Here is a 144,179-nt window from a genome sequence, read left to right on the forward strand (position 1 = left end):
TGTTTAGAACTTGTTTTGGTAATCATGGAGCAAACATTAGGGATACACAGCCATTGTGAAAGAAGTGGTTAGTCAGAAAAGAAGATTTTCAAAAAAATTTCATTGCCTCTTTCATCACATTCCGAAGCTGGCTCTGGGCAGCACACATGACGACCATGTGTGTCTGCAGAATACATGAGTGCAGGTCAGTTTGTCAGGAGAATATCACAGCTGCCTTTGTTGAGTTATGGTGTTCAATGTCATTTTGTTGTTCAGTATGGGTTACATAGTCTGACCACTACTATATATATGGATCCTAATTCTGTGTTATTGCCACTCATATTAAGTATGATCTGCTCTGTTCAGTGGTCATAAAGATGGTAAGACTGAATGTGCAGAATGCCATACTTGCTGATGCTGCTGAACTTAGCAGAACTCTTTGTGGCTACAAGATGGGCTGGATTCCTACAAAAATGGAGCATGGAGGACCAGCAGAAATAACTGTTTATGTAGATCTTTATCAGTGATGACCTGGTTACAAACATTTTAAAATAACCCAGTAAGAACCATTTATCATTCAACAGCATTGCATAACTATGAGCAGTTTTAACTTTGTCTTTAATGGAAAAAGACACAGTGCATATAATCATACTAATGGGTCCCATGAATTTTCTCCAGTTACAGTTTCCCTTTAACCTCTCGGGGTGCATGTCAGAGTGATATTTAAGCCATTATTTGGCATACTTGCCAAAGTATTCCTTAAATATTGCAGGTTCAATTATACTTTCACTTTTAGTTGACTAAAATGATGACACATGCAATGTATTAAGCATGTGAAGTGATCTTGCTGAAAAGTGCAGCAAACTTATTGAGCCTCTCTGCTTTATATGTATATGCTTGATTTGAACATGCATATTTCAGAGATGTTCATTGAAAACAAAGATACATAATACTTTTCCGGTGCCCACACAGTCTTTAACACAGGTCTTAGAAACCCACGCTGATGTGATGTGATTGAGTGATTCAGTGGATTAGGTTTATATTATAGCTTATAAACACTCTGTACGGATGGAGGTAGGGTGGAGTGGCGCAGTGATCTAAGCTGAAATGATTGATATTTGTCATAGAGTGTAAGATAGTGACTGTCACTTACAACCTGTTAAAACATATTTGGCTTGTGTGAGTCAGAAAATATAGTCAATTTAAACAATGTTTAAGACCCGATAATAGGTTACAGTTAAATCACCTTATGAACATGAATCACTTTACTTAACAAAAAGCAAATAAGTCCAAAAATGAATGGCAGCAAAACTGTCACTCAGATTCTTGGCAATCCATTTAATCATCCATTTACTCTTTGTCTGCCTAAACAAATATTTGTCCATCTACCCAATTTCTCAGCCATCCAATGCACATGGATTCTGTAATACACAGTGTACATAATGGTTAGATCCCTGATCTATAATATACCCTCTATCACTATCTCTATGTTGTGGTAATTAGCTTGGCAGTGAGAGGCATGAAGTTGGCTTTGGGAAACTGATGTCTTCAAGCACTCCGCTTGCCCCTGGTAGCACCCCTCCCTCTGCGCTCTCCGAGATCACTCCTCATAACGGAAATGGAAGATCATCATCAGATCAAGACTTCCTTCCTCCTCATCCAGTTGCAGCCCCCCTCCCACGCCCACCAGCATCAGTCCCCTGCCAGCTCTACCAGCTCAGAGGAAAGACCCTGTGCCAGTTCAGCTGGAGATACAGTACCCTCCCCACATAAGGACCCACACATCTCCTGTCAGGAGACACAAACCACCAATGCAAGTGCAGTGGTGAAAAGGAGCACCATATCAGGAATCTCTTCTTCGCCATCTAAATTGTTGGATTCACTTAGTGAAGAGACTGCTGCAAATGAGAAAGGCATTGCAGATGGAAGTACCTTGTTCTCACTTGAAGAAGTCACAGTAGGCCGTGTGGTTGCCAGTGGAGAGACCACAAAGAGGACTTCTCCATCACTGGAGGATAGACTTATTGCAGATGTCAGTACAGCTGACCAAGAAGGAATCAGAGAGGGATTTCCCTCATCATTAGTTTACCTGTCAGAAGATGTGGTCTTAGACGAACAAAATTCCCAACATCAGGAGAGACTGTGTATTAGTCAATCATTACTTTTAACAGACAGCATAAGGAGTTCTTCATTTTTGCATCAAGACAGTCCAGGAAGCATGAGTGGGACACATTCATGTTCTCCAGAGGGGAGTCTCTCTGCATCAACTCACCCTAAATCAGCCTCTGGGGGTAGAGTCAGTTTCCTTTACCCAGGTGAAAGTTCTGACACTCAGAACAGGGCTCTTACAGTCAAACCTATATTACACCCAAAGCCTAGTTCAGTTTGTCAAAACATTTCCCGACCTGCTGTGCATCACCCTGCAAATACCAGCTGGGTGCACAGTGCCAAGCAGAAAGAGGAGGCTGGAGCTCAAGTCAGGGCAAAGACGCCAGTGGCAAGCAGGAACCCAGAAAGAACAACTTTTCATTCAGCTGTCATTAAGAGGTCCTCAGGGCTATCTGGAGATTTGTACCGAGGAGCTCTGAGTCCTTCTAAGACAACAACTGTCTCTCAGTCATATGATAACTCCTCTCTCGCTCCTAAAGATCATGGTGTTACCCCAGTTGTGACAACAACTCAGTCTGCAGGACTGGCAGCTTCACATCACTCTGACAGTACCGTAGCTCCCTCAATCATGTTAAAACCTGACGTTCCCAAGAAGGTAAGTTTACTGTGCTATGACTTCTGTGATTGTTGTAAATATTATACAAATTTTCTTACCACTATACTTCTATCTATTACTGTGTATCTTTAATACCCATCTATTTTAATGTGACTTTTTAAAAAAAAAATTGATTAATATGGTATTCCACATAAATTTGGTGTAAATGAGCATATTCTTACATAACAAGAATTTACAGGGGTTTTTTTTAAATGATCTTGTTAGTGCTTAAATGGATACATTAAAGGAATAGCTCAGAGAGACTTGACTACAAAGAATGAAGGGTACTCGGCAGTTCTCCACCCAGATGGAGAGATAGCGGGGAGGGATCTGGGGCTCATTTCTGTCGTTTGTCACACTAAATGGACTAGAAAGAATTTTCATCTTCCTCATCAGTCCCACCATTTTCCTCTGTGATATCTCCTTGTCTTGATGAGAGACGTGACAATTTTAGCATTTAGCATTTCAACGTGAACACATATTTTAAAAGACCAATATTTTGTTAACGCGCAGGCGTAAGCAGAAAAAAACAGAAGTTTGTTTGTGTAAATTAGCAGTGGATAACGTACACGCTGAAACCAATACAACGACCCCTCAAACTTTGCACAGAAGAAACGCAATCAGTTCACATGTCTTGGAATTACGAAATGTTATCGGTACATAAGTAGTATACGGGACTAGTTAAATTGCCCAAACTCTTGAGGTTTAGTTGAAGGACTGATGCATGACCGTTACACTTGAGCATATTAATTGCAGATTTCAGAAGAAACCTTAGGTGAGGTACATGAAACCAGGGCTGGATCACCCCCTAGTGTTGCACTGCTTAAAATGAATGCTTTCACTAAATTTAGAGCATTATTTCTGTTTTATGAAGATTAAAACACAATTGTATCGTAATGTTAATCGCAGTGTGTAATTTTTTAAGAGTTCTTGGCTTTAATGCAGCTTGGAAAAGAAAATAATAATGAAATGCCCACTGAATAACAGAAGCGCATGCTTTGCTTGATGCTTAAATATTTATATCCAAAGAAGTCCGCCGGAGGTGCAGTATTTCTGATAATTAATATAGACGACTTTTGCTAGTGCTACTTTTGAAATGCGGTATCCTTAAAACGTGAATGTTTTTCGGATATTTGAGATGCTTTACAGTTTAATGTATCTATGTACTGGGATGAAAAGTGGCGTATCTAAATGTAACAAACAAACAAACGCGGAACTCGAAGAGGAGCATCATCCATGTCCCAATGGAATAGGACCGTACCAAGTGTTGCGCCGCTGTAGGGGAATAGCTAGATGAACAGCAAAACAGGAATGGCGAGAAGCAGTAGGATCAATGTCTGACACTTGAGGAGTGACTGAGATAAGCGGTAAACAATGTTTTAAGAACAGAATTTCAGCTTTTGTTGGTGAGTATATCTTTTTCAATATGTACCCTTCAGTTGACCAACTGTTTTGCGACTCGTAATGTCAGACTCGTGCGTTTTCACTTCACTCAAATTCTGCACAAGAGAACTGTCACGCCTTCGTTTCAAACAGACCGTTCAGGAGTAGACGTTACAGTACCGAACAAGCAAGCTATCTTGAATAGCCTGGCTGATTGTACCCCAATTCACAAAATGGATTTTGGCCACAATATTTAGTGACATATGTCTTTATATAAGAATAATGGGGTTGTTTGTCTGTGAGCCAGCCAACCTTATGCCTGTAGTAGCAAGCTAGTCAACGTAGCAAAATTAAAAACACCCACAGGAATCAAGGAATCAGGAATCAAGACTGGTCATTGAAAAATAAGAGAAATTTGGATATGGATGAGGGTTGTGAGGTGAGAGGATATTGTTTACACAGTTACATTTATGTTTTTCTAATTGAGCCTCTTTTCAGAGTGGCTGGTCAGACGCATTTGACAGTTCATAAACCTTTTAGTCGCAGTAGTCAGCGGCTATAGAAGAGGTTAGTAATATTTCGGCTCTATATCTGCAAGCTAGCTAGACCAAACATTGTGGATTGAAAGTTATCATCGTAGCTCAGCTACCTAGATAGTGACAAGAGCAAACTAACTTTCATTGTACACTAGCACTATCTGAAGTTACGCCTTAAAGCTGCTCATGAGGCGTCCATCTGTATTACATACACATATTTGTTATTGTTTCACTGGATGGTCGTTAACACATTCGAGGCTTTGTTTGAATGAAAGCTCATGATCTGAAAACGAAAGGAAAAGAACAGAAAACCTTTGTAACGTTTGCACCGTCAGCTGTAAAAGTAGTATTGAAGTGCTCTAGGGAAAAAAGTCTGTTAGTCCACCTTTAAACAGCACATGCCAGTCTCTCTTTGTGTCAGAGCTTTCGGTTATGACACAGTACAATCTGATTTCTTTGTTAGCTACCTAAGCAGAAATTATATTGTTTAGAACGTGGTTCAGTTTTTCAGGTCGCAAATGAATTATTTATATATTTACTACTTTCTCTCTTTCTCTGGACTAAACGCTATCCAGAGCCATCAGAGTATTTTGTACGCATTAGACATATTGCGAATGCGCGATATCGGATGCTGCCTTGTATGAACTAATTTGTCTGTGCTTGGATGAATCCCTGGCGTACATTTAGTATCTGGGTTAGAAACCTCACTGTGTATTCTGTCAGCTTGTGTTTCCACCTCAGTATTTTTCCTTTTTCTCCTCCAATTACAGTGATCGTGGTCAAATGGCAAAGCATTTGCCATTTGTATTTCACTTTTATTTGAACGCCTAGAAGTGGACTGGATACAAACACAAAATTCACAGATCATTTGTGTTTGGAGGAGACCACTGGTGGGTTAAACTGTTTTCTATGAACCAGATGTTAATATCAGTTCACAGAGATCACGAGCGAGTGTTGTTTTGACTCCGTTTCATATGGCTTTGTTCGTCCCGGGATGGAGGAGGGGGTTGTCCACATAATAGTGCCCATATTAAATCACTTATTTTCTCCATTTCAGTGCATTTCCAAGCTCATCTAGAAGATGCTTTTACCCATGTTACAGCATGGTGATTTTTTTAGGAGTGCAGTACAGAACAGCTAAAATGTTTTATTGCAGTTTATGAATTTGAGAACTATCTTTTCTCTAGCACAGTGACTAAAGTAGCAATTTGGAACCTTGTTACAGTTTCACTTTCCAAAGTTCCCTTTTTTTGTTTCTCTCTGGATATTTGACATTTGTGTCTTCAGACTTCTCCTGTCACACAACTTAGTGTGGTGGGAGTAGTTGAGGACAGTGTGGCTTGGTTGATCTTTTCTGAGAGTTACATGGCAACATTGAAGAACAGTTAAGTAAAAGCCTAGATTGTCTGTTAGTTTTTGATGTTGTTGTCCCTGTTGTTTTTTTTTTTTTTCATCTTTGCAGTTATTTGACTTCGGCTTGATTTGTCCTTTTTTAGCTATAAAACAGTTAAATAGGTGCATTAGTAATTTCATAATTGTTGTGTTCTCATCGCTGAGGTCTGGTTATGTCATTTAAGCCATGTCAAGACATTTTAGAATTTGCCATCCATAGCACTGTGAAAATATAGACACAAGTGCCTTTTATTTTGTTAAACAAGAAAGCTCTATCTCATTAGTTTAAGGAATACAAAGTATCTTTAATGGGCAGAGTTCCTCGGCCAAGTTAAACAAAGGAGTAAACACGTGATTGCACTATTTTTCAGTTTAAGAATATTGCAGAATGGTTAACATCTGATTAATTTGTGTCTATCATACTGTATTATTTCCCTTGAAACTAATTTCAAATTTAGCAGAACCATTTTATTTTAAGTTACAGTCTACATTAGGCTTCTTATTCTCAGAAGTGATTTGCATGGTGGCTTTTCAGTCCTCTGCATTAGTCCATTTCACTGTCATTGTTCAAATTCTGGGATGCCTCTGGGGTCACATCTGGCCTTTGCTAACATTCTGTAACGGTGACCAAAGTTAAAAAAGGGAATAATCTAGCATTCCACAAATGTGGAGAGAAAAGTGATGCATTTAATTTAGATAATCAAGAAAAAGCATATTGACTGTTATGATTCAGGTTGTGTAAAATTACCACTATTCACTTGCTGAAAATCACTTCAAATGGTATAGGATTTGAAGACTGTTCATGTTTATTTACAAAGTAGGTAGGATATTGACAAAGGATAGAGTTAAGGTGAATTATAGCTAATTAACGGATGACTCAAGTGAGGCTATGTTGCTTTTGTGAAACAGGAATCACTGTGTAACTTAATGACAGAATTAGTATGATAGTTCAGTTCTGTGTTGTGGATTGTACTTATGAGGGTACATAGGCTATTATCATTTTTATGTTGATACGATGCCACCATCTCATAATGTATTGATTACCATACTCACAAATCTTTAAAAGAACAGTTTTGTACAAAAGTAAACGGATTTGATAAGGCCCCAGTGAAATTAAATTAAGTAAATGATATTCTAAAGTGTGCAGTAAATATGATAATGACAATATGACAATAGGTTAAGGGTATTAAAACGCTAAGATTATCTTGATATTGTCAATTCTGGTCCTGAAATTGATATTGAGAGATGAAATTAAGTTAGTACATTGTAACAAGTCAAAAGAGGAGTCAAAAACATACCCAAAAGGAAGTGCTGATGCCTTTGTTCTGTAGAGGTAATTACTATGTTGCAGATCACAGGATCACACACTACACTCTGTGTCATAAATGGTTTTGCGTTTGCCTCATGGCTAAACCTCAGACATCCTATCATGCTGAAATTTTAGGGTTGTGATGTTTTTCCTAAAAAGCTGAGGAAGAGAGCCTGGATATTTTTTTTCCCCAAAGAGCTATTTTAGGTATACTCTGACAGTGTGTAGCCTAGGATCTAAAACTTACAAGTTTGCCCAGCGTTTTCAAATTTGTGTTTGCGGCCTGATGGAAACAGTCTTAATGGAAACAGTGACCCACAGGTCAGGGACGGAGAGGGTTGCCTTGCTGCAGCTGCATGTTCTAAACCATCTGTATGACTCTTTTGGTAAGAAATACAAATAACTTCCAAACTGTGTAACTAGAGCTCAGTGAATTCAGGCAGAATTTTCCATAAGTCAAGAGCAGGATAAATGTCCATTTACTGAACACAGAATGCAAAGAAATGTATGAGTGTGCTAATTCCACATGTTGTTTGTTTTACCTGCCAAAGTTAAGGCTGTCCACACTTTCTTTAACCCTGTAGTGGACATTCTTGAACACCTGTGCAGTAATGCTGGGAACACACCAAGTACATACTAGTAGGAACTTTATAGATGTAAAAGTGTACTGTCTTGACTTTTTTTTTCCATGTGAAAGGGAATACATAGCTCACTATACTTGTTCTCATGTTAGAGCCTTATTCCAGGCAGCGCTTTGTAGTGTAGTTGATCTGTTAGTCGTTTTTAAGACTTAAAGCCCCAGTATTTTTGCTGTTTCCATTTTTGACAAGATTATACATTTGGCTGTTTTTCAACTACAGAAATCCACATGGTTTTATGTTCTATCTTGAGCTTTAGGAAGTTTTGCCGCAAATTGGAAACTGACCCAAGGGCATTTTAGAGCATTTTAGGGCTGACAACATTCCAAATGCTCATCTGACACTTTTATGGCCTATGTCTACATTAAGGACATAAAAGACATTCTTTGTCCTTACTCATACACAGCATAGTTAGGTCTTGTATATTTAGAAACTGTCAGAGCCTTCCATTTACTAATGAAAGCAAACTTATTTTGTATGGTGGAAAAAAAGAGTGGTGATATCCGCTGTGGTTGATGGAGCTTATTGATCTATATGGAAAATATTCTCTTCTCAGGCCAGCTCAACCATAAGGACGTGGAATGAAGCAGCTGAAAGATTTGTTTGGGCAAAGGAGCAAATTCTGCCCTCTGTGTTTTGAAATAGGCTACTTATCCCCCTGGTTATAATTCACGAGCAGTAGCCCCGGCCTTCATTCTGTCCCAGGTGTAGCCTGAAAGGGATTATGTTGTCTCTTTGTAGTGAAGACTGGGGGTGGTGTTCATACCAGCTATGAGCTGCCTGCCTCCCTGGCACTTTCCTCAGCTCCTTTAGTCAGCTGATGAAGTTGATCTTACTCGTTAACTAATTCTCATTCGTTATATTATAAATTAAGCAGCATTCTAGCACTGAGACTAGACTTAACTCCTACCACATAGATGAATTTTCTTTTTAGTGTTAATTTGCATCACCACATTAATGTAATGGCTCTAGTGACAAATCGTCATTCTTAGGAAGAGTGAGTAGCATTTACCCTTTCAGACAGGTTAAGCTAGATGAATACTGCAAAATTTAACGTGAGTCAATCACCTGCCCTCCTCAAAGTCTTTGATTAAAAGCTAAGTGTTGTGTCATTTTTCAAAGCTACACTTCTCTGAAGAAACGCCTGCATTCTCAGACCAGCTGTGAGGAGCCATGGAAACTGCCTTGGTGCTTTCTCTCCTCTCTCTCTCTCTCACTCTGAGTGAGAAAGAGAAAGCACCAGGGTGGTTGCTAGCATAATCCTGTCGGCTACTTAACCTTTCAGTTCGAAGGGAACTTGGTGTTGAGCTTGCTGCTTTGCATTTACAGTGGACTTGCAATATAAAGGATATGTTTCTGTCTCAGCCTTATAAATTAAGTTCACATTATTGTGAAACAAACAATAAAGCAAGTCCCTCTCCTCTTATTGTACTGCATGTGTCCTCTCTATGAAAGTGATTGGATGAGCACATCTCCCTCAAAGTAACATTGGTTTGAAATAGCACTTTTGCTTGTAAGTTTTAAAATGGTTCACTTTTTAAAATGTATGTAGACAAGGGACAATGTCTAGCACTAGGTAAATCAGTTCACTACTGCCTTTCAGTTGTTAGACTGAACCAGTGTGATTTCTTTTGCATTACACTGTCAAATTAATTTGAAAGAACATTGCTGTTTTGTCTCTTTGCAGTCAATTAGGCTTAGGTCAGTAATGTAAAACTGTCTCTTTGCAGTGAAGTAGGTCAGTAATGTAAAATCGAGAATGACAAAGAACATCAGAAAGTGCTTGAAGTGCATTACAGTAAACCCATTTTTGCACTTTTTGCAGTTTAAACGCTCGTTTAGAGCAGCGAGGTATGGTACTCTGGAGGCTGAATGTATGGGAGGGGACTTCAGAGGGACTTCTGAAAAAACAAAAAAAGTTCAGCAATGTATAGGATAGCAGTTTATATCTTTTCACTCAAACTAAACTATTATGTCTGAGAAACACTTTACAGCCAAATTAATACAAATTATACAGAGGACTTCAAATCCTTTGTTCAGTTATCTTCAGCAGCTACTACAAAATGCTCTTTTGAGCTTTTCACTAACAATTGAGGCACTGTTTTAAATTATATTATTGAACATCACCTTTTGTACTTTTTTCAGCCTGAAACATTTGTTTGGGACACTAACTCTTCAGCACATGCTCAAAGTGTTGCCAAAGCCAAGTACGAGTTTCTTTTTGGAAAAGCACAGAAGACCACCTCTTCAGACAGTGGTATGTCACCTTTCGTTCCTACACCCAGTCATTCCCGAGAGAGAATTGCTGCCAGAGATGCTGTCATGTACAGTTTATGTCACATGTGGTTGAATAGAAGGCATTTCAATGCATGTAACTTCATTGCTTCTTTCAAATGGAAGTTGCTCTAATTTTGTGATGCATTTTTTAAGATTCAGTCCCATTTAAGTCTATCCATAGCCAACTTGCCCATTCGTGTTGAATATTATTTGGGGAAAATTCAGTAATGTCTGACATTGTGCTAAGTATTATCACTAAATCATTGGTCTTATTCATGATTTTATCAGATTTGTTTTTTGTTATCATTTACCGTAATCTCTGGAGATGAAACCTCTACACGTGTTACAGTTTCCCAGAGAAGTCCTCCATGGTCTGGTGAAAAGAAGTGGTCAGTGACTCCACCTGTATCAGAGGAGACGTGGTAGTCTGCACTCTTCCTCAGCCAGTTTTAGGGTTGTAAAAGTGATGGGGAATAGAAATACACAGGGAACTGGCAATAACTAAATTGGCAGATAAAGGGATAAAAAAATGAAAGGGATCAGTGAGGCCTCCAGTTTCAAACTCAGATATCACCAATAACGCTATATTGGGTTATATTTGGTCTACATGGACCAAACTAGTGAAACAAGACCAGTTACATCTCTATTCCCCAAATGGCCTAGGCTGGGATTCGGTTTAAACACTGGTTCTTACACAGACTGCGAGTAATTACAGTTCCATGTTGTGCAGAATTGCCCTCTTGAATATAAATGACAAAGTGCTGACCTGAGTTAGCTGTGTTTGGCAGTCATTTGTTAATGTGACGGCAAAACTGTATGAAGGAAAGCTCTCTTAACTGTATCCAGTCCTGTCCCCTGCAGATATGCCTCTCTGCCTTAACCTTCTTAAAGCTCCGTCTGTGGAAGGAAAGCCAGACTAGTGCCCTGGTTTGATTAAACGATGCCTGGCACAGAAAGATGGAAAGGACAGTTCTCTACTTCATAGTCGTTAAATGAGGCTCTTCCCTTTTCAGTAGATCCCATATAATGTGCACTCACAGTTTGTTCACTTTTCTTCTTTTCCCATGTTTTTACAGATTCACCTAAAAATTGTGAAAATATCCTTAATTTGGAGTATCATTCTGTGATCGATTATATATATTATTTTATTTATGTATGTATATACACACACACACACCACAAATCTAGAGAATTGCTTTTGATGTCTAGATTTGAACAGTTTGGTTCCTTACCCCACAACCCTACATGAGGACATGTTTAGAATAATTTAATTTTAGATATGTTAAGTTTAACCCATCTGAGTAGTGAACACACACACACACCACAAGTAGTGAGCAATGAGCAAACACACATGAGGTAGTGAGCACATGCTCACACCCAGAGGGGTGGGCAGCTACACAGTTGCAGCACCCGGGGAGCTGTTGGGGGTTAGGTGCCTTGTTCAAGGGCACTTTAGCCATGGATATTGACAGAGAGGAAAGCGCTGTATGTTCACTCCCTTCGCCCACATTTTTCCTGCCAGTCCAGGGGACTGAACCGGCAACCTTTTGGTCCTAAGCCCGCTTGTCTAGCCTTTAGGCCGTGGCTGCATCTCAAATATCCAGTGGTAGTCAGAGAAAGCGATCTATTTTCTGTATAAATAGCAACTTTCCTTGAATGAGTTATGAGTGCAGGGCTGTTTGTTACTCTAACCACTTATACTGCCCTTACTGTACTAGGAATACATTTGCACACAGTAGGTGGTCATGTGTGTCATCTCCTCATGCTAAAGCATGACACGACATGTTGCTGGATTATCGCAGGTTCGTACGGTAAGGAGTGTCAGTTTTAGCATAGCGTGTGGTGATGGTAGTACAAAGGTAGATGATAACCTTGTATGACAGGTTCAGCAGTTGAGAAGATGGTTGTCATTCCTTTTACTGTAAGTGTGTAATTGATTTTTGGTAACCATATTATTCACTAACATGAAAAGCAGGTTTTTTCTTTGTGCTGTTAAAATGAGATAATAGCTTCATCATTGAGTCAGCAACAGGAACACATTTAGACTTAAAAACATGTCTTTTGACAGGACAGGAGGAACCCTGTCAGCAGGATTTTCCCCAAGTAATGCAATACCTTGAGAAAAGCTTCTCCTTAAAGCTTTTTTTTAAATCACATGTAATTTTACACAGTCAACTCTAGAATTATTGGCACCCTTCATGAAAATTAGCTAAAATTAATGTATAAAAAGAACCACGCATGCAATGAGTGATATTTTGGGCTTAAACAAATGGGTAAGCCTCATACCTTTATTTTCCAACAGATTTTTGTAACAAAATAAAGTTTGCCTTTAGTAACACAAATTTTTGTGAAAATGCAGATTCCAAAAATATTGGCACCCCAATTTTCAGTCTTTGTTGGAGCTTCCCCTGGCGAGAATGACAGCACACAGCCTCTTTCTGTAGTGTTTAACAAGGTTGGAGAACACTTGTGAAGGGATCTTGGATCACTCTTCCACGCAGAACATTTCTAACTCACTGAGATTCTTGGGTTTTCTCTTGTAAACTGCCCTCCTCAATTGAGACCACAGATTTTCAATTGGGTTCAAGTCTGGAGACTGAGAGGGCCATTGCAAAACCTTGATTTTGTGTCGTTGCAACCATTTCTTTGTCGTTTTTGATGTGTGCTTTGGGTCATTGTCTTGCTGAAGACCCAACCACGGCCCAGTTTCAGCCTTCTGGCAGAGGCGACCAGATTTTGGACAAAAATGTTCTGGTATTGAATGGAATTTATAATGCTACTGACCTTAACAAGATTCCCTGGACCACTGGCACTAAAACCATATTTTACCGTGTGTATGACATGCTGTTCTTTGTATGTAATCCCCTTTTTTCGCGAAACATAACGATGGTGTGCATGGCCAAAAAGCTTAATTTTTGTCTCATCTGACCACAGTCTAAGTTCAGACACTGGGATTTGTCTTTTTCTCAGGAAGGGATTCTTTCGGGGAACTCGTCCAGAAAGCATCTGGTCATGGAGGTGGCATCTCACTGTAGATTTTGAAACAGTGAAACCCCAAGATTCAACTAAACTTTGCAGTTGTGAAACTGTGAAATTTGGATTCCTCTTTGCCTTTCTTAGCATCCTCCTCACTGTGTGTGGGGGCAGTATGCAGATGCATCCCCTTCCTGGCAAATTGTCAACAGTTCCATGCTTTTCAAACTACTTTACTATGGCCCTGATTGTGCTTGCTGGTAATTTCAACTGAATACCTATTTTTTTGTAGCCATTCCCCAATCTATGCAGCTCAACAGCTTTTTTTCTCATGTGAGTTGAGAGTTCCTTGCTTTTACCCATGTTGACTGATGACACAAGGATTTTACCTGTGTGTTACCTCATATTTATACCCCAGCGAAACGGGAAATGGTCATACACAATAATAAAGTTCTTAGACATTAAAAGCAATATCAACAAACATTTTTCCCCCCAAAATGCAAATTCCATTGGTTTTATTTATAGCTTCAAGGGTGCAAATAATATTGCTACATATGTTTTTTGACAGAATAAACTATTCCGAAGATTAAACAGCACTTTTGCAGGAATGATTTTTATTCAATGAATAGTTAGCAATTTCTCCTAACATTTGGGGAAAATTAGAATCATTATACGTGTTATCTACATTATATTGATGGTTTTACCTCAGTTTCTTGAGGGGTGCCAATATTTCTGGAGTTGACTGTATATGACCAACATTTGGTTATACAAGACAGGTTTGAGTTTACGTCTTAAATGTTGAAAAAGACTGGTTCAAGGTAGTCCGGTGTGCTGCTGTTTTGCATTCGCAATCTCTTTTGAGGGATATTTTCTCCATATTTTACCTCATTTACTTCATTTCAGTGTTTTAACTAATATCTTACTGTGACCATCAGTTGACTTATTTGCCAGCATTTCAGAGACGTACTGTTCATAAACTCTAAGAACTTCCAAGCAGACAAGTGCTGCCACCTTGTGATTGTATTTTTATTTTTTCTTCTTCCCCATTTTCACTATACCAGCAACTAGCAGAGTATGTTTCAGTGACCCTTGGAGATACTAACACCCTTATAAGCAGGACCACACTGTTGGCAGTCAACACTATTAAAACAGTACAGATTTGCTGGAAATGCATGGTCAAGTGTCACTGGACAAAGAGCCAGTTTTAGAATATTAACCCACATGAGCATAAATTTCTTTTTCCCCATTTCCTCATTTGCTTGCAGACAGCTGACAGAATTATCAGCCCAAATCCTCATTTAGGAGAGACATAAACTTTGTAAAGACACTTTTAGACAGTGAAACACAGTGGTACAATGCTCATACTGTTTGCTGTCTGCATACAGCTGCCAGTGAAAGAGACATCTGGTTGTGCCACTGTCAGTATTGGTTTAGTCTTGGGAATCTTCCAACAACATTACTTTCTTAAATTATACACAGTGATGGACTGTTCACAGACTACACTAGTGCTATTCAGTGTGAAACTGCCCACAAGATATTAAGGAATATTTAAAGCGAGGGTTATTTTTTATAAAACTGCTTACACAGTATTGTGTGAGTTAACAGCATGGTCACATGTTGTAATACTACTAATAATAAATGAATCAGCAACAGCAACAACAACAGCAGTAATAATATTTTGTAATTGCATCTCTTTTTCTCTGCTTTTAGTTTCAACAGTCAGCTCTCAGACCCAGCCAGAGGAGAGCAGCACAACTTCTGGTTTTGATTCGGCCTTCCAAGATGATGACTTTGATGAGACATCACTGTTCTTAGAGATAGACAGGGAGCTAGCTAACCTCCTGAGTGGCCTCACAGCAAGGAATCAAAATGCAGCACTGGACTCTATGGCTGAACAAACAGGTACTGAGGCAGGAGAGAGCACCTCAGTCATGATCCCCTGTAACGGCCACAACGGGACCCCATCAGACATGGACAAGCAGAATGGCTGCCCTGAAACCAGTCAGTCAGAAGATCTTGGCCTACAGTTTAATGCCTGGATTCAAGAAACGCTTTCCATTGGTTTGGTGGGAAAGGAGCTACACCATGTGAGCCCTGGACTGGACTCAGATGCTGGGAATGCACCCTCCAGCCAAAATAAAGCCACTGCAGGCCCAGTCCTCGCCACAGCTGCATGCACATCTGAAATGGAGTCTGGGGCAGTGCCCTCCAGTGCGGAGCCAGAGCAGGCAGAGGCTGGCGGTCTAGGTGCAGAGTCTGCTTCCCTGCTGGATGAGTCCTTGGAGGAGTCCAGTAAGATCTTGGAAGAGATTCCTGGCATCTTCACGTCCTTCCTGGATGGAGGGAAGACACAAGAGAGACCTCTGAAGAAGCTGCGCTTTGTGGATAGCAGGGCAGAGACAGAATCAGAGGAGGTGGTGGCTAATGGAGTGGAACAGAGCATGGAGTCACAGCTCAGCAGCTCTTTGAAGGCCGATGACACTAAGGACAATGTGAAAGACATGGACAGACCTCCATCAAGCACCACACAGGTTGAAACGCCAAGGGTTGTGCCTGAGCTGTGTGTGCAGAGCCCTGACAGTGAGGCTTCTGGACAGGACTCAGTCAGGTAAGGCTCCTTTTCTCCTTACAGCAATAAGGAACATCTTCCTTACAGAAGAGATTGTTGCACAGAAGCTACCCATAATTACAGGGCTGTTTGTTTTACACACATTTATATTGCATGCACAAACATCCAGGAAGCATTTTGTTTGAACACCCTCCCAAATGAGCTGGATCTAGTGTTAGATTATCTTTAAAGAACAAAGAGTACCGCCTCATTGCTGAATACCACAAGAGATTTTTAATAGCTTTCAGTCACCCTCAGGTGCATAAACCAGTACATTCCTCACTTGTATTAAACTGATCATGGCACATTGTTGTGACTTTCTGTTCCTCTTTTGAACTCAAGCTCTGTACACCACAGTAGAGGAAATGTGATGTTTTGCTTCGTTTGTTCAGTAGTGGAAACAGGGTTGGGGGTTGAGGTCACAGGATTAGTAATCATAGACTTATAATTTCCTGTGGATCACTCGCTTGACAGTATATATAGGCAAACCCTGGGGCTCAACAGATAAAATGTATATAATCTTAAAATCAGACACTGACATGTCCACATTTGCTTGTGAAGTGTGTTATGCAGAGGATTACTGGCTGTATAACGTGGAAATAAGCTTCACAGGCAAGAGATTGTGCCTGAGTGTGTTAAGGGCAACATATGCCATCCTATGGAAAATGAGTGAAAAAGGAACCATTGTAGAACCAGTCCTCTATCCTTTCCCTAATTCTCCTTTCCTACTCTGTAGCCAGAACAAGGAGGGCAGGGCCAGCGAGAGTGAGGAGGCCACAGATGTCTTCAGCTGGCAGTTTGAGAACATTCTGGAGTCTGAGCGCCTGCGCAGCACACTCTACAGCAGCCTAGACTCACTGGACGCCCTCTCTTCGACCGAGGAGACTGAGCCTGAATTTGAAGCTGGAGCTGAGCCAGCCTTAACCTTTGACCTGCCACTCACACCTATGATTCAGCAGCGTCTCAAAGACAGTAGCCTTTTCTTGGGCACTCAGCCGGACCTCGGGTGCCAAGAGGTGCTCAGTGTCACAGCCACAGGCAGTAGCGGCAAAGCTTCTCTGGAAGTGACATCATCTTTCCTGAACGCAGGCAACCTGGAGCCCATGAAGGATGGGCCCAGAGATAGTGCCCTGTCCAATGGGATGTTGGAGGGCACAGAGAGGGACCAAAAAGACTGGCTCAATAGCTGCATCAGGTAGGGCATGTCATTTCCAAATCAGTCTTTCACCATTGGATAGAATGAATATGATATAACTGTTATAATTCTGTGATGGGTTGGTGTCAGTAAAACTCATTCTAGCCAGAGCAATTTGTCTGTAAAACAAGTCTGTCCCAGAACAGGGTCTATTCTCTGATGTATATTCAGAAGATGCCCTCTAGTGGGCTTTTATTTAAACAGCACTTAACTATACTGCAGGGCCAAACTTCGGCTCATCTGGATTTTGTTTTGTGCAGTGAGCTCATGAGTTAGCGATAAAGTGCAAAAGACCAAATTTAGGAGGGTATTAAAGAAACCTGAGTTGCAGGGAGTGAACTTGAGTGGTTGTTTTGAGAAGTGAAATCAAACAGTTTTGAAATGTAGTTTTGAATGTTTTTGCTTAATTTTGTCAGTTTAAAAACTGCAGAATCACTTACTGATTGACACTGGACTGACTTGGACTCCATAGCAGGGATTTCTTTGATTACACTGGCACCTGGTATTGACCTAGGCACCTGGTATTCACTTAAAAGCCAAATATTTGTAAATCAATCAGTTATGCTAGGCATGTGCACACAATAAGCTCTTTCAGTCCTTTCATATCTCTTTATCCATGTGAAAATATATTTTTTTCAACAGTGTGTGTGAAAATATTTCTTGAAATTGTGAACAATGACGTCCGCTTTATTACATGAGGTGTGTTACTGAAAAAGGATCCCTTGGCAGTATCAGTTTTGGCCACAATAATTATGTGATTCAGATACCATTGAACATGCTAAGTCATTTTCTTCCTTCTCAGCATATTTATGTATGATGCACACATTGTTATTGTACAAAATTACCAGGAAGCTTACTTAAGTGATAAAGTTATATTTACAGAGAGCTTAACTGCCACATCCTTCTCTGAATATAGATGTTCGATCATTTTGAATAGAGACACTTATTTGCCTTGCATGCAACATAGTCATGACTAAACCTTTAGAAGACCATTCAGAGGGCGTAGATAAGACTTTTAGTGTGACAGAAACAAGTGAGGTCAGTCACTTTTACATATATTGTGTTGTCTATTGGTGAATTGATCTTTTCAAGTGATTTCACTGCTGACTCTCAGGAGCATTTTCTTGGTAATAGTAGGATGTATACCTTAACAAATATGAATGAAATATTGGCAAAAAAAGACTTATTTCTCATCATATTATCTTGTATTAGAGCACTTACAACATGCTGACCAGGAGGAGGCTTTTTGCTAATAGTAGATACATATTAGTAGTAGATCTACACATTGTGAAGAGACGGATCAGAGTCTCACCAGTTCATTCTTTCCGGTCCTGCTTGCCCATCGTTAGTCACTGAGCCATTTGGACTATGTTTGTTTTATGACAGAACAATGAGAACACTCTTTTTTTATGAGATCTGTTCCTCTATGTAACCAGTAAATACACAGAAACGCGCAGAAACAGTACCCACATTCAAAGTCACTTCCCTCTCACTGGCGTCCGTCAGCTAGTATACTTCATTTACCCCTGTGGAGATATATTGCCCTCTTGCCTAGATATTTTGCATGTGCAGCACAGCCAGAAAGGTTGTAGGCCATTGGTTTATGACACCCACCATTTTACATTGTTCTGAAACGATTTGCATGCGTAGACGTAAGAGGAGATCAGTACTGTTGTAACATTAATTTGTGGTATTGTAATTTGAACAGTGAAAAATAAGGCTAATGAATTGAATGTGTTCCTTAATTATATAGAAATCATAAAATGTTCTATAAATAATAAAAAAAAAATAGTTAATAAAATAGTTAGTAAAATTGTTCTATAAACAATAATAATAATAAAAAAGTAGTTAATGATATAAATTGTCACATTTCAGCTGTAGACCCCAGACCCCACTCCAGTGTACAATATGCAACAATCATTCTCTGTGATGATCAGATATTATGAAGCTGTGGGTTGTATACTGGGGAGTATTGTTTCTTCAATTTTTTAGTGTTCTTAGACAAACTGGTGATGGCCTTTTTCTTCAGCACAGATGAGTCATTAAGGGTTTTTTGTGTCATGTCCTCTAATTCTGTGATAATACCAATCTGACCATCAAATGCCATTGTTTCAGGCTGAAAATCTATTGTGATTTGTGATCCTAAAGACAGTGATTGAGTTGTTCAGGACAAATCAAACACTGGAAACATCTTGTGATTTCTAACTGATTGCTAATTCATTTGTAATCAGTGAGTCAGTTTTAGATGTTATCAGTTAGCTTTATTTTTCATTATCAAAATGTTTTTATTTTTTATTTATATATTTTGTATTACCTATTCTGACAAAAAGTTTTTACAAAAATGCTTTTCTGAACTATTTCCTACTAAGCAAATCATTTGAGAACAATCTATGATGGTGGGTACCATGTCATGTGAATTGAGATGGAGTGACCCTAGCTGATACAAGTTGTTTTGATCTGTCTGTTGGGTGAGTTGAAGGAAATTCCCTCAAGGTGTTGTAAACTGATGACTTCTAAGAATAGGAGTTATTTGACTGAGTTCACGTGTTGTTCTGCCTGAATAGTGGAAAAGGCTTATTTGTCCCATTTCAAAGATTTGTGTTAGCTGTTCCCTCTTTAAAGGCCCTGAAGGGAGCTTATCCAAAAGGACTTTCCAAGAATAAAGAATCCTATATGCCGGTAGTTCTTCATTATACTTTCCCAGCCAGTGGTGAAAGCGTTTTAATAATTTGACAGAATGATTTAAAATAATAAAGCATAATTCTGTTTATGGCTGTGTTTATGCTTGCTGTTTCTTATTTACACAAAAATAACAAGTGTCACAGCTTCAATTCAACATGCATTTTCAGTAAAACATTATTTTAATGTTCAAGAAATGTGTACATCCAGCCTGGCTCTGAATCTAAATGTGCGTTAATATCCGCAAGCTTATCAAATATTCGTGCAGCGTAATTCATCTCAGTATCTTTGACTGCAGCTATGATTCTTCACTGTCTGATTATGTCAGCTGAAATGAATCCGCGCTCTTTATTTGTACTGATGGTGTAGCAGCTAACAGTGAAGAGCTTCTGTGCCTTGCCTAGCTTCCCAAAGCGTGACGGATGTAAATAAAGTCCTGCTGACATCACACCACACCACACCCCATCCCCCTGCTGCCAGCACGATCCTCTTCATTCATTCAGCTTGTACACGAGGAGGGGCTTTTAAGCGTGCGGCACAGTGTGGTGCGCCTAGTCTGGCCTCTCTCTGTCTTGCTGCAGATGGAGCAAGAGGCAGGAGTTAGGGCTCTGGTCCAGCTGGAGCACTGGCACGCAGCGTGTGATGGACTCTCTCACTGGCATCAGAGCCCTGGCCTTAATGAATAAGCAGAAACGGCTACCTGTGTCCTAGCGGCGGCCAGGAACAGCGCTCCTCTGTCTCCATGTAGGTCAGAGCAGGCACTGAGGGAGCGATCACATGGCCCATGGTAGGGAGAGCTCTGGAGTTTATTAGCAGGGACTTTGTCTTCCTCTTCCACCTCCTACTACTCCTCCTACTTCTCGCCGTCAGCAGCTGACTCCTATGGGCTCCTTTGTGTCCGGCTGCTTTGCCCAATCCGGCCCAACTGATGCCGAATGCACCTCCTTCCAGTAAGTCTCACCCTTCTGCTTGCATGACATGCTCATTTATTGTCATGGGGGCAGCAGTTAGAGCTCACCCAATCTGGAATATGCGGGGAGCTGCTCCTGCTGTGTTTTCTCTTGCGGAGTGTATGTGTGTGTATGTGTATGTGCGTGTGTGTGTGTGTACACCCCCACCGCAGTGACTCCTTAAAGCAGCAGCCGGCACCAGCTCTCTCTCCCTCTCTCTCTCTCCCTCTGCCTCTCCTTCCCTCCCCCTCCTCTGTAATGTCCTCTAAATATGAAGGTTGTAAGAACAAGAGGCTCTGCTTTACTGTTTTTATACTATTTCTTTTTTTTCCCCCTTTGTTTTCTCAAAAATTGGTCAGTCCTTAATCCTATGGGAAGCTTGAAGCAGGATTATGACGTGAATACTAATAAATGAAAACACAGTTGCCATGCTTGTTTACTGATTTACCATCCTCTCAGGAAAATAAAAACACAACACTCTTGGCCCTTGGGCTTCATCATAAAACGGTGTATTTCATGTGCATATACTAACCCCTTGACAGATCAGTTGATAGTATATACGTAATCTGAAAAAGCTTTTAGCTTGATAGATTTATGTGTGCCAATTACCATCAAAAGGAAATATACTGCACTCTTAGAGGAATTATTCACATGACCACTATGTTTTCTTGGCTGGATCTGAATGAGACGCTGGTGCTTTAATGGTCTAGAATTGCATCTGCAGGGCAGATAGAGAGGTTTTTTTTTTTTTCAGAGGAAGTAAACTAATGAAAATTATACTAAGCAGTGCAGTGGTTTCCAGAACATTTGACTCTGTGTAGTCATCTGTATGACTGTGAACTCCTACTGACACTTTTGAATTGGAATTTCGAATTCAAAGAAGATTAAGCATTTGCTGCACCATACGGGCAAGTGATTGTATTTCTCATCTCGCTTTGAAACGGATTGCGTCTCCTGAGCATGCAGTTCCCGTGATCAAAAATTGTGATTCTTGAGGTTATATTTGAGGCACAGAACAGTCCTGGCATTTAATGTAGCCTACAGAAGGGATGAATGCTATGCTGCGCACACTCTGTTACTATTCTCTTCAAGATTGTTTTTAGACCCATAAATGAAATACTCGTGGCCAAGTGATTTGCATTTTCAGTAAGCAGTATATTTTTGCTAAGGCATGCATGAGGACTGAATGCTTTTGAGTTAAAAAGCATCTTGAAATTGACAAAACTAGATGACTTGAAAAGGGTCTAAGTGTTTGTGTGACAGATGCTTCACTGATGGTCTGCTGAGGCCTGCCTGACAGGGCCCGTGGTGGAGCCGCTTGTGCTCTGTAAGCTGTCACTTCCCGGCTCCTAGGACTGGGCGGCACTGAGCCACTGTGTTGGGGCCAGGAGAGTGACTCAGCAGAATTGGCTGCCTACCAGACGTCTGCCTCTATTGCGCCACACCTCTTGGAGAGCGCAGAGTTAGATCTTTAGGTTCAGCTTTTACTTCTTTCTCGAAATGTTCCCAAAACCTCTGCGTATGTAAAGCCCAAAATCATTTGCACTGCCTTTTAGCATTAGGAAGCAGTAGTATTGTGTGTCGCCACAGACGAAAACTTTCTGACTGTTGATGGCAATGTGCGAGTAAACTCAGAAAGCTAAGGCAAAAGGAGTGATGGTGATCAGTGGTAAGGACAGGATTGTGTGTGCATGTATCAGAGTGGGAGAGGCACGAGAGGTCAGTGATGAGTAGGCCGAGAGCATCCGATTGCACTCAGTGGGAGGTTTAGGGAGTGGATGTTAAGTATTACTCCATTAACATGTATTAAAACAATTTACGGAGTTGGTCGATCAACTCATATTTGATATGAGTTACTAAACAAGAGGAACTGTTGCAAAAGAATTCATTCCTGGGGGTCTGAGATAACTATGAAAACGGACAAAGTAGCACTTTTTGGTGTGCCCGCTCATGTTACATAGTAAAGCAGAGGCATAAGCTATGCTGTATCGTCCTCCTGACAGCTGAGGTCTGGTTGCAGGTGCCTGGGATGGGAACCTCAGACTCAGATTAATCCGCATGTCCTATTGCTCATCTCCTGACCTGATCTGGGGGTGAGAGATGAGAGCCTGTGCAGCCCTCTTTATTGCTCCTGAGGCCTGCCAAGAGCACTCCTCTGTGGGCTTGAGTCACTCCTCTGAGCCTTAAAATACCATGCCCTAACTTCCCCCTCAAACCTGAGGGTCTTAACACACCACAGCACCGGCACTTCATCGTCTGATGCACTGTATTTCTAGATAAAGCAGTCCTATCTGGTTGTCCTTGAGGAGTGGCAGACCAAAGCATGCAGTGGATTTTTACTTGGACTTTGTGAGGAAAATTTCACTGAGCACCAGAAAACACACTCATTGTTTTGTCATGTAGTAGAACTGTGTTCGCTATTCCATGATATTCGCCTAATGGTGTAGATACCTGCCGTTATTTATTTATTTTACCACCTAAGGCTGTGGAAGGTACTGAGGTCAATGAGAATCCAGCAGAAATCCAGAACTGGAGATGGGGCAGGGGAAGGGGTGCATTTTTGTCCTCCCAACTGTATATATGCTTAACAGACATAACAGACATTCCATACTGTAGAGCCATGAAAAATAAACAAGGGTAACAAGGGACAAATAGAAAATATACTGCACTCAGCTCGTCTTGGGGTTCAGCATTTCTAGTCTATTCCTAATGTGATTCACCTGTTTGAAAAAGCAGAGAATGCTTGTAGAGATACACCAGGAGAGAGTTCCTTGGAGACCTCAAGCTCTTGGTGACCTAGCAACTAGATTTCAGTGTTATGGTGATGGCATAATTCAATTTGATGTTCACATCAGTGCTTGTTAGTGGCTAGGTAATGGCAGAAAAACAGAGTGAGAAATGTCTTTTTTTTTTTAATGTAATTGAAAGATTCCTGAAATCACAGAGTGACATTTAAGTGAAAGTGGCATTTAAACCTGACTCCATAGTTATATAGCAAAGACTAATGAAGAGCAATGTTCAAACACCTGTACAGGTAGGTTATGGCAAATGGTTGTTCTAGACCAAAGGGGAACCTGTTGTGAAATTAAATAAATAAGAAATAAGACCAGTCACGCAAGACCAGAGACTCCAGGATTCACAGTCCTTAATGGTCTCACATCCATAATCAACATATAGAAAAGGTAAGAAATCTGACAGTGTAGAGATCAAATTTCTTTGCAGTGCCCCTGGTCTCTCTGTCATCGAAAATAGAACCCTATCTATGCTGCTACCAAACAAACATGCAGAAAGGAGGAGCAATGATGCGACAGGCAATGCTGATCCTGCAGTGAATCAGTGAGGTCCCACAATTAAAACCCAGGATAACAGAAACAAGAACATGTCAAGTCCTTTACTTATTTACATTATTTATCATCCGCTATAAAACACAATACAATTTTAGTTTTGTTTATTTATTTTTTTATATATTTATTTTATTTTATTTTATTTTATTGTAGTGTAGTTTATTATTTTATTGTTCATGAATCTTATTAGAACAAGTATGTAATCAGAGTTGTGACCCTTATGAATATGTACATCATCTACATTGTTAAACTACAGTGTAGTCTGACACTGGTAAAGGGATGCAGAAAACATACATATCTGAACAAAAGCATTAAATGTCATTAATATGTAAATAAATATATATATATATATATATATATATATATATATATATATATATATATATATATACTTACTCACATGCCTACATGGCTGAACTGCCTTATAAGTATGTCATGTTACATTAATCTTTTAATTCCATTCACTGTGTAACAGAACATGCCTGCAGTTATGGAAGGTATTCTTAGTTTTTCCCCTTTATTGCTATGTTATAGTGCACACTCTCTTTTAAAACAGACACAATGCTCCTTTTTGTATGGGTCTGAGTTATTGAAAAATTTGTCTTTGTAATGTCTGTTTGTATTCACTTTAATTGGACTTCATTTGGCCTGGAAACACATTTTTTTTTACCACAAGTTCGCATTCTGTTCTTCTGTGGTTTGGATATATTTTCACATTTCTTAACTTTCCAGCAAATTTACACCATTTAAAAGTTCTAGTTTAATCTAACAGTTGATGGGTAGCCATGTAAGCTGACTTATTCTTCCTTTGTTATGGTTCTCTTGTGAGGAAATCATGAAGTTATTTTAGAACCACTTATTTGATGAAGTGAGAGGCATTTTGAAGTATCTGTGTTTCTGGGGTTTCCATGGTGTGTCATAGTGAAAGAATGACTTCCTGGTTTTGGTCACTTCCCTGTTAGGTGACAGAGGCCACAAAGGAAATAAATGTAGATGATGATGATTCCAGAAGTAGAACTAAAACTAAAGAAGTAGAGACCAGATTTGAGGAAGAATGATTTCATTCTCTCACATTCTTTCAGTGTGAGGCAGTGTATGCGGAAAGAGTTCCACCTGGGCATGGCTCTCTGATGCATATGGAATTCATCATCTGTGATTATTCATCACTAAAACTGTAAGAAGTGTTCTAAAAATGATGACAAAATTATGTGCATGAGGAATGAAAATATTTGAGTTATTGGACTTTTAGATTACACAGATTTTTCAAGTTCAGAAAGTAGCAGTGGATGGCTCTAATCTCACATCAATGTAATTAAAAATGTATAATTTCATTATCAATATTAGACATCTGTGCCACAATTTATCCTCTCAGTGGGGAAAAAAAGTAGGGAAAACTTGTACCACCCCTGTAATTTCAACTAAAATGCAATATTAACAAGGTTTAGTTAGTCAAAATGACAGGTCTTTAACGTCGATTTGCTTTAGCTCATGCATTTTACAGACAGAAGAGGAAAGTGAATTCCTATGAAAGGAAACTAAGCGGCAACATGATCAATGATAAGGCATTTGGTATCCTTAAATGTGATTGTTAAGAATATTGTGGATGTTCTTTCTCACATGGACAATGAAAGCCTGTTCTTTCTTAACAGGTGCTACAATGTACAGCCCTGTCTTAAACTGACTAGTGCTCATGTTTTCATAGAAGTGGCTAATCTCACATAGTTCATTCACACAGCTCTGGTTACAGCCTGTATTTTTCTTTGCTTGAAGCCGTATAACTCAGGCCCGGCCGGTCAGATATCCTTCACTGAGGATGTACAGTAGTGGAGAGGGCCTCCTGGAGGTTTCCTGAGGCCTAGATGAGGACACTCAGCAGAGTCACTGCAGAGAAATATTTAGGCAGCTGTGGACACACCCTCTTTGGCCTCAGAAAAAGCAAACACTATTAGTGTGTACTGCCTGTGGTAACTGGTGGTGGAAATGAATTGGCATAGACAGTGCACATGCACAGCATGTGCATGATCCTCTGCACCAAATCCCCGAACACTGGTTTCTTTTTGACAACTACCATTTGTGTTTTCATATTCTGCACTATTTAGTCACTGCTGCTTGTGGTTCATATCACTAATATTTAAAAGATGATCTGTATAGTGTTGAGGTTACACCATATAAGGTGGAGTGTTTTGTGCAAGATTCTTTTAAAATCTGAAGTCATTTTGCTGGAATATGAAGGTGCTGAAAGTGTTTCCCTTAAACATTTTTCTTTGTAATTTCTTACGTGCAGTGAAATTTGGCTGATGCAAACTTAGACGTTGTTATCAAAACATAGTTAAAGGCTGAATCTCAGATGTCAGTGTAGTTTAACAGGTTTGAAAACATGTTAGCCTACAGACATTTATTGCGATTCCGCAGGCAAAAGGAAAACACAGCAGTGCCTTATTCAGTTGCATGAACATAACTGAAGAATTCTGTCACGGAACCCCCACGTGTATTTCATTCAGCTGACACGCCGCTATCATCTGAGGTTTTAAAAGTTAGCCATCTTCTTTTTTTCCGCATCTGTAATTCATTATCACTGAAAGCGGTTCTCTTTGGGCTTGCCGCTGAAGGGGAAGTTATGTAGCGAAGTCTGTGGATACGACGATACAACTTTCTCTTCTTCCATCTGAAAAGACTCATTTCCAAGGTAGCTGCTTTTTGTCTTAGGTGCAATGGTTTGTGGGAAATGCCACTACATTATAGCGGAGTAGTGGAGGAGTTGGGATTCAACAAAGCAGACTTTTTTCCGCCTTCGTTATATGTAATATTATGGAGCTTATTTTTCTGGACTCGATATACTGGAGCAAGGCTCACTGTTTAACCTGGAAATGCGTTTGGAATAACACTCTAGCCGACCGCTTGGTGAAAATTTGAAGTAAACGGCGCTTTTCTCTGTGGAAGAGTGCGTGAAGTATTGCAGGTAAACAGTAAGTGTAAGAACCCGGCGTCATTTTATAAACATCTCAATGAAATGTGCTGTTATGTGTAACTATGTCATTCGATAAGTTACACATTAACTAGATCTAGATGGATGGTTAATAGCCAAAGTTAAACCCCCTTTTAAAAAACAAACAAACAAACAAAAAACTTTGCGGAGAGGGTGGGGCGACGGATTACCCGTTATGTCTGAAAGATGCTGATTTACAGCTGGCTTTTCCTTGGGGAGAAAACCTTTCATTCGAGTGCCAGTAAAGTAATTAGGCAGCATGTGGTAGTGCGCACTCAGACTTGCGTTTTCCGTAAAGCTATTCAAAAGTTTTAAGACGAGACACAGTGTACCTTAACATATTTTTGCATGGTCACTGTCATGCAGTTTGGTCGTGGAGACTGACCGCTTGTGTACCTATTGTCAGTTAAAAACTTTGTCTTCTTGAGAGACTCGGCGTTCTTAAAGTTCATCTGATAAGCCTGATAGACCTCATGATCTGCCGAGGATTCTTTCAATGTAGTATCTTTATTATACAATGGGTTTTATTTACCATATTTAAGTTGGGGAAATTTAGGCTGCGCTCACAGTGTTGTTTTGATAATCGACAACCGCAGATATAAATGCAGTTGCCTCTGTGCAGTAGCCATACAAAAATGCACACGTCGAGACAGAGAACGCCGTGCACAATATATTTGACTCAGTACTTGTTTTCAAAAATTTTTTAAGTAAGCCACTGAATTTGTTCAAAAGAATTTAATACTGTTCTGCACTGGAATGTGGACGAATCCACCCTTCTCAGTTCTCCTCCCCATAACTCGGAAACCGCTAAATTACTCTACTACAGACGAGTGAATTATGCTATATTGTACATGGCAGAGCAATGTAGTATGTCGAGATACTGCCAAAAGCAAGGCGATAAGCTCTGGGAGTTTGAGAGGCGAAGGAAGGACTAAAGGGAGAAGTCAAAATGTTGATGGGAGAGGGAGATAAGCAAACAAAAAGTTCAGGTGATTTGGACGGGTTATCTGCCGAGGACGAAGTGAGAGGGGAGAGGCTAAAGTTTTGTGCATTAGATGGCTCAATGAAGACTAATGATGGCATCATTTGTTCTTGCCCAAAGAAAAAACGAAAGATCACATAATGCTTTACTAAGTATTTCAAGTTTTATCTAAGGATTTAAAGTGTTATTGAAAGTTTGAATCACTCTCTGATTTGATGCAGTATGTTTCATTCATCTAGGTATCTGTGGGCAGACGTATCAATAGCTTTAATTTAATTAAATGCTGACAAAAGGATTTCAGTGGAATTACCTTGTATTTGGGCAATAAATATTTGGCATTCAGATAGCCAGGAAAGAAGTTTTTCTGCTTATCTTATCAAGTTCCATGTAAGATCACAAAAATCAAAGTAAACAAAAATTTGCCACATGATTACTAAAATCCATTTCTCCTTGGCATGAGATGAATTTTGTTGTCTTTTCAGACATCACAATTTGTTGTGTATTAGAACAACCTTGTAATTTCTTGGCCCCTCTCACAGTTTGTTCTGTCATTATATTCATATCACTATGTCCATTTTGAGGTCACCACACACTCTCCACATCACCTCAACTTCAGTATTTTTATTTAGACCTCTGACTTCAGCTTCTCCAAGTCACTCTAACTTATTTTTGGCCTCAGTCTTTGAACCTCTTTGGTTGAATCTCTTTCTTGACACAGCATGTCTTCAAATTGTGGGAGTTTTACAGTGAATCGCTGCACATCAGCTGCTATCAGTCAAATCCAATTCTTGAAAAAAAGCATATTAACTGGAGTTAGCTTTGGTTGTTGTCGCTTTCTTCTAAGTTAATTCAGTTATCATGGTCTATCTTAATTATTCAAAGTGTACACTGAGTACAAAAATGAGAACTGACATCCATATTTAACTGTAGTGTGAATGCAGCCTTCTTGCCATTGAGTGTCAGATATTTTTTGACATTGTGTCTTTGGTAGTAAATTTTAGTAACTGTTATTCTGTAATTTTAAAGTTTTCTGTTTTTCGGTACAAACCCAAGAACCTCACTTACTCTCAGGATTGTTCATTGTTAGTTTGTTGAATGTCCTATGAGATTTCTATACCCAGCTACAGGTAAAGTAGTGTAGACCTGAATCCTTTTAATACAGCCCTACAGATGCCAGAACACTATGGCAATTCAAGCGTAAACTCAGGAACTGTTGCCTCCTTTTTAAGCCATTTGTTTTGACTCTGACTTTGGTTTGCATCTAGGGTTTTATGAACTTCAGGGTGTGTCTGCTAGCTCATTCTATTGTGCTGTTATATTTAAGCACATGCGGTGTCTCTGCAGTTTGGTGTCTGTAGAAAATGACTGTGCCAAATGCCATACAGCAGGAAGGACTGCTTTATAACATCTTGTTTCTCTTAAATGCTCGTTCAGGGCTAGCACCTCCTGTACCCTAATAATAACCATTCCAGGTAAATCAAAACTAGTCTTTCAAATGAAATGGTGTTAGAGTCAACTTGCATAACTTGTGACTTGTGAAGTAATTGTGAGCACTGTTGTGAGATTTAGAAGCTTAAACTCAATATAAATCAAGGAAAGCGTTGGTAGTTTATTTTGGGGTTTTTTCTCACAAAATCAGAAGAATGCCCTGCATTGTGAAATTTTAGAAACAGTTGTTTTCATAACATCACTGTTATCATACTCATTTACCACTGTCACATCCATTAAATTTCTTGCAGTAATTTCATAAGATGCTACTACAACATACAATTGCCAAACAGATTTTCATGTGTATTTCTAAACTTGGCTTTTATAACTGTTTTACAGTGGTAGAGTCAGTTGCCTTTGTTGTATGTTAACGCCGTGTTGAAGATTTTATACATTTCCAAACGCTTTAAGATCTTAGAGTGAAAATGTGCACAGGAGAAGGAAAAAAACAGGGGAAAGTCTCTAACCCTGTATCTGTAAACACCGCAAAGCATTTACCTGTCATCCTTCCCAAGCCCTTTGGGCATGAAGTATCAGTGGCTACCCTCCCACCATCCACCTACTCACACACAATCAGTTACACTAATATCACATTCACACACACGCATCCAGATGAAAACACATATGCTTGATTTTGGGAAAATGCACACGCATGTTTACCCCTGCGCTCACATGTATAGACATACCACCCATTTCAGATGCCATCAGCGATGACCTTCCTACTTAGTCTACCCTCAAAAACAGCTGTAGAAAATGTGTATTAGTGTCCCATCCTCTGAGGATCTCCTGCTTTGTGTTTTTTTTTTTATTTTGCTCCAAGGAACCTAAGTAGTGTTCACTCCCTTCAGTTTAGAATTGTGAATTTGTTTAGTCTTGGTGTAGAAACCATCTTTGGTGGAAGGCCACTCTTCCTCTCAAAATGAAATATTCAGATCAGCCTCCCATTTAGGGCAGGAAATTACAAGAGTTTCCTTTAACAAGGAGAAGGACAGTGAAATATTATAAACCTTGCCGTAACCGGAGAATGTTTGAGAGGGGTCTTCATTGTGTTGAGGGACTCTTAGGGTAGGGAAAATACTCTGAAGCCCTGTGATTGTTGTCGGTATCTGAGAACTGTTGCCTTGGCAGCCCATTTTCTTCCTGAAGCTAGCTAACTGATGTAATGTCACTGTCTCTACAGATGTCTGCTACCGCAAGGTCTTGTTGTAAACTGGAATAAAGGCTTAATCTCTTAGATGTGTCAGACTGCTTAGAGGAGTCAAATAAGAGCTTGCATCAGCTGTCATTAACACTTAGCACCTCTCTCTTCTGTATGTGAGCTTAAGCCAAGTGCAGGTAGGAATGCAGAGTCTTTGCGCATGCTTCATTTTTTTTTGTGAGATAAATTGTCTGTGCAGAACATAATATTTGCTAAACATCCATCATAAAGTCCTATAGCTAGGAGACCTTTTAGAAACAACAAGTGAATAAATAAATAAATAAATAAATAGATTTACTATTTATTAATTTATTTTTCCCATTTTATTAATTATGGTGGGGTTGTCCAGCCATCTGCCAGAAAAATACTGACATCAGATTTGGACCAGTTGCTAGCCCCCATATTAGAATCTGAATCTCACATTGCCAAGTGCTTCTTGAAGAAGATTTCTGTTATGAACCAAGTCAATGGAATCTTTTATGTCTGTCGTAGAATGGACAAGAGCCCAGAACGTTAGCATTTTTGCCAATTTTGCTAAAATGTGCTGTTATATTCGTCAAATATTATACACTTGACCTAGTAAAAAAAAAAGTTCACTAATTTGAAATGCTCTTGAAGATCATGAGCTCTTTAAGCCTGCGTGCATTTTAAGTAAAAGGGGAAGTGTACGTCATGTTAGACAAGTTCCTGTTCCCCTTGCTCAGGAAGATTTTTTTTTTTTTTATAAATTATTGTGCAACTGAAGTGCTCAGGGTGTAGGAGCCTGCTGTTCCTTTGACAGTAAGGACATGAGCCAAATTCATGAGGAAGCACACGGAGGATGCATCCCATTTCATAGAGTTCATTTTATGGATTGCCGTATTGAAATCCTGTTCTCCACGTCCCTCTTCACGTCCTCTAAGCAGCATCTCAAACAATCACTTACAGTTGACTTACAGTCACTACAGCAAAAGAATGTTAATGTATTTAAATTTTTTAGTGAAATCACAGATTGCAAATGCTTGTTGGATTTCTGTTCCTTTACCTTTCTGTGGTGACTCATTTGTGCTTTAGAAACTGAAACATTATGCTCAGGTCAATATGTTTTGTTGTTATACATGCATAAGTGTGTCTGTGCAGCCACCTCTGTTTCAGTATGAGTCAGAGAATGAGAACATAGTGAGACTCTCCTCCCTCATCGTAATCAGGTCCTCCTCTTCTCATCCTGCTCTCGTCTGCGCCTGAGGGCCCCGGTCAGAGACAGGGAGAGAGGGGCACTGAGGGAAAGGAGGAGAGCTTTCCAAATATAACACAGCTGTGGGTGGAGCTGGGGTCTTAACTAATTCACGTCCACTAGAGGAGTCCTGTTCTGCCACAAAAGCCTAGTCCCACAGTCTTGTTTCAAGGGATCATGACACTGCACGCTTTGATAAGAAGAGTTACGATTGAGAATGGAATTCATGTTGAGTTGTCTTTACAGTGCAACCTGGAGCATAATTTTAAAGGCATTTGGATATGCTTTATGTAGCTTTGTGGTAGAAAAAAACACGTAGTTCTGCACTTTGATGAACCCTCTCCAGTGTATGTCTTTAATTATTTGTTCGTATGTTTGTTTTCACTTCCCAGTCCCTTTGCCCTCTGTCATCATGGTTTTAAATTGGTCATTGTGGTGTTCATTTAAGGCTTGTCAGGGTTTCTTACATTTCTAGCAAGTTCATTTTATGTGTTATAAACCCTCTGGCCAGACCTCCCTTTTAATATGCAATCTCCAATTAATATACCTCACTATTATAGAAATAATTTGCAAAGCATATTGTTTCCACTATCAGTGAAAAAGACAGTATGAAAGGGGTAATTGCTTGCTCTCTGCCCATGAGTATTTTATGTCTGAACTTTTAAATTTGATTTAAATGCCATTTGTAATATCTTGTAGCTTTATAAAGAGCATTAATTGTTTTATCTCTTTCTTTGCTCTTCAGTCACTCTTTTCAAAATCCTGTCTTTACCTCAGATGCTTGTTTCGTACAATTCACAAGCAGTGCATCCATAATCCATGCTGCTGTTTTTTTAGACGATCAACAGGTGGCACTATAGTCTAAACTTTCCATTTTATTTTGTGTATCACAAATAAGCAAGCTGTAAACAAAATTTAATGGATGGAAAGCTTATATGGATGGAATTATCCAAAATCACGGTCACACTGCCTAAGTGACACTTTTTTTATTCTCGCAAAACATGAGAATTTTTTTTTCCCAAGCCTACTCTATTGGTATTTCTGATTAAAAAGCCATTGCCTGTTTTATATTCTTACCTTTTGATTTCCATGTTCATTTATTTATCATGAAAAGAACTCTTTTCACAGATTAACATTATACCTGACATGCCCAGGACAGAGGAGAGGTTAATTTTTGATGCTAAACTGACTGTAATTTGAGTCACGAGAGTGCATTTTTTCTGCACATCTTGCTTTAGTGTATGTGCAGAAAACCTTGAAACTAATGTGTCACATTCTCTGAATCATCATTGCCTTGTTTAGAGTGTCCCCTTTGACGACTAGACCTTTAGCAGAAGTGTGTCTGCAGTCATGCCAGGCTGAAGATGAAATGGATTAGAGTAGCACTTAGCCACTGTAGATGGAGTAATCACTCCTTTGCAGCCTCTCATCGCCATGCCAGTGGGAGTTGTCTCTAATGGCTTGTCTAGCTGCTCTTTCTGCATCATTTGGTCTCTTCCCTGGCTTGGCTTATGAACAAGTCTTACATAGCACAATTCACCTCTATGGGGCAAGCAGGAGGTTCACAATGACAAAACTAAATCCAGACTAGATAGCCCTAATGTTGTGTAATTGCACTATGCTGATTGTTTTTTTGTTTTTTTTTCCTTCAATGGATTGATTGAAGATTTTTCTATGTGAATCACTTTTAATGGCTGGCGCACACTGTGGTTAGGCAGTAAGCTTTTTAAAGGGAATTTTGGCTGCTATTTTACTGCCCCTAGTAAGGTCAGTGTACATTGATGGTGACCCAGACAAACCAGACGTGCATCACTAAGCCCTGGAGCCATGCCATGTGCTTTAGATAATGTGTTTTATGGAAGCATTTAGGAAAGTGACATTGGTCACAAGCCTTTGATGAATGTCCCAGCCTTACAAATCATCATTCAGACGTTTTGGCACAATCAAACATCAAGTGCAGTTTTTGCACTATAGAGTTCTGAAATTCTAGTTGGATATTCTTTGGGAAACATCAATAGTTTGTAGTCTTCTTGTGTTAATACACTTTGCTTGGGGTCAGTTACTTGACACATGACTTGTTCCATCAGTCTGCACAACAGGAGGTGAGATGATGAAGTCAATCATAGAGATGTTTTATTTTGGCCAGAGAAATTCCTGTTCTTGTCTGTGCCCCAGGTCTGGATTCAAGAATGACCTTGAACCTCCTCTCTCTGTCTGTGTTTCTGTAGCAGCGATGCAGGGCTGAAGGACGCATTTTCAGACTGGGACTCGGATATGGGCAGCAGAGAGCGACTGAAGGACAGCACTGACACACTGCACAATGGTAACCGTGGGGACCAGGAGGCCGCTCGACGCCTCGCCCGACGCCTTTACCACCTGGAGGGCTTCCGTCGCTCTGATGTAGCCAAACACCTGGGCAAGAAGTGAGTTAGTCACACAAGCTCTCAGTATTCACACTCTTTCAGTCTCTTTTCTGTGACAGAGGATTTGATGCATAAATATGAGGGATATGTTAATCAAACTTGAATTGTGCCCATACTTAATCAGGACCAGGCGCTTCTCTGGGGAAGAGCTGTTGAAGTTCACACCTCTTATCCCTTCATTAGTGAATTTGCTGCTTTAGAAATTGTTTAATCTGATTTATGGAACATGTTAAGTTTTCACTCATCATGATTTGGTCAGCTAAAACAAGACTGTCAAATAATCACTTTGGTCATCTAAATTTTCTATGGATCATTGAAGTATTGTTATTTTGGGAGGGGCTTAAGAATATGTAGGTCTTTACTGACATGCCCTGCAAGGCCTCATACAAAGTCAGACCTTAATGGACTTCCTGTACTACTACCCCCTCTAAAGGCCCCATCATCATCACACATCTCTTTAGGGAAAGAACCCTTTCTCTGTCTGTCTCCTTATATGCACACGTGTATTGCCCGAAAAACGTATCCAAACAAGTGAAAAAGCAACAGCCTCAGCATGTACAGAAACTGCATCACTGTTTAGAAGCATGGGGCTGCTACCTCACCCTCTCCACAGCCCACTGTTTTCTATGTTTAGATGCCTCAGTTAGGATAAAGTAGCCAAGGCATAAAGCCAGTGGGGCTAAGAGCCCGAGAAAAATACAGTCAAGAGATATTATTTTTCCATGCTGTCCGGCTTTCCTGGAGAGCAGTTTTTCCCCTTGGCTTGAGAAAAAGGTCATAGCCAACCCTGGAAGGATGCAATCATTTAATTTGATGTCATTGGTTGTTAGGCTTCTCATGGTGAGTATGTTGGATTGTACTTTGTTAGTCACTTGTGATCACGTCCCATGTGACATGTTTTGGCTTTGGATTTTAGCGTGAGAGCTCTGACTTATAATATAGCAGGACAAGGAGCAACTGTGATTCAGCCAATTTATCTAGTTACCACAAATACTGAGGTTGATCCAATGCACTGTCTTCTTGTAGCACAGTTTCATAGTCGTACATTTTTATCTGATATTACTTTTTTAACAGGAATAGCTCAGGCATATTCAGATTCCTCCCTCTGTGTTTTATCCTTGTATATTCTCTATGGTGAGAAATCATTTGTCAGAAATACCACAACAAATAGCCATTTGATATGTTTTTGTGTAGCACCTGTTCCACTGCAGTTATGAAAAGATGTGCGATGGGGCCAGCATGATAAAACAAAAACAGACAAAAGTAATAACTACTCCTAAAAGACTGAAAGAGTACCTTCATTTTCTGAGCTGTGTTGGAAAATCTAAGCACCTCTGAAGGTTCATTGGATGTCCTCCATAGGGGGGGGGTCAGTATCAAGTATCTGTCTGGCTCCTCCTCCCACACTGAAAACCCTTTTCATAAGCTCCCTTGTTAACAAGAAGCTTGGGTATAAGTGTTGTGAGCCTCAATTGACATACTCCACAAAATAAACAGCTAGCAACATCAATTTTAAAATGTGTTTGGAATATGTCATTAAATAAAATCTGTCATACAATGGCACTTTATATGGTTTCTGTGCATCTCAGTTTTGTAAATCTCAATCTGACAATTTAAGGTAATTCATATCACATTTAAAATAATTCTTGATCAAATGAAAATGGAAAAAGAATATCATCCCTTGTCTCAATTAAAGATCTTTGAACTTGAGTTGATTGGCAGTTGGAATAAAAATCACCTGGAAGTTTACCATGTGTGTGAACTTATGTTTGATATGCTACTGGTGATATTATGTCTAAGGCTTTTGAAATACTAGCTTTTATGACAGTGACTGGCAGGTCTTTGTGTCACCAAGGAGACAGACTGGCTCAGTTTGTGATGCTGTGTGAATGTGGTATTCTTTTTTCCTACTTTTGCTTGAATTAAAGTCTGGAGAGTATTACCACCCTCTTATTTGTCCATCTGCTCTGTACATGTGAATTTGCTGGCTTTAAAGTGGTGCCAAGTAATTTCGTGTGTGAATATTTCAAACCGTTCTTATATATGCATTTTCTCTATGTCTCTGTACCTTTCCTACCTGTACCTTAGAATAAATGAGGAAAATCGTGTTTCATTTTGTGTGACTGTGATATTTGGTGCCCCCAAGCATGCTCTGCAAAAACAGACATAAGAAAAAAAGCATTGTGGTCCTTGATCTTCAAAGGTCTTTTTGTTTTGTTTTTTATTTATTTATTTATTTTAACGCAAGTAAGAAGTCCATCAAATCAATAATAGAGTTATGTGACTGTGATTACCTTGATTGGCCACTGTGGATTTCTGCTCTGTCTGAAACAAGTTTTCTGTTTTGTACCCACAGCAATGACTTCAGCAAGATGGTTGCCGAAGAGTACCTCACTTTTTTTGAATTTACAGGGATGACATTGGACCAATCTCTCAGGTACCAACCCCACCACAAACATGACCACCTTGGTAATGTCAGTTAGTGCCTGTGCTACCCACTTGACAGAGCGACGGAGAGTTTCTATTCATCCTCATGACATCGCTGTAACTCTTTTCTCTGGGCAGTGGTGTAGCTTTGATGTTGGGGAGGCAGGATAATTTACTGTGAATAGGCTGTTTACAGGATGGCCTGCCACTGGCTGATCATAATACACACTGACAGCCAGTAATGTGTTGGAGCAGGCCTGAAAAATAAACCAAATTTTTTCATCATGCTTTGAGACTCTTTTCATAGAATAATGTAGAGAGCAGGCATTATTCCAGTCTGAATTTGATTTGAAGCAGTTTGGTCACATGTGTGTTTGTTCTTCTTTGCAGAACCTTTCTGAAAGCTTTTGCACTAATGGGTGAAACCCAAGAGAGAGAGCGGGTTTTAATCCACTTCTCCAATAGGTACTATCAATGTAACCCCACCATCATCGCCTCAAAAGGTACACGATTCCCAGACTAATTTTGTCACCTTGTTGGTCTAGATAAATGTTAATCACTGAACATAAAGTAGGTTTTGATAAGTGTAATTAAATTGATCTGATTTTTTAAAAACCTAATTGAACTAAGTGGCATTGTGACTGGAGAATCTCCATTCTCCACGATTAGGCTGAATCACTCTCTGAGCAACCAATCCATATGTTGTACCAAAACATTATTCAAGTAATTAATCATACAGTCACTGTCTGGTTTTTATTATGCTCATTGGAATGCAGGAATTCTTAAACCCATTTTCTGGTATTTTGCGGGTTTTATGACAAGCCTTTTCCACGAAAAAAGCCTTTTCCTTCGTACAAAATTCCTCCCGGCATACTACCTTGATGGTCTTCTGGATAGTTATTCACAGTTCCCCAGCAGAATGACTCATTACCTTAGAGTTATTGAGCTCGCAGACTGACAAATGACATGGTAAAAAAGATATACAGGATTTGACCAGGTCTGTTTCCCACTTATCAAAACACCATTCCTCTGGTAATCAAGTGTTGATGATTCTTGACTTCAGCTTTAGTCCTTTGTGGATAAAGTGAAAGAATAAAATTCAGGGCTAAAACCTGATATTGTCTGTTATTCAGTCTACATTTGTTCAGTACTGGCGTCTCATGTCTCCCCCATAGCAACCATCTTGGTAACAACAAGCCTCTATGACCAGTAGATGGGTAAAAGCTGAAATGATCTCCTTGTTGCTAAGACTGTTGCCATGGAATTGATGTTACTCTTTGGCCCTATGTAGAGGTGGATGTTGTTGTCATCACTGGATACTTGTGCATGTCTAGAGGTTCTTTATCTGTGTGTGAAATTATCTGTTTTCTATGGGAGGAAAAAAGAGTTAAATGAAGTTTGTAATATTTGCCATATGGGTGCCCAGTCCCAGTTTTGCTTTCCTTTGTTTCCTGTGCCCACATGTCTGACTGCAATTATACTTATAAAATGGACATTTTGCTGTAACCCAGTAAGAGCATGGCTAAGCAATTCATCCTCAATTAATCTCTCTCTGCAGATGGAGTGCATTGCCTTACATGTGCTTTGATGCTGCTGAACACTGACCTTCACGGCCATGTAAGTTCTACTCTTGGAATTTGTGATGTTTTTGTGCGAGGACTCCGCAGCATGAACATATCTAATGAGTGATTGAATTAACATGACTGCTGTCTCTGATTTTCCCTGCAAGTACCACCAGGGGCCTTGTTTTATCCTCAAGTTGATGTTTACAGCCATCCGTTGATTGACAAAAAGGAACTTAATTGCACTCCTTAAAAGTGAAATGTTTACCAAGAGGGCAGCCGTTTCTCATTATGCACCGAGCAACAGGAGAAGGTTAACACATTTTGAGTTCTGTAATCTATTTCAAATGCTACCTCACATTAAAACTCTTGTTCCTCTTTTTGTTTTCTTAACTTGGAAACAAATGAGATATGGCATTTTATTCTAGTTAGTAACATTTAGGGATAAATCGAGAAAAGACAGATTTAGTTCCATTACTTTTACCCCACCTAGTTTTTCATAAATCATGCATGCCATATTCAGATTCCACAGGGAAAAAGATGCATTTGCTGTCATGGTGTCCTTGATATTTGTAAAAATGATTGTGCGGTGTGAGGTTCTTTAACAGTTTATTTCCAGTATCTCTTTAGTCTGTGGAGCCTATTCATGTGTCCGTTTACTCACAAGATGGCAAATTACTGGTCAGACACATTCTGGCTAGCTCTCAATTTGAACACATATGTACCATGGAGATGCCAACATTCCACACCTACATTGCCACAGTTTGCTAGACTCCTCATTACAGAGACTGTTTTGATGCACAGTCATTGGCTCAGGTGAGCTCTGCACCTAGCAAAACCTAAGTCTAAATATAGCCACATAAACAGAACTTAAATACAGACCTGGTTCACAAATCAATCTGTATTCTTTTTGCCAACACTCTCGCAGAATATTCAGGCATTGTAGCGGCCTGCAGTGCTTTCCCTTGATGAGAGTTGACTGAATAAGTCCAGATAAGAAATGTAATGTTTCTTAATTAGCTATTTTCCTTTGGGCTGTGTCTTTGATTTTTACCTGCCCACCTGAATCCTAACAGACTCACTCCTTAAAACAAGCAATACAAATGGAGACATGAGTGGACTTCCATACAGGGTGATCTGTCCAGTTGATTTCTGCTGTTCCTCAGGAGCAATCATGAAGCCTTTTGAGGGATCATTTTATCTCTTTTAAAAAGAGTTGCGTAGGCATCGATGAAAACTTGGTTCTATGTGTTCAGGCCAAATATTTCTCAAAAACAGCATCATAGTATCACAATCATTAACTTGGTGATAAATTCTCAGAAGACAATCAGCGCACAGTCAGACAATGCTTTGGACCACATGGGACATATCTTGTATTCAAAACTCACAAAACACAATACTTCATTGCATCCATTAAGCTCTTGTTGTAGTTTTGTATGGTTTGAGATTTGAATCAGAACTCACTGCTCTCTTTGCGTTCTGAACTTTGCACGCTGCTAGACCCTTAGGAATTACCACAAGGGATAAAAGCATTCAGGGAAAAAAAATATAAAAATGATCCAGTCACAAAAGTGATGCACAGCATTCAGGTGGAGCATTATTTCATGTGGTAGAGTAGAGTGAAAGGTCTAGTGAAATCCTGCTTGTTCCTTTTCATGCCTCTATAAATTAGAGCCAGCCCTGTGTCGCTTTTTGATATTTTGTGCCAGTCTGAACATTTGTCAGTGCTGTCCACCTACAAACTCGGCTGGTGTTGGCAGGAACTGAAAAGTCATTGGAACAAACACCGTCTGCTCATTATTTTAGTATTCACTGCTAACGCTCATTCCAGCCTTTGTCCCTGTCATTTTATGAAAACCTATAAAAGTGCTCTTTAGAGTTCTTATCTTTCATAGGTGAACACCATATTCAAACTCTCCAACGCTAATAGTTGTCTAACGTAAGATAGAGAGTGCTAAATTAATTATGCCCTGATGTAGACTCTGAAGACCCAATAGAAAATGTGATTTAATAGTAAGTCTTGGTGTAGGCTGAAATGGGGAACACTTGTCTTTTTGTGGGGTTGAGGATGTTCTCGTTACCGTGTGCAACACAGCTCTTTTACTTCTGTACAAAGCAGATACTCCATATTAGTCTGTCACAGCATTTATGTCTGTTCCCCCAGCTTTATGTTTCAGCTAGAGTTTTTTCAGATAACCTCTGAAATATAGCCATCTACTATTGGCAAGTAGGAAAGGCCATACTACCTCTACATTTTTACATTTTTTCTGATAGTCCCTGACAATAAGGATTTTATGTATGCACTGCATATACTCATATTTACATAGTAATAACACAACCAGCACAAGCCATGCATTTTAGCATCATGATTGTCAGTTGCAGAAAACTGCCTTACATGCTGTGAATTCACTTATTTTTATGCATGATGTGTGCCTTAAGAGGCATCATACATTAACAAAAATGAACAACTGAGTCATAAAGAGCAGTTACAGGCATTCTTCATGCTTTAGCTTTAAGCAGTGACATTGTTTAACTTGTATCCAAAATTTTTGAAGAAAGAAAGGGGGCAAAGCTGTTGGAACAGTGATTTAACATGTTAACCTTATTAAGATTGTTTGTGGTTTAAGCTTGCAGAGGGTCTGAGAGAAGCCACAATTTTCATTTTGTTTACCTCATTTTGAATTTTGAATAATCTGACACAAGTGAATGAATGTTTGCATACATGTAATATTTGTTGAATTTGTTAAGCAGAATCTGTATGGTGTTTTGAAAAGCTTGTCTGGAATAAAAAAAAACTGTCTGGAATAAAAAAAAAAGATAGCTTGCAATGGTGAAATGTTCCAAGGCAAGTCTAATAGCCTTTCAGTAGGAACACATCAGTTATGATGAATTGGTTTTCAGTGAATGCTTCACTAGTTTCATTGGTCATTATATCTTTGAATAATACAAGGTTAAAATAATTGATTGGTCCAGGATTGTTAAAGACAGTACTCAGTTCAAAATGCTCTGTGACCCAACCAGTACATGACTTGCACGTTGTTGAGCTGTATACATTTTCTCTATGAGTAATAATATATCCTCCATGTCGTTATGATGCTTCTGTCCATTCAGATTAGATTGTATTGATGGATTGCATTGTTAGAGCTATGACTGAATTATTGATGTTGCTTTGAGTGTGCAACAGTCATGTTCATGATTTTGAAATGAAAATGCTTCATGTACTCATGCTACTAGAGTGCATTATATGTTTGGCCAGAGATGTAGGCCTGCTCTACTCACTGTCAGCTATACTTGCCCGGTCCATGAGTTCAGACAGTATGTCGCTGATGGGTTAAATAAAGCCTTGCAAGGGTGATGCATTGCTGTCCTGCCACATTATCAATGTAATAAATGTTTCCAACACCTTGCAGAATATCGGGAAAAAGATGTCGTGCCAGGAATTCATCAATAACCTGGATGGGCTAAACGAAGGGCATGATTTCCCCCGAGAGCTGCTGAAGGTAAGTCCTATCGCATTACCTAGTGAAATTATCTGGCTAGGGTTTAGTGTCTAAAGAAGGTCCATGATGACATAAGATGGGACCACCTCAGATGGGTAGGGTTGACGGGTAGATTAGAGTAGGCTAAGTGTTGTTGTTTGAAAATGGAGCCTTCTGTGAGACGAGGTTGCACAAAGAGCTATGCTCAGGCGCTATATTCCCTTGACCATTTGATCTCAAGGGCTTTGCAGAAGTGCTGGTCTTGGCTATTCAGTCTGCAACAATCTGATATTTGTACACCTGATATTCCACATAAGTTACAAGCGAAGGACAAACACTTTCTACTCCTCAGTTACTTGTAAGATGTTGACATTGGAACCCAGGGGAAAGGTCTTGGGGACACTAGGCCGTAAGAAGACAATAGACTCCTAGGATCAGTTACCATGTATCACAAACATTGTGGCAGCTGTGACCGTGATGAGTGTTATACTATCCACCCCACAAACAAATTGAACGCCTGCTAGAAGGAGCTAATTCTCACTCGCATGATTCTACGAGAAACAGATTTTGGTTTTGAGATTGGTACTGTTAACAGGTGCTGTTAACTGTTATCAAACTGTTACTATTTAATATTAAAGTTTTATATTAATAGTGTAACAAAAATAATAATAATAATAATGTATTGTAAAAAATATTAGTATTAGGTTATACTGTTGCTGATCTATATTGACATATGTAACATTTTAAGTTAATCTGGATCGACAGTTCTTCAAAATGTTGATAAATTTTGAAGAATGAATTTTGACTCAACCTTTAAAATCCTCAGCTTTCAAAGAGACATTTGATCAGTGTTTGACAAGTGACTATGATGGAATACTCTAAAATATTTTGCTTATTGTTTTTGTTGCCAGCGACAAGAAAAATACTGTTCATTCCAACTGCCATCAGAAAACCATTGCTGGTTCATGGCCGTCCTAGTAGACAGCCCTTGGTAGTGGTCATTGTCATTTTTCTGGTTTTAACATTAATTTCAGCAAAAATCTTAGCATTGCTCTCATAGACCAGAACACAACACTATTGAGCATAAGATCCATTACTCAGGAAAACAGAGTTGAGCTTGCTCTGCCAAGAGACCATTTTCAGAACAAATAAATAATTAAATAATTCACCCCAGCACCACCCACTTGTTTAATAAAATGAACACACCTCTCACGCTGCAGGGTCATGCTTGAACAATAACTTGGCAATGGTATTACTTGGCTCCGGATATGGCCAACAGGTAGGGATGATGACTCTCTCCAGCAAAGTGAAATACCCTTCTTCTGCCTTTGCCACGGCATCTGCTGCTTGCTTAGGTGAGCCCTGTGGTTTAGGCTTTTCATTACATGCTCATGGCAGATCTCATGGGACTTAAAAGCCTTCCAGGATCTTGGGTTTGATAAGATTATGACTCAGTCAATATTCTCTCAATTACAGACAGTCTCTTAAAATTTGTCCAAACTTTTTGATTGAACCCTTAATCCAGTGAGTCTTGTCAAATTAGGCGATGAGCGTGTTTTTCATATCGCAAAATAATTTTGTGGTGGACAAAGTGCAAGAACAAGCTCAGTACAGCCAGCCCTTGGAGAAAACGAGATTGCGATAAAGTATTTTCATTCAGAGTTCATTATAAATAAGCAGAGGGTTAGATTGCTTGGTCCTTGGATGACTGTCACTCGTTTTCTACAGAGAGGCAGTTTTGGCTGCACTCAAAGTATTTTGATGGATGGCTATGTCCTTTCAAGCTTCATGGTTAGCATCTGCAGGAACCACAGCAAATTGATGACAAATATGCTTGAGCTGAGAGTTTATTATCAGTGTGGCTGCTCAGAAGTCTTTCAGGTGTGCTAGAGGAGACTGCCAAGGAAAGACCCCAAACCAATACAGTCATTATTGTATTAGATGATTAATATTTTCAGTGGATCTTCTAGGTATAAAATCAACTAATATGTGACCTAAGAAACATCGCTTCACAAACTACTCACGTCATGTTGTCCTTTTGTTTTATCACTTTTCATGTGTAAATGCAGATACAAATGCACCATACCAAAAAGAGGTGTTGAGACCTGATTTGTTAACCACCATTAACAGCCTCACCTGACAACACCACAGTCATGCTGAGTGACTGCTCCTGTGCCTGCAGAGGCAAGTCTCGACTCAGAAACTGCAACACAAACAGTGCTGTTTGTGTTATAATTGTATGTATAACAAGTGTAACAAAAGGTCCAGTGACATTTCTGATGTCTTTCCCAGACTGTCACCATTACATGCCTTACCCCTAGGGTTTATTACCCTAGTTGCAACTGCATTTGAATATGTATATCTCTTATTATATCAAGGTAATTATGCAGACTAAACTACTGTTTTTTTCCTGGATGTATTTGGGTGGCAATACACCTGTTGGGAGTAACATGCAAGTGATTAGATTAATGTTTCAGGCAATGTAACCAGAGAGCGGTCCATTCTGAGTCCTGGAGATTCACATTGTGTGTTGTTTCATGTGCTCTACTCCTCTCCAGTTGGCCTCAGGGAAGCCCAGTGATGACAGATTTCACTAGTCACCCAAAGATTGTTCTCTGCCAGATATGCTATATGTAAAGTTATACTTCCTGAATTGCATATGCTAACTGACATACTAATCCAGTCTACTTATCGAGTTCTCTTCTCGGGCTAATTGTGGTTTCAGTTCTTTGATTGAGAGATGGTAATGGAGCAAGCTTTTCATATGTACACAGCAGATAGACAGAGCTGGCGCATAGATTTGTGTTTGAGAGGGAAGTGCAGCCACACATGTCTGCTAATGTCCTCAGTGTTTTTGTGAGTGATAGAGCCAAACAGGGCACAGCCAGCTGTTCCTCTGCTGCTTAGAGCCCAGTGACACTCTTGTTTAAGTTCCAAGTCATCGTTTCATCTAACCATCCAAAATCAGCCCCTCATAAAATCAGTCAAGCCTCTGCTGTCTCCCAGTGTCACATCATCTAACTAAATACTGTTGATATTTTGTCATTGTGCTGGAATTGTTTTCTTTAGTTATTTTCTGATGCTAAACTGGAAATGTTTTCATGAGTGATCATTTTAACTCTTAAAAATACAGTAGAGGTATGTGCTTCTATGAGAGGCGTGGCTCTGTGAGCTTGATAGCAAAGAAGAAAATGAAATGCATATATCTTTTCTTTGGTAGACATCTTCTGGTATAAAGATACTATTTTACAAGCTCAGCAGAGACTGTCATTGAGGGAAACTGACATTTTTTGTTGCTTGAAACCCACTTGAGTTGTGTTTGTTATGGTACAGTCCACAAAGTTGACAGCAGTAACAATTTATGAGCATTGACCCAATTTTTCCCTTTTGATAGGGTTTTGTTGACTCAGTGAAACGGTGGCACTGGGAAATTTCACAAGTCCAAACAGAGGGATATCGGTGTCAGAAAGAGGATAGAATGGCATGCATTCCATATTAGATTTGGACAAGTAAGGCAGGCAGCTTTTAGACTAAAGACTATCTCGCTGCCAATCAGGAAGATATATATGGAAAAATATGTGACCTATCTCATGCAATATTAAACAGTGCCTCTGCTGTTGTGTTACATATCCTATTTCTCCATGTTCTTCAGTTACATACTGTAATTTAGACCATCGTCCCACGTGAATAAGTCCAAAATCATATTAGATATGTTGTGGTACTGTTGTGGGTTTATGGGTGTTTGTAAACATGTCAGGTTTGTATTTCGTATTGATGCAGTCTTAACTAGCAGTGGTTTCCTTAATATGGTCTTGGGTCACTGTCATTATTTCAGTATCACACTCCATGACTCTACATAATCTAAATTTCTTTATGATTTTTCAAGGTTTAATATTTTGTGTCTGATTATTCTCCATTCATCATCCAAGGACACTAGGACTTTGAGCTCTTTCAATAAGTTGTTGAATAAATCATCTTGTGTTCCTTTTTTTTTTTTTTCCTTTTCCTGTGTAATTAAGTCTGCAGTGTGTCTGTTGTCAACTTGGTAAGTGAAGGAATCTTACATGTCCTCATGAAACTTGTACTGACATATTAATAAATATGTGCTTGTGAATTGAAGTTGCTATGGAAGATGCTGTGCTTGTGGCACTTTATGACAGTTAATATGTTAATAGCCCAGTCACTGACATGTGTTTTAACCCTCGAATAACAAGATGAGGTATTGCACTGCTGCCAGAAAAGATTGCTGTGTAGCTGTTATGTTGCTCAAAATCCTACTACCATTAGCTTTAGTTTCCATGACATTTAGTTGACCCCAAACTCTCAGCCTAATTGAATTCTTATACATACCCCATGTCTCTGCACAACAGGAAGTTAGTCTGTCCCTATGGGCTATTGATTAGCACTAAGCAGATGGTTGTCTGGAGAGATTTTTCAAAGTATTTTGTTGACCTTTGTGTGTGCTTGTATGTGAATGTGTCAGTGTATGCATGTGCCAGTCATTTTATGATCTCTGGTATAAATCTAGCCCACTGAACTGAATTCAAGCTAATAGGCAAGTCACAATACCAGAAATTTAGCAGTCGATACCAACACCAGTGAAACTCCACGTTTCTCAATACCCAATTCGATACCACTGTAAAAGAAAAAAAACCAAAAACTAAACACTTTGGCACACTTGTTTTTGTGAATTTATTATTAATCCCTGATGATCTGCCTGAAACGCGAAGTACTTCCATACACGACTTACTGTTTTTCTTTTAGATGAATCGACACGGATTGCACCTCCTGTACCTACGGTACTGTAGAAAAATGAGCACCGTCACATTCTCAGAGTTTTGGCATCGACTTGCTACCGAAGTATCGGTTCTCGTGACATCCCTACAAGCTAACCTAATTATGATTGTGGTTGTCTAGGTGATGCTTACAACACCATCCGCTGGCCTGATAAGCTGTGTCCAAATTTGGTAAATGTATCGTTTGTGACAAGATGTACTAGACATTTGAATGGTCAGCGCTTCCAAAGAAACAGTTTACTGATGTCCACGGCCTTGCACCGGGCTGGATACAGTCCATGCTCAGCCATCAGACAATTAGACATAAGACGCGTCAGGAGCAGTGGTGGCCCTGAACGCACTGCAGCGCTTCATCAGCAGCTTAAAGTGACAGGATTTTTCACCTGCGTGTTATATCAGGGGAGAATGTTTTTACAGGAGTTTGGCTTTGGTCCATATCCTCCCAAAGCCCCTGTGTTTGTTTCCATGAACAAAGAGATGTACTAAGACTGACCTTTAAAATAGAGGAGACATGAATGTTGCATTGGAGTAATCAGACACCAGTTCTGAAATGACATTTCTATTTTGATCAAAGGTAGCTAACAGCTGTTTAGAGCATGGGTGCCGTGTACAGGATCAATCTTCAAAAGATCATCAGAAGCCTCTCGGGAGAAACAATACACCATCGTTTTGGGATCCTCTGAAGTTCAGTTCCAGCATGTGTTCTGAAGTCACTGTAGCAGGTGTTTGAACAAGAACTGGTGCACACTTTGAAATACTTTGTACACAGTTAAAAATAAAGTTGTGGTTGCTTTATTTTGATGACCAAGGACCATTTTTGTTCTCAGTCAAAGAAGCATTTGGTTTTTTGATTGTGGCTGAGTTTGTGAATGACACATTTGTTATTCACACATGATTTACCTTTCAGTTCATAAATTAGGTCTATCTTTAATGTTATTTTGCTTTAGGCTGTGTTACTTTGCATTTTTATGTCTAAGTGTTACCAATGATACCGTAGCACAGTTCATCTGATGGCTGGATCTCTCAGAAGTGATTTTGTGATGGTCACATTACCCATCAATATCCTCTGACAGGACTATAAATACAGAACAGTTCTCTGAGTGACAACTCTCAGAATGGATGTAGGTGAAATAGCCTCGTTCCTGGTTGTGTCTCCATCTCAAAGCATGTATTCAAAGGTCAAACAATTTATCTCAAGATACAACACCAGTGACCTAGGCAGCTTTCTTTGGATGTTGGTTGCTTTATGAGAAGGAACACACTGTTACTTTGTGAAATTTCTCGGACAAGGTTTTCCATCTGTGCGGTTTAGGGGCAACCCTCAGTATTCCACTGTTAAGATTTCTGAATGTTACAAATTATACAATTTTTACATAGACTGTAAAGACATTTTACACCTTTACACCTTTGCTTATATTTCTCTTTTTCCTTAGACCAACCATTCATTGAAACCTTAACACATTCTATGGTGACTTTTTTAGGGAGGGGGAGGGGATCTCTTTTTCTTGGAAAGGAAATATCATTGAAAGTAATGTGAGAACACTGGTGGTCAAACCAGCATATTGAGAGAGATGGCAAGTGAAGCACTCAACTATCAGTATTGTTGATAATTTCTCAGACTAGTCACTGCAGGTTAAATTGCCTGTTTGCTCTGCTCCTTTGACTATGTAATTGCCTTCAGGTCACATTGCCATGTTTCAGATCACCCATGTCATAACTGGTTAAATCAACAAGTGTGAATATTTAGCTGCACATAGCTGCTTGTTCAAGTCACATCTCTGCATGTTTCATTCAGGCTCTTTGAACATCCCTCACTGACTGCAGGGCATAAGGTCTATGAATACAATGTTTAGAATAAGCCAGCAAAATCCTGCTAATCCCTTTAATCTGTTTTTCAATGGTTATTGAATACCTTTGAGGTCGCCGCTGCCAAATATGAAATCTCTAACGTCCTAGACGGATTTGATTCAGTCTGAAAGACATTTAACAACTAGTTGTTGTCACCAGTCATGCTTGTAGATGGAGGACCATTTTTTCTTTATGGTGTTCCGTACTGGGATGGCAACTGTCATACAGTGATTGATTTACCCATATATATTTAACGACACAAAGCCACTCTGACGTGTTCCATGCATGTGTGCTATGCAAATGCCCGGCCCTTGACTATCTGTCGGTGAGTAGAAGAGGTAAATAATATGTTGGTATCTCCTTGTATATTGGCACACTTTGGATGTGACATTTATAAAGGGGCTGTTGGATCTGCTGGGCTGGTCAGGTACACTGTGTAGTATACTTTATGATGGGTATGTAGCCTGTAGAGATACCTTCTGGAATGCTTGGCTACAGATAATGGCATACATGGAGTGGTGGCTGAATAATAGACTGCTGATGTATGTGAAGAAGCTGGAGTGAGTGTGTGTATGTATGTGTGTGTGAGTCAATGGCAGTGAGGAATGACCTCTGTCTGTTTGCTCAGTTCATCGTATGCTACGTTGAGATTGGTTTGGCTGTGAGCGTTGATATCATCCTACACACACATTCACACTTGGCTGGGTAAAGGTTATACATACTAATATGTGATTTTTATAGATTATACAGTCACTGACGCAATTGCATTGTACATGTAGCTGCTGCTTCTGTTTTGTGTAGAAGTGCCTTTTGAGATTGATGCTGTTTTCATCCAAAAGGCTCATCAACAGTGCAGAAGAGTCCTTTACCTCTTTGGTATTAACAAGGCAATGTTACCTATAGTCCTCTGAAAGGATCTTCCTTTTTCAAGGTAGTAATATATATCTTATCATAGGCTGTAGTGACTCGATATAAATTAGCTTTACAGCATTAGTAATGCAGTGCAATCACCACTGATTTTCTTTGATTGGACTGTGACAGATCCTTTGTTAAATTCTCATCTCTAGATTTTTTTAAAAGTCAAAAATCTACAGAGACAAGCAGCTACTATGTCGTGTCAAGTGCTGAAATAGTGGAATTATGTGCTTGTAACAGGCAAATTTTGGAAGCCTTTTCGTGTGACTTGAAGTGAGATACTCAAAGATCTCCACTGGAACGAGCTGAAAAACTCCCCGTTGAGGTGAGAATGTGTCCCAGAAGCAGCATGCATGGATGTGTGACTACATCTACGCTCAAAATTGTCCAAGAGAGTGAAAAGATAGATGTAAGCGTTTACTGTCAGTACTGATTTAAACCAAGAGAGTATATAGTATGTATAGTTTTAACATCATTCAGTCATTTTTTAACAAATCTCTACCGCATGTGAAAGGAGTGTGAGTAGAGGTTACCAGGCATTTTGCTGTTTGTACTGTATATGCCTATTGTTTAACATTGAAAGCAATGCTTTGTCAAGGGAATGTGGACAGAATCATAGCACTTACTGTACGTGTACTGTACTTACTGTCTAAGGGGCAACCCTCAATATTCTACTATTAAGATATCCTCTTCAGAAGAAAAAAACTTCTGCTTTGGCCATGGTTTATCAGGATTGATTAGACTGAGAATGTTTTATTGAGCCTGGTGTTGCGACACTGTCCTGTTTTTCTCTTGGGTCAGCTTTACAGTGAAAATGAGAGATGCGCGATCAGGCTGGAAGATGTAGAGGTTGCTTGAAGAAATGTATCAAAGTGATTCATATTTGTAAATCCAAGGTTGTTTCATTATTTATTAACAGATTAGAATTTTCTGTTATTTTATTAACTGAATTATTTTACACATGCTCAAGTACAGGCAGCCTGAACCATTCAGTGCTAACACAAAAAACACACAGCCCTCCCACATGATTCTGTGGTAGGCATCAGAATAACAACAAAAGGTGGCTCTTCTCAAACACTGGGCTGACAGCCAGCACGCTGAAGTATCTAGAGCAATTTCCAATCAATCAAGGCATGAAATAAAATATGACCTTTTAGATATTACAAGGTATCTGTAAATCACCCAAATGTATTTTAATATATAAAGCACATACTCCGTCTTTTTTTCCCTCATCTTGTTTGCCTTTTATTTTTTGTTTTCTACTGGAGTTTTTAATGCTTCAGGGGTACAAGTCACTAAAAAAAGCAATTACATTTAAGCTCAAGCACACATCTAACTTCATGTGTTTGCCATGTCACTTCGACGAGTAACATTGTCTTTTGTGTTTGCAACAGACCCAAAATGCTGTGTCACGTTAAAGCTAATTAACTCCATTAATGATCCTGTCAATCTATTGCTGCATCATTTTAATGCTGAATGGTTAGTTTTGGACACTTCAGTGTCAGGCTGTGATGTAAGCTATCTGGTACATATGGACTGCATAACAGTGGGTCAGTTTGGCATCTGGCCTTCTTTCAGCCGGAGACGACGTATTTAGTGATGCTTAATTTGAAATGTCACTGTCCATCTGGGATGCTTATTAACTGAAAAGATGAAAATAATGGACACATGAGCTTCACTCACATTTTCAGGGCTTACTTAGTGCATTAGTTAGTACATTATTAAATGCAGGCGGATGCCTTTTTGCTTTTTTCCTGTGAGGTCTAGGAGAACATGTCACAATATTAATTTACTAAATTGCTCATGAGCCAGTGCCAGCATATGAATTATTTGACTGGCTTACTGGGTGTACTCCTAATGTTTCAAAGAAACATCCTTGTAAAATGGAGTATGCTTTATTTTGTTCCTTTTTTTTATGATACTGCTAAGATTTTTTAGAGGGTATTTCAAGGGTGTATTGTTAAATTGCTCAGAAGAAACATCCAGTGAAATCATTCAGAGCTGTTTTAACACAGAAGCCTTGATGTCGTTATTCAAGGCTACTGTATTGTCCCAGTGTAGTAGTGGTATTAGAGCAGTGTGTCTTTGAACCTATACACTGTGAAATATTTGATGCACGTTGCTGGAGGAGATGCCAGGAGCTGTGGATCAGAAGCAGGTTCTTTCCTGCATACAGCAGAGAGACAGATGGGCACGATGATGCAGCGGGCTAGCGGCTCACTGATCACATTAAGGCATATTGTTTGGCATGTGACTGTACTGTCTTAACCAACCAACCTGTCCACCCCACTGTCCAGACGGCTTGTGAAGTCACCACCGTTTCTCATCAGGTATCTGTTACGTTATTTGGACTTGTAATGTGAGTCGAGGATGATTAACGTTCCTAGCATAAAAGAAAGCTTTACAGTTAGCCCAGTAGTTATCTTCAGTTCAGGTGCTTCAGATTTGGATGTATTGTCCTGGTTCTTTTGTCTGCCCAGGAATCATTATGTCCGTTTGTCCTTTCTTTAAAAACTTGCCATGCTCAAACACACTCCAGTTTAATGGGGGTTTTTTTGTTAGGTGGTGAACTTTCTCATGCAGTGAATTCAATGTCCTGTCAAGTCACTGAAGTAACTTATCAACAGCAGCATCATTTCTGATTAGTTGTCATAGATTTCAGGACCATGCCATGGATAGATTATAACTGCCAAAATTTTATTAAGCCTGCTTGTTCTTGGAAAACAAACAGTAATGAACCCTACAATAATCCATTTGCCCATCAGTTTGAATATTTTGACGATTCCACTCTCCATATGTGTGTTTAATTTATTTTATTTATTTATCTGCCATCTCTGCATTGCTTCATATCTTTAAATTAGGTTGACTAGACTAAATGTCAATAAATGCTAAATGGTCAGTTGTGTCTGTTTTACTGAATTTCTAACCCATTATTTGTACAATAAATGCTATATCTCGGGTTTAAGAATGGGCACATTTAGATACAGCTGTCCTGGTCAAATAACATTAATTTATTACAGTGCTGTGGATCACGCTGATTTTGTGAATTACTGGAGGATAGAATCGTTGAATTCATTCTTTTCAACATTTTGAAGAAAATAGGTTTGAGCGTTAGTAAACAGTATGTTGTATTCTGTGTACAGTTGGGTTAGGATTGTATATGAAAGAGTCAAACTGAAGTGTTAGCCAAAGTCAAAGCATGGTAAGGAAACAAAAATTTCAATTTTATGTAGTACATTTTAGCTTCCAAAGCCCTCTTAAAATTGTTGTTATCAGAAACAGCCAATTGATTACAGATCATAGTTATTACAAATGCAAACAAGCATCTGGTTGCACTACTACTTGTAGCATCTGGTTGAACTAATGTAGCATCTGGTTTTACTACTAATGCGCTGTTCTGTGATTTTTTTGTTTTGACAACCCTATGATAATGTGGTATGTTTTTATGATAGTATGACGTTGGTAACATTACAAGAAGTGCTCTATATTTATTGTACTTATTTTTTGTGAGAATCTTTCTCTGTACATGTAGAGCATTGCAGATGTTGCTGATAGTACTAGTTTTGCTCCCAAGGGCATGAGTATCAGTCTAGAGATACTGCCAAATGTGTGAATGTGTGTGTGTATATGCGTGCGTGTACAGCTGATGCATGGATCTCTGCACTGTCAACATGTGGGCTATCTCACTGCAGACATTAATGAGCCTGCCGCTCAGCATCACAAGAGCTGTGGTGTTGCTATTTGGAATATAAATGAATTGCTTCTCACCATTGGCTCTTTCCAAAGGGGAGGGGGCTCTCCACTCCCTCCTCCCTGTTTTTTTTTTTTTTCTTCTTCTTCTTCTTTTTTTGTACCCACTCCCTCTCTTGTTCTACCTCCCTCTCCTTCTCTCTCTCTCCCTCTCTCTTTCTCTCTCTCTCTCTCTAACTCCCAGTCACTGACGTGTGGCTTCTAGGGGAACTATTGCTCTGAATCAAAACACTAGTGGAGCAATGCTGTTGAGGGCAGTGCTACTGGTGCTTTGAAGAGAAGGACGTGTCTAAAAGCGCTCTCTCTGTGCCCTGCCTCTCGGAAAGCTCTCTCTTCCATCTTAAGCCATCCTACATTGCCACTGCCAGGCTCTGGGACGGTGCTTCTCTGCTGTGTGGTTGTACTGCTGTAGCTATAGGATATGATTGGGGTAAACAGTGTTCAGGGGACCAGTAAGGTCCGCATGCGGGCCAGCGGCTCGGTCAAGTACGGCAGGGAGGAGTCGGTCAGGCGTCAGCCCCAGCATCGCTCCAAGTCCCTGAAAGTGTCCAATTCTACTGAATTCTCCTCTGGACAACACAAGAAGGACAAGGTAAATACTATGCCGACTCGATAATCATTAACCCTGTTTGGTTTGCCTTAGAGGAAAGTATTGGCTGGAATTAGTTCTGATGAAGAGGAATCACTTAAGATGTGTGTTTTTCTGACAGCATTTTGTGCATGTCAAAATTGTTAAGGATGAAGATGTTGAGAAATTGAAAATTTGTACAGCTAGTTTTACGAAACGTTGCCCACAGTCTTGTGTTTCTTTGAATCACTAACACGGTACATGCATTGTTACAGCAGCCAGTGATAAATGCCTGTGTAAGTAACCACTTGTTAGAGGGAACCTTTTATTATTGAGTTAGGTTCAGGTTGTGATTTCAGTGTTTTGATGTACCTGCAATACCGTACACTCTGCTATCACTGTCAAAAAAAAAAGAAAAAACCCCACTATATTATCTATTGCTCTTAGTGTACTTTGGTGTCTTTTGGTGGAGAATTTCTCCTTGCCAGTTTACGGAGACAGGCAGCAATGGGCTTATCGGAGTGATGGATATCTGTGTGACTGATTCCTCTCCTTGCTTGGTTACTAAGAGAAATACATCAGTTGTGAGCTAGTATGAGTCTGACGCCTTGCTTTTCCAAAGCATTGCCACAGACTGTGATTTTCTCTCACTTGGCTCTTGTGACTGATGGCAGTTTAATATGTAATTTGTAACAAATTCTAACATGCACCAATCACTCCTCTGCTTACCATTAGCACTGTCTGCTAATGTGTCTCATCTCTCTCAGCGAGGATTCTGCTGCCTCTTGAAATGCATGTAATTTGAGGCTGACTTGGTGTCTGTGCGGGCTTGCGTGCGTGCGTGCTTTTGTGTGTGTGTGCGTGTGTGTGTGTGCACGCGCATGCACAAATGTTTGTGAATGTGCCTGCAGCACTGTTTTCTGTTCTTTGTCTTACAGTAGACTCTTATGGATTAACGTTGCTGTTATACAGTGTCTCAAGTACATTGAATCTACTTTGGTCGACGTGAGATTGTAAATCTGCACCAAATAGTAATAAGACATTATTCACATAGCATGACTGGATTTGTGTTTACTGATTCAGATGTGGCTCTGCTTGGCTCACATGATGAGGGAACTTTCATATGTCCCTGTGTTTTGACCTCTAACTTTCCTGATTTTAACTCTGGACTCATTTGTTTCAGATTTTTTGGTCCTCTTTCCATGTTTATATTTATTTAGTTTCACAGTTGATCGGAAAATCTAACCCCATTACCTCACTGTCAGTACTTACTATCATTAAGCTCTCTGATAAGAAAATTAGATTGTGAGATTTATTTATTTATTTTGCTGACCTTGATGTATTGGGTTATTGGAAAAATGTCCAAACTATTTCTGGAATTCACGGTCGCTTGCCATTTTTGATAGGAATTAAGCTTTTCAGTTTTTCACTATGTTGCATTTTGTTTATCTGTAAATACTAATTGCTTCCAGTGGGGGGCGCAAGAGAAATTAGGAATTAATATATTATATCAGGCAACATGATGTTTTTTTTTGTTCCATGACAGAATGAGAGAACAAATATGTGCATGTATAAAATGTGCGTGCATAATTTCCTTTGTTTTGTGTAAAGTGCCTTAAGGCAACATAAAATTAGCTAAATTATCATGGTTTGTGATTATTTAGAATTATTAGAAATATTTCGCAATATATTTTACAACTTAGAAATGTTTTTTACTAACAAGCCGAATAACATAAATTGATGCCAAAGTAATTTCACAAATCTAACATTATACTCAGGATATGACAAGACACAGAATTTTCCCAGAATGTTTAGTTATACACCCCCTTTAAGGACGCCCTGTGGATAAATTTAGCAGCCAATAAACATTAAAAAAGAGAGCCCGGTTGATTCACCTGATAGAGTAATGGTGATTTGATGGCTCAGTGCAGAAACTTAGCGAACAGATATGGAACATACAGCAGTGGATCTGTTGCCATGTGATGGTATCCATTCCAAATAAGACATCTGTTTTACCTATTGTCACTTTGTTGTGGAGAAAGATGGTCAGCTCAAATAATGCCAGGTATTTGGAAGATGAAGAGGATTTGAATCCTTTACATAAACAAAGATTTTTGTGTAGAGAGATGGAGGACAGCAGGGGCAGCTAATCCCCATCCACAACCAAGTGGGAATGAGAAGTCAAAAGAAATGCCTCCTCCATTATTCGGGCATAATTTGGATTTTTAAGGTCTTGCCACGAGGAGAAAAACATTATCTGCTGTTTGTGCAAGTAACTGTGTTTTTTGGTTGTTTTTTAAATTAAAAACATTTATGTAATTAGCAAAAATTGTCATACTATGATCTGAGCCATTACCATCCATAATTCAAATCATACCTTTGATTTTTTAGCTATTCCACCTGGCCCTAGAATATGAGGAGTAATGAAGATGATGTATTTGCATTTGTAAATGCTGAGTTAGACAGAGTCTGAACGATATCTAATTTTGTTCCCAGGTGAAATTATGTTAGTGTCTTAAATGGTCAAAGCTGTCCAAAGAAGGTATCATGCCAAATATGTCATAAGACCTTGATAAGAAGCATGCCTCATATGTTGTGATCATTTTGGATCTGTTAACAGCCTCTGTAGTCTTATTTCAAATGCTGTGTTTAACTGTTTCACTGTTCAGATTAACACATATTATTGCAATTTATGATGTAGGGTTTTATTTACATTCTTACCATTTGACCGGTTGGACTTAGTGACGAGCTCTAAAAATTGATTTTAGGCTCTTAGATGATCATGCTGGTCCAGTCACTTAAAACAGATCATTTCTGTTATGTGTGGATACCTTAACTATCAGTGGTAAAATGACCATTCTTATTTTAGGGAGTATGATCAGGAACGGGCTGAAATATAGAAATTTATTTCAATCATTTATTAAAGCTGAATTGTTGATAAATTGTGAACTGTCTGTGTGGAAGTCCTGGTGGGTACACTGAATGATGTCTACAATACAGCTAATTTATCCCTGCTTTCCTTTTTCTCTAGGCACTGTACAACTCAATCAAAAATGAGAAGCTGGAATGGGCAATGTAAGTACTTGGTCTTCAGAATTTACATACATACCTGACGAATATTTATGCGGTACTTAAGAATGTATCGTTGGGGGGAACAAAAATTCAGCAGCTTAAGTTTTCTGTATTTCCTCTTTTTCTGTATGTCTGACGTGGTGTTAACTGCCGTCTCGCTGCACCGATGTAACACTCCAAACGGACAAATTAAAATATGATGTCATTCATAATGTTACTCCTGGCTTCTATTAATTATCTCAGTTATTTCTTATTTATGTGGTGTGGGAATTAATTACCTAGCCGTACATTGCCAGTGCACTAGTTAAGTGATGTCAAAAAATTAGAGAGCAATAATGTACTGATTACATTTAGTTGGACATGAATAGAGTAGGGAGGGGTAATAAATGTTTGGCCTTTTTGGTTCTCATTTATTCCTCCCTGTTCATTAGACCCGACTAATATTATTGAAGCTTATTAATTAATTGCAATGAAATGTTTGAGAATGTTTTTTCAGTTACTGTCTTAACATACAAGGAGGGGAACTCAGACTTTCTTCGCATTCAGAGAACAGAGAGTTTTAAATTTCATCATGTGTTCAGTTCATAATTATGTGTGGTTTCCTTCTCTTCATGACCAGCATTTATTAAAATTGTCTCAGCAGCTTCTTTTGCAAGTGCATTCTAAAATCAATACCTAAAGAGAACTGTGAAAGACCCACATATGTGTCTGTGGGTGTGCATCTGTGAGTGAATTTTATCCAAGTCAAATGATTGGATTGGTGACAGTTGAGACAAGAGCCGTAATTAGCATCAGAAAAACATCACATTAGAATGACAACCTGTCGCTGTGATAACAGTGATAAAGAGTGAGGCTATCCCATTGTGCTGTAGGTAATCTACCAAATTACAGTCTGCAAACGCCATCTCTCCCTCGTGGATAGCAAAGGGCTTGCCTAACTGCTTGTCTCCACTGATATGTTTGGGTCATGACTCATTTGCATTTGGGTGAGGTCAGTAGAGAGAGAGCCCTCTAGCCTTTAATGTCTTTGACAAACTGTCTCACTAGACGCTGCCTTGTAGTACTTGATTCGTCAGAGCAAATTACCAGATTAAATTTAAAATAATGGATTAAATAAATACCTCTTTTAAGCAAAGGATGACTGTTTTTCTAGAATGCTCACATTTTCACTCGGAATCTCACTCCATAAAACCCTGAAATCAAATTTATGACACAATCATCGCCTGGCTGTTAGTGTACATTCAGAGGCTTTTGAATACATTCTACTGTTTAAGAGTTGTGTGCTTCAGCAATAATATAGTGATTGTAACAACTCTAAAATCAGATCTCTCAAAACTCTTAAACTAAAACTGCTTGTTAAGTGTGATTTTGCCTGGAAAGGCCATCTGTGTAAGCTTCAGGCCACTGGTTTTACAGCACAATGGTGTATCAACTCTTTTATGAAAAACAATACAATACTATCAGTATTTTATCACACAGAATTCTCAGGTCTGGTTACCAATGCTGTTTATTTTAAATTCTCAAAATGCTAGTTGGTTGGTTGTGTTCATGGTTCTAATAGTGTCAACTTAATTTGTCACATAGCTCAAGTCCTACGATACTGTTTTTCCAGTTATATATGTTTACATATATAATGCACTCTCATAAATACACACACACCACGTAATGCACCCCTTGCACAAAAGGTTATTTTTGGCATTGAGCCACAAGGATCAATAAAGTTGTAAAATAGGGCCTACGTGTATTTATTTACCTTTCCTTTCGGGCTAACATCAGTACTTTTAAAGCCATAAAATGAAATCACACACTAAGGTCCTGCAAACTCTGCACAATTTTGCCCATGCTACATGCTTCAGACTGTTCTCACAGCTTGGGAGAAACTAATAATTAAAGTGATCATTACTCTTAAATGCGTGAAGTGTCAGTCCCTGTCTGATCCTTGAATAATGTTAAGGGCAGTTTACAACACTGTGTTTTAACTGTTTTAAGTCCAGTTTTACTAAGCCACTAGACAGGCAACACTGAAGTATTCTATATACACAGAAGTCATTTAAAAACTCTTAACAATTAACTGTGACCAAGTCATTAATTTGTCTTTGTTCTCAGTTGTTTGGAAGAGAGAAAAGACAGAGGGATTGATAACTCATTAATGTGTAATTTAAGAGATGTGATTTGACTCGGCCATATTGCCAAGACAACAAATGCTCTGCCCTTGTTAAAGCACATAACGTCAGTGCTGATCTGTGTGGAGTCTGTGTGTAAAACCCCAGTTATGTTGATGTACTGTTAGCTGTACATATCCTACATATTGCTCATCCACAAGAACAGGGATAAGGTGTGTGCATGTGTGTGTGCATGCACATGCGTGTGCGTGTGTGTGTGGGCATGGGAGGGTTATGTTAATCATAAATTTTTATCTATTTTAGGCTGATAACAATCACAGTGTTTTTCTGTTTGTGTGTTACTTAGACAGACTTGATTGTCCTTCAAGATGCTTCGTACCAGCTTGCAGTTAATGGTATTCTAGCAGAGAAAAGATCTGTAGTGATCTCACTGCAGAAGTTCTGACCTCATTGCAATCCTGTCATGGCCTTGGCGTCTGGTCAGATTTGTCTCTTCAGAGAAAGTCACCTGTCTTTAAAAAGAGTTGCACTGCATAGTGCATACTGACTTACCACAGACTTGCTACTGGAAAATGCTGGAAGTGCAGTATGCTTCCTGCCAGAGTTGACTGACTGATTGAATGTAGTATTTTAATTAAAGAACTAGAACTCCAAGCCATTTTAAAGATATTCAACACGTGCGTAGTTATGCTCTAATCCACCTTTTGAGTAAAGCTGAAGAACATACCGTGGTCAGTTCATGTCCGCTTATAAAAATCTAATTGACACACTAACTCGTGGAGTTGAGTTGTAGCTGTGCTCTTACTCACAGTCTATCATGTTTTGGCTCTTGTCATTGTGCAAGCAGAGATACTGTCTAGCAGAGCAGTAACCCTGGTATGAGAATAGTGAAGAGGTGCTCATCCAGTTTATTGAAATTAGATCAGGTTTTTACCCTGGTACTTTCCACATTTGATCAAATAACTATATGTTGCTCTATTTCTGTCATCACGTAACTGCCAGGACCAATGAAGAAGCACATGAATTATGTCAGGTTTATACGATGACACTGCAGTAATGACCTAAAGTGTCTGACTGCTGATAAATCTGACTGTTAGTAAAGTCTCTGTATCAATGTTTTTCCCATGTAATGAAACAGTCAGCTAATAAAAAAAAAAAAAAAAACGGGCAGCAACCCCCCCCCCCCCCAAAAAAAAAAGGGAAAAAAAGGCAGCAACAACATATAACTCACTTTCAGTAATTTTTGGCTGATTGCAAAAAATGCAGAACATTAACATTTGACAAATTTCTCTTAGGCATCTCATATTTAATCTGGTGTAAAGATAGATTACAGATTTTGCTAGCAAACATGTCAAGATGACAAAGTAACAGCCTGATTGATCTAATATACAGTATTCTCTTTATATAGGGAATGACATGACACTGTCAAAAGTAGTCTTAAAGCAAGCTGAATAACATTATCAGTCTCATAGTACAGGAAAGCCCATGAAGTTTTCACTTAACATAACATTTTTAATAGATTACAGAAAAAATATTCTAAGAAATTTCAAGGTGATCTGGTGACCCAAACTAATAACACTGATTAAAAGCAAATTAGTTCCCCATGTTCAGACAAGAGTCTTTGTTTGGGATTAGCTGAGGGTCAGATCAATTGATGAGCAACTGATGGGGGCACACATGAACGTATTTACTTTAGTCCATGTGTGGCAGAGGAAGATTAGTCAAATCTGGAATAAACAGCAGATCTTACTGAAAACTCTTGAGTGTTTATGTCAGTGTTATGTTTATGGTCCTGTTAATGTTATGCTCATGTTAATTGTTAGCACTGGAGTGTTTGTCTTAATTGCTAAAAGTATAAGTTCAGGCAAAAACAGAGAAGTGAAATAAAGAGATCTAAGTTTATATGTTTAATTAAAAATGTACTGTTTTATTTGGTCATATTTAGAACAATTGCATTTGGCATCAAGCTGATGTCAGGAAATACTAAAACTATACAAATGATGATCTCATCACTCTCACATTTACTCTCTGTGGTGACAATAAATATGACTTCACACACTGCAGAGTGGTTTATCAAAAGGCTGAATATTGCAAAGGTTACATGACAATGCAATGAACATATGTGGCGACAGAGCTCTCCATCCTGGGTTGTTGATTGTTTATTGCCAAATCCGGAGTACCAGTGGTTTACATCTCACGTTAAGAAGAACTAACTGATGTAATAAATAGTCAGGTCCTTTGTGGGTTTGTAGTTTGTTACGTGGCTGCGGATAATGTGTATTGTTGACAAGTTTACATTAATTGGCATGTACCCAGCACTAGCTGTAATGTCCTCTGTCAAGTAAAGAGGTGAATATTGGTTTGTTTCAAAAAACTTACAATGCTATCCACATTGCCATGCAGTTGAGTGAGGCTTATAGGTACTACAGCTCTTCACTGGTTCTTGTTTTTTCATTATGGAAAAGGAATATTCATGTGCGTTGTGGTCGAGATCAAGGGTAATTCTAAAAGTGTCCCTCTTGAATGTGCCTTACATGGTGGATTATTGTTTATTAAAACTGTAATTAGGCCCACTAAAGAGATTATACACACACACCTACACACAAACCCAAACCCACACACATACACACACAGCTGAAAATCAGAAATTAACAAAGGTATGTCTCAGTGCTGCTTCAGCTGTGAGAAATTGTGGAGTTCAGTACTTTTGTGGTGTGGTGCTTTTAAATGCAGAACATACTAATTGAATCTGTATTTGACTGACTAGATTTTAATCCTGGTTGAGGGTCTGCAGTGGCATAATCTAGAGATTTATTTAGTATTTGCTAGTAATTATGTTTTACCAATGAAGACCAAAAACTGATGTTAATGATGATGTTTAATACATTTTTTTGATCATTTGTCGAACTACCTTAACCACACATTTTCTGCACATACAAGGCAAAACATCCCCAAGCATGCACGTATTATGACTTGATCTGATCTCTTATTGAACCATAACTCCAAAATTCTTATTTTAGAAATTCTTTTTTTAGCCAAACTCAAATCAGTAACCAGCCATTTGGCTGAGAGCCATCTCTCTTGGAACACTTTGTATCATTACAAAAAACATGAATGTATCAGTATGAGAATTATATAGGCAAATGGTGTTCTCAGTGTGTTCAACTGGTAGCTTTGGAAATTGTGGATCACATCACTGCCTATTTAATGTTATGTCCATAATCACTATACAGGTTTCACAACGAAGTTGTTTCTGCTTAGTCTTTAATGTTACTTGCCCCGGTGCTGCAGTGCCAATATGTGTGGAGAGTCTAGTCTCAGCTGTGGTGTGTGTGTGTGTGTGTGTGGTCATAACACAAAGCAGGTCTATGTATTGATTGTGATTGCGCTGGACAGGATGTTGTGATGAGAACTGACTGACTGGGCTGCTGTTCAGAATGCAGACGCTCTCCCACACACCAGCCTACTGCAGGCGCACAAGGGCACTAAGCCATTCTATACACGAGGGTGTGAGTGTGTGATTCAGCTCTCTTTCAGGAATAATAAAAACACAGCTCATTTTCCCTTCAAGTTTGAAGGTTTTGTAGATCGCAGACAGAGAATTTATCTGTCTCCACAGAAAGACCAAATTCTCTGCTCAATTATTACGTATACATTTAATTTGGGTTTTTGTTCATCAGTTGACCATGAGAAAAAGCCAAATTCCTACATATATGTATATACTAAATGTAGTGTAATCTGAAACACATCCTCTTGCTTGGGCTGAGTTTCCAATATACTGTAAAATTTATGCTCTGTCTTATACAACAGTGCTGCGAATGTTTCAGACTGCTTAAGCCGTAGCATTGAGAGAAACATTAATATCAGTGCTCTTGATCTTAAAAGATAGTTAGCACTGAGGTAAGGACAGCATAGTTAGGTGAAATTAAGACAGCTAGAGGAATTGTGGGGTGGTATCTTGTATGCCTGAGAGTAATCACATCATTTTTTCCCCCTTCCAGAGATGGCGATGAGCTGAAGAAATCATTGTCTGAGTTAGCCGATAACAAGACAGAGAATACCCATTCAAAGAGCATCAGCAGGATTGGCAGTGGTAGTAACCCTTTCCTTGACATTGCCCATGATCCCAATGCCGCTGTCTACAAGACTGGCTTCCTGGCCCGCAAAATCCATGCTGACATGGATGGAAAGAAAAGTAAGTTGGTTGAATTTATAGTAGTTGTTTGGATTTTTATAGTATACTAATAATAATTGCACCACTTGTGATAATTCAATATTGAATAAGTGCTGTACTCATGCATGTTGTCTCTCAGATGTCTTTCTTTAACGGTCCCAACAGTTAAATGATATGATTTCTTATTTGGCAGTGTGTAGATTACTAACAGTCCAATCATGGCTCATCATGCTGTATGGACAGAAGAATTAGTAAATGTTGATGCAACACATTCAATTAAATTAGGCCACTGTATTTCATGATGATACTCAGGTTTGTTTGGCAGCTCACCCACTGGCAGTAAACAAATTCTGCCTTAGCTTCAGCTTTTCTATCTCACTCAAATAGGTAGATGCAATTTCTTTTTTTTTCTTTTTTTTGACTTGTGGACCTTTTGCTAAGTACATTAAAAAAAAGAATGTACAATTCAGTGGTGTTTGCCAAGTGGACTTCACCATTGGGAAGTTATGTTTGTGTCACACACTGTGCAGTGTATACTTTGGTCTAGTTAGCATCACAGATGTGTTGACTTGGCTGGATCCTGTACTGCCACCTGCACTGAAGCATCTCTCAGGGAAATGTGGGGTTAATATCAGTGGGCCTCATTCACCGTTTTTTTCTTAAATTTGTTCCTGAGAAAGGTCCTAAGAAAAAGTCTTCGTCAGATTCATGACGTGTTCTTAAACCGCAGAATTGTTTGCATCTTTGTTCTTACAATGATGAAACCCATTGTCATCGTAAATTGAAAGTGCAGGCCAGTTGTTCCAAACTGGCATAGGTAAACGCCCCGCCAATCCCCATAAAAGGGCATGAGACTGCAGGGCCACGCGCACACACAAAAATCTATGGAAGCCCGTTTCGGCCACGTTAAAAAAAAGAGACAAGTTTGCTTAGTTGTGACTTTATTTCTCAGAATTCCGACTTTATTTCTCACAATTCCGACTTAATTTCTCGCAATTCAAACTTTATTTCTCACAATTTTGACTTTTTTCTCTCGCAATTCCGACTTTTTTCTCGCAATTCTGACTTTATTCTTGCAGTTCTGACTTTGTTTCTCGTAATCTTTGAGTTTTTTCTAACAACCAACAAGTAGCTTGAGCCATGACTCCCACTTTAATGGTGCAATGCAATGCCTGTACAGTAGCAGGCAGGAGCTTTATCCATATGTAAGAGTAAAACTGACTGATTCCCTTGCACCTGCTTTACAACCTTTCTGGTTTCATATGGGATAACCCATAAGAAGTGTATGTAAAACTACTGCTCACTTATCACAGTCTCCATCAACTGTTATATTCTCATATTGCTCTTTTTGTTCATTGTACAAAAGTATGAATAAATATGTGCTACATTCTGGAGTGTTACATTAAGTGTTAGTATAGTGTTTATTTATTTTGAAAGATCATAATGCTTTGTAAAATAATAATTAAAAATATTATAAATGATAAAAATATGATGTGATTTAAATTCTATGACATACAACTGTAGAATTGAAGAAAATGCAATAAACAATTATTTAGCACAAACATGTCAGCCCTTAAATGTGCGTAGATTCTGTTCTTACCTAAGAACAAATCGCAAATAATAAAACATTGGTGAATGTCAGAAAACTGCATAAGTGGGTTTTAAGAATAAATTTCTTCTTAAGAACAGTTGGTGAGTGAGGCCCAAAGTTATCTCCTAAAGATTAATATAGATAAACAGTCACTTATCGTACATGTAATGCATCAATGTGAATAACCTCTGTTTTTTGCCGTCTGCAAACCATCTCTGCCCACACAACCAAATTGGGCAATTTTTTGGCATTCAGTTGGAATGTGAAAAGAGGAATAGGTCATTAAAATAATTGCTGTGTTATGTAGACTGGACCAGAGAAAGTTTGATGCAGCATTGCTGGAGAGAAGGCATGAATGGATTGGATTTGGCATTACTCCCTCGTTTTTCACATCCGTTTATCTCCTCTCTCTAATGAGTCACAAGAAAACCTGCTGACTTGTTAGTGCTGGGCTTATGTCTGCTAAAATGGCCTGCAGATTAAGTCTGGTCTCTGAAGTATGCAAGTCTGTTTAGGTACTCAAAGGATTTTATTTCTATAAGTTGCCACAGCAGCTAGTGCAGTGCGCTGTTACATTAGTTATGTGGTATTTAAAGATTTGAATCTCAGAAGATGTAAGAACATGAACAGCAGAAAAACTACTGGCAATAACTTGTCCAAATATGGAGGACAGTTAGACAAAAAAAGCCAAAACAAAACAGTAGAATCACTCCTGAACACCTGGCATGCATGAAATGGTGATGAAAAGCAACTTGAATCTATGGCAGTATCCCAGGAATAGGGAACATGGCAGCCAATCTTAGACCAAGCCACACCTCCAATACTTCCCATGCCAAAGCAGGAAAACCAGGCAAAGGCCCATGGCTCCATGTTACAGCAGAGTTAAAAACAGCAGCGCTTATGGGCACCATAGCCATCTTTGATCCCTACTAATCATATGATGCCCTGCAAATATGCCAGCTAGTGTCCTAGAGGTGCCATCAGCAGAACAAATGAGTATGAAGAAGTCAAGTTCTCAGAACCAGAGATGTGTTGAGAAAGGGCTGTGCTCACTGTGGTCATGTAATGCTTCTAGTGGGACAGGCAAGGGTCGGATAAGTGATGACAATTAATTTGGATCCCTCCCAAACACCCTGTAGCACTGCCATAAATAACCGTTTTCTACTGAGGGCTTGAGTGGAGAGGAAGATTTGTGTTGCAGTACGCAAAATGAATGTAGATATTTGGATATACGACTGGAATGTAGTGAGTAATTCAAAGGCAAATGGCTTTTTCTATTGTTTAAACTGTACATCAAAACAGACTGCACTGATGCAGTTCAGCTGTTGACACTGGGCATAAAGTGAATGTTCCAATGACTCTTGATCTTCTCCCTTTTTATCCATGTCTCATGTGTTGTCATTTCTATTATTTTGAAAAATGTCTTATCTCTTCCAGCACCAAGAGGAAAAAGAGGTTGGAAGACATTTTATGCTGTCCTGAAAGGCATGATCCTCTATTTACAGAAGGTAAATTCTTTCAGATAACACCTTAATTTCCACGTTTTTTTTTTTATTAAAAAAAAAAATGCGTTATCTCACCAAATATTTTCAGATGGTTGTAGTTTTAAGTTATTGTTTGACTGGTGATTAATGCAGGAGAGAAATATAATTAATTACCCAGCAGCAAGGAAAAAACTGTAATAAATCTGTTTTTTGATTTCCAAGTTCCATTTATTCTGTTGAACTATTATATAGATGTTGAACATTCACAGAAACACTGTTCATACTGATATTCGTATTATTTCATAACTTTCTTTTACATGCTAATAACACATAATTTCTCAACACATTTCTCATTCAGATTTAAATTAATGAGGTTATTTAACAGTAATGGAAGCGTTGTGCGCTACGAATTAGGGTGTTTTCACGCCTGTGCTTTTTAGTCCGGTTAAATTGGACCGTGGTTCGTTTTTCCCCTTGGTGCAATGCGTTTTGGCAGGTGTGATGGTTCGTCTGTGGTGTGAATGTGATCCTGACTACCAGGTGTACTCCGCAAGTTTGAGCTAAACGTCACGTCTTCTTTGCCAAGTTTGCAGCAGTATAGTATTTTCAAGAAGTTTGCTCAAAGTGCATTCAGCATTCTGCTAGTATAGTTTTGCCTGGTATATTGCCCGGATAATTACCACGGTTATGAGCAAATGCCAGTTTTGCTGTTGCTCCATGTTAAATTGCATAGCAATATTTCTCTTACAGAAATATGCACCCGTCCAGGAAACAGCAGGACCTTCTTCCTGTATTTACTTTCTTGTTCCCGCCCCAGACACTTCTGACCAATAAGTGGAGTGAACATTCTCACATGGTTTGTAGTGATGCATTTTGGTTCGCTTGGATTTTTAACTGTGCGAAAAGAAACCAAACCAAGGGAAAAACGCTTCGAGTTTACAAACTCTTCGGCTGATTCGGATCAGAGCAAACAAACTTTAGGTGTGAAACGCCCTTAAATATCTGTCTGTTTCGTTATGTATTTATTTACAGTGATAATGCTGTAATGGCTGATTGTTTGGGGTTTGTTTTTATGTGTCCTCTTTGCAAGCTGAAATAGTTTTTGTATTGTGTACATGTTTTTGTAACAGTTTGTAAAGTCCCAGAGGAAATGGAAATATACTGGATTTATTCTGTGTATTGAAGAGGGATGTTTATGTTTTTGGAGCCTCACTGTTGAGAGCCTTACACCCTTCACACTGTACTACGCATTCAGCAGAGCTGTTTTAGCTCATCCCATTAGAATGCACAATGTAAAGGTTCATGAAATCTCTCCTGCCATCAGCCATAAGTATCTTAATTTGAAGAGTACATGGAAATCATAGCACAGAGCACAGCTGAGCAAGATGAAACTCCACTCAGTGTTTCACACATTGTGTGTATGCTTCACTCCGCCACTCCAAACCCAAGTCCTCGCTCCGCTCCAGTGTCGCTGTGCTCAAGCAAAAAACATACACTCTGATTCTACTCCCAACTTGACTTTTCTCAGAAGCGTCTTTGTGTATGTTTGACATCACCTGCGTGACATCTGTTTTTGATCATGAGATTTATTTAGTGACTAGGCTACTTCATGAATATGCTGTATGTTTTTAACTTTTTTTTTTTTTTTATTGGGCTTGTGTGGAGGTGGTCTGCTGCTTTGATAGAATATTTTATCAATTTCATTTTGAAGTTGTAATTAGCACAAATTGCATGTGGTAAGACAGTGGAGAAGCAGGACATTCTGGGTGGCATCTGATGGAAGTGGAGTGGAGTTGATAGGCCCGGAGCCATCCTGCTTCATTCTTCTAAGATGTGATCCTTGCTCTGATGAGATTATGAGCACTCCACTCCACTCACATGCCCTGATGGAAATATATAGTTGGTGAAACTAAAGCCTCAGAGTAAAGGCAGTCAGTTTAGAAGCCGAGAATAATTATACTCTGCTTTCTGATATGAAAAATATATATATTTATGTATATCAGTAGTGGTGGAGAAAAATACTTCATACTACAGTATTAAACTACAGTGTGAAACAGCTCCTATTTGTAGCATGTTAAATTAAAATCTATAGTCTCTTTGCAGTATTATTTTTAAAAATTAAACTTTAGGGATAAGACTAGTAATGATAGCTCAGAGTTTACCAGCTGTCATTTTTCAGATAGTGTGAAAGATTATTTCAGACTGATATGGATTCAGATGTTGTACAGAAGCAACTCCTTGTCTAACCTTCCATTTCAGTTAAAACATTTTTAAAACATGTTTTAAAGGGAAATGTATTTTCCAATTAATTTTTCCAAACATTCAGGGTCTCATTTTTTCCTCTATACATGATTTTCATATTTCATCTTCGTTCTCCATCTCACTTCACATCAGTAGATAAGCGGCGGTTTGACACCTCCCTGAACTGATTGCTAGGAAACAGACAGAACACATGCCTGCATTTCGACTTGTGCCTGACTCTAATGCTAGCCATAGGTTTCCATGGTGCTGTCAGCTAATGAATGACATTGCTGGTACATTAACTCAGGAGTAGCAATCATGCTAAATTAATCTTTGTGTCTCATCAACAAGAAAAGGAAAGTGGAAAACCATTTGAATTCTAATTTCAGCCTAACCTTCTGACTTGTGCGGAGGTGGCAGGTCCTGGCAGACTCGACTCATTTTCACAAGGCTCGTCAGCAGCCTTGACGGCAATTCTTACTGTCAGTCACGACCATCTGAGGTCAACATCATTTGTCTTAGCCTCCTCATGTGTTTAGGAGCTTACGCAACTCATGTTTTTGTATATGGCTGGACTGTGCCGAACGTGATGGCTTAGACTTTGCTGTCTAGTTTGCATTGGAAGGAAAAAGATGATCCATCTGATGCTGGTTGGATCTGCTGTTTTAATTATCGGTTTTGCTGGTTGCTTAAACGTTGAATATTTAATTTATCATACAACATGTTGATTAATAGAGAAAAAATCACTGGTAAACCTCTGGATTATCAGGTATGTTTAGATTGTATCATATTTTAGCTTTATTTAGTTAGTTAATTTTTAAACACAATATTGTTCAGCGGCCATTGTTTAAGTTAGGATACCTTGAATTTTGACTGGGCAGAGAGTGGAGGCGACGGACATTGTGTGGCTTTTTAATTCCATCAAAGCAATTGATTTTCGAAGGGATGAGAAGTTTTCATGATATTGGTGAGCAGGTCTGGAATGCTAAATGATGAATGATAACCGTCACATCATACCTGGCAGATTTACTCTTATCAAACACAGCCCAGTCAATACTGTGTACCATCCTTCAAACCCCCTGTCAGATCAGACAAAGCGCCAGAAAATCCTTATTAGCCTGGCTCCCTTACTCTGACCAGTCACACCTCTCTCGTTTTTGTAAACCATTTTCCTCAGCTCTTATTATATCATTATTTGGGAAGATTTTCCCTCTGGAAGAAAGTTCAATTACAGCAAAAAGGAAGATAATTGACTGTGTAGGCCTGTTGAAATTTCTTTATTTGTTCTCAGCTGCTCAAGAGTAAGGAAAATTCTTCATATTGATTACCATTACTAAATGTGTAATCCATACTTAAGAATGAAGCATGCATTTTTACCACTGCTGTGAATAGTATCAGTTCACTGTAATGTGACTGGGAAAGTGATGCCTCTGTTTGATTTTTCCACCCCAGGATGAGTATAAACCAGAGAAAGCTTTGTCAGAGGAGGACCTGAAGAATGCCATCAGTGTGCACCATGCCCTTGCCATTAAGGCGGTGGACTACGAGAAGAAGCCTAATGTGCTCAAGCTCAAGACAGCCGACTGGAGAGTCTTTCTCTTCCAGGCCCAGTAAGAGCAACGGCCACATACTAGAAAACGCACAATTTATTGCTGAAACAAAACCTGCCATCATCTGTGGCACTGCCTTGCCAACTGAGGGGAGAATAAGAGACTTCCCCTGGAACCAAAATCTAATTTCATGCTTGGATTCAAACACAGTGAAAACACATTTATCTCACCCATTAGTCTGTCCAGAGACAAGTTTTTTTTTTTTTTTTTGGTCCTTCTTTATCCAGTATTCTTGGAGCACCCAATAAAGGTGCTTATCAATGAGAGAGAGTGGGGCTCTCCTGAGTTGTCACTCTTTAAGTGCTTAAATTAAAGAAGTACTTTTGGAGACTGGTCCTGAAGGACTGTCTCACTCTAACTGGGTCACTGAAAACTGTCACTCCACAGTGTATACATTTTTCTGAGGTCTTGGTTGATTGATTGAACCTTTACATTTCAGATGAAAGCAAACTGAACCTCAGTAGAGTTCTGTATACTCATTATTTGTTGCTGATGTTATTGTATCTCATTTATTAAATCAGATCAAGCTCTAAACACAGAAATATGTATCTTTTACAGGACCCCTGAGGAGATGGATTCTTGGATCAGAATAATCAACTCAGTGGCAGCCATGTTCTCAGCTCCGTCATTCCCCGCAGCCATTGGCTCACAGAAGAAATTCAGCCGTCCACTGCTACCTGCAACCACCACTAGGATGTCTCAGGTTAGTCAAACAGCATTATATGACCAAGATAACAGCGATGCATGCGACTGATGATCAGTCAGATGTTAGTTCATGTTTCGCCAGATGCCTCGGATGTGATTGTTTGAAAAGGGTTTCTTCTATTGCGTTTCGTATCCATATTTATGTTTCCTTTTTTATAATGACATATCAGAATGAGTTTTGCCATAATTGCAATCTTAATATTTCAGGAGGAACAGCTGAAGTCCCATGAAGCCAAGCTGAAGCATATCTCCACAGAACTGGCTGAGCACAGATCCTACCCCCCTGATAAAAAGGTCAAAGCCAAGGAGATCGATGAGTACCGCTTGAAAGAGCATTACCTGGAGTTTGAGGTGAGAAAATATCCCCAGCTTAGAACAATGCTATAGTTAACCACTCTGGTACATGGTTCCTCCAATGAAAAAAAAACAAACAAACAAAAAACCATATTTGACCTTACTCTCACACTAATCTGTGCTGACACAGAAAAACATACTTACTTCTTCTGACATGTCTTCAGAGAAAATGCCAGGGCACAGCACCTTTTAGCATTTATGGAAACAGTGTTTATTCTTCTCTTGCACAAGGAGAAATATTCTGATCTAATTTTGGTTGGTCACAAAACCGTAGCTAAAATAATAGGGTTGCTCTTAGAAAAGGAACAGTGGTATGCCTTTTAATTTGCTTCTGAAATAATAAATGCATTTATATATTTATTTCTTGTGTTTGAATGTTGCCAAGTTGTTCATTGCTGATTTTCAAAGACTATAAATCCTTAGTTTAGAAGACAACTTTGTTTTGGGGTCAAGGATTCAGTACCGTTAATTTACAACTGTACATCAGTCATATGATTGAACATTGCTGCTCCAGCTGTGTATGTAGATACCTCTGGAATGATGAGATACCTTCAGTCTGGAACATTCTTACCCTTCTCTCTCCTCATCAACATAGCAGCTTTTTAGAGAGGCTTTGACTGGTGATCAATGCTGTGAGGTCTCTTGTGGTGTGGTTCAAACACTGACTACAGGTGCCTCAGATCTCTAGAGAACTGGTATCAAGCTGTTAGAGACAAAGCTCCATAACTAAATTATCAGCAGCTTCCACAAACCAGTACTTTCTCTTCCTTCTTCAGCAAGACATCAAAGGCAGTCAGAGTTTTGACTCCTAATAATGTTACCCCATTTTCACATGAGGACACGGCCCAACGTGTTTTTGGAGTCCTGAAATGAGGAACGGACAGAAGGGTCTATGGAGTTTTGAGAAACAGTTGATTGGGGGTGGCTGGTGGAGAGGGATCAATACCTTGTCTGTGTGTTTCACTGTTGAGTGATTAAAGCCTGCGCTGTCAGGTGATTTCTTCATCAATGCACAAAAGCAACATTAACCTGAATAGCGCTCCCGATCCATTTACTTCCTATTCACTTTATCAACTGAACACCAATAGTGTAGTGTATAAGCTTTTATAGAGTTAGATAAATGTAGAGATGAGATAAATGACGTAGAATTAGATAGTTTGCTTTTTTCCCCCTGACCTTTTCTTTTTTTTTTTCTTTTTTTCTATGTATCCTCTCTCTTTACTCTCTCAAGCATCCTTACAAGTTGTGCAACATAAATAGCCTTAAGAGTTTTCTGTGATCATCAAAATGACACATTTTACCTTTTGTTAGTCCATGGCAGCATTATTTGGTAAAGCATTTGTGAGAGTGTGAGTGAACCTTGAAAGAGAGTCCTATGAAGAAGGAGAGTAATGATCTTTACAGGGGGTTCAGATGAGTTGAATTATAAAAGGTTTAAGACACTGTGACAACAGTGTATAGTGTTTTGGCAAATAGAAGACCATGGTGTGGACAAGGGTTTCTCTGTATGCTGTTTAACAATACAACACACACACATCTTTTCAAGCATAATGGTTTTCCTCATTGTTCACTACATCAATCTTTTTTATTTGATTTAAAATCATCTTCTTTTCTTTTCTTTTCTTTTCTTTTCTTTTCTTTTCTTGTACATAATGCATATATTACGATAGGCCCAAAATGTGACAAATACACAAACATATAAGCTGACAGATAATTAATTATAATACAACAAATACAGATGAATCTTAATCTCAGTGCAGATCCACACTGTTGTATGCTGATGTAATTTTATGGCTTCCATTAATGAGAGTGAAGAGAAGGGGTGCTAAAATGGTGACAGTAGTCTTAAATAACTCAGAGTGCTTAAAGCAATGACTGGCCTGTCAGGCATTGAATAGAGAGATGTTGTGTAATTATTACATTGAAGTACAATGCTGTTACATCAGGACAGTCTCTGATTTGGCACCTTGTGTGTTTTACCCCTGTAGGAGAACCGTTACGAGATGTATGTGAAGCTTTTGAAGGAGGGTGTGAAGGAGCTTTTGGCTGGGAAAGATGGTGAAGCAGCGCTGAAGAAGTCCCAGTCCAGCCCATCTCTCAACCAGGAATCCCAACCGGCAACTGCCAAAGTTAAGCGCAACACTTCTGAGAGGAAGGACTACCGGCCCGAAACACCCAAGGTGACATAGGAAACTTCCCAGTCCTGTGAGACAGCCATTCTACAAAGTGTGTGAATATATTTTATGTAATTTATTTATCTGCTCACCTTTGTAACAGAAGCAGTTGTGTAAAATGTAAATGATGGATGATATAAATGATGGATAATCATCCACCTTAGACTGACTGGTGCTTGTGTACCGATCTGTAAGGGACATTAATTACATACATGTGATCCTGTTTGTGTTTTTTTTTCTCCTTTCTTTTTAATTTTTATGATGTTATCGTTGCTGTTGTCATTATTGCGTGTAAAAAAGTGTAACATTTAGTTGTGAGGCATTTGACTGTCACTTATATGTTCGCGCTTTTGTTCCGTCCCAAACTTGATTTGCCTTTCATTCAACTGAAGAAGTGAAAAACTTGGCTCCATTTTCGTGGGATTTTCCACATTAGCTCCTTTGTAAATACAGTAGGTATTAGCTATAGTTATTCTCTGAAGGTAATTTGAGTCTGTAAACCAATTGATTGTTACAATCCTTAAAACAGTAACCCACAACAAGAAAACTGAAACAAAGTTAGGCTCTCAATTAGAACAGGCAGGTGCTTCTGGAAATCTTAGTTTAGTTTATTTTCCAGCAAGAAGGCTTTGCTCTTTAAAGATTTTCTTTCTGAAATTTTTTTTTTTCACTAATGGTAATGCATCGGCTGTAAATAACAATGAGATGCATTATTCAGTCATGAAAATATTGCAAGGTGGTCATTAGTTACACCACATGTAGAGCTTATACTGCACATCAAGGAACAATGACAGGTATCCAAATTATACATCCATTACACATTTATCATATTGTACCAGCACATTACATTAGTCAAAGAATTCTTTAGGTCTCTTGATTTCTAATAAATAATTAGGTACTAAATAAGAGTAGTTTGATGCTTAGTTATATCCACAGAACGTGGCTTTTCAGACTGCGCTAACACTGATGTCGGCATTAACATCAGAGTTGGCACAGCTGAGCCATTTATTTTTTTATCTGTTGAAGCAAAGAATATTCTTCTGCTTTTGAGTAGTGTAAATGCCAATGCTCCTTTTGTGTATTTTATAACCTTCTTATATATTTAGATTTTAAATTCTAAACTCAGAACATTATTGTTGTAAAGATAAAATTAGTATTTATAGTGCACTTTATGACTTAGTTCTTTTGAGTATTTTAGAGAGCTTTATAAAGGGTAGTGAAACTTTTCTTAATGATATCACAGGTTTTTCAGGCAGTACGAAAATGTGTATTTTATTGAAGGTACTGAGCTGAATGTATGTTTTCCTGTCAGCTCAACATGTAACATTGTCGTAGATTGTAGTTTTGCTGTCATAGTTAGATTGTTTAAAGACAAAGTTTCCTTCAAAGGAAGCTATTCACAGTGCTGTACAACATTTTAAAAATTGCAGTTATTGCCTTTTGTGATGTTGATGTTGAATTTGAAATGTCATGTAAGCATTCTAATTAGCCACAGTGCTAACATGTGAACACTATGAGCATTTACAATTGCATTGCTAACTGCATACAAACATTTTCCACACCCAGCTTTGTTTTGACACTTTCTGAAGGTTAAATTTGAGTATGCATGGAGGAAATGATTTTAAGAAGTTTTAAAAAGCCATTTGAATTTTTTTGTTTGTTTTGTTTGGTTTTGTTTTTAATTAGGCTAGTCTTTTTAATTTCTCCAGTCTAAAATGGCATTGTTTACTTGAAGTATTTGTATTTTGACACTTTATTTGTGTGATGTTGAGTCTTGTTGAATTTACCGTGAGCACATACAAATGGATGAATGTTAGCTACAAAGGTCTTTAAAGCAGAGGCTAATTTTACCCATATTGTATTGTTTTCATCATGGCATGTGCTTTTGTGCGCACACTGTGACTCAGTGTCTAGCTTACTATTTTTTTGTTTTGCATTTTCCTTACAACAGCATTGCTGCACATAGAGCTCTTGATTGGTTATACCATATTACCTGTGCCACTATCTAGAAAGATGGTGAGTAATTACCACAACACTTAGAATACAGTACATTTTCACTAATGTGTAATGCCTGTTTCACTGCTGAAGATATTCGTTGTTCTAGTTCACCATAAAGCAAGTCATATCAGAACAGAAATTCAGTGGAGTTGGTCAAACAAAGAGATATGCTTAACAATTATTTTTTATTTTGTATTATTTTATTCCATATATTCTTTGTATTTTCCAATATTCTTATAGTATGTTTCTTTTATATATGTATAGAAGGGGTGTGTTTATGTGTGTGTGTATATACACACACACACACACACACCCTGTGACGACTATTGCCCCCTCCCGATGGGGTTTAGTCGCTAAAATAAAAATTATCTCAAAAAAGCAACATACCACAAAATGTATTGTTCCCATAGAGTAAGTGAAGTTACACAGTATGACAGACAGGTAATGAAAAATACACATCATCTATATCAGAGACAGAAATGCTGGATTCCTTCTTTCCCCCCTCAAGATATATACTCTATGCCTCACATCTTTATTTTTTTATTGGATTCCAACTGGAATGATGAACATCAAGCTGTTTCAAACTCAGAATATCAGACAAGCTGCATTTCCTCATTTCAGCATGTGGTTGCACATCCTTAAATAGCAGTATCCACACCACCTTTGTCAAAACAATATCAAACATAGCACACTCTCAGAATAGAATCCCATACTTATTGTATCAGAAATTGAGCAGCTGAATTTGTAGATCCAGTCTGATTATGCCTCTGGTTGCTCTTCAGTAGACAGTCATGCACCTTAGCCTGCAGTGGGGCTCTTTGGTCTCCAAAGAACGCGTTGAAATATCTCTCAAAGCTGTGATCTTGTACAATCCTTAAACTCTGTAAATGTTGTTAAATATATGTTGCCCTGTGGTCAAAGGATTGCGTTTGTTGGTTGTTTAAGTGATCTCACTGGCCAAGAGCGTGTCTTACGTCCTCTTGCCAAGATCAGGGACACAGTGTTGATGTCATACAAAAACTCTAGATGGTTTCAGTGAATAAAACACAGTATTTAACTGAACAAAGTGTCTCTTGTTCTTATGTACAGCCCATTTAACAGCTCGAATCATACTGGATGTTCTGATGATTGAGGTTTCATTTCAAGATTTGGAATTGATTCTTACTCGTATATGAACATGCATTAATTTCTTCAAGAGTATATAACTCATGCATAGCTGTGGTGAAAAGAGGGATTTCCTTCATTAAATTATGAAATCGTAATGCAGGTCAACAGAGATATAGTTCATGTATCTCACATACAACTGTGACACAGATATTTTATTAATTGTTTAGCTTTCACTGGTAGTATACTGGACACATATACAGCCACTTGAAAAGCTGGCATAGTTTATGAGTAAGGTGTAAAGGCTACTGTAAAATACTGGGAAACAATACCTTAAATTGTGACATTTTAATATTTTGGATTTTTTAGCAATAAATATTGCTTAAAATGTGTTAAAATGATTGGCACACCTAAAGATTCTAAGTAAATTCAAACAAAACTAAATCCAGCCTAATGTTCCACTTCATTAAAATTGTTTTCAATTTTGCACACTTTTTTGTTTCTCGTTTTTAAGAATGCCAATAATTTTAGATGTGATTTAGCCACTGACTTCAAGGTTGATTTCATTCAGCAGCCTTCATAATATCATTGTTCTATATATTTCTCCGGTGCTCTTTTCAAAAAGAGGAGCAATTATGCATTTTAGACAGCAAAGCACAAAGGTGGGTGATATAGTAACATGATCTCTCCATCAATAATGTTCACACTAACATAAATCCCTCAAAGTAGCTGTAAAATGACACTGTAGAATGATGTTCGTATGGCCGAGTGACAGCCTCTGAGTCACTGTTAAGGCAAGAATCGTTTAAATAGGATTTCAGTAAACAGAACTTATCTTATCAACTATATTCACAACAGAGGCCACATTGTCCCTGCTTGTCACAGTCACATTATTGGATGTGGCCTGTTGCAATCTGTGAGATATGAGAACACATAGGGTCTTTGCTATCTGTTCACTGCACCTGTGTAACTGGACTTTCAGAAAAAAATCCCTCAAGTAAGGGGTGTTGGACCCCAGTGTAGGACCTTACCCAACAAAAACACTCAGGTGGTATCCCAATATTCATTAGCAAAAAGTAGAATCATGCTGGTCTTCAGACTGCTTTCTTACTGTCCCCTGCTGTCTGCTTTCCTATCCAGAGTGTCAAGTTAAAGGATTCAGTCTGCTCCCAAATAAAAAACATGATTAAAATTCCTTTGTTGAGAATGTCAATCACAAGCTTGCTTCTGATCACCACCTTCCTATTAACCACGAATAGCTGAATAGCAGAGGGATGTCAATGGGACAGCTGTGGTATGTATTGCACTGGTTCCATCAGAGCCTTACCGTTACCTTGAATGGTGTAGAAAAAAAAGAGATTATGGTTGAATGTACTACTAGACCAGATTCTTGGTATATAAGCAGCAAGTAGCACCCAGTATGCACCAGAGGAGATGAAGACAACAGGGGTTACTGAAACATGAACCTTTCCCCAGCCCTCAGTTGACTCGGTGCCTAAAAAAGACTGCAGCTGGAGATTGTAACTTGCTGTCTGAGATTGATTAATATGGATCATGTGACAGGATTCTGTCCTTTGTTTTTTGACACAGCTGTTTACTGATGTCCCTTGTTGCAGATGCCAAAACAAGTATAGTTAGGCTTTGGCCAGTTTTCACAAAGAATCTCAAAACAAAACTCTGCTCTTTTTTGCCAGTGTAGGAGGCTTTTATCAGGTAGATCTGAAATTACTGTGAAGGTTCTTCTTCCTGCTCACAGATGTGGTAAGGGCATTCATAAGAGGGCTGCCATGGGAAATTAGCCAGAGTCAGTGTTTGCCAGCTGCAGGTTTTCTGTTGTCATAATTTCTGTGCCATTCCAAGCAACCTAGAATGTAATAGATCTTTGAGAAGACAGCTCACTATGAGACAATGCCATTAAATTTGCACTGTTATCTCTTAAAAGCCATGTTTGACCTTTCCAGCCCTACAAACCCTGCTTCTACAGATGAGACATGACCCTTTGAATACTGGCGTTGTGGATAGCCATCCACCTGTTGCCTAGACCTAATTGTGTGCTGGGGGCAAAATTTTGAGCACTGAATATCTTAGAAATGTGTGATCCTTTATATAACATTCCTAATATATTACCTATAGGTTATCTTTAAAGTCATGGACTTGCAAAATAGTTCCTCAGAGCACAGGCCCTCAATGTTGTGGAGACGTGGACTGAAATGTGCAGCTGTCATGGGTGCCTGTGGAAATGCACTGTAAGGGAGGGAACTCTGTATATGGCCATAGACAATGAGTGGACACATGTCCCCGATGCTCCCACTTGACTGTCGTAGACTTGCACAATTTTAGACTAGAGTTCAGATTTACTAAATTTGCCAGTTACAGGATCTCAGTTGCTGCTGCAGAAAAATAAACTGCTTCCTGTTTACGAGAGATGTAATAAAATGTCACAATAATTCTTAACGGCACTAACACTATGGGAATCTTATTTCAATAGCTTACACACACTATCTTGAATCATATCATAGTAAACACGAAGAGTTACTTAGTGAATCAGCTTAAGAGGAGAGTGAAATCCCACCCTCAAGTCATTAGGTTGCACCCCAAAACAAAACTAACAGTAATCAAATTGTTCATTGGATTGAAATCTGTCTTATTCGGCATTCAGGTGGCAAGCCCACCACTGCAAAGATGTGGGTTCAGATCCCAGTACCGATGCTTTCGACTTGGCCAGAATTCAAATACGCCCATCAGGTCTTAAGGTCAACAAGCCTCCTTCACTAACATATGTCTCCCATGACGTCAGTCCCATGACTTTTTCCGTGTGCTCACAGCTTTAGACACAATAAAACATCAACAAAGGATTAGCAATCTGGTCCTAAAACAGGATAAGTCATAAAAGCTCTGACTCAAAGCATTCTGAAACCATATGTGAGAGAGCATTCGCCACATGGAATTTTATGTTTATGCCATCTTCTTTTCTCAAAAGGCTCATTTCATACATTGCATTTGATATGTTATTTTTCAAACCTTTCCCCAATTACATGTTGTACATCTACAAAAGTAGATTTTTAGTCATCAGGCCACATATAGTTTTCCATTATTGCCTAAGTTTGTGAGTCAGAGAGGTCTGTGGATAATAAATCGAATGAAAAATCAAAATCAAAACCACAGGTCTTTTTTTATTATCAAAACCATGAACAATGCCAAACAACATGTAAAGATATTTTTAGGGAAGAATTAGCTTATAATTGTTAAAATTTAAAAATTGACATTGAGAAGCATAGAACAAGAGGCAAGTTTTGCAACTGAATGAAAAAGTGAAATTTGTGATTGATTGGATATAAAAGCTTGTGACAGAGGAAAGGACAGAGAGGGTGAAATAATAAAATGTCTCATCAATCAAAAAGTTTGAGAGAATGAGATCTTAAAAAGAACAATTTTGTGCTGTACCAACGCCATAATCGAAACCATTTAGGTTACAAAGGACATCCTTGTATCTCTCCGTCTATGTATCCATCCATCCATATTATTACACTTCTTAATGCTCTAAACTTTATTTTCACTATATGCCTCTTATAACACTGAGACTCTTGTTCATTCTCATCTGCTCTTTCTTTCTCTGCTCATCCATTTACTTATTAAGCAAGCATTATTCAGAAATAAATCTGTTTCCAGAATTGTAGCTGTTGTGATACAGTCAATACTATTTACACACTGACTTTCTCTACTGAACACAGATGTAAGTTGGCTAGATGAAAAGAGGTTTTCTTGAAAACAAAACTTCCCAAATTCATTCATTATTAGCCATAGTCCTTACCACAGTAAGATTTGCAGTAATGGTTCTGTTTGGCAAAACCTAACTTCAAATTGGATTTAGCTGAGTGTTATTTAAAGACGCGCAATGATGACTGGAAATAGTTGCTTGGAAACCAAATGCTGCGATGCACTTCAGATGATCAAGATGGGGAGTTGAGGAGGGGACAAGGAGTTAAAAGACAAGAGGCAACTGATGGCAGAAACTACTTCAGATCTCCTGCATTACCATGTTTCTGCTTGCTTGGTTGAGTGTACTGATATCTACACCTAATTAATCTTCATGTGAAATTTACAGTTGTTCAGTTGTCTTCACTACAGTCGCTCAGTTGTCTTGATTATTTTGTCTTTGTGTAATATTGCCTGCATAACCAGGTAGCTAAACAGTGTGGTGAACACCATGAGGTGTTCATATTTTTTCATATTTCGTATTATAAAGGGAGCACTTACCTTATGACTGCTTTAGGATTTCTGGTACATTTCACAAATGACACAGAAATGATAAAGCTTTCTTGCTATAGTTAATATAATTTTGAATCTGTAGACTATTTGTGCAGTGAAAGCAATTGTTGGATATATAGTGCTTGATAACTTGTGGCCACCTACACATGTTGCCACTAGCAACACAATTTAAACTGCTCTAGTTATTATTAGCAACAACCAGGCTCTTGTAGACATTCTCTCTAACAAATGGCATCCTTAGAAACTTGGTAATGACTTTTGCTTGCACTTTTATAGGCACAGTTTACCTTGGCTCAAAAACTGACGCTAAAAATGTTTCATTTTCCTCTAGTGATACTGGAGGGTTGACAAACATGGTATGATAGAGCATACGAAGAACGGCAAACACTGTCAACAACAAAATGTATATTAGACAACAAAATCTTTAAACAGTTTCTCATTTGTATGGGCTCTTAATAGGTAACATATCTAACTGAAGTATTTAATATTCTTGTTGTTGAGTTATTGAAACTGTTTTGTATGTGACTGATTTAAGTTAAGGTAGAAAATTATTGCGACATTATTTTTCAGTTCAGTTTCACTCACATTCATCTAGCAAATCTAAACGGTTTCAAATAAGAATTTGGTCTGTTTTAGGGAATAAAATGCAAATATTAAAGGACAAACATATCCTTGTTGTTTTACAGGTATTCTTTTGCTTTATATTGATTACTCTGCTCCATATTGATTTGTATAAGCTTGTACAAGGATACATTGCACTAATTTTGCCATTGGCATATTACAGGAAACTCTTGCCCTAACTCTTGCCCTAAATCGGGTGTATAATATTTGGGATAGGATCTGTTGAATGACAGAATCACCTTGTTTACTTTCTAAAGTATGTTTTCATTTTATCATGATTCTGTTGCCCAGACCCAGAGGGATGACATTGATCCAAGGCTTTAATTTGCATCAAAGTGTATTTGATATCATATTGAGCCATATTTTTGAATAATATTCCAGAGGGTTTACTAACTATATTTCCAAAGACTAACAGCTCTGCATACTGATTAGAGATATGTGTATTGCTGTATTGCCCCTGAAACAACAGCAAGTGAGCAGTTGCTTGTTGTCCTGGTGGTTAAAAATGCAGTCATTTTCTAACACATTGTGCCAACACATGTGCTGAAATGAATTCTTTAGTTTGCTGAGTGAAAGTGAATGATTGCTCCTTGAAATATATTAAAAGAGGTGAAGGTGCCAATCAGGGTTTTTGTTGTTGCTATGGCATTGAGCAGGTATGACTCATTGTTTTCCCATGAAGGGCTCTGTATGGAGAGGGAGGGACACACACACACACACACACACACTCTGTCTCTGAGGCTATGGATACAGTAGTGGAGACATACTACTGGCAATACATTCCCATGATAGCAATGTTTTTTTTCCCCCTCAAATACAGTCAAGTCTAGTTTTGTAGACTGGTTAAATGCCTGTGTTAGGCACACCAGTTAGAGCACAGTTGGATCCTGATGGCAAGTGTAGAACAAAAATGCCTTAAATATAATCCTATGGCTTGGCACAGCTGTACTGGTGCTTCCGACTTGGGAAGCTGGCAGGGGCTTGTCTCCCTGTCGTTGGAGTAGCGACTCCCACTGGTTGCTCAGGGGCACTAGATTACTTGATTGATGGATCTGGGGAGCACAGCATGAACCTTGGTGCATGTTTCAGCTTCCAGGAAAAGCCCTCTGTGTTCTGATAAAAGGAAGCGACTGGTGACCCCACATCTAGCAGAGGAGAATAGTGGTGGTCTATGCCCTATCCAGCCAGAATAGGAACTGTGCAAGTGACAGGAAATACAAATACGAAGGAATTGGATATGACTAAATTGGGAGAAAAAGGGAGAAAGGGCAAAAAAAAAAAAAAAGCAGTCCGAAATTGTCTTCAAGGGCATATTGAACCATTCTTCAAGAAGGAAAAATTCCAGTTCTTTGACAGATGAAGGAGGTGAAAACTCCCCAGCACTGTGTTTCAAAACCGAAAAGTGCCCAGTGATGTATAGATCTGGTGTCTAGGAAAGCTATGAAAGGGGCTTGACCTCATCCTGGTGTTCACAAAACCAACCTTAAAACCAATTAGCAGCATGCAGTTATAATCTCGGGAAGCATTATAATCTCAGAAGAATGTAAAAACATCTTTAAGGAATAGTACTTTTACAATAAAGTAAACCTCATCACTTTATGTGGCCTCATACACCTTGGCTACCATTTTGCCATGCAGACAAGTCATCAGACCCAAAGATTCTGATGAGATGGTTGCCCATACCATAACAGATCTACCTCCATGTTTAATAGTTCATAACAACCAGCACAGGTTGAGATATCCTTTCACTTTCATCGAACATAAAACTTTCCAGATTTGGGAAAAAGGCAAATGACAACTCATCAGCCCACATTACACCTTCCCGCTACTATGAGATGTAGATTTTGTACTTATTATGCCAAAAATACGCATTTTTCCATGGTTCCAAATGCTTTCTGAGTGACTTTGAAAAACATTGTGAAGCTCCTGATGTGCAGATTTTGTTGAAACTAGGTAACAGGGGCATGCATTTAATTATGTGACCTCAATTTAAGGTCAATTTGTGACCTCTGCTCCTCCTTTGTAAACCAGTTTTTCCTTATTTGGCCTTGCCTGTCGTGTTTTAGTGACCCGTTCTCTGCAACTGTGGCACAACACTTTGGCTTCTTTTGAACTCTTATATATCTCATGTTTAAGATGAGAAACTCAAGTAAGCTGGTTTTCAGGCCTCATTTACTGGTGCACATTTCTAATTAGCATTCGCCATAATATGACTCACATATGTAGCTCTCTTTATAATTGTGATTAAGTTACATCAAGTTTTGAGAAATCTTTCATGAACATTTCTATTATTTAGTCCACCTCCAAATGTTTTATTCAAAGACTGGCTCATCAGTTTTATAGACAAAAAAAGACTACACCTGATTCACTCATATTTATTCATTAATACTCCATATCCTCCCTTTTAGAATTTCTTTACTCTTGAGAAACAATAGTGATGAGAGAAAACTATTTCTTTTGCCTTAAGGTGATCTTAAGGAATTCTCACTACAGATCACTGTGAATGGTTATAGCAGCTGGCAAGAAGGAGCTCTGTCTTTTGCTTTTAGCAGTGATTAAGGTTTTTTTGCCATGTCAGAGACAAACACTGAACTATTTCAAGACCAGTCTCACAAGCATCAAATCAATATTTGTTTTGTAAAACGAGTTTGAAGTGGGCTATGGTGTTTTTTGGGGGGTTTTATTTATTTATTTATTTTTAAATTCATGTATGTAGGAAAACACTCCGGTACTTTCCATTTTTAAGTATATAAATAAAAAATAGTCTTCAGCTTTTCATATAATCAGTGATTTCCTACCAGCTTTTGGGGGAAGAGTGTATAAATAATGACTGGATCGATATTTCCCTATACTTCATGGACTACCTCTCTAGTTTTAATTTTCCAAATGCAGTAGGCTATTTCCTTCATCACGTTTCCACTCAAATAGCTTAATGGTATTTTTTTATATAAATATCTTGTTCATGGTTCAGATTCAGTGCGTAGCAAATGAAGTTGATTACACTGCGTGAAAAGTGGTGTATTCGGAAATATCCGGACAAAGTAAACTTCCGCTAAACCTGCTGTTTTCCGGAGGTATTCGGATGCCCGCAGAACTTTGTCTTGCGGACCTGAAGACTCCCGCAAATGTCCGAATACAGCTGTTAGACGGCAGTTTTCGGGCATCCGTGTGACCACAGTCGTTAGCTGATGGCTTGGCCTTTCAAATGCTAATAACAGTCAGTGGTCTAGGTGAGACTGGGTATAGAAACCTGCCCCCCTTCCTCGCTGTAACTTTCTATCAGTTAGCCTATAATATTTAGGCTATATTTTGATAACCACACAAACTGGTTAGGTGTTGCATGGTGTATAATACAGCAGTGGTAGGCCCATGTAGCCTTTAATGTCATTGCTCTGTCGTGCAGCTAAATTACAACGGACACTTCAAATGGAGCATACAAAAACACACTGAAAACATAATTTAAAAAAAAGTCTAAATGAGAGGTTCATTAATTACATATTTGATGGTTATGCAACTGTCCTTTACTTGGGGTCAAAGGTACAGGGTGACCAGATGCAAACAGACCAAATGGGGGACAAGTAGTAAGTTTGTGTGGGACAATGTGGGACATGTTACTAATGCTGAGAGATGATGTAAAACTTAGATATAATGTCAGTCTAACTGAATAAGAAACACCTGTGTACACTTGTATTGATAGACATCCAACATGCACTGGCCATTACAAGCCCATCAAAGGCAACTGTACTTAAGCAAAGCAGCAGGCATCATACAGCTCAAGTCTTTCAAGTTAAATCCCTGACCAAATCCAACTATAAGAATAAATAAGCCTCAAAATAAAATATTACATAAAATAAAACAATTTCAATGTAAATCTTTATATCAAGCCAAAATCTCTATTGGATGAGTAGCATGGTCAGAAGGGATAAAAGAACTTTTTCCTTTCTTTTGACCATGATGTCGGCTGACAGCGTTTACCTTCATACCTGTAAGGTTTACTAAGTTTGGTTTTTGTGACGCAGCAAAGAAATTCGTCGGCCCCACAGCTGCACAGTTTGATTGACGGCCGCCACAGGCTCAATGCTCTCCTCTCAGCCATTTGGTGAAAGCAAGGCTTTTATTAAAAAAAAACTCGGCTATGTTGCATTTTTACTGCTTTTGACATAGCGCTATTAAATAGATTAGAAACTATGCCGCAACGGCATAAGCGGCTCATGTGCGGGCGGGTAAAATAATGGATCCATATATTTTTTTTATTTCTGACAGTTAAAAACCAAACGACCAGCGAAAATGCGGGGCATTGTCTCAGTATGAGGGATGCGGGACAAAGGATACAGGAGGGTTTGTTTTTTTTTAAGTTTACAGGGCATAGGAGTTTTTGTTGCTGTTCCTCGCTTTGTTTGGAATGTTTCTCCTCGGTACGAGGACATGCCCCGTTTTCAAACCACCCACTCAGAATCTAAGGTTGAGTCCTGTCCAATCAGTTTTCATGGCGTAGAGTGACAGTAACCAATAGCATTGTATGCAACTGCAGCGCGAAATTTGCTTTGGGGAAGGGGTTACCTGTAGTAAGGTAAGGAGAGGCGAGTCACTGAAGGATTACAGAAGTTGTACTCCGTATTCTGTCGATAGTGTGCATTTTGAAGATGGCTTGCAAAAGAACACTTGAGTTTTCGAACGGACAGCGGAGAGGAGAGGCTACTCGTGCGCCGGGAATATCCAATTTTTCCAACGCCGAATCTGAACGAAAACAAACAACTGGTGTCCCCGTTAAATGCATTTTAAGATGTCTGAACAGCAGTAAACGTTAATGGAGAATGTTATTCGGCGGTTGGACAGAATGGAGTCCCATCAAAGAGGCGCAAGAGGAGTCTGCCCAAAAAAAGAAGACGAGCGGGGAATAACTCTGTCTCGGTAAGTTTATTTCTGTAGCCTTCTGGCTTTCGTCTGACTGCCGCGCATTCTGAAACATTCACATTTCTTTATCTGCTTTATCCCTTAATGTGGTTGAATTTAACTCTTGTATTAATTTTGCTTCTACAGGAAGCTGTGCGGAGAATGCATAATGCTGAAAACAACACGCACAGACATGATCCACGGACAAGGTAAGACAACGTGTTTTGTTGGTAGACTATATTGTCGCGATTGTTTCATAGCAGTGCCTGGAATTCTAAACAAACTTGTAATCAATCTTCCTTTCTTCTCCACTTTTCTTTCTCTATTGCATCCTGCAAGACCTATTGAGTCTATTTGAAAGAGTTACAGGATGACCCAAGGAGGGAATATAGAGAACAAAGAGGGGGGCAGGATCGCCACTCGAACGAGGCAAAGGAGGAGAAGAGTAAGTCAAAACACCGTTTCCCCAGTAGTTCTTAGACTTTTTCTCCATTTGCTGTTTTCAGCGATCTAATTTCTGTTTTCATTGTGTTTTGCAGCAGCACAAGGCCAGAGCTAGTGTTCTTTAAACGGAGGAAGATGTTGTCATATGGAGGACCACATCAGTAGATATAATTTCTGACGAGGACGCCATCTTGCATGGAAGGTCAGCGTGGGTCCTCCCGCCTAGTACAAAGTTGTGAGGTGATACAGAATAGACTGGACAAAGACCAAAAATATGTTGTGAATCACCATGCATCAGCTGGTGTGGATAGATTCACAATGGAGACCACGGAAGCTGGGTTGTTCTTGGGAATGCTCAACATTTAGTTTCATTTATGCTCCCAAAAAGCATTTGTATTATATACTATGATATTACAGTATATTCTGTTCTAATGTATTCTATTCTGTTATATGTTGTGTGTGTGTGTGTGTGTGTGTATATGTATGTATGTATGTATATATATATATATATATATATATATATATATATATATGATTGTCAATTTATATGCCTTATAATCTATATTATACTGTATTTTCTTTATTTATAATAAAATTTGTGTAATTCATTTTTGTTTGCCAGATCTATACAATCTACCTATGAACATAAAACAACACCACCACCAATAATAATAATAATATTAATAATAATATTCATAATATAAACCATATGAATTCATGTCTGGGGACCCACAATGGACCAATGGGGAAGGGTTTTAGAGGAGGGGCAAGACATTGCTCCACCAATCCAAAGAAAGACTTTTGACCAATTGCAGGATACCTGGTGGCCCAAGGTGTGAAGTGCAAATGTTCCCTTGCAAGCACCCCCAAGGGATTATTCACCATGGCAACTAAGGGCTCTAGGCAGACCCCCAAACACGGTACATATTCAGGAGTATTCCGTGCCGCGTAACAGAGCTGCAAACTGCCGGATACAGCTGATTATCTGTGGAATATCCGGGAATATACAGGAGTATTCCAGGCCGAATACACCTCTTTTCACGCAGTGTTAATAAATAACTTACAGACGAAATTAAAATGTTTGAGAATCTGTAATTACAGCGCATGTAACACATCTCTTTCTCATCTCTCATATCTCTCTGAAGACCAGACTCCTTAAAAGCTATGACAAGCCCTGAAGCACCACAGTGTCGCCGTTACAGATGCATTGTCCATTCTCGGTATGTTCATCAGCATCATTTTACCGCACCAAAAAGCAAACCAACTTAGCCAATCAACTGCTGGTAATGGGTTGATTGACAGAGATATCGAGCAATAACAGTGTAAATAGAGTATGACGTGACATAGGGCCACATTAAAAATCTTCTTTTTTTGACTCCTTGAGACCTCAACAACCCTGATTGTAGTGCAAATGGATAGACTCTTAGCGATGAAATTTTGCGGACACTTCGCATTAAGTCAATATATCATTCGGTGTATTCCGTGAGCAGCGGCGCGAGACTGTGTCAATTGTGTTGAACCTATTCTGCTATCATTGTTGGACCAGAAAGATGGCGTATGGAACGTCAAAACAAATTGATAATGCACGCCGGTTAAAAAGAAACGTATAATAATACAAGTAATGTATCATGCATAGACGAGTAATTATACGAATACAGAGACGAAGAGACTGCCACGGATGCACGTGAACAAATCCAAAACACGATTTTTGAAATCTTACGCTACCTTCTTAAAATGGCGAGAATTTCTGCGAAGAAACTTTTTATTTTCTGTGTTTGCATTTCGGCGTTTATTTTTCTCATTATTACGTTTCAGGTAGCCTTCTTTGCTACGCCTGTTGATGATAGAACTAACATTACCAATAGTATTGTTAATTCGTTATCCCATGTATCTTTCTAAAAAGTTTTTTAGACTCTCTCGACTACGCCTTGGACATACTTTTAGAGGGCACTTCTTTTTAACGATGCATGTCTGTTCCAGTTGTCCTAGGAATTATCAATTAATAATCAGTTTTGGCCAGTTAACAAAGTAAAAATTGCTCTCATGTCAGCGAGGGAAATGCAATGTATAAAGCACAATGCAGTGGTTTCAGTGCTTTGCTTAGTGTGGTGTTTCTAATTTTCTCTTGTTTGCAGGCACCCAGTTGTGCATATTGTTTTAATCTTCCTTTATCTTCCTTCGCCTCCTGGATTATACTAACTTTGGGATGAAACCTTTATCTTTCATCGTCCTTGGTATTTCCTTATCTTTCCCTTAAATAGTTAAATTCAATTACAGTGTCTTTCCCCCCCCTCTGCTTTTCCTTTCCCGACTATTAACGTGAAAATGACTGGCATCCAGAATGTCATGCAGTTCCTATGTTCATTATTAACCATTAAAATAACCATTTGTACTTTGCTAGAAAGAGCCTTATATGTATACCATTTTGTGAATAGCATCATTTTATTCTTGATATCTCATCCATCACTCTTTGAAATGAAATAATATATGCATTCTGTGTACTCTGCCACACCCAAGAACGTGCATCAACCGAATCTATACATGGTGAATGTTCAGTGCTAATGCTGCATGTGCCTGCATCTCACAAAACCAAGCTTTTTCTTGCAAAAGTATAAGACTGACTCACATCATACAAAGACATGGTTCTGTAAATTTTGATATAGCAAAACCATGTGGGTTAAAAAAGAAAAATTGTGTATGCTTTCCTTCTTTGTGTAGTCACTAAAGTCATATGTCAGCTCATATTCTGAGCCCTTGTCCTGTGTGTAGGTTGTGGAAGAGCTGGGCCAGGTTGAACGGACAGTGCACCGACTCCCCCTGAAGGAGAGAGAAGAGTTAACACAAATACAGGTATTCGAAGACATTAACCTTCCCTTAAAGGAGAAGATACCTGGTGGTGTAGGGGACCAGTACCCTTTGATTGTGTGGTGGTCACCAATAACAGGTGAATCAGGAAGACTTGGAGAATGTGGAAATAACAGATGCTTCTTCACTATCAACAAGTCGTACTATTCTCATCCTTCTGCTCAGGCCTTCCTGTTTTATGGTGAGTAACATTTTTAAATCAGACGAAAAGCAGCCAATCATATTTTTTCGTGGCCAACTGTATTGTAATCAGTGAATAATTGTGAATAGACATCATCTGAGGCAGTGAAACTATCACATGCTTAAAAATAGCATCTGACCATCGTAGTATGTAAGGCTTGTCAAATATAGTATTTGATACATTTTTTGTTATGCAAGCATGAGACCCTCTGAATGTGACATGAATGTTTCTCCCCAGCCTTAACCATTGTTACTTAACACATCAGATAAACCACTGAAAATACAAACAAATGAATATATGGGTTTTTGTTGTTGTTGTTGTTTTTTATAATCGCCATACTCTTGGATCCCTCTCTTCACATTATGCTGATTGTCTCCATGGCGTTCTCTGGACACATTTGTTTATTTTTTTCTTAGCCCCCAGAGGGAACACTATTCCGGTATTCACTGACCATGCATTCAAAGAGACTGTCTTGAACAATGCACTGGAATTTATGATTTAACAAGTTATGTGATGTTTTGTTTTATGGACTGACTCTAAATCAACTGAGTAAAGACACTGTCAGAGAGACTGTGTCTGGCCCTCCAGCCATTCAGAGCTTCCAAGTTTTATCAAGGCTCCTCTAAATTAATATTGTCCCATTTGAGAAATGATGGGAGAGCAGATGATCACTAAAATTTATTAATCTATTATGCTGTGCTTCTGGTCATTACCTGGCCAGTTTCAGACCACATATAAATTTATTCTGATAAAAAATTTTTTTTTATCTTTTCACACAGTACTGTGACCTGTGTAAAACTGTGATCACAACAGCAATGAGTGAAGGATTTGGGTTTTAAAGGAAAAACAGAAGTACACATTAGTACAAATCTTTGAAGTTGAATAAAATACTTTAAAATAATACCTACTTTTAGCAATCACAGATAACATTCCTGTCAGACAAAAACTTTAGTGAAGATTTACCTCCTAAGCCCCCAACCTTCCTTGTTAAAAGTTCATGAAATTTTGAGAATATTATATATCGTTTTAATGGTCAGACCGCAAGGGGAGTTCATCCACTGTGGCAGTGGTAAAAGGATCTGTCACATCACGGTGAATACTGATAGCAAAGCCAGGAACATGCTGTTGCTCACTATTATTGCTCTTTTGTCCCTGTTTCATAAAAGAGAGGTTACAACGTTACAGAATGACTCAGAGGAGCTTCCAGATGAGACAAAGAAATGTGTTTGAGATTTACAGGCCCATTGCCACTGAAGACAGTTCCATTAAATTTAGATGTGACAGCTAATTCGCCTATTGTGTGTGTGTGTGTGTGTATGTGTGTGTACTGGTCTTGGTGTTATTAACCAAAGTCATGATCTTAGATCCTTCATTATGGCATACCTATCTCAGCAACTTTTGTTATGGTCATTACAATGCTTATAATGTGCTAGTTTTGTAAGTTAGCACTGCAGTTTCATCTAACCCTGCTGAAAGCAAGAAACATTGTGAAATTGAGTCGCAACATGTAACTGGTTTTATTCAAACCCTCTGCCTTCCAATCAGGTACAGATTTCAGCATTGAGAATCTCCCTTTGCCCAGGAAGAGGCACCATGAATGGGCTCTGTTCCATGAGGAGTCACCCAAGAACAACTATAAGCTTTTTCATGAACCAGTCATCACTCTTTTCAACCATACTGCCACATTCAGCAGGAACTCCCACCTGCCTCTCACCACTCAGTACCTCGAGAGTCTGCACATCCTTACCACACACACATACCTGCTCCCCCTTGCCCAAAAGAATGTGCTTAGGCAAACCCTAGCTCCCATAGTGTATGTCCAGTCAGACTGTGACCCACCCTCTGACAGGGATGTCTATGTACAAGAACTGATGAGGTATGTCCAAGTAGACTCATATGGTCAGTGTCTACACAATAAGGACCTTCCCTCTCATTTAAGGGACTCCACAAGCATGGAGGAACAGGATTTCTACCACCTCCTAGCCCAGTATAAGTTCATCCTAGCTTTTGAGAATGCTATTTGTGATGATTACATCACAGAGAAGCTGTGGAGGCCTCTCAAACTGGGCGTGGTTCCTGTATACTACGGGGCTCCCAATGTGCATTTATGGCTCCCAAGCAACAGGAGTGTAATTGTGGTTGACCCAAATGAAAAACCAGAGAATCTGGCTCAGTATTTAAAGAGACTGGACAAAAACGACTGGGAGTATTTAACGTACCTGGAATGGAAGCACAAGCGCGAAATCCCTAACCAGAGACTTATTGCAGCCCTGCAGGAACGTCAGTGGGGGGTCCAGGATATTACCCAGGATAATTTCATTGACGTTTTTGAGTGTATGGTATGCAACAGGATCTGGGAGAACAAGAACAGGAAAAAACAGGTACTTTTTCCTGTTTGCTATTCATTTATGGATTTATGATTCTTTCTTCATCTGGTTCACGTGGGTTCAATCCTGGACCTTTCATGTTGAAATCAAGTCAGTTTTTAACTTTATCGCATATTTCCGTCTTTCCATAGGTTATAGAACTAATCAGTGCCCTCTGTCTTTTCCTGTTAAGGGCTTACCCACTAAAATCTGGCAAGCTGACGTGAACCATCTCAGATGTCCTGCTCCGAGAATGTTTGACTTTGCTGCTGGCCAACTGAGTAGAACTTCTCTGAGGGGGATCTGGAGGCCTAGTTTTGAGCAGTCTAGAAGAGAGGCCCGAGCTCTGAGACTGCTTATACAGAGGAACAGAAACTTCACAGTGAATGAATACTGGAAGGAGGTATTCCGTGACTAGGAAGCATCTGTCTTTCTACTCCAAGAGCCCCTCCGTGGAATTAGGCACGAATTGCTCGTAAGATAGATCTTTGGAATGTTTTTTTGGACTTTTGAATATGTTGACAATTGAGGGAGCTATTCAGCACAAGATGATTTACACTCAAGGGCTAATTGCAGTTGTATCAAGTAGAATGAATCATATCATTTTTCAGAGATTAATCAAAATGCAGTGCAACCTGAATTGTACAAGGAATAAATATGTAAATATGTTTTTTTTAAAGGACATGAAAGGGTCATACTGAAGACTAACCCTCCGCACTGTTTGTCCATTTTGGACCATGTTTGTCATGCACAAGTTTTTCTCTTTCTTTATTAAAGAGAGATTGTCTGATCCATCTTGTCTGAGACTTTGTGACTGCACCATTTACAATTTCAGTCTTCATTTTCATGTCTAATTACATTTACAGAAGTTGTTTCTATCATGTCTTAATTTCTTGTATGTGGCACTTTTTAGCAAGTCTGGTTTTGAATGAAAATAGGATGCAGTGATATTTCAGCATTTGCTTTTGTTTAGTCCTGTAGTATTGAGTATTTTATACTATTTACAAACATCACAGAATGTGTTGTTAAGAATCAAATTTTTTTTTTTTATAATCGGAAATCGGCCCTTTTTCTCTTACTGAAGTCCCTTGTGTTTCTGTTACACTCGAAGGTCAAGAGGCATTAACCACTTTCCTTTAAATAGTCTCATAATTAAAATTATTAGTGCTTTAAAAAATGAATTAAATTATTTCTCAAGAAACAAAAGGAGCTCGTAAATCTGTATTGACGTAAGAGTACTCAGTGCTGATGTGTCTCATTATCTCCACTAGAGGGAGGTATTGCACTTTAGCGAGATCCTCATCTCAGACAGCTATGTTCTGGTTTAAAAAAAAAAAAAGCATAACTTTTTAGCTCATACATTTTGGTCACACTTGTCCGTAGTGATAATGCATGTACGTTTTGTGTACCTTATCGGGTTTTCGTTTATACAAGCGGTTTGGTTTTGAAAGGCAGAGGTTGTGCTTCCTTTGAATTCGTATTGATTTTTGGAATGTTGACATGAGAGGGATCAGAGCAATTGTGAAAGACTTTGCCTCTAGGAGTCACTACCAGTCAAACAATGTGGTCTGTATTATAAATGGTAAGATAAGGGAAATTAGTGTGTTATAGAGATGCAGTATTCCAATTTATCACACAAAGAACATATTTCACTTTGAATCTGTTGTGATCATCCTGCTTTTCTGTTTTTCGCCAGCACTGGTTTGCTGCTGGTGGATCCAAAGTAAAATACCAAGAGAAATTTCTTGTATTATTTGCCAAAAACAACAGATTTTATGTGAGGGCAACTGGGATAAACTGTTTGTCTTCACTACAACAAAACAGTGATTCCATTTACGTACTTACATACACACACCTAATGGGATGTGTTCAAACAAAACCTTAGGTAGAATACGGATGACATAATAAAATTATACATCTACTTGTGCAGGGTTTTTTTTTATAATATGTGAAAAGCGTATTATTATAATGTTCCCAAGAAACACAAATTGAATATATAAGAGCTATGACTTCAAATAATGGCATACATGTAACTGTATATTAGGATTCTGAAGTCACAAATAACCTTGTTAGAATGCAAACTCAGTCAACCATTCTTTAAGCTCACAGACTGCAGTGACTGCATTGTACTGTAGTGAATTATAAAGAGGTTGCAAATGGAAGTCTGTCCCCAAATGGCCCACACAAAAAGGAGCAGGCTGCTCCTAGGACCTACACTCTGCTCAGGCTGGCAGTACTTTGTTAAATTAGGTCAACCTGACACTTTCAGCAGTTCGCTCCAACCGGGACTTTAAAAAGTCTGGAAGTAATGCAAAATTCCCATCCCATTACAAAAAGGAGGTTTTAAAAATCTTTACTTCGCTTTCATCTGAAGAGTACTCTGCATTGACAGTTCTCACCTCATCAGGCAAAAGACATGCACAGTATGAACACTACTATTATGGTGATGAAATAAGTCATGAGCTGTATGTGGAAAGCATGTTTTCAGCCATAATAGATGACCTATTTTTAAAGTCCAAATATTTTTTTTTAAATACAAAGGAGAATAAAAATGATTATTTTGCTTTTGACTGTGATTTCACTTCATCAGTGGGGCCACCTCTAAGTTCAGTAATTTATTGACCTTCAAGACCCGACCGCAACTGACATACCTGGTTCGTGCCATAGTTTTGGAGGATTTTTTCTCAGCATTCCTTAGATAAGAGGATTTGAATAGCTGACATCTTACACAATGAGTATGGTGGTTATGAACACTGAAACTTTGTTAACAATGCAAAACAAATGACTCATCATGCATACTTTGCAGTCCATTTTTTTTTTGTTCAAAGAACTTCTTCTTTCTTAGGGGATGGATGCTGTTCATTGCTTTCCTGATGGCATTTGTTTGAAGATCATGCTTGTGAAATGCTGTTGGCCTTAAAGGAAGTCCCTTTGGATAAACATCTGTGAAACTTCCTTCATAGATTTTCCACTTGAGATTCATTTCATCTTGGATTCTCAAAGCTATTCAGTCTAAGATCATTTAATTGCGTGGACTAATGAGTTTGAGATTAGAATCATAAAAGCATGATATCCTGGCCTCCGGGCACAAAATATATTTAAGGATGTAATCCTAATTTAAAGTAACTCAGTTTCCTCATTTTGTGATCATGACACTGAATGACAGTTTTTTGAATGTGAAGCCTCCGGTCTTTTTCACCCCAGATGGAAAAGAACCTTGGGACTTGCCACTCAGAGATCTGCCCTTCAACAGAATGTTTCAAATCAACAGAGAGAGAGAGAGATAAAAACTGAACTGACCCAATTCTATTGGATAAGTTTTAATTTTGTTTTCTAAAGTGCATACTTTAATCTTGTCGGTATCATTTTATCGTTTTCTCCATAGTCAAGACTATATCTCAGAGAGATGAAGAATTTTAGAATTTTTTTTAAAGGAATGCCTCTTTTTATCTTGTTCTCTTTTGGTATCTGAATGGCCATAAAATATCTTGAAGACGTTCATAGTTTCCAAGGATATAGTAAAATGGGACATGAACTATACAATTACTACACAGAATTTGAGAGGCTCTTAAGGGAGTGTGATGTGGTGAGCAGTGATCTCAAAGCTTTCACTGTCATTGAAACTCTTGGTATTTCCAGCTCCCAACACTCCACTGCAGTCATAATTAAGGTCTAATTAGCAACTTAACTCCTGGCTGCACTGAAGCAGATCAAAATGGTGAGTCTTGGGAGCAAGGGGACAACTCAAAGAACAAAAATCATTAGAATCAAGGTCAAATAACTTTTAAAAACTTTATTTTAATGTGTGGAGCTACATTTTAAGAACCCATCTTGGGTTTTATGGTATATAACAATTCAATACAATCCAGACAAACATTCTTGAAATCAGAAACTCTGAAATCACCACTTATTCCTCAGTGCAGTGGAAATATTGCAAGCTACTAAGAGAACAATGTATTTGCGTAAAAGTGTGTAAAAATGCCCCCTCCCTCCCTTCCTGAAAGTTTTACTATTCACGTCGGGTTGCTCAGTGTAGTGTAAACAGTTACCCCATGCAGCCAATGTTGTATGGCATGAAGCTTTACAACAGCTGTGCTCAGAACTACATTACTTCATTTGTTCCATTTGTTAATTTTGCAGTCAACCAAGCAGCGTAGTTTCAGCTAATAGTAGGTTATGTGGACTTTTTAAGCTGTTAAGTCAATTATTTGCCTAAATCTCTAAATCTAAATCTCATTTCCTGCTTTTGTGTGATATTTGGAATACCTCATGCGCTGGAATATTAAAAATAACAGCTGAAGAGTGGTCCCATGACAGCACTAGCTGACAAGAAATGATCTTTGTGGTTGGCCCTCCGAAAATATCCTAGTATCCCTGCGCAGATAGTCATTCAAATTAAAGTTAAGTTTAGAAGAAAGAACTTTAAAAGAAAGAACTTTTGAGAGAGATAAATGCAGAAGAAATTAACATTTTTTGAAGACCTGAAAGAAATTATTGGTTGACACAACATGTGTACTTTCAGAATGCAAGCCCACACTTGGTTTCCAGATCAGATGGAGAGGCCTACTACATGTACCGCTCTACTAATGACAATAGGATATGGGCCAAACTTGTATGTACATATGGTGCTATACTTTGTATGTGTTCTTCAGACAGCCTACTTAATTTAACATGAATGTGGTATGGACAGGGCGCACAGTGGCGCAATAGGTAGCCGGCTGGGAATCAAACCCAGGACCTTCCTGCCGTGAGGCAGCAGCATTACCTACTGCATCTAACAGCAAGAGGGTCCAGGGTTTGATTCCCAGCACCCCGCGACCCCCCTAATGAGGATAAGTGGCTTTGAAAATGAATGAATTAATGGTATGGACAAAATTGGATTTTCTAGGAAGTGATGGAGACACATCCTTGCCACTACACCCGTGAGTCAACATTTACAGATCTCTTGCACATATTGTGTTTAGCAAATAGAGAGGACATATTAATGATATTGTGTAGACCAGTACCATGGCAGTCACCACAAAAGAATGCATCAATTTACCCCTAGAAAATGGGTGTGGTTGACTTTAAGGGAAGTTATAGGAAAGGGACAACAAATTTAAGATTGATTTTCTTGCGTATGTCATGGGATAGCATATATGACAACAATTTCTTTAGAGAGAAAATTAAATAACTGAAAAGTTTTTTTTGCAATTCTAATCAATGAGATTGGAGGATACATTTTGTTATTGTCACTCAAATTAGAACCAGAAGAGCACAAATAAACAACAGGCTTTGAATTGTGCAGACCTTAGGCGTACATGTTTTCCACAAGACATGTACACAAGATAATCCTAAAACATTTTCAAGGTTTCTGCAACTGATCATCGAATACTGTTGTTTACAAGGCACAATACTTTTCAGTCCCCGCTTTAGCATGTACAAGGGAGTGAAGTTTTTAACACTGAGTTACATCATATTTGTGAGCATATTCACAAAGCATGCACTAAATCACAACCTCATGAATATTACACAAGGAAAAGATCGATTATAGTGTCTCTGCAGGTTTGTTATGACAGTCATAAAGATTGCTCAAGATGTGATCTAAAAACTGTGACATAAATATTTCCATACAACAAAGTCTATTAGTCGTCTGAGTTTTAATTTGTAATCACTTCCATACAACAAGGTACTTGACTGACTTGATTTCAACAAGAAAAGAAGGAGAGAGGGAAATTTGAACTCTATCAGGAGACAGAACCCAGGTGTTTTTCCAAGAGAGACACTAATTAGGTGTTTCACTGCCACGATGCTGCTCATTACTGTGTTGCCTGTTGGTGGCCAGGAGAGTCATTATTTACTGGAGCAGGTACAGTCCGTGCATGGGGCGTCTTCCTCTATCACTGTCAAACACAGAGTTTCTGTGGTTGCTATGTTCTTGTTCTCATTATTTGTCTTTGAAGTAAGCAAATACTGGGGAAAAAACTGAGAGGATCAGCATTATTACCATATATATTGGTACATCTTTTAATATTATGTAGAGTAATATATTAATATATTAATATAGTCCTCTCATACACAGCACTGCAATAATACTAACATGGTTCATTAAAACTTTCATCCAAAGGAATATCATTAAATCTTCAAAGCAAGTAATTATGCCCTCTGCATTGAATCCCATCTATATAGTGATCAAAGAACTTCAATAACTAGGCAGAAAATGGAACACAGAGAATGCATCACTAAAATTATTTTGGTCTTGCTCAATTTTGATTAGTGATGCATGTCTTTGTGCACATCCAGTGCATAATTTTCCTTTATACCATAAAGTAAAGCCTTCCAAACATGATAAACAAAACAGATGGTCATTAGACTTAACTGTATATTCTGATAGTTCAGTTGCCTGCAGCTACAGTTTTAACATGTCCAAAAGCACCTTGTCATAACCAGTGACACATCTGCCTCTGGTCTCGACATGCTGTCCCATTGAACACGGTCAAATCAGAGGATCTCAGCTCTGCTCCCGCTACTGAGGAAGTTTCCTTAGCAACTCTGCAACAGCTGGAGCAATAACATTGATAAACAGCTTCATTGGGCTCCTGAGGATTACTCACTCACTCCAATTAAGAGCTCAGAACACAAGGAAGTCTACAGGCCCCGGTGTTTGGGAGGGTTCTGGGTGTCCGAGAGGGATCTTGTGGGAGAGGAGCTTTCTTAGGAAAATTCTTTCTGCATTGACTATCATGGCCTCTCTCCCATGGAATGTGCTTTAAAATTCGGTCTGCTTTTGTAATTTTCACAGTCCTTAGTGAATAGAAAATTTGTATCAAAGCACTCCCTAAGCACCAAGGGATTACCAAAAAGAGTCATTGACCAGACCCGATGTTGATAAACCTGTTCTAGTGAAGCTCCTTCGGCATGAATTGTTGGATTACAATATAGTCTTTGTTGCAGTGTGGCAGCGTATATATGCAGTAAGTTAAGTCAAGAGTAGCCCAAGCCTTTAAGTGTTCAAGTTTGCTGTTAATGCAGATTTTCTTAAATACCAATTTGAGGTTCGTGATATACCAAAAAAAAAAAAAAAAAAAATCCTTTGGGGATCAGTCTTTTACAGCAGTATGGAATTGTTCTGCCTTTTGAGCTGAGAAACTCCCAGAATTGTTGTGTGGATTTAGACAGGAATGCTGCCAGACCAGTTAAGTTCCCAGAGAGGAAAATTCTACAGAAACTGTTTCCTGTGTCTCATGAAACACCTTTGACAAATGCACTCTTGACATACTTCTTTCATGTGGCTTCTGATCAGATAGCAAGTACAGTGCTCTAATACTCAAGCAGCTTGTTGATGATGTTCTTGACGGTGTTGGTGATAAAGAAACATTGCTATGGAGAGAATGTTAAGGTTATAATGTCATTATTGGGTACTTTCTCCACCTCAAGGTATACGCCACGTTTTTAAGCATTGAGTTTTAACCGGAGAGTAATCCTCTCAGTGAGGTTTGTAAAGGGCAGTGACATCTGGTGAGGGAGAGTTTTTAGTCTGATGCCTGTGGTTTTCCAACGTTAAAGTGTTATCCTACAGTTATTTACAGAATTAATTTACCTAATAATTTATGCTCACACAGTAGTTATGTCCACATACTGAAATTATTTCTCAGTTCACAAATACCAAGATATTTTTTAAGGTGTTGAATGTATGGACTCACTGTCCTTTTGTTGTTGCTGAAGCACGGATTTGAATTTGTATCTTCACCAATCACTGTGCTCCCATATGTCCAATATAGTGCATTATTAATCTTTATAGCCATCAATATGTGTTTGGTCTACAATGGAGGCATATTCAGGCTTATCTGTCTGATTGCGCTATATTATGAGAGTGTCGGTTATGGATATCGATGTAGGATACAGTGCTACATCTGCAGTATCACAGTGCGTAATTCTTTGCATGTAGTCTCTTATTCTTTGCCATAATGCCATGAAAGTTATTTTACTCCACTTCGGGGATTTCAGCAGATTCTAAATGCATCAAAACATTTTTCAAACGCCAACAGATGTTCCCCCAATATCTCTGGGCCCTTTGCTAAGACAGAAGCTCCATCCAATAGTGTACCAAATAGGACATTGTAAATTTGATTTGTATTAGTGGTCCCTTACTGAAACGTCAAACCCATGAGTGGACTAGATGGCATCATTTTTCTTACTGGTGTCATTTTTCTAGCCTGTGTTTACCTTGGGAGGGGGGTGTTAAGGGTTAAGAAATAACACATATTCTATTTAAATGTGTGGATGTCTTCCATTTGCTTTCCATTTATTTTGTTAAAATATTTCTCAGGTGTGTTTCATTTTAAGCTGCAAAATGACTTTCTCCAATGGGAAATAGCTGTCATTTACAGGGCATTGCTAAAGTACACCACAGTGCCTTACTTTTATAGTTCAACCTCCTTGACTGCACATGTGGATTAGTAGTGCAGTCATACACATAATTTTCCAGGCATTCTTACAAGCATAAAATGTATGCATCCATGTGAAGTATTAGCAGTGAGTGCTTCCACTTGTCTTTGAAAAAAGCACTGGCAGCCTGGGATATGGCAGAATATTGAATATGTGAGAGTAGAGAGAAGAGGGGCAGTGTTCCATTTTGCTTTAAAAAGGGCACAGTTCAGAGTGTCATAGAATTACCGGTGAATCATTCTTCTATGGAAAGTAGAGGCATAGAATAGCTAGCAGAATTTTAATTCAACTTCATCTGCCCCTTACGTGACTCCTCATTTTAGATTTCTTCAGTGAAACAGCCCTGCTAATGTAAAGCAGAAATGCTGACTTATAGAACCCCTGTTAAGTGTGACAAAATGCCCACTTCTGTCTCTAATCAGGCATATAATTACATGAACATCTCAATGAGCTTTTCAAACAGTGTTTCCTCTCTGGCCTGATGCAACAGCTCCTCATCCCTTTGCCTTTGGGTGGACCAACTGTGAAGCAGCATCGTGTTATCGAGTTCAGTGTACCATTAAACACCACTGATTTTATCTGAAGGCACGTACACTACTGGTTAGAATGTAGAGTGGGTCACCTTAGAGACTTATACAGGCTGACAGGAGAGTTAGGAGGTCACCACTTATTTCTATCACCTGGTTTTAGGGGGCTGTGCTATTTTAGAGTACCTGTCTGCTCTCTCCACAATAACCTACCTTCATGTGAACTATTTACCTTGGCCCAAATTACAGGAAGCGAAAGAAATGCCCCTGCCTTTGGCTGGTATTTCTGTAACTAGGCAGTCACAAGAGAGAAACTGCCTCTATTTACAGAGTGAAAGACTTGCTCCTCTCTATGGGACAGAAAGGCTACATGATTCAAACCAGCAACTAGTTTCCATCAACTTTTTTTTTTTTTTTTTTAAAGAAGCCACATACCTATGGCTTCTGTAAACATGTCATAAAATAAAAAATTCTGCACTTAGCTGGCAACTGTGCCACAATATTACACAGGAACAGAAAAAGTTACAGAATTATACTGTTCACATTTTCCTTCAGGAACATTTTTCAGCTTGCCTCTCAGGAACAGAGACAAGTCAAACTTATGTCCACTAAAGAGAAGACTGTGATGTACTTAATATACCTTTCAGAACTTTTTTCTGCAAACTTCTGTCCTTTTTCATCTAGATAGAACCATTTTAACAATAACGTACCTAATATCAATACTTGTTATATAATAATTTAATCATTGTTTGAGGAAACAGCTGAGATTTTTGTAGTCAATAATTTACAATGTTTGCATTCCATTCACCATTACTGACAAATCATTAACTTTTCTGAGTTACTTTGACTGTCTTTTTCAGCCAGAGTTTTATGTGTGCCAGCTTTTTTTTTTTTTTTTTTTAAATTGTTTCATAAAAAAAAAATGAGAATGAACAATATGGATCAAGGTATTTGTTGATTGTACCGAGTGGAAAGCATGATAGGAATGCTGAAAGACCAACTCCACTGAATCTAGATTAAGGAACATGCCTGGACAGGTACTGTGTGCAAAACTCTCATAAGTTCATTTCTGGGAAATGCAGAAGACATGAACAAAGTGGGCCACTTTCCCATGCAGTCTTCCTGAGAAAAATATTGAAGGACTTCTCAGAATAGACACACCACTGAGTACGATGCACAGGGTAACGTGACATTGAGTACATGCATGACGAAGCTAAAGAATGATTATGAGTGCCAATGGCTAGGAATCTCTAAAAGACAATGTGCAGCAGTGTCCCATTTGACAATCTCCTATCTGACTGTGTATTCCAGTGCTTCCATGACTCCTTCAAATGTCAGATCTGAATTATGAACTTGGCAGTACTCTCTTCACTTTGACCTATTACCCGATGTATTTAAAGTATCATTTGCCTGTGTCCTGGGGAACTACATGTCCTGTTGTTGAATGATCTGCCCTTGGAATCAAACAAGAGTAAGATCATTTAGGTAAGCCCCATTCCCACTCCTGTTACTATGCAAACATACATCATGCAAAACAACCTCAGTACACTTCTCAGATGTGGAAGCGATTTAGTATTTGTTTCCACATGATTACAGATTTGATAGACATTAATGTCAGCTAATATCAGTGTTGATATGAATTAATGTTTAAATTAATTCAATAATTAAATGTTTAAATTTGATTATTTATCTCTCAAAATGGCAAAAGTACAGTGTTCGGTCTTAAGTTAAGTTTAAAGTTAAGTTAATGTGACTCTTTGAAATTGCTCAAAGATTATCAGTAGGGGGGTCACTGCAAAGCTTAAAAAAATGATCTACTGATCCAGTAGAATGAGAGGTTATGACACTCACATCCAAACACATCACATGTCACACACTAGAGGCTGGAAATGAATGTTTTTAATGGAACCGAAATAATGGACTAGGTAAAGTGTGGCCTTTGTAATAGACCGGACTGAGGTCTCATTTCATGCACAGCCTGCATGTTTTGTGCGATGCATGCCTGCTCTTGTTCATGTGTGCTCATGCAGCTATATAACAATGGTTCATTTTTCTACACTTGACACGGTTCCTCATTTTCTTCTGTTGACAATGGTGTGCTGTAGGCCTCTTTACTGTAATAACAACTTAATGAAAGTGTACGGCTCTTATACTTTGGTACGTAGCACATCTTCAAAACAATGATTCAAAGATGTTTCCACTGAAGCAGAGAATTTGCATGTTCTCAGCATCATGTAGAGTTGCAGGAAGGATGTGGGAGAGGGCTGTGGGGTAATGGACCCCACAGACACAAAACATTGGCTTCACATTTCATTTCAAGCTCTGTGGTCTTATCAGTTAGAGGATGTATTGACATAAACTGTTAGACAATCCTGGATTGAAAGCAATGCATCATGGGATGTTTTTGAGATGAGGCCCAAGGCCAGGAAAACCATGGAAACCAGCCATTCAAGCTGCATATAATCGTACACTCAGATTCTCATGTACATATGTGAAGTACATTTATTGACGCTGAGTAACAGAATGTAAGCCTCAAGGAAAATGTTCCAAATTTAAGACAAAATATTTAAAGTAATATCTGGGAATGATACAAAAACAAATGAACAAACAAACAGACAGACAAACAAACAACCTAACTAAAGCTAAAATAAATGAGTTATTTCAAATATGGCATTTTCAGCACTTTTAAAATATCTTTATATATCTGTGATTACATAAGGCCCAAGTAATAAATAAATAAATAAATAAATAAAAGAAATAAATACACACCAAAAAAAAAAAGGAAAAAAAAGAAAAGTATCATCAGTGGGCCTCACATGGTGTATGAATTGTTTTGAAGTAGTGATGAGGGGAAAGTTAGGAGCCCAATAAGCCTTCATACCATAAGGCTGATATCTCTGAAACAAGCATTAAGTAGTAACTGACATTTTCTGAAAGCACAATTGGTTCATCTGCCCTGTAAGCTGACAAAGCCCTTAATGGTGTATTTAAGAATGATGGCCTGTATACTCGATGTGTTATTTTGATGATGTTATTGACATTCCCCACAAATATATCTTTACGATGTAACAAAATAATACACAATTAAAAGTTTTTAACTACACCAAACAATTTTACATATGCACATTATATCTGAAAACAACAAAATAACATATGAACACATAAGTTTTTTGATAATGTAACATTGGACATAGATATGGAGGGACAGATTTTGAACAAAATGCTTGCAGATACCTAAACAGTCATATAAATGAAAAAGCTGTTGCCATCTACTTTATACTATTAAGCCCATATCTTACCTTGGTGCTAAATCTCCCCACAATGCATTACTCAGGAACCCAGTGGATGTGTTGTGAGACTGACAATTTGGGCCATATATTCAAGCATTCATACCTGTCTAAAAAGATAGTGACAAGCAGGTCGATGATAACTTAGACGATCGAATTCACTGACATATCATACTGCCTTTTGATAGACAGCATTATTTTTCACTATTATTTAATACACCTAATGGCTTACAACAAAAAGAAAGGAATTATGATATGCTTAATATTCATTATGTGTGGTTGCACAATGAAATGTAACAGAAAAGCATAAAACTCATAACAAGCCATGGATAATGTCATTAATATACCGACATAATATATGCCTGTCCTATTACCATTCAGAGGTTATCGAAGCAGATATGTAATTTTAAACCTTTCCTACAAGGCAAATGTTTTGTCAATTAGAGTAATAAGCTAATCAACAACCCTTTAAATTGAAACTAATTCAAATCTAATGAGGTTTTTTCAAACTGTTCATTCATATTTTCATTGTACATAATATTTTGGACAATAAAGCAAATTGATTATTTTTAACATTTCAGTTTGTTTAGGTCTCTTGTTTGAAGTAATAAATTCAATTTAATATAACTGTAATTACAGTCGGGGGGGGGGGGGGGGCAGTTCTTATAAATGCTTAATGCTGGTGGAGTTGTTCAGTGTTGCAGAGCATGTCTTTAACTGGTTGAAAGTCATGAATATATGGCCCCAAGTTGTAATGCAGTTTACTTTAGCTCTCCAAACTGAAATTAAAGGCACCATTGATATTTTTCACCATTGAAATACTGTGACCGCTGCTACATACTATCGTATGGCACTTTCTTCCATGACACAAACACATTTTATACACATTTAATTTATAAAATTCTTTATTTCACTACATCGCTAAAATAAAAGTTTTATTGTTTTGTATTATCTTGTATTCTTTCCCTCAAATACTTAATTTATAGAAAATAAAGGTTTAGTGATGGCTCTGTATAACTCTTTTGATCATTAATCTAAGCATTGGTATCTTCATTTTACACAGCAATAGGATCTTGGTTGGCCATGACGCTGGTTAGCCTGGCCTGCAGGTCATCCTGTGGGGAAAGGCGCAGCGCGGGGTTAGTCCTGCTACTGTCCCCCTCCAGGCTGCCGGCCAGAGGGTTCTGTATGCTGAGGAAGGGCGTGTCCTCGCCTACGCGTTCGTCCTCTGTTTCACTCTCTGAACTGCTGCTCTCTGAGCTGCTGCTGCTGCTGGCTTGCTCAGCAGCCTGGCCTGTCTGGGGGGCACTGGGCTTTGTTCTTTTGGCCCGGGCATTGGGCACTTTGTCAGAAGGACTCTGCGGTGTTGTGGTATTAGATGCGTCATACTCCTGTGTGCTCTCGTACTCATCGTCTTCCACAATGCAAAGGCTGCTAGGCAGTGGGCTGGAGTCCTCCAGGCCGTGGTTATAGTGGGCTGAGTTGCGTTGGTACTGGTTGCGGCTTTGCTCTTGATGCTGCTTGTCGCGGAGCTGCGGAGAAGTGATGAACAGGAGGGGGCGCTCCTCTTCACCTGAGGGGCTTGTGGCCATGGAGGGAACAGACATGGCCAGGCTGGTAAGTTGAACTGATGACTCGGAGGGCGGAGAGGAGGGTGTCACTGGAGACAGGAGGTTCACTGGAGACAGGTGAGTGGGTGTTGTCATAGCAGAAACATACCTTTAACAGAGAGAAAGGAATACATGTAAACATGTTTTATTCCTATGGTCCCAGTATATAGTTCTTACACCTGAAACAGAATAACAGAGCCTTGCTCTACGAGCAATGACAGACATGTCTCTGAAGGTCGATAAAGTAATAGAAAAAAACTCTCATTGCTTCTTTCCGGCAATTAGAGGGCTCGTTGTATGTCTGTACCTCTCACTGTATGGGGAGTCCCTGAAGGACTCTGGTGTCTCTCTGGAACTCTTCAGGTAGGCACTCAGCTCGCGGGTGCCGCCAGTGGCGTTCAGACGTCCTCTGTAACTGGGTGTGCCGTGTCTGCTGTTCTCCGCTGACGACATCACCAGGACAGATTGACTGTCTGAGACCACACTCTCATTCTTCCCATTACTCCAGCTACAGCTACACAGGCCAAACCAAATCAGACCAAATCAGACAAATGGAAGCAAACTCAACATACGTCATTAACAAAACTTGACTACAACTCTTTTGATTTATTATACAAGGCAATTCACACTGTACTGCATCAGGTTCTATTTCAAAGCATTATTAATTGATAAGAAAGATGCCTTAAACACTAGCATCAACAAAAATGACACCTGTCTCATAGAAATCTTTAAACTCTAACTGAAAAACCTAAACCCAATGCAGAATTATCTCATCCAGTTAAGTATCCTTCCTTGGCCAAATTCCTAACGTCACCTCATCTATACATTCTTTACACAGTTGAGCTGCACTCTCACTTTAACTCAGCAAGCAGAATTAAAGACATTAACCAACAACCTCCGCATCCACGAGAGCAGAATCATTCACTCAGTAACTAAACTAGAGGAGACAACGTAAAAGCCTTGCTTTAATGATGATAATAGGACAGAGGAACAAAACTAAAGCTGGTGGAAATAAGGCTGGTTTAATTAACATAGTTGCACTTAGTAAACACTGATGTATTCTGACAACGGTGACCTAACATGTGACATGAAAAGCACATGTTATATAATGCCAGTGGGCCTTGACTGAGTTAGTGGCTGTAAGAGGGAGAAAAGGGAAAATCCCTCTAGTGAGGAAGCTGTGTTTCCTGTGCTGTACTGTACCATTGGCTGGAGGTATGAGTCACGGGGGTGGATTGTTGGGTTGATGACGTGTACTGGCTTGTGGAAAAGGATGTTTCAGTTTCCTTCTTAATCACATGCTGGGTCGGGATGGCGGATTTCGTCATGTACTGCTACAAGGAGACGACAAACAGGTTTTCAATAGGCCATGAACATACTGTTTCAGAAGCTCAGACAGATCTGATGAACTGAGCTTCCACTCTTTTCTTGTCAAGATAACAATGTTATTATGCAAGATTTTAAATGTTTGCATCCATGACTGGATGAATTTTGTGTTTACCAATACTCCGTCGATGGCCTCTCATTTCACTCAGTTTCATGTTGTACTACACAGACAAACTTTAGTCTTACAACAGACAGATATAAACCTAGTGAGACTGAATGTGAGAGAGAGGGAGAAGGAGAGAGAGAGAGAGAGAGAGAGAGAGAGAGGTGCGGGGGAACGAATGTGGTCTTACATTGACAAGCTGGATGTTGTCTGGGGGTTGGCTGGGGGCCTGACAGCCATTAGCCATACTGGCCATGGCATTGCGTTCTCGTAGCGTTTGCCTCAAGCGATCATGCAGCTTTTTCCTCTGTTTCCTACACGTGCAAACACAGCTCTCACTGAATTATTGCTCTGACATCCCATCACTACCTCAAATTATTGTACTATCCGAGTATTAAGCTTGTTGGTTTAAGTTTACGGTATGATGGGAAAATGTGTGTACCATATGTGTACCACTAACAAAAGAGAAAATGGTAATTACTTTGTCTTGCAGTAGGCTACCACACACATGATTCCAACGACTAGCAGAGCGATGCAGATGCCTGTTATAGTCAGCACACGTTTCTGATAAAGCTCTTCAGTTTCTGGAAGAAAGGACAGAATGTTTTTACACCTTCGACAAAAAAAATCATTAAAAATCAAACCACGCCCATACTGTCTAATATGGGGCAGTATTCTCAGTTGGAAATATAGGGGATTCTGCAAGTCTTTTAGTCAGAGTAAGTCCCATGGGGTACATTTACTGTTATAGTCAAACTTGCATTTATTCATCATAGAGGACATTTATCAATAATGTGAGAGCAGAGATGTATCGTATTGATCACAGGAAGGGTTTTTGCTGACAGGGGAGGGAACAGGAGGAAGTGTAAAGTCAAGGTCAGTTTGAAATCATCATCATCATCATCATCATCAATGACACATCCTCTGTGGTGAGAACAACATCTCTACAGAAAAGTCTACTCACTCACCATTCAACCATGCATTTAGTTATGTCATTACAATGTTACAGACTGTTACAAAAAACAAACAAACAAACAAACAAAAACAAAACCGTAACAGTGCTTGCTCACAGGACCTGATCTCTTCTGTGTAATTACACATTAAATCAAGACCTCATCAATGGTTCTGTTCCATTTGACTTGACATGGATTTTCTGTCATATTCTACATGTGCCTAATCAATTCATAATCGATTTGAAATATGTAAGTGCAGCACCATCGGCAAAGTGCAATGATGCCTCAGCCAAATCCAACATCTGTTCCAAACATGACTTAACCATGCTTGTACAGCATCAGATTACCTGTGAGCAAATTCTGCTATAAAATAGGTCTTTAAAATGACAATTTTTTTTTCAGTAGCATTCATCCTTTAAAACAGGCTTGTGACACAACTGCCATTACTACGTATAGACAAAGGGGGAAAAAAATTAGCGGGAATGTGACAAGACATGATTGCAATAAAAAAAAGAAAAACCCACATAAAAAAAGAGAGACATATGAGGTGGAGGAGTGAGATAGAGAAATGAAGGGAGGACAGAGAGGAGGAATATGTCTGGCATAGCATGCAGGAGGAGACAGGATGCAGGGTGGAAAGGCAAAGCAAAGACTGAAGGGATCTGTACATACAGCATAACCACTGCAGCACTGATGTTCAATACAGCCTCTGACTGTCAGAACCTCATATATCTTGTGCACTGTATAGCCGTGTGTGGTTTGGGTGAGGTTTACTAATTTGAGAGCTCATTTATGTGTATGCGTGTGCATGCGTGTGTGTGTGTGTGTGTATGTGTGTGTGTGTATGTGTGTTGTGCACGCGCGTACGTGTGTGTATGTCTCTGTGTCTCTGTGTGTTAGAGACGGCAATTCACTTTTGCCTTGAATGGAACCACATCAGAGGTCTCCATGAATAATTGAATACTTCCTTCTGAGTCAAGCAAGCTGCACATCATCACACCATCTTGAGCTATGATGCGGCTTTCAAAAGACTATAAATTGCAGGAACTTTCTGTGAGATTTAGATAAGATGTCTTTATTCTCTCCTGTGAGTAGACCTAAGTGACGGTTTGCAAACAGAACAGTATGATCATTAATCACTCTCTGTTATGGCTGTACGATCCCTTCATTAGCACAAGGAGACTGGCTGGAGTTGAGGGAGAGGCTCAAGCATCTAGTCCTACATTCTGGAAAACTAGGAGGAAGGAACGATCCATACCCATATATTCAATCCCAAGACGTTCTGCCAAAGCAGAAAGGTGACAAACAGAAAAGGAAACAAAAACAGTTTGTTTGAAATTGGATGGATAGAGTATATGTTCTAACTGACTGACATTCTCAGCAATAGCTGATTGAGGTACACTACCGAACATTAACAACACTTACTGTGTTCCGTAATCCCTACGGAATTTCTCATTTATCTCATAAACATTCAAAATAACTGTACAACACGTATAATAATATATGTTGCTTTGCTGTGTTTTCTGGAAAATTTCATCTGCACATCAAAAAACGAGTTAATTTTTTTGTTAACCTAATAACAATGGTTTTTTTTGTTTTTTTTAAATATACATGTTTGTAACCATTAGTTAGTTACAACACAATGGCATGCACGTGCAAACATCACTGTGCTTGCTTAATCACCACAGGCTCCTTTCGACTGAGGAAATGTCGTCTACACACAAGCAGGTTTGAAACCCCGGACATGTAAACGTAGTTACAATCATGTGTGTCCTGGGGAAACATGCTGCAGGGGCCATGCATTTTTCATTCACCACTTCGACTACTTCACCTCTACAGTGGACAGTTCCATCACACGAATCGATCAAGTTATCACCACAAAGACCAATAGCCATGCCAGTTAAATATGCTGAGAGACTGTGACCAAAGCGAGGCAAATATTTCAATGTGATCCATTTAACGTGTTTGTAGTCACATCTGTACCTGCACACTATTTACTATATAACATATCAGTGAAAGAATCTTACTACACTTCAACTTCTGCTCACATGGATACTTGAAAACTTAACCAAAATATCTGAAATCAAAGATACTACTGATACACGGTTTGTGAGTGATTGTTAGACGGAGGAGGTTCAGAATTGATGGACAAAGGAAAGGAGAATATGTTGACTGTAACCTTGCATATTCATATGCTTGTCTGAAAGCACGTATTTGCTTGTCATGTACAGACAAAGCAAAAACACTCTCTAGCCACACGACAGAGAGGATAATCACCATCTAGTGACCTTCTGTTGGATCATTACTCTTTTGATTGTACACTGGAAGATTAATGCAACACCTAAAGGCACCTAACAAATGCCGATGAAATCTTGTTGCACTCAGTCCTGTGTGCTTTGGAGCCATTGTGTAAGGGTCCTAGAAAAGCCACTGCATCATTTAATCTGCTCATATACAATGGAGGGACTTCACTGCTGAGCCAATTCAAATCTAAAGTCTCCACAAAAGTGAAGAACGTTTCTCAGGAGAAGTATGACGGCTCTAAATGGACTGAATCCCAATTAAGAGGATAATTTCAGCACAACTGCACAGCTGAACTTCACCGCCTGAACCATGTTCCCAAAGCGACAGAAATACAATGGAGGTCTGCCACCAGCAGGTGGAAGTATTAAAATATTAACATTGTCTTACCCCATGTTATGAAATATGCAATGCGCTAATGAAGATTGCAACATACCTGTAACCTTTACCTTAGCCTCTATCCTCTTACTAGTCTATGTACAATGTGTTTCCTGTTGGACAAGAGACCTTTTTTTTTTTTTTTTACCTGAGCTCTATATTGTTTCTGTTTTTCTACTTAATGAGCAAGTTGCAGTGAGTGTGCTGAGGCCTTGTCTCACATGGCTACCATTCATCTCCATGTCAGGACTGGACATCAAAGGAGATTGTTAATGGGGTCTGCTCAGCTTTTACAGGGCCTCCAAAGTCCACAATGACTAGTTCTCAAACTATGTGTTTGTTCGACATAGGTAAATGGCAAATATTATTGTGCTAAAGTTCAACCCCGAGCTTAGCGACGACACTACTCCCTGTTGTAACTGCTCAACCAGTGAACTGGGAAACAGTATGATGATGTCATTTAACTACAGGGCACTTATGGTCAGCCAGCAAGATTAACTTACAATGCTTTTCTAAGGTTTGATGTATGTTCACTGAATATCTTTGAAACAAACACAAATGAGACCATGGGCTAACATCACTGCAGTAAGTCTAATGGTCTCTACACACACTTAATAAATAACTGATGTCTTGTATCGCTTGCAGTACTTGAAGCATACGGCCAGATTTTTTCAATCCGTCATTCCACTAGATCATTCACAGCTTGCACGTTAATATTTGACTGAACAAAACTAGGTTAAAAACTTGAAACATGCGAGGAGTAGGTATGGAACACACCCAAAAAAAATAAAAGAAGTACACAAACACCCTGGTCTATCTATAGTCTTGGAGGAAAAACAAAAAAACAAACAAAGCAACAGGAAGTAGCGTTGATTGAGCATGCTCCAATCCAAGCACAGACAGGAAGAGGAAATAGACGTACTGTAGAAGCTGGCCACTACGTAGTTTTGGCAGCGATCACCAGTAAATTCATTTGGGCACCTGAGAGGGAAACAAAAAAGTCACAGAGAGAAGAGAGAAGAGAGAGAGGAAGTGAGTTGACACCCAAAGCTCTCCCCACACTCACGTGCATCACTGGTGTTTTCTGCACCACCCAGAGAGTTAGATGAGGATGTCTCACAAACATAATCCATGTTTGCAGCGCATACCTCTGCCTGAAAATAACGTCCCAACCAAAGTCTTACTAATGGGCAACACGCTCCAATATCTTAAAACATTGCCTTTAAAACAGCAATTAATAAAAGATTAAATGCAATGGAATGGCTTTGAACACCATGTGGTAAAAACTGTGGTGTTATCAATTGCTTTGGAGCATCTTCCATCAATAGAGATGACAGTACAAAAGCATCTGAAATGTTAAATGTCCGCTTCAAATTAGCATGTGTACTGATTTATGTCTTGGAGCATCCTGAACCACACACATTCACGCACCTGTCCACATCTAATCGAGGGGACAGATGGGTTGGCTGGCAGGCTCTGGGGGGAAGACAGTGATTGGAACAGAGAGGGGTGGGGCGTAAAAAACCAGCGATGCAGCGTGCGCTTGGGCTCAGTGAATTCACATACGTTTTTGGTTTATGACTCTGACAGGGTCTGTGGTTTGACAGCGATTCCCCGTGTATCCCCTGGGGCACCTGGTGGACAGAGAGGTAATGAGACACACAGCACATACACGTACACCACACACAACAAAACCCAAAACAAAACAAAACAACACAGCACAACACAAACGGCACAGCATAATGTACCGCACAACACAATGACACACAATAGAAATGAAGAAGTGACATTCCTCGGAAAATAGTTCTTTGGTGCTTATAATCTACAGAATCTTTAAAGCTACTTCAAAAAATAATTTAGCAGGATGAGAATTCTAGAATATTGAGCGTGGTCATGAAGCCCTTTATTAGACTCACCTATCATTTCCCTAATCCACAACAGCAAAAGTGGTCTGACACAGACTGATGTACTGCATTTGTAACTGAACTCAGCGTTTGCTCTACAAAAGGGTGGATGATCTCGGAAGTGGTAAAATAATGCCAATTGTGTTTCAAATGAAATAGCGTATACTGATTGTACCTGTTGATGTGACGCTGCATTTAAGTGGGGAGTTGCATCGACAGGAAGTCGGCTCAGCGATAACAAATAATATTGTGATGCTACCCCACTGCTTAAGCATACAGCATTGTCTGATAGTGAATGATGATAAGACAGATCACAACTGTTTTTGAGGAAACATTTCAGCCTTTGTTTTCATGTAAAAGCAAGCATTAAACCAAGGGTCTCTAGCCAAGATTGCACTGTTCCAGTCCCCAGCTTTCAGCGGGCCATCTGGTACGTGATGACAGAGCAGGGACTGGTAAAGCTCCCCAGGAGTGGATCTAGTGGCGTGACAGACACAGCCTCCAACCTCTTCCAGCTGTGCCTATTATAAGGTCTTAGCAGCTGGGGCAGAGAGAAGACAGAGAGAGAGAGAAAGAGATACAGAGAAAGAGATACAGAGAGAGAGAGAGAGAGGGAGAGAGAGAGAGAGAGAGAGGGAGGGAGACTGCAGCTGAGAGATCCTGAGCACTGAGAGAGCACTCCAGAGCTGGGATGGATGGCAGAAATGGTATCCCTCAGATCTAAATGACATACGATCGTCATAGACTAGAAGTGAAAATGACATTATGATGTGTATGTTTAAGACGGAAGGAACCGCAAGACCATTACTCGTGAAATTAGTTGCTGCCATACTACACTCTAGAGCTCGCCATTCACAGCCAATATTGTCATCTGACATCTGTTATGTGATAACAGGGGAGATATTACAAAACAAAGAACAGAAATACAGTGGGATATCCACTGGTACTGTGAGACATTGTCTATACACGCAGTTACTCCTGTTTGCTGTCTGTCTCCTGGTAAGAGATCCTCTAGATCTCTTACGGAGCCATGTTTAGACTATTAAGACCTCAGAGATCCAGTCTCCCCAGGGACTCTGAGCAAGCAGCTTGTTTCTGCCCAATACAGCTCTCTGACATGGTCTATAATACTCACAGAGAGGGAGAGACAAAGACAGACAGAGAAGAAAGACAGAAAATTTTCTCTTCTTCGTGATGGCATCCTGCAGTGCTTACTGAATGGAAACGGAGGTCTCTAGAGACAGCAGCATTTTTCTGCTTAGTCACTCAAGTATTTAAGATGAAACTCAATCTCTCAGTGCACAGTAAGAGCTCCTCTCCTGTATTGGATAGCTGGCACAGAGCCAAAGTGTATCCCTGGCAATGTCAAGCCTCCAATTGAGCATTTAAAATGAAGACGTTGTGTTGAGCTGCAGTGGTGGTGTGCCACCTCTGCAAAACTGACCGATAAATCAGAAGGTCATGTCCATACAAACTATCAAAGCTGAATTATAAAGCTGAATGATAAATCATTTTCAGATGGAACTGTATGTTTGAACACCTGGGATGCAGAGTGGTAAGATGAAATTCATCTTGGCACAACTACGTCTTGCATTTGATATCCAGAAAGAGGCAACTTATAAATATGACCGAGCCCTGACTGGAGTCTGCCTAACTGGAGCACAGGGTGAACAGAGGAGAAGAGAAGAGCATCCATTAATAATACAGAAATGTGCAAGACCCTGCAGAGAGGGACCTCTCTCTTTCTCTCTCTCTCTCCCCCCTATCCCTCTCCCTCCCTCCCTCCCTCCCTCTCTTTCTCTGTCTCTCTCCCTCTCTCTCTCTCTCTCTCTCTAGCATCATGATCCCTCTTCCTCACAGCCCTGGTTGTCAAAGTAAGGTTGCCTCAGAATGTTTCCTGTGATACTGTGCACGTTCCTTTAATCTCAGTGCTGTCCTTTTGAGAGAGTAGTGATCTAAAAATAATAATAATAAAAAATAGGGCTGATGCTTAAGTTTCTAATGCATGACCTCTGTCTGTTATCTCAGTGCTGACACTGCCTTTGATTAAAATGGGCTCTGAACTCGCAATAGGCAGAAAAGTCTAAAATGGAATGTAGATAGCAAACACTTTAATCACTACAGTTTTCAATAAGCTTTGTGAAAACACATTCTTCTGAAGAATAATTAAGTGCCTTTAAAAAGTCGGTAGAATATAGTATATAAAGGAGAAAATGGTGGTTAATTTTGTGAGAAACCCTGGAAATGTTTAAACCCTATCTGCATGACTAACATCCTCGGTACAGACAGTACCAAAAAAAAAAAAAAAAAGACCCAAAAAAAGCTGTATAATTTAGGAGTATTAGAGCACTTCCTACCTGCAGAGGAACTTTGTGCTGCCAGGTGTGACTTCCAGGGTATAACATTCTCCACCGTTCACACAGTAATCCTTCTCACTCTCACTGCAGCGTGACACGTGGCTGGACGTCTTCACCGAGGGCGTGGTGCTGGTGGCAGCTGCAGAAAGAGACATGACCTCTTAGATGGATCACAGGAAATGGACACCAAGTTCAAAACCTGCACTAGGTGCAAAATTGGAACCTGCATCCTCAAGACTCATTCACTGTCTAATCCTGGAGCACAAAAAACACATCTGCTCACAGCGTCTTCAAAAAACGGCAAATAGCGGTCGGATATCACAGAAATATTACAGAACAAATAACCTGTAGGTCAAGCCTATTTCCTTAGAAGTAGAAATCAACACAAAGAAATCAATGCTAGCTCTTCACCTTGAGGAAATATGCTTGTTTGTAAATGAATCCCATAGCAGCGGAAGACCTATTTATGGGAATAAACATTTTTATTTACAATTTGAAAGTGCTTCTAATATTTTATCGACAAGATAAAACTTCACTTTGCAAAAACATGTAACTCATTAATACCATAAATTAGGCTAAACTAGTCGTTTCAAAGAAATTAAGCCCTTTCATTGTAATATTCCACAGAATCATGCTACTCAACAACTAATTAAGCCAAACCTGAAAGAAAGAACTAAAATAGAAAAAAAAAACTATCAAAATTACTGAGCAACACCCAAAACACTTTGTAACAAGAACATTTAACAAAAACAAAGATCACATTTGAAAAAGAACTGTCTAATCAGGAAAGTACAAAAAAGAACTGTTAATGATAAAATATAACTCAAGTAAAATGTTAATCCCAGCTGAAGCTGCACCTGTGAGGTTTCTGTGATATCTGGATATATGAAGCCGCATGTCTTCTCTGCCCATCGATACTTTGTCCGTTCGCCCTGGTGGATGAGTGGATCAATAGCTCTACCCCTCTGCACTGTGTGTCTCTCTGGCTAATGCCTTCTTCCTCTCTACCTGTTCTCGCCACTGTGTCGGATGGCCTCTCAACAATTTAAATAAGCACTTTCCCCCCAATCTACCTCATCCCGCGCGTCACTTCTGGCATCAGAACACCTGTACGTCAGAAGCTGCAGTTCTGCGCAATACCAGACGTCACAATTTTGAAGAGGGGCGAATGAGATTTCACCTCCACACAAACAAATATGCATGAGCCGGTTGAATCAGACTTTGGGGAGATAGATTACATTCGTGATAAACAAGTGGTTTCCAAGTCATGGACCTGCACGCTCACTCAGGAATTGCCCTGATTAAAGCCCAGAAAATAACATGACAAAGCAATGAATCAACCAGCAAACCCATCTGGAGGCCTCTGTGCCAGCACCAGAGCTGGGACAATGTGACTCCTCATACAAATTGGTGTATTAACCATCCCTTTTAGGACTGGGCTCATTCCAGCAGGAAGAGCAGAGCGCTGATGCCCATCTTAACCTCAAAACAAGCCTGTCTACTCGTGGATTAGCATCCAGACACCACTTCTATTGCTGTCCACCCTCTTCATTTGCAATGGTAAAGCAAGCGTGACCTGAGTATCAATGGACCCAGGGTTAAGGATATTGGTGATTCTGCTCGATGGCTGGTGTGTGCGTGAGACCATGTCTCCTTCCTGACAGACAATTGAGTTACCTTAGAGATTGTTATTGAAATGCTTGCAATGATTTCATAGGTCAGAGACCCCCCATCAGGTAGCCACTGCACCAAGAGACATGTCCGGATGGTAAAATGCAATTCAATCTCTAAGGCTCGTACTGCTGTGCTCAGAGACGACCAACACTGGTTGAATAATTGACAGTGCAACAGATTGCTTTTGTTGTGCAAATCTAATTATTTTCCTCTGCTCCCATTAAATGTACAACATAGGACATCAAGAGCAGATCATCTGTCAAGACCCAACAACTGTCAAATTGTCTCGGAAAAGGACAAAACATATCTATAGTGTGGCTGACAGTGAAAAAATAATAACCATTTGGGAAAATGAGAGCAGCAACAACTAATAAAAATCAACTGCGTCAGATAAACCAAAACCTTAGAGATGGTGTTTATCTGATCAAACATTGCATGTGTGAAGTTTTACTAGACTTTTTAACTTGGTTAAACTGTCACAGGTACAAAAGGGATTTGTCTTGGGAGAGAAAACAAGTCTTTTCAAGGTGACAGTCTGAGCAGCTTGGCCATTCAGTACACGTATCAACCTGTGTCACTGCTCTCCCAGCATGGACAGATTTTCTCTGGAGATGCCACTGCTAGATAAGAATAGCTCAATGGAAAAAGGATAAAAATCAAAATCCAGTGATTTTTCCCTCCCCTTTGTTTGGGATCTTTAAGATGCCTCATCTCTATACTAACCCAATTACTTCAATGATTCAGGCGGTAAGAGATGAGCATTGTTCTCACCTAAATTGTTCTCAAATAACAATGATTACTGAGTGTATCATTATATGTTGCCTAAAGCATTTGTAACAACACATCATGTAATAACACGTAATAATAAAATGTGATAAATTTTCACTTCATTATGTGATAACACCCGCATTTTGTTGTGATCTACCGCATTTTGTAATTATCAGCCTGAACACAGTATGTAATAAATTTCCCTGCATTTTGTCTTAAATTATTACATATTCTGGTGGTTATTACAAAATGTGGGAGTTGGACTTTTGTAATAACCCGCATTTTGTAATAAATTATTGCATACTGCAGTGGTTATTACAAAATGCGGGTTATTACTACATTTTGTTGAGTTATTACATAATGCGGTGTTACATCATAATGTGTTGTTACAGCATTGAATCCATGTATACAGGTCATAATATCACAGTTAGGTCTGCAGCATATACAGATTCAACAGGAGCAAAGCATGAAAAATGAAATGTTTCACTGGTAATAGTGCATTAGAGTTGGCATTATTCAAACTGAACACGCCGATTCTATAAGAGATGTCTGTAGCTGCTGAATCCAGGCTGTACTTGAGGTAGCGGGGTTTTTAGTTTCAATGCAGTAAAGCTGAGCTCCGCTCTTTTCCCGTGCCTGTCAGAGACCAAGGCCCAGATCGATTTGGTTCCATTTCATTTTTTGCTTGTGAAAAGAAACCCAAGACCTTGTATGCGGAGACTCTCACTGCATAATGGTGCAGTGCCAACGGGCCATCTCCACCTCCTCTGCTGCAGCTCCCCCCTCCCCCCTCCCCCACACCCTCCGTCAGCTCCAAAGGTTTTGCTGCCCCAGTACTTTCCCGCATTGTGTCGTGCCACTCTACATCTGTGAGAACAGCCCACTTGAGTGTGGTCAAGGGCACATGGCTGTGCAGTTACCAGTGTGTGCTTCAGCACAGCCCGCATCCTCTGGGATGGGAATCCATCATGCTCTACAACACACTCTTAGCATTTGAGCGAGAGCATGGAGAATGAGGCAAAAGTGATGTGGATATTTTCATGGGAGCAGAGAAACTAGAAAAAGCGCATTCATTTTTGAATAGGAGTGTAGATGTTTAGAGAAAAAAAGAAGACTATTACCCGGAATGACTTCACTGAGGGAGAGAGATGCTTAATAACTTTGATAGGAAACACTAGGGGAGAGGCACAATAATCAAATAAGTCCAATAACAACAAAATTAAAGGTGGGTAATGTTACCTTCAGAGTATGTGGTTTACTTAACTTGCAGAGTTAGTTGATATTCTAGTACTTCTCTTTTCCCTTCTTTGTCCATCTATCACCAATAACACTGTCTTCACTGACATAATGATAAATCACAAATGGATACATATAGAACAAAGTACTTTAAAAATGTCAGATTAAATGACTTGTGTTGCCAGTGCTGGACTGACAGTTAGAATCTGACCGCAGCCTCTTTGCAACTTAGCATCATGGGCTAATTAATCACTTTTAAGTAAAGTACAATTGCTGACTTCAAACTTTGTGACATAATTAAGCATTTACGATTTCTGGCTCGAGAATTCCGGAAAGTAGCAGTGCAGTGCCATTAACTCTCAACACGTCAAACTAAATATCTACGTAACCTTATCGATGGACTACATGAACATCTGAAATCCTCCTACCAAACCAGACAGGGCTACAAAGAGAGGACAACAGTATTACACAGGTTTAAAGAGATCCTCTATATTATATCTTGAAACATTCACAGTCTTCATTATCATCAAACTAAATCCAACCATCAGAATAATGGGCCCAACCATATGGTAGTGTTGCAGACAAATGTAACACTAACCCTACAGGTGGCAAGGTGAAGAACAAAGAGAGCAGCTCTAGAGGTGGACTCTTTAAGTCTATACATGCCACATGGTCTCTGTGTTTGGCGTGTAACTGCCGTGTCCTTTGGTGTCCTGATACCTGCTGTACTATCAGATGGTGGAGGTGGAGTTGGAATATTAGGATGAGCGCCTGTGGTTGTTCAACAGCAGGACATGTTCAACAGAGAAGTCAGTGTGTTCGCACTCTCTATACGTTGCCAGCAGTATCAGATGATTAATTTCACACTAGCTAAGCCAATGCCTGCAGGTAAAAACACAGCATCTGTTTGCCCACGCGTCCATGCCGACTGAATGCACTTTCAGTCTTCAAAGCTGCTGCCAAGAGGTGTGTACAGGGATTGTGCAATATGCATTTGTGAAGAGCCCTTCCCAATGAGCATGAAGCTGCGGTTTAGTCTAGAGGAAGGGGAGTTTGCTTTAAAAGCCATATAAGGAAAATACTTCCTGTCAGGCTACGAGACCTTCAGGCTACATCTTTCATCTCAGTAAATTGCTGCTAAGCGCAATGTTTAACTTTTAGGACAGCCTGCACTAGTCATGTGGCCTGTGGCAGCAACTCACAGTCATTTTAAATCACGGTGATGTGGCACTCAGAAAAACCCAAGGGCTGTCCTCTGATTAAACTAAAAATATCATTTTCAAACTTCATTTGGATTGAGTATTTCCTATTTCATGTTAGTAATGAGAAGGCAAGGGAAGATGAGGTCGACTACTTTACTCTACTTTACCAGCTGATTCTGTGAATTTAAACAAAGTGTCTATGCAATGTAGCATCAACAAAAATGACACTTCTGAATTACATAATTACATGATTTTAACTCACGTTTAGTTTATATAACCTGTATTTAGGCCAGGTTTACAGGTTAAGCACTTCTTATCACAGAAGCACTGGATAGCAAATCCTGTCATTAGCTGAAATTAGTCATACTGTAAACGCAACATCTACAGAGAGCAAAACAGAGCTCTCTTTAGTGAGGACATAATGCTACAACTGGCGACCACAGACACTGAAATTAATCCCCTAAACCCAAATTATATGGTTAGAAGAGTATGGTGCCCTGATAAGATCGGAGGCCACATCCTGACAGTGTATTCTGCAGGTTTCAGGTTAAAACGCACAGGAAACAGCTTTTTGCTCTACAGTACCTGAGAAAGTCAGCATTACCTAGTAACTGCTTCATATGAGAAGGTAACTCCCTACTGATATTATTTTCTAAATGTTTTGCATAAAGATGTGTGAAATATACTTACTGTGAATATACGTGTACATATGCTGTGCATGTTACTTAGAATATTAACTTATTTTTCTGGATAACATGGAGAGTAAATCTTCTGTATTTTATACTATATAAAAACAAAACAAAACAAATAGTCGTGAAACTGTCCATAGATACAAGACAAAAAAGATCGTTCTGTCAGATGTCAGCTCCAGTCCAAAGCTCTCCAAAAAAAGTTTGGTTACAAATTGCATCCTAGTTCTATTTAATTAGTCCCAGTACAGAGCGACACTGGTTGAGCGAGAGTGAGATGGATGTCTTGGCGAAACTGCAGGATCTCCTTGCCAGTGCAGAGGCCTCTGGGGCTTAGTTTTCTCTCAACAATCTGCTGTGTCATTAGTGGGACAGATGAACCTGACTGCTATCTTAATTCTGTCCTCAGCCCCCAGCAATGGGTCCTCCTGAAGTATATGGGGGGCCCTCAACCTTGGCACGTCTCAGTGCAACAGAAATGAAAACAGAAACTGTGAGGACGAAACTCTCAGAGGAGGATAACTGGAAAAGTCCAGTCGGTCTTGTACCTATGAAAGAGCTGTGTTTTACAAGTTTTAGGAGTGGCCATTTCTGACTCAGAAGAAATGCCCAGACCCTTTGAAAGCTTTCACATCAGATAAGCACCTCTTTCACACCCACTCTAATTCAAAGCATTACATTACATTTCATTTCATTTCATCTCACTAATCCCTGCTGGGTCACAATGTGCTCCAACAGGCTTACACTAGTAATGACTAAGTGGCAAACATGTGAAGAGCTTTATAGATAAAAATAGGAGATGTTTTAAAAAATAAAAAGGTTCCTAAAATGTCATATATTCCACTGATTATACACAATTTGACAAGATCATTAAAATTTCATTTATTGTGATGCCATGGCATATTTTTAAGAAACACAAGCAGAGCTTTTAGGTGATATGCAAAAAAAGTTTGAGGGCTAGACACTCAACACTTAACTGTAATCACTACTCACACAATAACAGCAATAAGGAAACTGTAAAAAAGAAAGGATACTTTGAAGATACATTTATGAGAATTAGATTTTGTGGGCCAAGAAGCTAGCATTTGAAGTGTATTGATTCTCCTTAAAATATCCTCAGTTACTGATTAAGTCAGCAACTCTGCAGTACAGATAAATCAACGCTGCCTCTGGGGTAAAAAGTAACCATTACAGGAAGAACTATAAAGGCCTCCAAATATAGGTCGCTGTTAATGCACAAACATGTTCCAAAGGAATAGGGCAAATCTTAAAAATGCTTTGCCGTGGCTGCATCTCCTTTTCCAACTATTGTTTATCTGCTGTGGCTCAAAGTAAAAGTGCAGTTCATTGTGATGAAGCCATTGGTGATGTCCACTGTGGAGTGACCAGCTTGCGTGCCATGTTATTCTTCATGGTGTGCTCTAAATGCTTCTAACTGGATCAGGAGCTGAATGAGAAGGAGATTGCCCATTTATGTATTATCCATGCTGATGCCTGCCTTTTGTTCTCCTGGCTCTTCCACAGAAACCGTATGAGACCTAGCCAACTCATTCATTCAGGCTTCCATGTCACATTTCTCCACCTCCAGATTAGAGTAAAATCCTTCTGGATCTTTGAGCCATGCTAAATGGGATTTGCTCTTTTCATGGTGCCGCTCACCCACACTCTGACTGACAGCCTCTGTCATTCTTCTCTGTTCCCTCAGGGGAGAGTGATCTAATGCTGTCTGACCGAGCTCCTAAATCTATAGGGCACAACCCTGAAAGCATGTTCTGCTCCTCAAGAAAATGGTTTTGTCACTTCTGGATGCATATCTGCCATGACTAACATGTTTAGAATTCAATGATATAACAAAGAACAAGTATTTTTCCTTTTCTTGTTTTTCCTTTTTCTTTTTCAGAGACTGCAAATAAGTTTTGGGTATGAGATGAAGCGTACCACTGAAGATGAGGAGATATATTCCAGAAGAAAGAGAAGCATCCAGAAACATTGTTCTTCAACAATAACAGGCATTGAGGACTTTGAGATTTTATATTACAGAAAGTATAAAAAGATCGTTGGCTCACAATAGTGAAGGGGAATAATAAAAAAAGAATTATCATTATATAGACCAAGCATTAACATATGACTTGTCTGTGGGCTTTTGGCTAGGAGAACAGAAAGAGAATAAGTGAATTATAAAAGCACTGACCTGAAGCTGTTATTACTCTCAGGACAGATAAGACACTTTATCCTCAGCAAACACAAGAATTTTTGACTGTTACCAACGTGGACTTGGACCTAATGGTTGTGCTGCCCATTATAAGTGAGCTCACAATTTTGTGCCTGCTATTTTGCAAACTAAGTGTTAACAGCAATAATAACTATAATGGAAGCTAATGGAATCAGTTTGATTTCTATAGCCTCTTTCAGTGTCAGGACTATATTTTGGGACATATAGCAGCAGCAAAAGATGAAAAAATATTTTAGGGTATGTTTTCAATTATGTAAATCCCATGGGGAAATCATTAGTTTTTTTTATAGCTTTGTCTCTGCGCCTAATGCAATTATTCTATTGTGCCACTGCAGGAAGGCTGTTAAATTCAATAAGTCAGTGCTGACAATGGACAAATGCTATTGCAGCAGTAAGTGTACCTCTACTTCACAAAGATCTGCTTGGAAAAAAAAGTTTAGAAATTTCACACACTGATTAAGTCATTGCAAACAGAGTTGACAGAAGATGATGGTAGTTGCCAGTGACATGGCAGGACTGTAGACACACGCCTCAGTGTGTCTGTGTGTGTTGGTCTGTGTGGTATCAGAGGCTGAGGGCCTCAGGGATTTGACTGAGACTTGTTGAAGCAGCAAAGACAAACAAAGGAAAGACATCCCAGCAGAATTCTTCATGACCATCTATTAATGAACTGCCTCTGTCCCTGGAGAGGGACCATCAGATCACTGCAGCATGCATGGCTAATTGTTGTTGTAAATGAGTACAGTGCAGAGGCACATTTCTTCCGTAAGACAGTAGGTATATTACTGACAGCGACGGAGCATTGTCGAGGAAGCAGTAAATACGGGATGCTTACGTAGCCAAACTTAACAGATAAATATTTAACTTGAAGTGTGTTTTTCTGTCAAGTTGAAAGCTTCAAAACACAATTTAAATATCACATCTGGCTTCTCATAAACTATGACTAAGCAACGATGAATTAAAGAGGGGAAATTTCATGCATAAAACAACATGCAGAGTGCTACATGTTTTGCTTCATTAGCATGTATTAAAGATCAGACACACAAAGTGGATCAGGCAGCATACACAAATGTTTTGCTCTGAGCTATCAAAGGCTGTTTCTCTTCCAATGAGGCAATAATATGAAGGGGGGAAATATGAAAGATGAGTCAGAGATGTGTGCTTGAAGTCGCCGGACGAATAAACAGCCATGTGCATTTAGCCAGAACTAAAGGAGACCAATGAGAATCTGTGTTCTGTGAGTTAAGCTAGCGATATGGAAGGGTTTTATTACTAGTCCTCTTGAACCAGAGTGCCCTTGCTATTTTTTGTGTGTATTTTTATTACTGAATTATTTAACTATTGATTTAATCTTCGATTTAATTAGTGAATTTAAAAATCAGTCTGTGTCTCTTCTCTGCACTGAAAAAAAGGTTGTGAATTATTTTTAAAATGGTGAATTATTCTCATCAGAGGCTGCCTGGTAAATAGTCACCCACAAAAAAAGATTAAAAGAACAGGAGAAAATCAAATGTTTGGTATACAGAACTAAAAGAATGAAGAATGTTCTAGATTGGAAACAGCAAAACAGTGCAGAGTTAATTCAGGATTTCTACAGACATATGTTAACGTGTGTTTTTATCTGTGTTCACACCTCAGGCTCATTATAATGGCAGGTTTGGCAAATAGACTATGAATAGAGAGCAAATTGGATTGGAAATGGAAAAAAGAGAAAAGACAAACAAGGCATTAGTCAGAGGTGTTTGGGAGACCAGTGTTACGGCAGGAAAGATTTTAATGTGTTTGGTGAAGGTGTTACCGATCACACTGGGCCAGCGCACATGGGGAATTAGAAAAGTCCAAGAGACTACAGAAAGGGCATGTCCGCTCACACAGATGTGTCGTTCAGACTGTGCACACACAGAATTATCCTTGACTATGTTTCAGCCTCAGCGTAAGCCACAAAACGCAGCATGACAATCGGAACATGTGTCATCCAGGAGGCTGTGACACCGATCCCTGCTGAAATGTGCCAGTGAAATGTCATACTGGTACGTCAGTTTCTGGGTGACAGGATGCGTTCCGCATCCGTGAAGGATAGTTTATATTCCATCGCACTAATTAGCCTTGCAGCACTGCGTGAGGCTACGAGAGGTGGTCTGGAAGAGGCGGGGAGAGAAAGAGGGAGAGACAGAAAGTGTCTCTCAAGGGAAATACACAGACACACACAAACACACACACACACAAACACACACACACTAGGTGTGGTGGATTGATTGAAGAGAGTTGCCAAAGTGATGGAGTTTTCTGTAATCTGCGCTTCCTGGTGGCTTTAACCATTACACTATAATCACTGCTAATATTAACCTCTAGACTACTGAAAGAATACTTATTGCCGTTCTGACATCCTCTCTTTTCATGACTGTGAATTAGCTGATGCACACTCAATGACATTCCAAGGTTTATTTCAAACTGACATAATTTATGATGCTGTTGGTCCCTATCTAGTGGCAAATGGTCCAAAAACATGGTGTGCATCAGTCAAGGTGACAGGACCACACCACAGGAGAACACTGTGAGCAGCTATCAGGTGACCAGGACACTACTGAATCACAAAGCTAGAGTGCTTTAGTGATGCGTTGGTAATTTTCTCGTACCCAGGCCATTTGTCACTTAAAAAGTAATGTAAAGCAGAAGACAGAAAAAGACTTTATCCTCTACACAGAGCCTTTCAAACACGATATATTTTAAAGCATCATCTGTGCTGAGCCATACCTGTGCAGAGAATCACACAGTGCTGCTGAAAGTGAACGCTTTCTCCTCTGCCAAAGGGCTAAAAATTGCTGATGGTGCACTAGATTCATATACGCTGGTTATGTGCAGATTACCCTTCTCTCTCATGACCTTGACTGTTTGTACTGCAATTTAATACTGATGTGTGAAGCTACAGTATCATGATTCTCTTTCATCCTCTTGCATGGACTCAGGGTGACCAGAGTTCTCCTCAGTAGTCCATACTGAGGAGAGAACAGCTATACTCAAAATACCTTTAGAACTGTATTTAAACAAAAACAGAACAGATGAATACAGTGTACATTGCATTACAATATTGTTATACAGTGCTTCCATATTACACAGACATAATCACAGATATGATACTATACAATACTAACAGTAGTTACTAGTCTGGTAGGACTAGTATTTCTATGGCACAAAAAATGTTATAGAGATTAGCGCCAATTAACGTGATATGGGACAGAACGACGGGATGTTGTCTGAAATGCAACCAACATGCAACGTCATCTTAATCATACCAGAGTAAGAACCTTCAGCCTTTGCCTTCTTGTATGATTCCCGAAGACATGTTTGAAATACTATGCTTTTGCCAGCGTTAGACTGTTGATTTTTATTGCCAAAGCTTCTGATGGTAACTCATAGTAACCACATACTGGACAGTTTTTATCCCTTGACTCAGACAGGGTCTCTGAGGCCACCTGAAATCTGTGAGCTAAAGAGCCACTCAGGTCCAGCACAAGACAGATGAGAGTTGGCACATCATTAGGTAATGGACTTTATCTGACAAACAACACTGAACACTTCTGTCATCTGTTAAATATTTTCCATTCACCCAAGAGTCACAGTCACTGACCAGCAGCCCTTGTGCTAAAAATATTAGAACTACAACAGGAATGAAAACTTATGATAAGATCTACATCATAATTACAAAATATTAAGATCTTCATACTGAAACCAAATCCCGTTTGGCACAGTCTGCAGCCTCGACATAAAAGATGAAAATCTTTAAACAGGGTGGTTGCTTTGTGGATAAAACTGAAAGGATTTAAAAGAGACAGTCTGTTTTTATTTGCTGAGTCACTAATGGAGGACAAAGGATCGAACACACGGAGCCATTAGAGTAATTTGTTTGGAATAGCAAAGACATAGTGGCATGGCTACCTTCATTGATAAAAAAAAAGCCAGATGTCACTTCATTTCAGTCTAATTAAATTAGAGCCCGTCACCTCAGCTGGCCTTTCTCCATAAGCATAATGAATTCATTAACCCTGCGCCCCCATTTCAGAGGCCCCCTTTTCAACAATACATTTGAAGTGTTAATACCATTGTCTTATGATCACTGTACGAAAACCTCCCAAACTGAAGCCACTCCACACTGCATTGATTCTCACTGGCTTTACCAGAAAGACCTGCAATTCCTTCTAAATTCAGTTGCATACAAAAGCAAAAGCCAGCTTCATTTTATTATCAACCGTGACTAATAATGGCATGACTTAATTCTCCCCAGCCTGCTGGTATACATAGTCATGAGACATTTGTCAGCAGAGCCGGGCACTCCATCTGATCTATGACAGAAGAATTAATCTACACTTGACACCTGGGATATAATGGAAGGGCATAAAAACAAGACGGAGTAGATCGCAGAGGAGCGTAAAAAGGGGGAGACGGTTCAGTTTGGCCCCTCTGCTCAACAAATGTTTGTGATGCACTTCTAAGGCATTCGGCAATCCAATACACATCCTCAGCGTGACACCTAATTATGAGTGCAGATGGGACTGCGCAGTGTTTCCGGTGGTGGGTGACAGCACTAGCCATACTGATGAGAATGTCTGCCGCTGGACCACACATGCTCAGGATCTTTATGAGCTATAAAAGAGCCCAGCCAAGCACAGCAGAGCAGACCTCTCACACAGAAGAGCCAGCTACCACTAGGCCACTGGGACGGCTCGTAAAAGATGATCTACACCAAACATTACCACAAACCTGCACATGCCATTAGATCATACAATCTCTCTAAGATAATCATCATCCCGGTTACACCTTTGTTTGAACGAGTGAATCCCTCAGTAACATTGTGTTGCATGGCTCAGTGATTTTTGATGGTTGTCAATGTCATTTATGTTTATGTGGACATTTATTCATTTGGCAGACGCTTTTGTTCAAAGCGACTTACAAGTGAGGAAGAATACAATCCAAGCAAACAATCCAGACTGTTAAAGGGGCCAACTACAATACAAGCACTGCAGGGCTAAGTTTCAGTAAGTGACCAGATAGAAGTGCAAGATGGTAGTAGGAAGTAAAAGAACCTACAGTTAAAAAGCAGGATTCAAATTGTGCATTTGTTCTCGAAATTTTGCATTCAAAAGGTGTGTTTTTCCCACAGTACCCCACTGCACAGAATGGAGGTTTCCATCTCTTGTAAAAGTTTGAGTCTACAATGATAGCATTACACTCATTCATTTGCTTGGGGAGGAATGGCCTTCATATGACCCCAATTATGAGAGAACAAAAGCTCAGTGAAAACATCTGAGAGGAGTATGAATACAACATTCATGGGAATCCACATACTCGATTAAAGGCCATTAACTAATCCAAGGGCTGAATGGGAGACAAAACAAAAGTATATAAATATAAAATTCTTGGCACAGATTTGGATAAAAGTATGAACAAAGGAGAGGCTCAATTCAACTTCCATACTGAATACATATATACATATATATATTTTTTTTTAATTTAATTTTTATGCAGAAAATCCTGTAAAAAAGCTGTAACGACTGAGCTTTTCGTCCAAAATGCTTTGCTGTAGGAAAGCAGTTGTTGTTGACTGTAAATAATGGATGCCAACCCATTACTATGAAACAGCCTTTAGAAGTCAGTGTTAAGAGAGAGGTTACAGCAATCATCACAGCCATAAAGATGGCGGTCTATGGAAAGTCACACATACATTATTAAGTGAACACATGGTGTCTCAGTTAGAGAACTATTTGTACAGTGGGATAGAGACCTACAAATTTCATGTCCTGAGTCCTGTGAGCATCTACAAGTCTGATGTGGTACATAAAAGGAGGCAAAGGGAAGGGTCAAGGTAAAACAGGAAGATACGAGAGTTTGTGGACAGACACACGTAACATGACTAATATCCTAGCACGAGACAGCTGTCTCCATAGGTTTGTAATAAGTGAAAACCAATCCACTGCATGGCTACAAAGTAAGTCTTTGAAAACAAGTTCAGTCAACTATACTGAAAAACCTACCTACTCCTCTGTCAGTGCAGCTGGAGTAAAACAAAGAGCAGACATGCAGCAATCTGCAGTAGAGAGTGAGTGTAACATATAAACTACAGCTGAGGTCTGAGTAAGAAAAGATGCCCATGTTCTGACTGTGTCAACCTGGCTGACATAACAGAAACCTCAGACTCACCTGGCTTTAAATTACATCAGTAATTATAGTTTCCAATAATCCTCCTGCTGTAACAAACAGTGTCGCCCAGTGTGTTGAGACTGACTCACAAAAGCTATATGTAATTCCCTCACATAAAAACACTGTTTGGGTGCTCACTCTTTGCTTTTAAGTTTCGTTGTAAGTAATCAGTGGCAGTGAGACGCTATCCTGCAAGGATGTGTGGTTCCAGTTCGAAGTGAACTTTAGGAGAAAACCACAGAACTACTTTGTCTTTTTAGGGACAACATACACAATAGCTTTTCTGCCATCAGGGTTCTAATTAAACTGTGTTGACAATGTGCCCAGAGTGGCTTTGTTCTGCCTGACAACAGATGATTTCAATATACATGGTTTTCTCAAAGAGTAAATAATCAAAGCTGGCTAGGAGCAGTACTGTTTGTTCAGTACATTTTCCATTGCATATTTTTGTGAGATGCAGTAATATTTAACGCTGTCATGTATTCAGTTAAAAAGAGTTAGTGACCAAAAAGTAGATTAATCCGGGACCATTACCACAATGAAAAAAGGCAATCATGCATTGGACGTGAAAGTATATCGCAGTGAAACCAAATATGAAATATTACACAGTTCATAGTTGTAAAGAAATACCCATTTGTTCAGGGAAATATGTCACAACTACAATTCACATGACCCATGAACTGGTGCAGCATACCACTTCTTTTAAATTTGGTGGTTTTAACATACTTTAATCTCCACTACTTCATTGTGTCCGCAAATCACCAGTTTGTCCAGTGTGTGTCACATGGGATACATCCTCACTCACCAATTCATATGGTTGAATTTTTCCTAGGATAATCCTTCCATCCAGTTTTCTCATTTGAGATAATTAGCTGTATCTTTAGCCTCCAGGATCAGAATAACTATTTCAGAATTAACTATTATTTTCAGCTGACTTCCTGATCAGACAGCTGAACTGCTTTCTGGGTATTGATTTAGACTGGGATTACCAACTCAAACGATCGCAGTTCCATTTCAGGGCAGTACAATTGATCATGTAGCTCAAAAAGAGAGAGCTTTAAGGACTGCAGAATAATTAAAGCATATTCAGTTAAAAAGAAGTGAACTCGTAAAGAATCTGACTGCCCAGGGTGGAGCAGAAACATGCTGAGAAGCCAGTGTGGATATCAGGTTAAGAACTCAGCATTTCAAAGAATTTAAAACAGGATTGCGTTAGCAGTCACATCAAAAACTATAGTAAAAAGTATCACAATTAGATGCCGGAGTTAGTTTTGATTATTTCATCTTCAGTCTTTGAGGGAACTCTCAAACTAAGAGCTGAGTGTTCACCTGTTCCTGCTCATACATTGCATTTTTTCCTCTGTCAAGGAATGAGTCTGGATCATATAATCCTGCCTTTCAATTGGACTTAAATGAATACTGTAAGTTATCCTGCTTCCACTGAGAACTATGGAGCATGAATAAAACATCAATCATCTACATGGTGATGACAGTAAGAGGTAGCGGTGTGACAACCTACCACATCGTCATAATAACCTCTGCAGTGTCATACTCTATCCCAGTCGAGACAGTGCCTTTCATTAGGTCAATGCCACCCCACTATGCTAAAAGCAGTGCAGGTGAAGAAAAAATAGAAAGGCGGAAAGATGAGTGGAGGGCTGGGAAGGGGGGTGGTGGCCGTGGTGGTAAGCAAGTCTGGCAGTCTTCCAGCTGTTATAATTCTTGCAGCTTTCAAAGTCATGGTGGAGAGCAGTTAGGAGACAGATAGCATTACAGAGGATAGTCTTTCTCTGCGGGATGGATGGGAATCAATTAGAGTCTGACCTTGAAATGGAGCACGGGTCAAGAGGAGGAAGTCTCCCTGCACCACAGCATTTGCTTAGAGGAAATGCAACATTATCAACCATTGATTTTAATGTGTTTCTAGTAAAGGAAAATACCATTGGGTCAGGAAACACTCCAGTCTCACATTCAAACTAATGCTCTCCAGTTCAATAGCATAAGGGTGCCGTACATGATACATTCTCACAATCTAGGTGGGACAAAGCTGAAGCTTCTGCACGATATTCTAAAACTTCAGTAACTGTCAGTTGCGGTTACAATGGGGAGTTTGCGTCACGTTGACGCCCAGGTTAAATTGGCCATTCTTGTAGGGCTTAGTCACAGCTGTCTGTACCACTACTGACAAGACCCAACACGTCTTCTTTCAGACAGGACGCTCAACAACAGGCTCTTACTCCCAGTTTGGTCTTGAACAACAAGAATACCGAGTTCTGAAGGTGTGAAAAGACAATAAAAGCCATCTCAACTGTTCTGCAAACTGATGGAAACCACCGCTATTAATAGACTGATGGAAATAATTGTCTTTTTCCGTGTTTTTTCTCAGCATTTCCTACATGGGCTATTCTTACATCTAAAGTGCATGGAATAATTTTAACTACATTCCCTATTTCACAGGCCAGTTCGTTCTTCACATCCCTGACAATATCAATAACACATAATAACGACTTTTGTGATATTTCTCACAATTAACAAAAAATATCAAAGATACAGTCTAAACTAACTCAAGCGCTTATTTCTGAGAAGTGAGTGAGTAAGGACAACCCTTAAACAACTCTAGAACAGACTACAATGTACTTACGGAGTTTAGGTACATGGATGTCATTAGATTCCACAGTGGGTGATGGGTATTGGGGAGTCATGTCATTCTTGTCAGGTCTGAAAGAGGAGGGAGTGCCTGGCTGGCTGCCAGGGTTCATGTGTATAGTTACTGCTGAGGTGGGAGTGAAAATGGTGGTTTTTGGTGAAAGAGGTGCAAAAGGTCCTGCTGTGGACTTCCCTTCCACAAAAACTTCAGGCCATCCAGCGGTGATCATAGGGGTGCGGGCGGAGGTGGGGTGCGGGAAAGACACAGGCAGATCTCGTGTGGGATCTGCAAAAATGACGGGGTCCTGTCCGATACGTTTGGGGTCCAGGTGAGTAGGGGGCTCATACTCAAAGATCTTGTCCACAAAGACCCACTTTAGTCCAGCAGTGCAAAGGGCCAGGCTAAGCAGGCATGCCAGGATGGGCAGGATGCAGATTTTCTCAGAGCGCACACAGCCACGCACCTGCTCCATATCTACGCACACACAACACGACGCTGCCGCCAAGCCTAGGCATCCCAGAGGGCCACGCTCACCCTCACCCTCTCCTTCACCTGGCACCCCTGCTTCAGGCCCCTCCTCAGGAGACGTTTCAGGGCCAGAACCAGCATCACCCTCAGGGGACACAGACTCAGGAGATGCACAGAACCCGGCCGAGGAGTCCTTCACTCCCTCTGATTCCATTCTCTCCTCTGTCTTCCTTAATCCTTTTCTTTCAGACTCTCTGTGTCCTTCTGTCTCTCTCACAGATGAAACTGTCCGGATGCCCAGCCTCTAGTTCAGAGCATTAAACAGCAGCAGTAGCGGTTGTTGTAGCACCAGGCATTGTAGCTCGTAAAGTGTGTTTTCCATGATCAGATTCCAGCGTGGGGGTGGGGGATGGACGGAAAGCTCTGTGGGCCGGCAGGGTAACCTTGTTAGCATCTAGGAAGTGCGCTGACTTCCGTGCCAGAAAGACTTCTTCTCTCGGGTTTTCTCTCAAGGCATTCTCCCAAGCAACAAGACAGAGAGAGAAGAAAACCACAAACACGAAAAAAACCCCAAAAAACAGATACAAATAAGAGTGGAGGCTGGCAGAGACAGATGTGGAAGTTGGCCGTAGGGTGGATGGGAACCTCAGGTCTGTTGCATGGTATCGTTCAGTTGTCTCCAGAGGCAGGGTTACACTCACCTGAGGGCTGGGTGGGCTGCGGCAGGGGCTGGGACAGAGCTGTGAGAGGCAACGGCATTAGCGGCATGCTGTCAAGCTCTGACGACCACTGAAAGGGACTGAATCATTCAGGAGCAGCAGGTGCTTGTCCTCTGAGCCAGCACCGGGGAGAGCAGGAGCGATCGTTAGCGCAGCACGCCTCACAGATAAGAAGGAACAGTGCGGAAGTCTGCATACACACTCCTTTTCCCTCTCTCACCCCTCCTCTCTCTCTTTCCCCCTAACCCTCTCTCTTATTCTTTCTCTCTCTCTCTCTCCTCTCTCTCTCTTTCTCGCTCACTCTCTTTCTCTCCCTCCCTCTGGTATGTCCACACACTACACTCTCCTCTCTAGCTGCTTCAAGTCTGAACACAAAGAGTAGAGCTAGGCAAGCCTGCACTTGATCCAATTAAGGAGAATGTCAACGAATGAAAGGCAAGACCATCCCATGCTTGCTCTGCCCCTTCCCTCTCTCTCTCTCTCTCTCTCTCTCTCTCTCTCTCTCTCTCTCTCTCTCTCTCTCATTCACTCACCCACTTACTCATCCCCTTCCTCTCTTTTCCTGGACCATTGATTATGCTAATGCTAGGAGGTGTTTTTTTTTCTTTCTCTTTTTTTCCTAGGATGGGGAGTAGCGCTAAGGCAGTGACACTGACACCTGATATTACTCATGGGAATTCAGCTATTGTTTTATAGGGAGTGATTTTCCGTATGCATGCACACACTCAGATTTTCACTGTGCCTAAACGCATTTGAATATATTTTGTCAGACAAGCATTTACTGAAAATTTTGTAACAGATACACATGACTAAAGATATTCTTTTTCAAATAATATAATCATGATTTGTGAAGATGAAAGAGATTAGCCCTTATTGCTAGTTTTAGTTGTATTATTATTGTCTCTTGTATGTGCTCCAAGATGCTATTTTTTGCTCCGTGGTGTGGCAGCACTAACACAGAGAACAGAAAAGACTGAGTCCTCGCGCTGTCCGGAACTCTCATTGACTGGTCATAAATAGTGAATGAGAAGCAGACTCCCTGCGTGGTGTATCATGCCCGTCAAAAATCTGTATGCTTTACTCTGAAGGACTGTTCACTGTCCTATTCAGGCCTCCCTGCATCAAATTAGTGTGTGATAAATGAAATTTTCCGATCCATTGGCACCACTGATACCAAAAGGATTTCATTAAAACTCTAAATGTCTTATATATCTGGCATAATTAATTAAGGCAACAAACAATAGAAGAACAAGGGCATTTCACATGAGGTCCCCCAGCAGGGGGTGGAATTGCAAGCACTATCTGGTTACACTCTCTCAATGTATAATACCAGTTTACGCATGATTTAATGTGCTTCACTGATCCCAGTAAAGATTTCATAGATAATTTCACATTGGCAGCCTACAAAGTAGCTCTGAATTCACTATGTTACCAATCATTTAAACCATTCCATAATTACATAAAATGATCTAATTAGGACACAGCGCTTTTTCAAATAAGATGAGAACGTGGACAGTGTAGCTGAGATGCCCTTAGAGATCGAAGTTCTGCAGCTCTAGTTTTATTTAAATTTCTTTATCAGTGAATACACCATCACCATTCATGTGCACTCAGACATCAGTCCTGTCAGACATGGGACATCTGGTAATGAGATTAGACTTATTGTTGCCACTTACAACACTTACTCATTGTCTGTGTGCACTTCTCCCTGTATCTGACAATATCCAGCATATCAACTGACAAAAGTGGTAAAACAACAGTGGCTAAATCAAACAAAATAATGTTAAGGCACCGACAACAAAACCTGGTGGAAATGGAATCGGTTAGGACCAGTGGAAATTTGGATTTGGAATTAGGTTTAACGTCAAATTCGCAAACCTTAACTCACACTTACAAAAACAGATAGCCTCCAGAAGACTCTTTAAACAAAGGAATCACACTAAAACTTGTGGTTTATTTACCAAAGCCTTGGCAAACTTTAGCTCCAAAATCAACAAAATGCTATCACTGAGCCAGTGGAGATGGGATTATAATCCAGACCTGCATGGTTGGCTTTAAACACAATATCCTCTCAGTCGGGACAGTTATCAGGGCAAAAATCCCCTCCAAGCTGTTAACTGCCGTGCTAATAAACTGGGAGTCAAATCCAAAGACTGAAGTCTGTAAGGCTTGGCTGAATGGTGGAAGGGCAGGGTTCAAAGGTCAGGTCAGTGGCAGCTTTCTGTTGAGACACCCTTGGCCCTTTCCAATCTTCTGAGGGATTTAATGAAGGCAGTTGAGGCTGCAGTTTATATAGCGCCCTGAGTTCAAAACAACAACCACTAATCTGGCATTTTAAGCAAAAACTGACAAAATAACAGATAACACAAGTACAGCTGTGGAAAAACACTGTGGTAACTTGAATGGACTGTTGTTAATTGGTCAGTCATTTACTACTGAGCAAGACGAGTGATGGATCAAATTTACAACATGTGTAAGTAATTAAACATCATGTCGTTATATGGCTCTAGAAATATAGCATACATGTTATATAGCTATATAGCATACATGTTTAATAGGATTTGCAGACTTATAATATTCCACTTTTCTGTCTATGATATATATTTTCATGTAGATGCTACAGTGGATGGTCCTGTACCCCAAACTGCACGTCTACTTGAGTAGCACTTGCATCATAATTCACGTTTGAGAAAGAACTGACAGAAAGCATGAGTGAAGCTATTGTATGACTGGGAACACCACAAATCTGTCAGTCCAGCTGCCTTCCACCAACACCACATTACACTCCACATCTCCCTGGAGATCCTGAGTTTGACAATGATCAGGAATTTAAACTAATGGGCTAAAGTTATTCTACACTAAGGGGAGAGGAATTACAGAGTTAAACATACTTTTTGAGAGGAAATAACAGGCGTCCACACAAAATGTCTTAAGTATCACCAAAGTCAAAACAGTTTTAGTATTTAATTATGACAGCGTTAAAAGTATTCAGTTTATTATTTTGACAAAAAGAGGGCTAGAAAGAAAGATGCATAAATTAACTGGACTGGCTCATATTACTCATAGTGCTCTGAGTGTTCCACGTTTTGACTTTTCAAAGCTAATGCCATGGAGGTCTTTTTGACAATGAAATGAGAGCCTAAGAGTGTCTGGTCTTGGGAGAATACTTCTTTTTGTTTTGAATAGGAATTCAGGGCCAAAAGCAATAAAGGATGAGAGAATTTAGCCAACAGTTGTGTCAGAACACTTCTAAAAGCCATGTTCCCATTCAGCTCTCAAAAGACATACTACATGATAACCATTGAAGTACTCACAACCTGCCTGTAGTCTTTAAGATGGGAAAAACATGACGAATAAAGCACAGAGGAGGTGACAGAAACCGTTCACGTAATGCTCAAAAGAGAAAAAGAAAAATACCTTTGCCAACGGTAATTATCTGCCGAGCTAAATGGGAATAGATTAATTTCCTTCAGCGGTGGTTTACAGGAAGTTGAGTGAATTATTTATGGCAAGAGAGAGAGTTTGAGGGACCTGACCTAGAAAAATGCCAGCCCTGAGTTTAAAGTGAAGAGAAACAGCTGCTTATTGGGAGGAAGAAGGTTATTTCTGCATTAGAAGATGAGAGGTATTTCTTGCCAAAAACAAAGACATAACTTTTCTAAAACACAGGACAAGGTCTTAGAGGCAGACTTGAATTTAATAATAGCATTGTGCCTGCTGACGCACAGAATATGTGGGGCTTTTAAAGAAATAGGAGGGGCCTTTTCATCCCGTTGAAGCGAGAGATCGTTGCCAGGACAAGACAGTATTTGCAAGAGTAGCAAGTCTCCCTCCCTCTGGTAGTATGGTTTAAGGAGTGGGAGGGGGCATTGCAGCACAAAAGCCCTCCCATTCCTCTCTATCTTTGCAGTGATTCAGCAGAAAGAGACAAACCTGAGTTATTGTGCAGGACAGTATGAGTGCGCTGCCGCCCTCTCTTTCTTTTTCTCTTTCTCTTTCTCTCTCTCCATCTCAATGCCTGCCCGCCAGACCGGTGCCAGTTTCAAAAACTGAGCCATCTCCTGCAGCAGCCCACTGAGATCATCCTGACAAGTGCATACCAGCTTCAGTGCCCCTGTGCTGCATGTAATGGATCTCAGGGCAGGAAGTAAGTCATTCAGTGACTCTGAGGGACTTGGGTAGGGTGCACAGCAGCTCACAGTTAAAAGAGGCCCTTATGGACTAGTTTTAAGGAGGATATGGAGGAGGAGGAGAGGAGGTGGGGTTTCAGCACCACTGTGTCGGACAGCTCCAGTGTGATGGAGAGTCTTAATGCGTCAGGCTGTAAAACCAATGCTGCAGACAGGAAGTAAGTGATGCCATGACATTAGCTTATAGTATCTGTGCAGTGAAATGTTTATTCGCCTTTAAGAATCTACTCTATGCTTAATGGCCATTTTACATTGAGGAAAATTCGTCACATGCCAAGCTGATCTGTTTCTTTGTAGGACAACTAGAATGTAATGGCCCATGCCCTCAGAAGTGAAACGACAGACTGCAGCCCAGAATAATCAGTAGAATACTGGTGTTATCATGATAATTTGTGGATTAATGTAACCTAACCTGGCATCACACCAAAAAAAAAAAAATCCAACCTAGACAAAGCAGTAAACCATGACAAAGTAACAACTGATGTGCTTACATACTTGTATTCTGACCTTCTTTTCTGTATTTAAAACTAACAGCCATAAAGCAGTGATAGCCTAGTGATAACTTGTAATCGGATTGCCATCAGCAGCACTGGCATTCTTCAGACATGAAATGCAAGTAAGCATGCTGACTCAGAACAGAGCGAAGGGATGAAACATCTAGTTAAACTGTCCAGACAAAATAATTTGTACCAGAACAAAGCAAGCAGTGGTGATTCAGACAACATCTGATGCTCTTTCAGGCTTACCTTTGAGATAAAATCTATCTAAAGACAGCTAACGTGTCTTCTGTATATAATGGCATGCAAAGAAATATATTAAGTAAATTAATTTTGTTCAAATGAGAGCTCTCAAATAAGTCACATCTATACTCTTAAGCATTGTCTGAATTAACCTGAAGTGCAGTGAAAAAAGGGCAGAAGCACCTGGAGCACTGCTATTATTTATGCAGAGCCAGAAGTACAGCATGTTCTCTGATTCACAGCCTTTCCCAAATGGCACTGAGCTGGAAGTGGTTAGCGTGACTAAGAATACAGAAACCTGGGCACTTCTTCACCACTGGCCAGGATGCAGTGTTTACATTAGCATACGCCAACTACTGCAGTGGCCCCTTTGAGAAAGTTCACACTATAATACTGTTCTTTTTAATCTGTACAGATTTGAAACAAGAGTAAAATCACCAATTTAAGAACAGGCAACTGAATGGTCATCTATGGGAAAATGTTTCGGTGATCAAAAGAGCAGAGGAAAGAACAGGCCCACAGTGCCAGCAAAAAATGGAGCATTGAAGTGTTATTACCCCAGTGAATTGTTACATGCCTTGATATGGAAATATATGAAAACAAGAAGGCAAAACATTTTACCCTCACATGTTGTCTGGACCATAATTCCAAGCTACTACTAATTGTAACCATTACTGTGACCTTTGCTGCTACCTGCTCCGTCACTCACTGAGAAAAAAAGAAAAAAACAAACCATTAAGACAAAACATCTTCAGTGGAAGTCATAACAAGGGTTCATATTGATATTAACATGATCCTTTTAACAGGGATGGTGCTGGAGAGAGTCTGTTTTTACATAGATCTGATGAGTGCTTTTTTCTTTAGTGAAAACGATTCAGCCTTCTAGACCATATGTAGTGACACATTCTCTGTTGTGCCACACACAGACATCCACTTACAAATGAAAAATTTTCAAATGATGCAGCTTTTCCCGATTTATGTGAACATTCTTCACTCAAAAGGGATCAGCCTTAGCCATCCTAACAACTGTTAACTATTAAATACAGTCTAAAGGCACTCTGCACTATTACCAGAACTAAACTATATTCACCAGCAGACACTGGAGGCATGTCTAGACAATTTTATTAATGTCCCCCACTTGAAACTAGATCCATTCAGATAACAGCTTATAAAAACACTTTGACATTTCTCTGGAATTTAATTAATGGTATTATGTCCAAATACCACACGTATTACGTCTTCTCTGCCTTGCTTGCAGACGACACTGACCCACGCTGACATACTATCCTGCCTGTGTACAGCTGGACACTAGGTAGCAGAACAGTCTGCAGTCTAAAATCCAACAGCATTACCTTCTGTCTGGAGCCCTGACCGGTCCCCTCTTCCCCAAGCACCCCTCCACAAATCACATCATGAGGCATGTCTACTGGATGAGCTCATTACTTCAGCTGGTGCTCAAAGGGAACAGAGAAGCTGTAAAAGTTTACTGATACGGTCCTAAAAATGATACAAAAGCTCGGCTGTAATGGTAAAAATAGATGTACTGTGAGTCAAACACGCTGCTCAATGAACTGTGAAACACAGAACAGATAGCTGAAAAATGGACGGATTACTAAAACAGTGAAAAAGGGAGATTATAACAAGGAAACCTACATATGTACAAAACCTTTGACCTTCAAAATTAAGTAATGCCTCAATGAAACAAGCCAGTAAGAAAAATTTAGAGTCTACACCCCCAGGCCCCATTTCATAACTATCATCATCTTTTGAAATGTTGGTAAATATAAATACACTTTTACTGAATACATATGGTCAAACCAAAAGGTATTTTGACCATTACGCAGTTTCTCAGCCATTAACATCACCCTGTTTAAACTTTATCCGCTGAGATATGCAATGTTCTGCCTTCTGAATATAAATTACATGAAATTTCAAGATGCATGGTCCTGTCCTAATATGTTAAATTATCAAAGATTAGCACAGGCAGCAGAAATGGAGCCTTCTTGATAATCAGTCATCCATTATTCTCGCACTGGACAGACAGCCTCCAGACAGTTTAATCTAGTCAGTGCATTCCACTGAGCCTTTGGCAAAATGAACTACTGAATTAAGAAAACTTCAAATAATATCTATAAAAGAAACTAAAGATAACAAAAAACTTGATAGAGAAACATGCTTTTGTTCTCCATCTTAAAAAAAAAAAATCCTCAACACATTTACTGAATAGGAGATTGCTAAGTTTGTCTCTGCGCTCAAGTACAAGAAACTTTAAAATACTGGATAAACAAAGAAATTCTAAACATTAAGATTTAATTTTAAGTAAGAATATCTTATGAATGGCTAACCTTTTGTTGAGTCAATCCTTTGAGAACTATACCCTCAATCACAGGTAAGTGTGAAGGTTGTGAAACTGATCAGTTATTGTCAAACTCTTCATAAATGATGCACTATTCCAGCGGGTTAAGAGCAGTTAATATAAGATAGGGAGAGTGGAGAATGATCTTCTTTAAAGGAAAGGAAAAGCTCTGTTGAATACAGATGGAGTCTGCTCAGATGTGCTAATGATGGCTTGTGGTTTCAAGTTGCAAGAAAGGGCCACTCCACACTGAACCTTGAGGGGAAACTACTCAGACAAAAGCACCACAAATCAATGAAGTGTCGAATGTGGACCCATATATTTATAATGACCTGACAAGGCAGAATAGTAGGTAAAAGTGTATTCATTAGCGAGGAAGACAACTTGAAAGTGAACGGTACATATTACAGCTGAAATTGCCAATTTGTTCTGAAGAAATAAACATCCTATTGGTTTGATTTATGAAACAAAACAGTCTAAATATGTGAACAAACAGTTATAACTAGGAACCAATTGCTTCATTGCCTCTGTCTAAAATGCATACACACGTTGTATTGTAATGTGATGATGCTATGTATGAAGGTATCACAACTGCAACACAAAGGCAACTGGGACACTGACCACCAGTGCAATTACATTAACACACTGCACAGTATGGAGATCATCATTCACTGTGTCAATGGTGTCCTTTCAGAATAGTGTGGCCCTATGAAAATTAGCTTAAAATGGCTCCTGACAGGTATCCATACAACCAAGGTAAGCATAAAGGATGGAATTTAACACAATAACCTTGAGACAAAAATACACTTGAGGCATTAACCTCTCCACCACCAGAAAACGAGACGGGAGTCTGCCTGTATGATCTGTGGCTAGAGAAGCATGCCATATTTACAACATTATACTGAGAGTCAGAGAGGCAGTGATACAGCCACTGAAAACAGCTATCATGAGAAGAAAGCAGACTTATTTTTCACCACTATAACTAAACACTTCTTAAAGTGTTGGCTACCTTCTACTCTGTGTTAGAAATTTGGATAGTAGCAAACAGATGGTATTACATTGCTATGCTCAATTAACCAAACAAAAGCAGAGAGCAAAATCAGACGTGAAGAAAAGTATCACTAGGTAGGCAGAGCAACAAAGCAAAATGAGAGTTCAATATGTATTTTGGAAAAATTGGCACAACTAAGCCAAATGCTACATACTAGTCTAAATCATAGTTTCTGAATCTGTTTGTTAAATGTCCTGTGAAGGACCTTTATTCCACCTCTAAGACATAAATCCTGTGCACCTAAACACACAGTTATCAAAGAACTAGGAATTAGTTGACTCATATACGCCAATGCTGAACTTGAACAGAAATGAATGAGACTGGAGGCCTTCAGTAAAGCACAGGGAGACAGTCGTCTATAGGCATGTTAGATCAGGTAAAAGCTGCTGGTGCTTCTTCACTCAGTGACTGGGGGCGACAGGCGACAGCACAGAGACTAGCCAATCAATCACTTTCAGTCAACCCTACATATTTCAGGTTGACCGAAACAGCTACGAGACACGGATAATCTGCCAGCAGGCAACTCGTCTACTTCTGTCTCATCACAGACATCTCAATAAACTAAATGTGTGGCTGAGGCATAACATTTTGTGTAGTTTAGAAGATGTCGATATTGCAGAGGGGTAACTCTGATTAGCATTCACAGCTTGGTCAGAGCTTGTACTTTGTGCTTGTCCTTGCTGCACTAATGCTTAGGAAAAGACGACATGGATGAAACGGCTGTTTTCTTTTGGCAGGCGCTCAAAGAAGTACTACTCTCTAATTGAAAAAAGTGATTAAGTGGCCAGATTAAACAGCCCTGCATACTGAACACTCTTGCAATGTAGCAAAAAAATTGGAGCAAGAGGATTTAGACTGGGCATGCAGACACCCATTTACCTGTCTGCAATATTAATGGGCCACTAGGTTTTAGAGTTTCAGCCTCAAATTTGATCATACCCTAAAAACCGGACTGAACCAAGCTGCAGAGCAAGAACAGAAGGAGATTCTGCATTGTATTTGCATTGTCAGTAAATGAGATGTTTGAAAAAGATGGGATATCATTATAGAAGCATAAGCCACTTGTCATAAAGAATGGAGATCAGAGGAATTGTAATGATATAGACACCAATTTAATCATCATGTCTTGGAAGGTGTTCAGGACAATTACGGTTTCTACTTTTCTTTCAGAGGGTAACCAGGGACTGTTTTAACCTTACTGCTTGACATAGACACACTTTACAGTCACAGCCACACCCATGTACGGGATGGATCAAAATTCAAAGTATTCACTCTACCAAAACTTACCTGTGAAGAAAACTCAAGGTTTAATCAATACGGACAAATGTCGAAATCAGACAGTTACCATGCTTTGAGTAGCCGCCTCCCTGTTAGCCTTAACGTGTCTGCCCTAGTGGCAGTTCAAGGTTAAGCAGTGTGGCTGAAGGTTTATATTAAGTGGTGAAGGGCACTTAAAAACTGTAAGGATGTTCATGCTTACCTTTGATAACAGTCAGGCTTCCTGTGGTTCTGACTTTCCCCAAGTTATTGCTGGCCTCACATGTGTATGAGCCAGTATCTGACTCTGCGGCTTTACGGAACTGTAGTTCCCATATTTTCCCCCTGTGGAACACATTATAGCACAAAACATTTGTGATTTTCTAATCTGAAATGTGAATAAAGCAATACAGCACAGCATAGCACAGCACAATGTATTAACTATGGCATTAAACTAGAGCAGTTTCTAACTATACAGTTTTATCAAGTTTCAGGACATTTACATAGTAGATTGATTAGGCAGGGAATACAGTGACTCCATAGCTCAGATGCCTGCTCAGGGGCCTGTCTGGGTAAACTTAGGGACAGGGGACCAATCCTCAATCTAATCCCAAAATATGCAGCAGCTTAAGGTGGGTTTGAGTGTAAACAATATTCACACCACCTCAGCATGCCATGAAACAGTTGCGTAACCCATCAACTTTTCAGTCATTCTTATGCATCAAAGAAAAAGTACACATAACACAGCATAAAAACTAGATTGATCACTTCAGCTCCTGATAGCTTGATAACTAAAGAGGCACTTACTGTTTTTTTTTCTTTATCTTTATATTTCGGGGCTTGTTTTTGTCTGCTAGCTCAATCCCATCTTTGTACCACTTGATCTTGGGGGGAGGATTTCCAGCCACAACCTCACACTTAAGCAATGCCTTTTTCCCCTCTTCCACGGTCCCGTTCTTCAGGTTCTTTAATTTGGGCTCCACTGGAACATAAAGAAAATATGCAATTAAAGATCAATGATAGTCAGAAAGCAGAACACGTAAAAAAATGAAAGAGCTGTATCAGACAAATAAGTGATGAGAACATGAACAGGCTCTCTGAAACATCATGGCCAAAGACTACTCAATGGTGACTAAATTTTAAGTGCATGTAGTCATGCGTCTCTGTGCCTTTCTGTCACAGTTTTCTCCTCATTGATTGGTGCTGTGTTCTTAGTCTATGCCAACACAGATCCCTTTGAAGTCTCCACTTGTTTTTCAGAGGGAAACCATGACTGATTTCCGTGATTAGCTGAACAGAGGGGGAAAGAGGTGGACATGTGTTCCTTGGGTGCCAACAGATTTGCCTGGAACTTTTTGCATTACTGCCCTCTGTTGTGAAATTCATTATGCCAGACGATCTTTTCAACAAATCCAAGCCATTCCCCAGTCCCAGGAGAATGTGAAATCCCTTTGCTCCATTCCAAAACAGAATCTAACCCCAGCCAAGGTCAGAACATCCATGAGAAAATAACTCCTCAAGTTACAAACAAACATTAAAGAACAATATACCCCTCTATTATAAGACACTCACATTGCATGGGTTAAATGG

The 144,179-nt window shown here is 39.4% G+C and overlaps 4 protein-coding genes across 6 annotated transcripts; 3 read left to right on the forward strand and 1 right to left on the reverse strand.

The window, feature by feature from the left end:
• The first annotated feature begins 4,068 nt into the window (after positions 1-4,068).
• On the forward strand, positions 4,069-15,863 carry LOC115807003 (uncharacterized). The gene is made up of 3 exons (XM_030767860.1): positions 4,069-4,149; positions 10,147-10,258; positions 14,962-15,863. Exon 3 carries the CDS (start codon positions 15,138-15,140, stop codon positions 15,861-15,863), a length of 726 nt encoding a protein of 241 aa, XP_030623720.1. The 5' UTR covers positions 4,069-4,149; positions 10,147-10,258; positions 14,962-15,137.
• On the forward strand, positions 15,784-73,403 carry LOC115807519 (PH and SEC7 domain-containing protein 3-like). Its single transcript, XM_030768543.1, has 14 exons — positions 15,784-15,859; positions 16,596-17,054; positions 34,123-34,317; positions 36,674-36,754; positions 37,135-37,247; positions 38,303-38,361; positions 41,717-41,806; positions 56,694-56,737; positions 62,859-63,052; positions 66,060-66,130; positions 69,800-69,957; positions 70,516-70,660; positions 70,870-71,013; positions 73,005-73,403. Exons 2-14 carry the CDS (start codon positions 16,807-16,809, stop codon positions 73,203-73,205), a joined length of 1,743 nt encoding a protein of 580 aa, XP_030624403.1. The 5' UTR covers positions 15,784-15,859; positions 16,596-16,806; the 3' UTR covers positions 73,206-73,403.
• Positions 73,404-88,241: 14,838 nt separating this feature from the next.
• On the forward strand, positions 88,242-92,349 carry pofut3 (protein O-fucosyltransferase 3). 2 transcript variants are annotated; one of them, XM_030769814.1, is made up of 4 exons: positions 88,242-88,334; positions 89,289-89,565; positions 91,111-91,946; positions 92,125-92,349. In XM_030769814.1, the coding sequence occupies exons 1-4, from the start codon at positions 88,254-88,256 to the stop codon at positions 92,347-92,349; spliced, it is 1,419 nt and encodes a 472-aa protein (XP_030625674.1). In that variant the 5' UTR covers positions 88,242-88,253. The 2 variants fall into 2 exon arrangements, with proteins under 2 accessions (XP_030625674.1, XP_030625673.1); XM_030769813.1 differs by having other exon boundaries at positions 88,254-88,337; positions 89,301-89,565.
• Positions 92,350-105,227: 12,878 nt separating this feature from the next.
• nrg1 (neuregulin 1) lies at positions 105,228-132,490 on the reverse strand. Of its 2 annotated transcripts, XM_030768409.1 has the most exons (9): positions 131,803-132,490; positions 115,165-115,303; positions 111,826-111,884; positions 109,483-109,506; positions 107,753-107,855; positions 107,462-107,585; positions 106,986-107,116; positions 106,090-106,290; positions 105,228-105,891 (listed from the first exon to the last, which is right to left on the reverse strand). In XM_030768409.1, the coding sequence occupies exons 1-9, from the start codon at positions 132,488-132,490 to the stop codon at positions 105,228-105,230; spliced, it is 2,133 nt and encodes a 710-aa protein (XP_030624269.1). The 2 variants fall into 2 exon arrangements, with proteins under 2 accessions (XP_030624269.1, XP_030624268.1); XM_030768408.1 differs by lacking the exons at positions 109,483-109,506; positions 111,826-111,884 and adding an exon at positions 112,470-112,537.
• Between the last annotated feature and the right edge of the window lie 11,689 nt (positions 132,491-144,179).

The sequence above is a fragment of the Chanos chanos genome, chromosome 3 (assembly GCF_902362185.1).
Source record: "Chanos chanos chromosome 3, fChaCha1.1, whole genome shotgun sequence".
Classification (NCBI taxonomy): Eukaryota; Metazoa; Chordata; class Actinopteri; order Gonorynchiformes; family Chanidae; genus Chanos; species Chanos chanos.

Excerpts from the sequence above, each read along its gene's own strand:
- nrg1 (XM_030768409.1), bottom strand. The coding sequence starts at position 132,490 with ATGGAATCAGAGGGAGTGAAGGACTCCTCGGCCGGGTTCTGTGCATCT. Across the intron at positions 115,304-131,802 it reads CATCCATGTACCTAAACTCC|CTGCCACCAGCACCACGCCC; the intron begins GTAAGTACATTG and ends CTCTTTCTGCAG. Across the intron at positions 107,586-107,752 it reads GTAGCCTACTGCAAGACAAA|GAAACAGAGGAAAAAGCTGC; the intron begins GTAATTACCATT and ends TTGCACGTGTAG.
- LOC115807003 (XM_030767860.1), top strand. The coding sequence starts at position 15,138 with ATGGCTGAACAAACAGGTACTGAGGCAGGAGAGAGCACCTCAGTCATG.
- LOC115807519 (XM_030768543.1), top strand. The coding sequence starts at position 16,807 with ATGATTCAGCAGCGTCTCAAAGACAGTAGCCTTTTCTTGGGCACTCAG. Across the intron at positions 41,807-56,693 it reads TCCCCCGAGAGCTGCTGAAG|GCACTGTACAACTCAATCAA; the intron begins GTAAGTCCTATC and ends CTTTTTCTCTAG. Across the intron at positions 71,014-73,004 it reads AGCATTACCTGGAGTTTGAG|GAGAACCGTTACGAGATGTA; the intron begins GTGAGAAAATAT and ends TTACCCCTGTAG.
- pofut3 (XM_030769814.1), top strand. The coding sequence starts at position 88,254 with ATGGCGAGAATTTCTGCGAAGAAACTTTTTATTTTCTGTGTTTGCATT. Across the intron at positions 89,566-91,110 it reads TCAGGCCTTCCTGTTTTATG|GTACAGATTTCAGCATTGAG; the intron begins GTGAGTAACATT and ends CCTTCCAATCAG. Across the intron at positions 91,947-92,124 it reads ACAAGAACAGGAAAAAACAG|GGCTTACCCACTAAAATCTG; the intron begins GTACTTTTTCCT and ends TTTCCTGTTAAG.